The sequence below is a fragment of the Chiroxiphia lanceolata genome, chromosome 7, assembly GCF_009829145.1.
Source record: "Chiroxiphia lanceolata isolate bChiLan1 chromosome 7, bChiLan1.pri, whole genome shotgun sequence".
Taxonomy (NCBI): Eukaryota; Metazoa; Chordata; class Aves; order Passeriformes; family Pipridae; genus Chiroxiphia; species Chiroxiphia lanceolata.
The window spans coordinates 21,525,617-21,649,119 of record NC_045643.1 but is presented as its reverse complement, the minus strand read 5'-3'; the positions used below and the strand labels follow the sequence as shown (position 1 = coordinate 21,649,119).

Here is a 123,503-nt window from a genome sequence, read left to right as displayed (position 1 = left end):
TGCTTTTTTTCTATTATAAAACAACAAGAAGGAATGTGCTCCCAACCTTGGTGTAGTACAGAACCATTTTATAAATATTTAACATTCTATAGGACTGATTCATATATTCTCACACAACTCTGTGGCAAGGCTGACCCATACTGCCGACATTCTACATATCACTGAGACAGGGAGGTGAAATTTTCCTGCTTTCAGTCTAATTGTCTTTGACAATTGCAGTGCCTAGTGCTACACTGCTTGTGTATTTAAAAAGGGGAAAGAGTAGAGACTTGTTCATTAAAGATGCAGTAGCCCTGGTTCACAAAAATGCATCTGGCAGGTTCAAAATCGAATGTCAACCAAAGGTCCTTGCAGAGTGTGAGCTTCAGTTCATGTATTGGTTAGTCACCAGCACAGCTGGGCTTTTTTTGAATTCTGAAATACTATTATCTCCATGTTTACTAATGTGCTTCATATAAATTTGCAGACATTTAAATGACTTTTCCTTTTTTTATTTTTTTCTAAGTAAAGAGACAAAGCTATTTTTTGGACATGGTGTGTATGCACATATAAATATTATATACACACATGCACACATACAAGATGGAAAGGAGTTAGTGCTGTGAGGACAAGGTTAGCTTTCAGAGCTGATGACGAAAACCAACAGACATAGATTATATACACTGGAGGGATGACTTTTCTAACAAGGGCAGAAATCAGGAGTAATTCCTTTAACTCAAGAAGGTTATCCCACCTTCAGATTGGTGTAAGTGAAAGGGTAAGAGGCCCTACAACTTTTGGTGGCCTTGTTTTGTGACAAAGTGTATCCTTCAGATCTGAGTAATGCACTCTCCCTCGTGATGGAGTGCTTCAGAGAAAAATGCAGGGGGATTATAAGAACAGCCCTTTATCTGAAATCATATGTAACCTTGGATATATCCCCAAACTTGCTTTCAGTGTATTAACATCTTGATGCAGGAATTAATTTGCATCTTTTTAACTACACAATCCCCTAAAGAAACATCCTATGAAAAAACACCTAAATATGACCTTGTACTATTTTACAGGGCACAGCCTCCAAATAGCTGGTAAAGACACCCAGATGGTGTTTGGCCTCTGTATTTTAGTCAGATGGTTGATTTTCCCGTTGGTAGGTTTGTAATGCTCAAGAAAACATTTTGCCCATCTATCTGCATTTGAGTAGAATACAGACTGACTAATAGATAAATAATCCCTGTGAAAGTAAATAGCCTTAAAGTAAACTGCCTTCACATTCCATTGATCAGCCCAGTCAGCAAACTTTTATATATTGTCACTAATGTTCTAAATATTTTGAAGAGAAACATGCCAGAAGTACAGAGTATTTCCATTTCTGTCTCACATAAGGTCATTATGAACTCCTCCTTGAATTGATATTGATCCTTCAGCTTGCAGATATATTCCTCCATTTATTTACTTTTGTTGCTGTAGGAATTGTTACTGAAGGTACAAGGAAGAAATGAGCTGATGCAGAATGGAACCACACATAAAAATACAACGTAAAGCATCTGCAGTGATAGGCTGACACAGCAAATGCTCTTTAACCATTTCAGGTTCCTTAAAATTCAGGGCTGTGCCAGTGGCAGGAAGCCCCCAGCCACTTTGACATTTCTGTGGCAGCAGCCCCCAGCTTCGCCTAATTGTAAAAGACAACAAACAGCCTTCTACCATGGAAATGTCTAAGACCAGCAAATACTTAATCCTGAAAACACCATTAAAACATATTTCATCTCTCTTCTCAAAAACAATCCTAACCTTTGGGACCCGCTCAAGTTCAGGATCGTTCTTCTGCCCTTCCTGGACCCTCCTTGACAAGAAGGCTGCTGAGGGGTGAAGGACCAGCAGCATGCCAAAACCTGCTCACTAGGGAAAAAGCAGGGGCTGAATGTGGGAGGAGGAAGAAAAGCAGCAAGAAAGACAGGATGTGGCAGGGGGTTTAGCCAGTTCAGCCCTGAATTCCATCAGAGGAGTGACCAGAAACCACTTGGAGAAGGGTTAAGGTGCCTCCTGTTAGCAGTTCCTGGCCAAGTTCTCACCAAATTCAACAGGTACCCTCCCAGAGCAAAGTCAAGGACAGTCGGCGGTAGGAAAGATTTGGGTAACAATCTGGCTCTGTTTTCCTCTCCTTACAGCAGCTGTGATAGGGGTGAATTTTTTTTCTGCTGCCCCAAAGCTGAATCAAGACCTGAAGAGCATGAGCATGTGTGTGTAGAACCTGCATTTGCACACCATCTCAGTTTCTGCCTGCCTCTCACTTTGGTTAACATTTGAAAAATCTGTTTCCCAGAAGGACTTTTTAAAGAGAATGACTTAAAGCTGGAAGTCAAAGGGACCATCTACAATTTTGCTTTCTTTTGGTTTGGCTACTGGATAAAAAGAGGGGAAAAAAACTCTAGTGCGTTAAGTTTTCATTTTCTAAGCTGCAAAAAAAATTTGTTAGGAGTACAGTTAGGAGAAACAGTTTATTGAAACTTGTCTGAGCCTTTTAAATGAGCATAGCTCAACGGCAGGTATGAAAGGCAATGTCTAAGACAGAAATTGGGTCAGCAATATGCAACAGCGTACTTGCCAGTGTGATCAGTGTGAACCTAGGGCTAATGGGGACATCAGGATCTCCCAAATATGAGGATGGTGGAATGACCAGGGTGAAGAAGCAGTCTGTGGGGGTTTGGGTAAGCAGAAAGACTGGGTCATAACAAGGATCATAGACTGTAATTGCTGTTGAAAAGAAAAAATAATTAAAAATTAAAAGAAAAAAAGAAAAGAAAAAAAAGGAAATAAAGAAAAGCAGGTGATGTACTTAAATCTTACTTTCTACATCCTTAATGAAAGGCACTGTTTTTAAAATGGTACTTTTATGCTTAAAACATAAAGTTTTAGATAGACAAAATGTTTGCCAGGAATCCATCTTAAATTAGATTTTGGTTTATTTGCTCTGTTTTTAGCATGTTCTATCTAAATATATATATATCTTAAAAGAAAAATAAAGGAAAGTAATAATCAAGAGTCATAAATTTCCAGCAATATCACAAAATCCCTCATTAGCTTTCTGAACGTAAATGTCTCCACCGATTTAACAAAATGGACAAGGTCTGTACAATTTTTGAGAAGACAAACATGACCTAGTAACAGATTGGTATCTCTCTTCTTGGGGCTTTTCAGTGCATTTATTTAATGGTCTTGAACGTACATTACTTAAGAGAAACATTAAATGCCAGTGCTTTGCAACAGTTTTGTTACTGTTTCTTTAAAGTAAACAAACAAAAAATACATTCAAAAAAAGCAAGGCTGTTTTGTTCATGTGATGGCAGAGGCTTTGGGCAGCTGCAACACACACTGCTCTTGCTCAGAGACATTACCCAACATCAGTCAGCTGTCACCAAAAGAGTTGCACAGAAAGCATTAAAGGATAAAAAGAAAGAGGGGGGCCAAAGGGGTGGGGAGGGTGAACTGAGCAAAATGCCACACATGCCAGCGAGTCTTTCCAGAAGGAAGACACCAGGATATGTATATTTGTGGGAGGAAAAAGGAGGGGGTAAAGAGCACTAACACAGAGAAAAACTTGACTGCAGGGGAAAAAACAGCAGCTCTCTGAAACTTGTTTAGCAGGTTCACATTCCTAATGTAATCTGACTTGTGTTGGTGGTGTTTTTTGCCCTATTTCTTACTTTGCTTTCCAAGAGAAATGTAACAAAACTGAGGTAGAAATAATGGTGGGCACACTTCAGCCTAAGATTAGTAATGGATGCTAAATGAATATTGCAGTAAGGACAATGAAGCCGTACATACACAACAAAAACTCAGCTTTACAGTTTGGGAAGGGAAGTAAATGTACTTTGAGGGTTCAGTTTTGCTTTATTTGTACTGTTTGTTTGGTCACAGTCCACTGCATTGCTATAAACAGCTCTGCAACTCGTAGCTCTGCCAGCGACCTATACTGATTCTACTCCCTACAACTTCACCAAAATAGCCTCAAAACTATGACTAGGGCCATGCAATGAAGGCCAGCAGTCACAGCTTAAGGTAATTTGCCTCTCAGAATCCTACCAAATCTTATGTTTGACTGTTTCAGATGCTAACATAAACCGATTAAGTGGCTCTTTTATTCATCTATGCACCTTCTAAAGACTGTATCATGTAATTATCAAAGAGCAATATGCTGAAAACTGTTACAGTTTACCAACAAGAAAAATCACTCTGCTCTGGTTTGATCTGACAAATTGGCAAAAGAACCATTCCTGAACATGGGGAAATGCTTCTGTTTCTATTTTTAAAAACTGTAAAGCTTCAGTCATATCACACTTTAGTTTTTTCCTGGATACATTCAAAGTAATTTTCCTTGCCATTTTCCAATTGTTGAGGTAAACATACATATTTAATATAAAGTAACATTGAAGCCTAGCCTATAACTCTCAGCAGTACATAGTGCTTTCAACACATTCCTTTGAGGTACTGTACAAATCACAATCACTTTCCTGAGTTTTTGCAGACAGAACATTAAAAGAAATGAACTGCAGAAATTAAGGTCCAGATTACCATTACCCTGTTTTACCTGTTCTTAGTTTAACACCACAGAACAGACAGGATTGAGGAATACTGTTGCTCTTAGAATAGCAAAAATCTGGCTCTCTGTCGCAACACAACCGTTCATCTCTTTAGTCCAATAATGTTTGAAGTTAAAGCTCTTTATATTAGCACATGCCACCAATGTAATTGTGAGGCAAACAAAAAATAAAGCACCACTTCAGGCACTTGACAGCAACTAAATCTCAAGAACAGCAGAATGGAATCAACACAGGGTTCATGTCCTTCTGAAATCAACCCACTTGCACCTTGCTCCTTGGTGAGTATTGTCTAGCTTGAACAGAACTGAGCATCAACATGCGCTTTCTGTCATGTGTGGCTTTTTCAGATCAGCAGCTCTTGTTTGATGCACTTTTCCTTCAAGTATACCCTGGCTCTTTAGAGGCAAGGTAAATTGTAGTCTTCCCAGTACCCTTTGCAATTTTAACACTACTGAAAAGGGTTTTCTACCCTATGTAGCAGATTCTGTGTGTGCCAACATTCATTACATTTTTTTTAAGTAGCATCACTGACTGCAACCAAACATTTTTGTTCCATTCAACATATGTATCAAGCTCTTTTTGAGATATGTATCTTGCAGAAAGCATTTTCAAAGTCTTGATATGTAACTGGCCTCAACTGGCTGGGCATAATGGCTGAAAGGTCTGTGGCTGGCATGGCATGGAGTGGGCCCACCACGGCTTCCTGACACAAGTGAGCCACATCTAGTCCAGAAAAGCCTTCTGTGCGCTGGACAAGCAGTGCAACCTCCTTGTCATTGAGACAGTAATTGTGCTGTGAGAGCAGTTGTACTATTATCTGGTGTCTCGCTGTGCTGTCAGGAAGTGGGATTAAAAGTCGTTTCATGAAGTACCTTCGAAGAGATTCATCAATTTCTTCTGGTTTACTCGTGGCGCAAATTACTACTATTTGGTCCTCAGCAGAAGTCAGTACAGTGTCCAGCTGCATAAGGAACTCGGTTCTCATCCGACTTACTTATGACTATGTCTTCACTCACTTGAGAGGAAAGGAGCATATCAATGTCACTAACAAAAATCACCGAGGGCTGGCGACACCTTGCCACAAGGAAGGAGGCATGGACAATTTTTTCTCCTTCCCCTAACCACTTTGTGACAAGGCCAGAGCCACTGATTTTGAAAAACGTGGCCCCCAGCTGACTAGCTATACATCTGCCCATTAATGTTTTGCCTGTTCCCCGAGGTCCAAATAAAAGGATGCTCCGAGGTAGAGCAGTCAGTCCATTGAATGCATCTGACCTCAATACTGGCCATAAAACCTCCTCCTTAATGACGGCCTTTACCAGATCTAGGCCAGCAATGTCGCTCCAGTCCACAGGAGGTCCTTGGTTGATAATCTCATTGGTAACAAGGTCAATGAGGGGGTGTCAGTATTCTTCAGTTGCTCGTCCACAGAGTGGTTGGATGAGGTAGCTGCACGAAGTCCCGGGCCTTGCATTGGGTGAGGGAGGAGCTGCCTGTGCTCATCACCGTGCTCATTCATTACTGGGGAGGTATACTTCCCAAATGAGTCACTTGATCTCGAACCCAGGGAGTTTTTAGCAGTACTATAGGATGGGGGTGTTAGAGCCCTACTGGACTGGCTACTGAATTTCCTTTGCTGTTCAGAGGACATTAGCTGCTTTGTTGGCTTAAATGCTAAGGATGATGTTTCAGCACTTCTGTCAAAACCATTCCCCCTGTTTGCATTAGAAATGCTGTTGTCTGGCATTCGATACATGGGACTCTGTGTAGATCCTGTTGGCCATAGCTGTAATTTCCATAACTGGAGTCCATTTCTCCTTGCCCTGCCATGTAGAAAGCTTTCCTTTTGAGAGAGCTGGCTGAACTGTTTGTCAGGGCAGACGGCGCGATGGGCGTCAGACCGTGGCCCTGGTAGGAGTAGCTGGGGACAGTGGTGGGGGGCAGAGGGGTTGGAGCAGGGATTCCTGAAGGCAGGTAAGCCGGGTGGTGGGGCACCCCCAGGGCTGTACCCAGGGCCAACAGCGGTTTGAGGAGGATAACTGGCAGAAGGGTAGCTGTAACTGGAGAGGTTAGAGGTCCCGTTGTAGCCGGGGACGAGGGCTGATGTGGTGGTGGGGGGGGGGGGCTGTAAAAGTCCCGAGCTATGCAGGGGAGATGGATGAGGGGATGGAAGTGCAGGTGCTGGCTGGCTGCTGTAACTGGTATGCAAGTACGAGCCGTTGTATCCTGTGGCATATTCCTGAGATGGGAGCCCTGAATGAAGACTGGGAACGGTGTGACTTCCACAGGTGCTGCTGGAGTAATTGGGTTCAGCCAAGTTACTGGCCACCCCAGGAGAGCTCCCGATGCTGGCTGAGACATCTGCGGGAGGGAGGGCTGCACTTACCCCAGCTTTGCTGGCGGTGATGACATCTGGGACACAGTTCATGGGATACACACTCTCCGAGTTCAGCGATGGCTGCCAAGGCTCACTTTCATTCTTCCGACCGTTCACCAGTCCCGAGGGAGCTTCAGAGTAATTGCTGAGAATGGGCCGCTCGGCTGGGCCTTCCAAAATACCAGAATATTTTCTGCATACTTTTTCAGCAGATTGGAGGCGGTCAGAGCTGAGATGTCATCGTTGGCCCAGGCATACTGGTAGGTGCGCTGCAGGTGCCCCCGGTAGGCTTCTACCTTGTGGGCAGGGGACCGGGTGGTTGAAGTGATGTCGAAGTGTTGTTCTGGCCACTGGGCATGCTCCGGCGTCCACTGCATCTTCAAGCCTAGGGCAGCAGGAAAAACAAAGTTAACAATGACCTCAGCCTCTTTCACATGTTTTTAAATGAGTTCTCAAACATACTATCTGCAAACTTCTTCAGCTCTCTGAAACACTGTACTTAACACCACCAGTCCTTAAAGAAAGAAAATGCAACGGCCTTATGAAGCACTATGAACTGCTTGGTTTATTACAGGCACATACACGTGTAGCCACATTTTTTGCCAATCCAGTAGCGGGTTATTTGTTTGTATAAAAAATACAGGTAATGCTATATTTCTCAAAGTAATTAAATAAGACAGTGTATTTTAAATACTCTGAGTGCAGATTTACTGTTAACATACAAGGCTCTGTCCTCTTTCATCACTGTTTCAATTTTATATTTTAACCAATATAAAAATATGAGACACAGCTGACAGATCACATCTAGGATACCTCTCTTATTTGGTACTGAACACCTAGTTAGCAGAGTATAATGCACCCTGCGCAGAACAATATGACACAGACATAGCAGGTCATTCCATAATCCAACCTCATAAAGTGGTCCACGACAGTTTCAAATCTGCTTCGTGGAGTGCAGCAAAGCAATCTCCCAGGCAGCGCTCTGTCGCTTTCATCACACAAAGCCTACAACTCGGTATGAATTACAACTGGCTCCTTTCTGCCTCTCAGTTCTGTTGTTGAGGGTCTGGAAAAAAAAACAAGCATGACTTGTCTGTCGGTCTCGTTGCTTGCTCTCTCTTCCCCCCCCTCCGCTTCACAGCCTCCAGGGTACAAAGAAAGAGGGTTAAAGAAAAAAATAAAAAAAAAAAAAGATGAAGAAAAGGAAAAGGAAATGAAGCCAAGTCCCTAAAAGTTCTGTGGCTTTCACAGCTAGCTATAAAAACCCCCCAAACAAACAACAACAAACCAAAAAAAACCTATCAATAAAAAAATAAAAAAAAAAAAAAAGAAAAAATGCAAACTTATTTTAGAGCAATTAATCTTTTAATAATGTGATGTGAATTATCCCCCCTTGTGATCCACTGCATCGCGTACGAGCAATTTACAAGTGTTAGATAACCCCCTCCAACTCGTACCTATGCATGGCAGACACATTGCTGTGTTTTGTACAGCTGTGTCAAATAGACCTCCTTAATCTCTCTCGTATTACTAAAAGTGATTTTTGCAAACAGTCTTGTGCCCTCTGGCACAGATTCTCTGATAAGGCGGAGGCCTAGTCGAAATGAAGCATCTGTGGCACTCGCTCCCCTCTGAATTACTGCAGTCTATTTTGACAGCTTCTACCCCCTCCTGTTTCTCTCCCCAACCCCTTTAGCTCTTCATTGCCTGACTCTGGCATCTGACATGGCCAGCTTAGCCTCGCTGAGCTAAGCCTAACACAGCACACAGTTTGGTAACAGAATGGCATGTTTATTCCCTTCTGACTCCCTCTTCCTTGTTTGCAAAACCACTGCACCAGACACTGGAAGTTAATTAGCAGGATGATGCTGTGCTAATTGTGTTAATTTACAAGGTTTTAGTCAAAGAGAATCATGCCAGGGCTGGCACTGCTGTCATGCTTCCGACTTAATGATTAAGAAATACTGAAAACAAGGTGGGAAGGATTGCAGTAATTACACAATAAATGAATAAAGCAACAGATTCATTTGCAATTATATTTATTGTGGTTGCACTAATTTGCATTTGGATTATTCTCTTTTTTTTTGATTCATGTATTTGCAAATCTCAAAATCATTTAAACTTAGGCTGAAAACTGCAAAGTACCTCTAATTGAGCCTTATATTTTGTTAGTACAAGTATTGCAAATCTCACTCCACCTGAGCACGCCATTAATTACTTGTGGGTTTTTTCTTCATAAGTGTTCTCTTTCTCTCTTTTTTCAAACACTTTGACAACTTGAGAAAAATGTCTGCTAACAATTATACAGTTATGCTACAAAAGTTAATTCAGAGAAGTGCTTTTGACAAATGCAGCTTTGAGACTGAGATTTTGGCAGATTTATTTCTTTCATTTAGCAATAATATAATATTTTTTGCTAATTGTTTCTGATATTTCAACCACTGCCTTTCAGAGGGAGTAAGTAGATCATGAAATTGGGAGAAATTATAGAAATCATGCAATTAAATGATTGCATTAAAAAATACAATTTTAATGAGAAACTATCAAGCTTTCCAGAAATCATACTTTGTTACATTCTGCTGGAAATCTGAAGTGCAAATCACCAAGAGCCAAGTGCAAGCAATCAGTATCTAAAATTCTTCTAATGTCATGATATTTACTACAAGCTTTTTTAAAAGGCAAAAATATGAATGTTCCTGTAACATGGAACTGCATAATATCATACAAGTTCATTGCCCCATTAAACAAAAAAAGCCAACCAAACCAACCAACCAAACAAACCCTATATGTGTTCTGCAATATTTGGCTTATAAGGTTACCAAAATACGAAAGCTTCTGTTACAGAGATGCAGAACTTGAGTAGACTGATGTTTCACTAGATACTAATGAACAGATGCCATGAGAAAGACTCTTTGCAAAGAATATAGTAAAGCAGCAGTGAAACTCTTGAAAAAGAAGGTAAAATAGACATGGATGGAGCAGAAAAGCTGGCCGGGCTGGTACTTGCGCTGTAGTTAGTGAATATGCTTTTGGCACATTAACTGCTTGTAAAAGAAAGGCTATTCAATTTAAAGAGATAAAAGAATGCACTAGGTCAGAGTACAACAACATATATCACACACTACCCACTTTGTAAGCTTTTCAAAATACCTTTCACAAATACTTAAAAAATTTCATCAATTGTCTTTTTATTTAGAATGGATCATGTGCTCTTAAAATAATTAAATTTCTAGTCACAGGGGGGAGATGTACTTAGATGGTGTAGAAATTAAATCCTTTGAATTTTATTTGTCTAGATTAATTTATTTTCCTTATTATTAGGCTGCAAAAGAATGTCAGAAAATCTAAATTATCCATTATAAGAGGAGGGGGGAAATCACATCATCAGCATCCTTTATTTAGAATAATTGCTAGATAGACCAGTAGTTTCACATTGTCATGCTATCTTTGGATATGCTCACTGCACAATAATTGAAAGTTTATTTATTGATGCATATTAAATACCAGTGCATTTAACAAAGGCTGTAAAGGCAGGATTAGGCTTTGATTAGATAAGCTTAAGAGAACAGGACTGTTCTCATCCCATGAAACATGAGCATTTATTCCAGCACATCGCAATCATTAGTGTTATTTGGAAGCATAGGTTAATAGTTAACCATAAGCATATTTTTTGCTTTAGTAAGCAGTGAAGAAGTATTTACATGGAGACCAGTAGAATGGTCTGGACTGGGGGGGCACAAAGAGCCATTTCCTCAATTTGATAATAATTGAGAAAGTAGCAAACTTTTGCTAGGTCTGACTCTATTTGTTAATAGTTCAAAAATTGTTTGAAGAAAGTCAAACGTCTGACTTGGGATATAAAAAGAAGAAGCTGTAGTTCTTTCTAATTATGCAAATATTTCTGTCCCTCCTGTCCTCCTGTTTGTAGCCACTTCCTCTCCATATTTTAAATTTTCTTTAGTAATTGCTTTTTGTTTGAGCTGATAAATCTTCCTGCATTCCTTGTCTTAGGAATCCAAATGCTGACGTAAACGTCTAAAATCAGGTAAATGAGGGCATATTTAGAGGCTGCATTTTTTATTTAAGTGTAATTTGAACTCTGACACAAACCACAGTCCTGCAGATAATGTATTTGCTTAATAACTTACTGAAAATCCAGAAGCAATGCAAGGCTGAATGTATTTTTCAAAAAAAAAACTTTGCTAACTTAGGAATCCTCTGAGCTATCGACATTTTTGAACTGTGTAAAGTGTGCAGGTATGGGCTGTAAAAGGCAAAAGGAAAGGATTCTGTTCTTTAAGTACAGGTATGTACTTATCAGAGAACTGCTTTTAAGATAAATTTAATGCATTATATAGAGAGGGAGTGTAGGCTTTTTTGCAGTATGTATTTTTCCTTGTCCTGACAGCCTTGCTGTACATCTCTCTTCCATAATTCTTCCAGCTGGATCTATCTGAATTACGTTTAAAGTAATTATAGCCAGCAATTTCATTATTGAACTACTTTGAACCAAGTGTTTGACCATTTTTCCCCTTCTAATTTTTAGCCTGAAAATGGAAAATATAATACACAATACTTCATCATTTTCACATATAACAATTTCATATGGCAGAAGTCTACTTATATATTCAGATCTATGAATTAAAAGAAACAAAAAAAAAAAAGGAAAAAAAATGCCAGTTGCAAAAAAATAACATTGCAATCTGAATGCAAAAAGGAACAAGCAACATCCTACACATCCTGGGCCTGATTCTGCTGGGAGCTTGAATGAGTTTGTGCATACAAAGAACCCCCCAGTGCTGGTGCCCTCAGTATCAGGTCAAATTTCTCATCCCCTTACAGGATTATATCTGTCAAAAAAGATAAATAACTAGCCTTTCCTTTCAATTTAAATACAAGAGTTTCTGTTGAAAATAGGCATGGAAATGTCCAGAAATACTAGCTAAGACCACACTGGATGAAACCACCATATAGAATTTAGTGTCCCAACTCACCAACTTGGGTAGCAACAATGTGCTTTACACAAAGGATACTGGGACTTTAGTAAACCTCTCATTTATTTACGCCTCTAATGAAATAATCAAACTAAAATTAAATCATATGCAGCTGTGATTTTCTGAAGATACCATCAGAGGTTGCATTTCACTTCCAGAAATGCTGGTGAAAAACACCTGAATGTCACAGAGCTATTGTGCACAAGACACTAGAAACAGGGAGCCCATCAACCTTCCCAAGCAGCCTACCAAAGTCTCAGTTTGGCTCAGGGGCCTCCAACTGTTCCTTCAACATACCTGAGGCAAAAGGAAATAATTCTTCTCTATTCCTGCCTGTTCACCCCTGCAGTACACAGGTCCTACCTAGCACAGATCTGCAGGTTCCTTTGTAAACATCAGTAGTTCAAGTAGGCTAACTTCAGGCCTGTTGTTAATATGATCCAAGCAACTGCCTAATGTGCTGTTGAAAAGGGTTAGACTGTAGCAGGAGGGAACAAGTAAATGAGATGCTTCTGTAAGTGTCCATAACAGACTGGTGGGAACACACTGTTCAAGGTAGGAAACAACTCCAAAATCACAGCCCTGACCACCAACTGTTTTCCCTCTAGACTTGAAAGTGGATGTGAACTTAATCACTTTGGATTGCCTACATGTTTTGCCAAAGACCCCAAAAACTGTCCCTGCCCACTGAACTGCTACTCTCAGCCCTGTCCACAATTATTCAAGACACTGAGTATTTACACAACAGACCATAATGATTTTAGCCAAGGGTTTTCTTCTTGTGGACGTACAGATATTGGCTCTGCCACAACAGCTATTGACTTGAATAGGTACTTCACTGGCCAGTATGCCTCAAATGTCTTACTGAGCTGAAGGTGTTAGGACCTTGAACTTCAGACCCTAAATCCACATTTTAAAATCCTTCTTAAGCATGGGGCAGAGCTAACTGAATGAGTCATACTGTAACCGCTGTTCAAGATGTAGGACACACAACTCCCTGGATTTGTACTAAATCTGATAATATTTCATAAGACTGTATACTGTCATATGTCGCATAATAATAAAAATTAATTCAAGATAAAACAATTCTTTTACACTCCATTTTTTATTAATAAGCATAATTTCAGCTGTTTGAAGATAGTGCAACTGATCTCTCTTAATTGGAAACAGGAGGGATTTTGAAGAGTGGATTGAGTTAATTATGTTTTGCAGAAAAAAAAAAAAAGAAAAGAAAATTATTCCCACATTTATTTTCTAATTACTCAGTGAAGACCTCTGCTCCAGTCCATGAGGAACTCCTTTGACGTCAAAGGACTCGGTGGGAGGATGAACCTCCAACTGAGATGCCCAGCTGTACAGTCCCAACTTTGGAAGCTTTTTTCAGTAAGTGGCAGCCACAGACTCACAAAAACAGGCCTGGAAAGTGCTCTCAGCATTTTCTTGGTAGGGGTCTGTTCTTCCCCTTACATATATGCATGCCCCACGCACCAGTTGTTGTTGGCAGCAAGCTGTTGGCAGGGTATTTACAATACAATTTCCATCTAGCAAGGTAGCGAAAGCATTTCAGTCTTTAAAACAAAACACTTAAATCATGAGTAATATGGAGGATCACATATATGTCAACAGCACTTAAGAGATAAAAGCAGTAAGAAAAATGCTATATATTTTATGAGATTCTGGACCTGTTAAAAACGAAATTCCAGATGTGAAATCTCAAACTGATACATCCCCACTATTTAACTTAAATATTGTCAAATGATTATTCCTTTAAAATCACACTTTCACACCTTACAACAGCAAATTGTAATACATCTACAGCAAATGAGTTCTCTCTCCCCCAAGCCCCCTCCCTGCCATTTACATAAAGCAGTGCCTTTGATAGTCACAAAGACATTTCTGGCTAAACAGCCTTTAGGAGATCCATCAGCTTCAAAGGCCTTAAGAAACAGAAATAAGGAAAATAATAGTCAAGAAGCAAAGGGGAACTAGGTCCAGAGATGGCACTAGCATTTTTTGCCAGCAGAAGTAGGTCAGATCCATAGGCCAACCCAGCAGCAGCCCACAGATGTGGCTGTGGGGACTGTAGCCATTACTTAAGCACTCACACGACCTCCCAGGATGCTGCCCATCATGGAGGTATTGGTTTCTCTGTGGCAGCAGTCCTTGCCACAAAAACATTCTCAGTTCAGGACCCTATCCTTGCACTCTGATCACACTGATGCACAGTTGTCCTTACTGCAAGCAAAACCATTTATGCACACATCTTGAACCAGAACCTCAGTTATATTAGAGAATTGGTCATATTTATGATTAATTTTAGTTTATCTTTGAAATATTTGACTTTATCAGTCTGCCCTCACTGTACTCATTTCCCCATAACACTTTTCTAAATCAACTAGAAAACGCTGACAAAAGCAACAACCGTGTTTCCTTTTAACCTATTACGATGCTTTCTCTTGGCAGGATTTAAATTTTAAGCTGTTTTGTCAAGTAGCTCTGAACAGTACCATGCCTTTAAAGGATCTACTGTGCTTTGTCAATGCCAAATGAATAAGATCATAATAATTTCTGAGAGAATACTCACAAGAACAATAACTGTAAACAAATGTAAGCATAACTTTTATTTTAAAAAATTACTTTTTGCAGTCTAATGAATGCACACATAGCTTATTTTAAAAACATTTAATATACCACATAATCTGCAATTTATGCCTATATAAACATGAGAATCAACATAACTACTGCAGGATAACTAGTGATTCTGAGAAATAAAATATTCAGATGATAAAACGTAATCATGAATGAATACTTGGCCACTTGGCACAAGTATTTATGTATATTTGCAAATGCAAAATAGTTTAGACATGGAGCTTGATTGTACTCCCACCGAAGTGCTTCTTTCAAGGCTCCAATAAACCAACTGAACCTTCTAAAAGTCAGCAACATATACTCTTTTTTAAGCAACAAAATAGCAGAAGTAGCCCTTTATTTGGTTTCCCTTCCAGAAGCGAAGTTTAGGGCGCATTTACCTTGAAAGAGAATAACACAGATCCTTAAAAGCAGAGCAGACAAAATACCTTCATGCCTTATCATGTTTCTCATGTAATCAACTGAAGCAGGTGAAACACAAAACCCTGAACTTGTTTTTTAGCAAGTAAGTGAAGGTAGAAGGAATAAATTTTCAGTACTAGGGAGACTGTTATGGAACATTCAGATCTTGACCTAAGCTCTTCTAGGAAGAAAAAATTAACATATGAAAATTATAATTTTCAAATATTGGATTCTATTTTTTTCCATTTCTGTTGCTAATCATCTTTCAGTAAATTGCTTCCTTTTACTCTTTCATTCACATTAGAATTATTGCTTTGGTTCCTTACCACAAATAAAGCATTTTTAAAACCTTTTTTTCATGTATCGTAAATCCATTAAGACAATTTCCTTCTTAAGCTCGCTTCCTTTTGCCAAATGAAGATCATCAGGACATACCACACATGTCCATAGGGACAGCAGAGCTAATGAATATGTATGTTTTATGTCACAACAGAGCACTCCCCTTGTTCTGCAGTATCGACCTTCTCTTATGTGAGTAAATAACAGGTGAGCACTTGTGCATGAGGATAAATGGGGTTAAAACTGCCATAAAGGGACATACTTTATTTGAACAAAGTGGGAGCACAATAGAGATTTAACTGATGCTGAATTATTTTTATATCAAGCTGTTCGAAAATGCTAGAAAATCACCTTGCCCTAAAACACAAGACCAAGTTACATAGCAAGAGTTATATAAAATGTATTTTCCTCCAATTAACAGCAGCAGCACTTTGTATAAATTGCACTACAATATAATTTTCCATATATTTTTCACTCACCACACTTAAAAAAAAGTATATATGTATTTCACAGCTTTATGTACAGCAACAGAAGGCTAATTCCAGACATTTATCTAGCCAGCCCTATTCACTTTGCAAATTTGAAGGCAAAGCTCAATTTCAGTAAGTTTCAAATAACTGTAGTCAGGTTTGACTCATTACATTCAACTAACAAAAGTGAAAAAGCAAATTTATATGGGCCAATAATATAATGCTCCAGCTTGCAACCAGGAATATTGCTTTCCTTTTAAAGGAAAAAACTACCAACATAGGAAAGGTATGAACAGTTGCTTTACTGAGATTAGAGTACCTCTGCTAATTAGCTAAATGAGAACAAATACTGATTAAATGTATATATAGAAGTAATCTGATACTAAAAAAAAAATCCTCAACGTGTCCGCAGTGTACAAACCTTTCACAAAATTTATGTTATTTATGCTTTTTGCTTTTTGGAAATCTACACATTAATTTTTAATGAAATAGTAAAGAGATGTTGCGTCTCACACTTCGATAAAAATATTCTATAACCAGGACTGGTTGACATAGTGCATTAATTCAGTGTCCTTCACTCCTGGGACCTGTGTATAATTTAGTCCAGCCTGAAGAAAATAACTTTGATCTGAAGGTGTAGAAAAGCCATACATAGAAATGAGTTTGGTGGTGTTTAGTGTTGTTTCTTTTTTTTTTTGTGTTATATACAAGACGACATATGAAGATAAACTGCTTTAGAATGCTCCTGACGTGGCTCAGGATTAAGAGCAGGGAGCTCTTAGCAGAGCTCATCCACTCTCTCCCTTTTTTCCATCATACCAGACACACACCACACACATTTCTCTGTACTATAAGTATCAGAGCAGCTAGTGCTGGCATACACTGTCTTTCCAAAGAGAATATCCTATGTAAAAGGATTGTATTAACCCGTACACTTATTTGGTCTCTCCATTAAAAAAACAACAACCAGCCAACAATGTCTATATTACAACACGAGAGATGACATTGTAAGAAGGGATGATGCTACCACATAGAACCCGAGATTTCCTCCCCAAGGTAGGGAACACCTTAGCTAAGTCATCAAAACTGTACTAATCACGCTCTTAGGGAAAACAGAGCTCCAGCACAGCTCCTTCCCGGGCTCGGCTGTGTGAGCAGCTGACCCTTCCTTTCCTTCCTGCTCCCCACAAAGCAGAGAAACAAGATTAAAAGCAGAAGCATAACCAAAGAACTGACATCCTAGAAACACTAAGCTGAGATAAATCTTTCCCCCACTTAAACCTTTCAATTATTGTATTTCACAAATTCCGAAGATTCTTTCTTGCTCACTCACTAAAATGTATCTGAATTAACGACTGAAAAATGGAACATAGCCAATTTTTTGCATGCTCTTGGTTTGGGACTTACTGTATTGTTTCCTGAGCATTTGAAAGGAACTATACAGATTGTTCAGTTAGCTTGACAAACTATCTCAGGGACAGGGAGAAGGAGAACAGAGAATTTTCTATAGACAAATATAGAAATCTCTCTATATATACATTTATGCATTTTACACACACAGGCACCAAGGCACCAGAGAGAGAATGTCTCAACTGAGAAATTGAACTGTGTGTATGCTGATATTTGTGCCATATTCCTGGAGAGAGTGGGAAGAAAAGAAACCCTAACTCCTCACATTAGATGTTTCTCAAAAAAAAAGCAAAATTCATCCTGCACCAGGAAAAGTTGTCCTAAGACACAAAGCATGTCATCAAGAGGGTGCACAGGCATTTTCAGAGGGCAGGAAAAAAATAACACGCTGGTTTTAAAAATAGAAGAAAATGATAGAGCTCAGCTGATTAAATGTCACATTCCTTTGCAGCTATCACACAAACTTAGCCATTTCTGTAAACAGCCTTCAAGACACAACAAAAATCTAAATCATGTGATGATCATATCAATAACAAGCTGAGCACTGTTGATAGCTTAAATAACAATAAACTATGTTATTTTTCTGTAATTTTATCCATAGTGTTATTGCATACGTAGTCACCTAATGATGAAATACTTTAAAAATTTGCTTCGGGGTACAGAAGTCAAGCTCCACTGATTAGCATCTCAAAGCGCACTACAGGCACACATTTGTATAGCTGAATAATAGCACTTGTGTTTGTATGCTGTTAAAAAAAAAAAAAAAAAAACAACCCCTCATCACCACTATTTTACTTGATGCTTAATGATGCACACTGATGAAAGTCCTTTCTCTCACAAAATATATAATATATCACAGCTAACTGTAAGAATTTCAAAGACAAGGTAGAAAGGTAACATCACAAAAAGGAGCCAAAAAAAGGGTTTTAGAGCCAGTACAAGACACTTAGACCCCAAGGTTCATGGGCTTGATTCTTCTGTCACTTCTCTGGTTTGAAGTCAGAAAAACCACTTAAGTTTACAATCTCTGGTAAAGGAGATATATGTGCCCCACTTTTTACTTTTAAGGCAACAATTATTCAGCAGGTAATTACATAAATGATTTTATTCACCAGTATTTGGGGTTTGTGCCATGTGTTTAATAAAAATTCCTCACAGAAAATATTCATTAAAATCTAGATAGAGAGTTCTGATATTCGCTGCACTAGCTCAGTTTCTGACTAATTTCCTATGACTAATTAGGTGGCATTCAAACTTTATTGAATGTGAACCTTCTTAAAATTTCCTGTAAACTAACTGGACAGCAGTCTGATTTCAGCCACATTTCGAGACTCCAACAACTGCTTTCAGCAGCACTGCATCCTTCCATGTGTGCCCCTCTTCCGCCACTTCTCCAGGCATAATTCAATATAAGATTTTAGTAATAAAACTCTACATCTAATTTTGTGTTAAATAATATTAGAAACGTGTAGCCAGATAAATTTAGGATTAAAAATGCCATACAGGAACATTAGAATCTTATTAAGTATTCAGCAATTATAAGCTTAAATTATTTTTCTATTAACACTTCTCTTTTCATCCAGAATATGTAAGTAACACACAGGAATGACTTAAAAGAAGGCTTAACAATAATACAGTTAAACACATTTAGCATCAAAAATTAGGTTCATAAACAAATATATTCACTGAAGTATTTTATATCAGTAGTAAAAATTTCTTATGATTTGTTTTTATCTCTGAAAAAAAATTTTTTAAGTTAAAAAAAAAGGTTGAATTATCAGGTACTGTGAAAGCTGTGACAGTTTTGCAATTGCATGTAAAAGATTTACAGATCTGTAAAAGATTTACAGATAACTGAAAGGTGCATTACACTAATCAGAGGAATGCATAACCTCTGCAAAGCAGGTAGGAGTGAATCATTTTAATTTTCTTCGTCTTACAGCTTTATATTATTACGCAAGGGAAGAAGAGGAAACCTAAATATGACCCTATTTAGATATACTAACTGAAAACCCTTTGTAGAATTTTTAAGCAAACAGGATTGTGCTTCCAATGCTGCCCATCTAGTTTTCCAATGTGTTAAATTGGACGGCTACTTGGACAGCTCTCTATTCATTACTGAACTGTGGAAAGGAAATACAGAGGTGGCATTTTCCTTTTAAACCATCTAATGCCTTGTAGCCAGATTCCAAAGCATCAAGGAGAGATTTCTTTTTTTCTTTTTTTCTTTTTTTTTTTTTTGCAAGACAAGCTGTCGTAATTGAAATGAAGTCTAATCAGACTCATTACTGTTTTCAGCAATTTGCACCACCAAAGATGCTTATTAGGTAACAGTGTTTAATAAACCGCTCTTTAGAAAACTACCAGTAATGAGCTCTTAACAGCCAATCTTTAGCGTGAATGTAATGTGAAAAGTGTTCCTAGCACTGAATAGATTTTCACATTTAGTAGTGTCATAATTAAGCTCAAGGAATTGGTAGCTGTGAAGATAGATTTACTGCAATATAGACCTTTTTCCCCCTGAAAATATATTTGAAAATACTTGGGGTTCAATATTTCCAGAGAAGATTTTAAAACTGCTTAAAAGACTGTGCTAGGAGGATTAGGTCTATAAATGGTACTAATCAGAGAGTATTTGGGGAATGCACAGAGTACTGCAAGTCTAGTATCATCTACAAAGCATGCATAAAGTTAATTCCACCTAGCTTTGTTTGACTGCTCTTCCATCACTTAACAATTTCCAGTCATTAATATACAATAATAAATGTTGTTGGCACCAGCTGAATAATAATGAACAAAAATTGCCAATAAAAGGAGATACTTGAAGAAACACTTGTCAGTTTCCTTCCACAGTAACAGCTGAAAATGGTTCAGAAAAAACAAAGCAAATTGCTTGGTTTCAAAAGAAAATTATGGATGTCTAATACATGTATATATTTACATACACACACACACACATACATACAGCTAATGCTGTTTCTCCTATGTTTCACATACCATCAACTCTTGGTACTAACTTAGCACCAAAAAAATCCAAGTTCCTAATGTAAAGACCACCACATGTCCAAAAATGTAATATTGTGACATACATGATTCATAAAACACAGCCACCCACAAGCGATAAGTTTTCACCAATAGAAGGTTTAATTTAACTAGACATACATCTTGCTGCACTACCCGTATCAATATTACTACCTAACAAACGCTGAAAGTGGCAAAAAGAAAACAAATTGCATGTATAAACTCTAGCTAATTAAATATCCAGAGTGAATCTTGAGGAATAGCTGCTGTTCTCTCATATGATTGATTTAGGCTTGACATAATATTTAAAGTTATCAATAAGAAATGACCAAGACTACTTTTTTCTCTTCTACTAGGCGAAATATATAGGGATGTAAAAATTGTTTTGCATACAAGAGATTCTGTTGGACAAGGTTTGTGCTGGTGGCCTTTCTTTTGGAAAGAAGTGCATAAACAAGAGTAATCAATAGTGAAACCAAAAACAAAATGATGAAGACCAAACCTTGAACCAAGATTTTTATACCAGAATTCCATGTTAAGATGTGAAGAGTTCCTTTACTAAATGAGTGCTCTCATTACATCTTTCATATATCTTAACCCCCAAACTTCAGTAGCCCTAAATGCAGCCTCTAAGCCTCCATATCTGTTTGCAGCTTTCTGAATCAATAGAACAATGAGAACTGAGACTACCAAATTAATGTTAGTTTCATTTGATTTGTGGTATGTGCTTCTTTGCACTACAAAGTGGAAAAAGGAAAAAAATCCCAACACAACCCCACATCCAGAACTCATGCCCAGATTGGTTTTTGTAGCTTTCAGATCAAAATATCTTTCACTTTCTTAAGTCTGAATGTGAATTTTTACTTAGATCCAACATTTTAGTTCTGCTGCTGCTTATCCTATCATGCAATTCCAAACTCTGCACCTTTAAGTCACACACTTAGCTTCTGCTCTTTGCAAAATAACATAATATAATATACAATAAAATAAAATAACAGAGACTCCACAACTGCTTTGGACTGCCTCCTCTTATACTTGTGAATAATGCATTAAACTTCACATCATTTGTGAGTGACAACCCGATGGTCTAAGATGCATAATATGCATTTTGTACTGTTGATTTTACGAAGCGCAGATGCTCTGAAGCATCAATTGTTCATCAGTAAGTCCTTCAATATCATACATTATGATATATTTTGTAGTTTAAAACTGAGGTTGACAGAAATGTAGCATCCACAGGATGTATCTTAGGCATCATTATAAAACTATGGTTACCATCCTTTCTTACTTCTAACAAAAATTAAACTGGGGGGGAAACATTCAGCGTATTCTTTCTGTAGTCCAGCACTACCACAAAAAAAACCCCAAACATTTTTCTGCCTCAGATCCGTCAGTATTTTATCAAGTCTACAAAACAACAGTCTATTCATCTAAGATGCTGACCCCAAACAACACCTGACTTTCAATAGAACTCGAGACTTTTCCTTCTGATATCTCTAGGCCTGCTTAGCCTGGTCACAAAAGTCTTATCTGACTCTTAGAAGAGTTTCCATTGAAGAATTGGGACCTCCCAAATTTTACACTACTCTAGGCTGCTACTCTGAGGTGGAGTGTCATACACACATGAGTATGGACTAGCATAAGAAATTGTAAAGGCACAGGAAGTCAAAGAAGAAGGTAAAGCTACACGGGCAGGTTAAACTCGAGGCAGTATTTGCCTCAAAACACTGGCTTGGTGACAAAGAGCAGTAGCATCCTACAAACAGGACAGTGAGAAGAACCTTAAGACCCACATTTAAGATGCTGCCATCAGCCAGAGCTTTCATGGTGTAGATATTGAGGACTCTCCACAGGAGCACAGCCAAGTAGGAAACAACAGCTCTAGTGGGAATGTTTGCTTCATCAAAACCGGAGTTGAGCCCTAGAGTGGCTTGTCTCCGGACAGCTCCACCAAAAGACAGCAGAAAGAGCAGAAACTTGAGTCCATGTGAAATGTATTGCATCTCCTACAATAATATAGACACCATCTTTTCCATCAACTAAATTACACTATTACAGCCTACCTTCTCCCAGTTAGGACCCAGTATCAATCACAGTTTGCCCTTCAGCAAAAGGTGCTATGAACAATTTTAGGGTACCTTTAAGTACAGAACACCTCAGATTTGTCTGTTCTCTTTTCTCTCCCACTTTATGGTAGTTTTCCAGTACATAAAGGGGGCCTGCAAGAAAGCTGGAGAGACACATTTTCCAAGGGCATGTAGTGACAGGACAAGGGGGAATGGCTTCAAATGGAAATAGGGCAGGTTCAGATTAATTACTAGGAAGAAATTCCTAATAATGGTGAGGCACTAGAACAGGTTTCCCAGGGAACCTGTAGATACCGTACCCCTGTAGGTGTTCAAGGCCAGGTTGGATGGCTCCTTGAGCAACCTAGCAACCCGGTCTAGTGGAAGGGCATGGCATTGTCCATGGCAGTGGGGTTGGAACTAGATGATTTTTAAGAAGGTCCCTTCCAACCCAAACCAGGCCATTTTACAGGAACAAAAACTCCCCAACCCCAAAAATAAACTCAGTTGTTCCAACAGAAGCAACTACTTGCCCGAACAACTGCATACAAACCACCTCTGCAGACTGCCGAGGTTACTGTTCTATTATGACACATTTACAAAAGCTACATAATAGATTAGTTGCAGCAGATGAGAACATTTGTCCAATAGAACTGCAATCCTTTGTATTATGGTAGATAATATTCCCTGCACTTCAGATGGGTTTAAACACACAGACGTGTCTTGTAGATGTTTCTTTAAAGGTAGAGCAGTCTAGTACACAACTTCCCTGAATGAAATTGCTTACGGAAATTAAGGAGGCTAAAGGAACATTATCAGGTCCTATTCAATACAGTTGTAGGTTTGTCTGGGGGATGGGGGTTAATAAAGAAAATGCATGTGTAAGTGAGGAAAACATTTGCAGGCTTTGGAGGGATTGGGGTGAGCACAGCAGAATCTAGCAGTTCTTGTCTCTTATTTTTCATTGAGACTATTTTCTGCTTCTCCACTATAGAGCTTTCTATTTATTTTAGCATAACTCTGTATCTTTGTCATTAAACAATCAAGTTCTAATAAAAAACCTAATGCAAACAGCCAGTTGTGTAATGAAAAACAACACAGGGTTGAAGGGGGTTCCTGCCTATCTCAGCAGCAGATTAGCTTATGCCCCGCAGCACGAGATGGGAAATATGTTCCTCACTATTACAGTTTTGATTCTGTATTTGTATTTGTGGATTTTTAAAGAGACACAATATAGAGCTTTGGTTCAGAGAATGTCTCTCTTTCCATAAGTACATATGTATAAAGGTACGCATATATTTATTTTGCCTCCCAGAGCAGAGATGACGTTTGTCTCTAGCAATGGCCCAATGTCTAGTCTGGAATCTAACACACAGAAAAATCACACAAACAGAAGAATACCCCAAATGTGTCTTGGACTATCCCAGTATAGATTATATTAACATCAACTCCAAATACATGTCCTTTTGAGAAATTCTAAGTGACCCTTTTTTCAGCAACCTTCCTGCTGCACTGTAGTATACTGCAATATTATTTATGCCTAGAGAATGGTACAGTTTTATTCATGAAAGAAAAGTAAAAAACATTCAGTTGATTGCTTTTATACTCAAGCAATGTTAACAGCTTTTCATTGGCAACAAGATTGGAGATCTCTTCCAACAGACAGAGATCTTTCAGATGCATCCTTCCTCCTGTATCTGATATGTGACCTTCTTCTCCCCTTCTCCATTCCCAACTTCTTTACGTGCATTTCTGCACTGTCTTCTATCTCAAACTTAAAGCTGTGTCAAATCAAGAGCAGCAGTGCTAAAGGGTGGTCAGAAAATAGGACAGCAAAGGTTTTTGAAGTGAACAAAGAAGCATCCTGTTCCTACCTCCTATCAAGCATGTTTCTGGTTTCTTCATGTACTGAAGGCCAGGTTGGGTGATTGCCACTCATTTCAGGAATTTAACTCTGCAGATAAAGCACCTTCAACATGCTCACTCCCAATGGCTTGTGAAATCTGTGCAGAGAGATCCCATTTTGGCCTATGTCAGCACACTTGATGAGTGGCAAGTGAATACCTAACCCACTACACCAGTATACGGGGTTAGTGTTCCGAAGATATATCTGGCATTGAGAATAAAGAGTAAAGTAGAGAGTAGGAAAAAGGAAATCACATTTAAGAAGACTTTAGAAACTCCAGTCCACAAAAGACAGGAAAATGAGGCAGAACCTTTATAATCAAGTATTTGCTAAGTACTTTCTAAGGTTAAGGAAGACTTAAATTCATCTACGGCCTTACTTAATTTTTTTCTTAGTTGTTGTTGCTTGGATTTGTTTTTTAAACTTCACATTGTTTTCATTAGGCACATAATTATTTAGGCACATTATGATACAAAATCTTGTGACACCTTTTCAAGAATGCATCCAAAACATTTTAAATAAATATCCTATATTTGATTTAATACAAAATGCCTTGAGCTGTATCCATGTCTTTTTCATTCTACGTATTAAACAGAGTTTGCCATGACTGAACTAAAAGGTACTTGATAACAAATGGTTAGAGGGCACAGGTTGATATTTAAGAGGGAAGGTTGCACCAAGGTAGCTTTGATGGGCCATTTTGTATTGAGGATAACCAGAAATGACATTTCTTAAAAAGGTCTGGATTGCTAAAGAGGAGGAAAGCTCTAAATGCATCAATGAAAACTGCTGCTGAGCATGACTGCTTTTTTTAATATTTTGACTATTTCAAAGGAAAGACAGTCATGGTACAAATGTTTTTTCAATAAATCTCTGGTGAGTACTGGGCACTTCCAAGATCAGTTACACAGCATACTCTTAAAATGATTAAACTGTCTCTCACAGCACTTTAAATGATAGACTGTCCAGAAAAACCACAAGTGCCCCACAAATTAGGAATTGTAGCAGTAGTTGATAAGCTAGAATGAGCTCTGGGGCGTTTTAGGACACACCTTACCCTCATTACTGGGCTGCCCCTCTTGGAAAAATGCTTCCCCTTGTGTAAGGTCATTCAACTAGATTAAAATACCTCACTATAATGTTACCTCTTTATAACACTCACATACTTGGGTATAGAAGTTCTGGTTACAGGATGAACAGTGAGCTTACTTTTATATGCACTGCATAAAAATACTACCTGTGTGATTCAGTTGAAAAGGAAAATTTAATCTATATTTCTAGGATGGCTCTATCTAAAGTCTCAAGTTGCTATGACAGAGAATTTAAATTGTTTAAACAGTTCCCCTGCTCCCTTCTTCAAGTTGTTCTGAATGTCTATAATTTAGGCCTCTGTGTTGCTAACATGCATGTGTATATCACGTTAGACATATGAATAAAGCTGCATAATTATGTAGTGGTATAATTTGTAGTCTCCACTCTTTCTTCCACTTCCTTTCCTGATGCTCCTTGAAGAAACTGTGATTTATGTTGGTGGCAGATCATGACACTGTTATTCACAGAAATACCCCTTTTCTTTGAAATTAGTCACAAAAATTAAACCTCCTAGAAGTCACCAAGGATAGGGATATACTGTGCCAACTCCTCCACCACCCCCACGTGGGGGGACTACGATTGCTGAGATGGGAATTTGAGCAGGTGACCAAATGGTTAACTATGCTTATCCTTCCATCCTCCAAACTGACAGAGACTTCTTTAAATTCTCAGAACTCCTCTTACAGAATCTCTGTTTGACAATTTCTAAACCTTCCCAAATGTGCACCAAGTTCATCTCTATTAACGGGAAATGAAATTGAAATAAAGAGGTGCTCCTTGTGTTGACTGCAGGCATTTCAGATTTCATGGCAGCCCGTGTCTTCCCAGTGCCTTTTACATGGAAGAGATAATGTGTGTGAAGAAAAACAAAATTGTAGGTTTAGTAATGTCAAAATCCGATTTATGCCAAAATAGAGATGTCAACAATAGCAGAATAAGTGACAAGTGTTAAATTACCCAAAGAAGTACATTCTGTAATTATTTACCTCTCTGGCACATGATCCTTAACAACCTCTAGACCTAAAAGGAAGAGCAGGAACCATGCACATTTTGAAATTCAGCATTTTTTCTCTTTTTCTAAAATACTTTTTGCTCCAATTTTTTTTTTTTTTTAATACAACCAAGTGCCACCAACAGTATTTCAAATAAAATGTCAGCAGCAAGCCCCACAGCTGAATATGCTGGGAGCTGAGTATACAGTCATCTCAGTCATCTGCAAATGGACAACTTTAATTCGATTCCTGGCACCACTGGCCACGCTGAGAATTCTTCTATCTCTTCACACCAGGGGTTTGCTCTTTTAAGCATTGCTCCCTGAAGGGAAGGCAAAACTAGAGAAAGAGGATTTCCAATGACCCTGCACAGATGAATGAATGTGTCAATGGTGAATATTGGTTCAGCTTTGAAATAGGGAATCCTGCAGTGGTTTCTCTGCTTCATCCCCACTAGTGAGTTCCACTATGGACTTCAATGTGTAGGAGACCTTTAGGGGACAGATAATAAATGGGGAAAGAGAAAAGAGAGTGGGGGTGGGGAGGAATCAATAAAATGGTTTAAGAATGATAAAAAGGCATTTCTCTAACTACAACCTTTAAATTATTTCTTAAATCTCAGAGATGTGAATTTCTTCGGCATAGCTGGTTAAAGAAATTGGTTTTAAAAAAGCTTAAATAAATAAGGGGTCCTTGCCAGACAGTCAACATTAAAGCACATATTTAATTTGACAGGTTTCCATTTGTTCACTTGTTTGTTTCTGGTATAAAGATTTTGTGAACAGTTGTGAAATTGTGAAATTCTTAAATTGCTCTTTCAGGTTGAGCTTGTTCTTCTCTTTATGTTCTTCTCTTTATGATTTCACAGCAAAAACAATAACATACACAAACTAAACACGGAAATGAAAGATGCCTCTTCTCACCTCCATAACTGTCCTATAACTCAGGTAAATGTTTATCTAAGCAGTAGTAGAATACACATTTACTTCTACCAGCCTTTTAGTTCATTTTCATTCAACTACTCATCAATCAATCCCACTATGACACAATCTAATTTCCTAATTGTGCCAATATTTGTGGTTTTAGCTCTTTTTCAATCAAAAGAACATATATTTCAATAAGACAGAAGTCTAATTATTTAAACATGATATAAAATAAAATTTATCTAAGGCCATTTCTTTTATGAGTTCTAGTTCTTTAAAACTGCCATATAATTGAATCTGTATAGCAAAATTTATATAAAAGAATAACATAAGCTTCCAGTAAAGAAGGTTGAATTATAAAATTCTCAGTAAATGGTGCTTTTTCCTCTCTTAGGTATACAACAGTTTTCTTTTTTCTCAGAGCGAACCCAATATATTCAAAGTGAAATGTACAATCTCTCAACAGTGTTAAGAACTACAGAAGAGCAAGCATATCTTTTGTCATAACTTTAACATATGGAAAAAAACAACCAACCAAACAAAAAACCCCCCACCCAAACTCCAAGCAAAACCAAAACCCTCAAACCCAAAAAACCAACCAACCAACTAACCAAATGCCAAACATCTCCCTCTCTCAGAAAACTCTGCACAGGTTCCTATCACTTCAAAAATTAGGTTGGCAATTACTTCCTAAAGCTGAATGCATGCTCTTTAAATAATACAATCTTATGCAAATTAAATTTTATCATTATATAATTGCTAACAAAATATTTACATTTACCCCTAATGTAGCTGAGAATAAAAAAAAAAAAAGGATATCTAAAGGACAGGACAACTTTAGTCATTAATATAATATGCAGATACTGAATATTTTTGGATACTCGGGGGTATTAGCTATACATTTCATAGATAGCATCAGATATGTTCTGTTTCAGCTAAAAAAGAATTTGAGTAATCGGATTTATATAGTCTATAGCATTTCCTAAGGATGCTGCCTGGGATTTGCGTCTTTTTAAACAGTTGAGATGTCAATGTTCTTTTAAGACTATTTTTAAATACCGAGCAACATCTTCATGAATAGCTGTGCTGATTTCCAATTATGTAAAAATTAATTTGTTTAATCAAGCTACAAGAAAGACAAGAAGTTGAACTGGAAAAATTCCATCACATTAAGTAAAGGATTATTACTCACAGGAAATATTTTCAATGTCAGACAGACTTGCGGCCAGAAACTAACTATACATATTACAGAGATGGCTATGTGCCTGGTTCTCCTGCCTGACTAGTTTTTTGAGAGCCCTCCAAAACAACACCAAAATGAACTCTAAATATACTTGTTGTTGGGGTTTTTTTAATTTTGCTTTAATCACAGCCAAAGAAATTTCCAGGAATAAGGCTTAAACAAATAGAGTTACCTTTTACAAATGTGTATTTTCTTTTACATGGTTAAGTGCAAAGGAAAAGGAAAGGAGATCCCTGACAAGTTGTTCTGCCTCTTGTCTCAGGAATGTCTAATAAATAAGGATATTAGTTCATCTGGCCTATTCTCAGGATATGGTAGTAAATGCTTCCCTTTTAAAACACATTTGCAAACTTGAAAAAAAAAAGTGCTTAATGTTTTTATGTTGTCATAATGCATGAAATCCTTTCATTTTATTATTCATGATCATTATCAAGTAAATTCTGTTGGAAAAAAGGGAACAAAATTTTGGCATAATTTTTGGATGATAGCAGTACAGATGAGAACTGCTCCCATAACCTCTTTCTGAATGGTGATATATGCAAAATAATCCAAAATGAGTTGCTTTCCAGTCCCTTTACAGACTACTTGACATCCACTGCTCAAGTGTTTCAAACCTTCAGTTGCTGACTGTAATAGTGCACAGATGGAACAATATTTATTCTGTCAGTGGAAACTAATTAGGATGACACTACCTCTGAACATTAAACCAGAAGGGAAAAAAAAAAGAAAAAAAATAAAGAAAAATCACACTTTACACAGTATGGCACATGATCTGTGAGTTTACAAATAAATACTATAAATTTTAATATATTTCTTTTACATGGGAGGCGTGACCATCTTTGCTGTTGCTGCTGCACATGCCAGAGATGGGTTTGCAGAGCCATGTCTGGATTTGCACACAAACACCTCATCTCTACTGTTAACTCACTTCACGTCAGAAACCACATCCCAGCAACTTCCACTCTGCCAGAAGAGCAAGTCAGACTCGCATATTATTTCACATTATTCTTCAGTCAGCCACACTGCCCCCGTCACCCAGAGGTCATCCCCTTCAGCCTGCAGTCCTTCAAGTCCTACCTGTGCCAACATCTCAAGTTGGGCAGAATAAAACCTCAAGTCATGGAGGTGGCCAGCCCCAGAATTCTGCTTCCTTCCCTTAACTCCAGCTGCAGGCAGCATGAGGATGGCTGCCCTTTAGAATAAAAGATGTCATTTCATAAATCATCAAGGCTGATATACATATGCACCCTCCATCCAAGGACTGGCTGCTGAAGACTCAAAATCACACGTGACCTCAAGACACAAACTAGTGATTTTCAAAACCTCATTAGGGATCTAAATCTACACCTCTTTCTCTCCAAATAGCTTTAAGTCTTCTTGACTTCATGAACGTGAATAAACTGGTTCACAAATGTTTTGAATACCTCCATGATACAGTTCAAATTCACAAGATTATAAGCACAGCATAGACCATAGTAGTTTGCTTTCAGACCCAACTATCCATCCAATTGTCTTTCAGTGCTATTTTCTTTAAATCAATGGCCACGTCAGGGGAGAATCAGGTTTGATGTCTATATGTATTTGTATAGATTCACCATTCTAACATCTTACTCTATAATAACTCAAAATTTTGTGAGGGGAAAAAAAAAAGAGAAGTATATGCTTTAAGCAATGTTGATTTTTGTAGTTTGAAATGACAAGTTAATCGAGACCTATAAAAACAGGAAAAAAGAATATCAGCTGCCCACATTTAAGCAAGTGTTAACATTTGGGAAGTAAGACATCAGAAAAAAGTCATCCCATTAATTCTGCTAATATAACATCAACTGGGAAGAAACAGAACTGCCTGAGAAGGTGTGATCTCAAAGGCTTCTTGTCTGCACACTGGCATGATTCCCTAGAGGTGTTTAAAAAAATAGATTCGGAAGTGACACTTTCTGTATTGGTAGTGTTCTTCATTTAGCATCTCTCAGCAACAAGGAATGTGCTGGTGCAGAATTTCACTTTGACTCCATTCATATTACACAAAAAATAATGATAGTAATGAATATTCTTTTTATAAACCAGATGGGATAGTTAAGTAAACACTTCTTCAACAGTTCCATTCGTAGCCACTAGTCCAATAAAGGATATTGTCTATGTCTACAAATCTGGCTTTTCACAGATCAATGAAACTAATTCTGAAATTTAATTATTTTATTTTGAAAACATATTTTAAAGCACTTCTACACTGAGATACTAAATGCACTCCTTGAGATTTGTTTATTTATTGATATTCATGTCATACCTCGAAGGCTACCAAACATCAAACTTACATTTTAAAATATTTTTTTTTTTCAAACTTAATTCAAATGCAGGGCACAACATAGTGAGTAAACCTGCAAAAAATGATGAAGCACATCTTCCTTCTAACTGATGATAATATCTTCTGTGGATGCCAGATAGCATCTCTACTGAAACCATACCTTGGTTTGACAATAAAGCTGGAAGTTACTCAAGTGTATTGTAGCCAACTGTCAGGTTTAAAAACAGTCACAACATACTATTAGTGGCATTCAGCCAATCTCTTAAAGAACACAATGACCCGAACTTTATTCTCAAAACTCAGTTTGAAAGCAAATCTATTCCCTAAAGTAATTTTCAGCACTGCTTAAAAAGCTTGGAAAAATCAGATTAGAGTAAACCAGGTTATGTAGATGTTATGAGAATGTAACTTCTAAAAATAACTTTATGGATCAATTCAAGTAAAATTCAAATACAAAGATCTCACCTTTCACACAGCCCTGCACTTCTATGTTCCATAATTCTGGTTCCAAACTATCAGATTGATAAAGTCAGTATAGTTAGTATAGCATTTAGAAAGCCTAGGATATAAAACAACTCCTGTGCATTGAAGATTTATGCCTTGAGAGGCTTATGTGTACACATTACACACAGTATCTGATAGAACTGATGTACTGCATGCTGTGTTTGAAATGACTATGAATGTCTAAGAAAAAAACATTCTCTCAAATAAACAGGCATGAATATCTATTAATATGATCTGTAACAGGGCACAAATTCCCCTCCATTTTTTTTAATGCAGTATTCCCATCACTGTTGTAAACTTCCATGAGAAATTACACTGAATCTTACAGATATATAAAGATAAAAAAGGAGATAATGCTAAATACAGCCAATGAATGAGGTGCAACCATTGAAAGCTTGCCATAATCACAGAAAATGCACCCAGGTAAATGCTTAATAGAAACTCCTATGAACTAACAGGAGTGACACATAATCAATGAAACTCTTATTAAAGCATTATTAAGATGTAACCTTGTTTATTCTAAGTAATATAAAACGTACCCACTCACACCGAAAAGCCATCTATGCACTAGCCAGACTATCACAAAAATGATAAGATAGAAAATGTTCACAGATACTTCAAGAAAAGAAGCATATACTAGCACTTCAATACATTTGGTCCAGAAAATAACTTAGATGTTATTAATGTATGACAGCATATATTGAACTTATTCTTTCCAAACAGCATTGACTAAATGTCTCTGTAAAATTGATTCCAAGGGATAGCAGTTTACTACTTTGTGTATTCAAATTAAGTTACTGCTTAGCTAAAATATCACATGCAAGGAAGAAATTGAGTTAGTCTCAACATGTGGCTAAATAAGATAACTTGTTTCATGCATAGCAACTCTGCAGACTTATTTGTCTGCTGATTCATGACATCTAGCTTATAACTGTAGCATTAGGAGATTTATACAGGAAAAGTACTGTGCTTAATTTCACTTTCACCTTGGCAGTGAGGAAAACTACATCAATTCAAAGCACCGCTTACCTTATTCACACTAAAACCAAGTCTTTGAAAGGATTTTGCCAACATAGAAATTGAGGATCAGATTTCTTTTCACTCTTATCACATAGTTGTACCACCAGCTATAAGGAAAAGATATACTCTCAGCTTCAACAAAGTAACTTATGATTTAAATGAAGCATATTTATGTGTACAACATTTTTGGTGCCACCTATAAAGTCAAAATTATGCCTGATGGCAACAAGCCTAAGTATGACGATACAAATATCGCAGATTCTTGTCCTTTCCCAGGACAAGAACAAACTAAGGAACATTTGTAATTCCTGTTGTGGTCAGTTCTCAAGATCATCACCAGATTCCCACTGAAAACACTCACTGACTGTTACTCAGCTTGAAATCATGAGTTTTAGCTTTGAACAAGGTCATTGTCAGAGGTGGCACACAGTGAAGCAAAGATAATAGTCATGTTGTAACCATAGGTAATATAATAGAGAATGGTGAAAAACTTCTAATTTTATTTATCTGACTTCTATCTGCAGTGCTGCTAAATATACCAGAAGATGCAAAACTAGTAAATACAACAGCAGAACGTTCCTCAGTATAAAATGAATCTTCTCAAATACAGCAACTCAACAAAAAAAAAGAGTCACAGAATCATAGAATAGGTCAGGTTGGAAGGAATCACAGTGGTCACCTGGTCCAACCTCCCTGCTTAAGCAAGATCATCCTAGAATACATTGCACAGGATTGTGTCCAGACAGTTCTTGAATATATTCAGTGAAGAAGACTCCAAAACCTATCTGGGCACAAAAGAAATGTCATGGCATTGCATAGACTGTAATTTTAAAATTTTGCTTTCCATTTCTACAATTTTCAGCCTTTGGGATTAGGCTAGTTTCCCTTTAAAAAAGGTACGCCTAGTGGAGTCAAAGAATTTCATTATTACTCCAGTAATTTGCTGCTTTTCTGCAATTTCCTCATTAGAAATACCTGTGTTAGCACTCTAAGAATCTGAACTCTCTTTGTTAATTAGTTACATGTAAAAAATGTCACTATACAAATTACTCTCTGCAGTATTTCTCTTTTCACCTATTCTATGAGATAATGTAGCACTGTGGCATAGAAAAATGAATAAAACCCTTTTGTGGTCAAAAATATACATATGTTGTTCTTTTGTTAGCTTTCCCTCTTTTCCTTTAACCTAAACCGTAAGATATTTTGACTTATAATTGAATTTTTATTTTTGTATGTTTGTTTTATACTTGTTTCTTAAATCTCTTTCAGAACTCTGCAGAGCTGACATACACATCAATGTCTGCTCGAAGTAACAAAAGTGCAATCCAGTGGAATTAAATGCAGTTGTGTTTTGATGCTAAAATAATCTTGTAAATGCAGCTTCACCAAGAAACAGTGGTAAGAAAATCTCAGGAGGCTCAAGCAAAATCTATTTGGTTCAAAGAAGCATCATAAAATTTTTTTTTTTTCTACTGAAAACTATTCCCCTTTTTCCTCCCTCTCCATGCAAAAGTTGTTCATTTAGAACAGGCTGGTTTTACACCTCAAGAGGACAGAGAAGAGGGCATCCTGAAGGTGCAGAGAGAACAGCAGCATTTTTTCTTATAGTAAAGACTGGAAGGTACAAAGGAAGACTTTGGTATGAACCACTTGCAGAGAATAATTGTGAGCACGCAGAATGAACAAAAACTAGGACAATGTGTTTTCATCAGGTATGCAGGAACAACATTCCTAGTTCTAAAGGACCTCAGTTCTCACAAAGAGCCTGGGACAGTGATCTGCTTCAGAAAAAGCAAAATACTTTCATTCCTCCTCCCCATTCTACACAGTATCTCAGAGCAATTGCTTTCAAAGTAGGCTGAAGCCTGGGAAATTTAACAGCTCAGACAAATCTTCATCCCCAAGCCCCTCCCACCTGCCACTATTACTATCAGTCATTCTTACTAACTAAGAAGAAAACAAAAATTTCTTACTTCTAGCTGTGGGGGGAAAATATTTCCTGTGAGATATACAGATGGGAACTTAGCAAATAATATTTCTCTCCAGAAATAACTTCTAATACTAACAAATAAAGTGTGCTAGATTGCAGTCTCCAATCTTGAAGACAAGTGGCACAGTATGGAGGTTAGTGGTCTTAAGTCCACACTTGAGTGCATGTCCAGGCTCTATTTAGTTTACATGGTGTAGCCTGGGAGAATCCAGAGGAACAGCAAAACTTCGATGAATGTCACTGACATTAAGTTACTTAGTAATGACAGTGAAATATCTATGCTAACTTCCTATGTATTAGATATTTATTTTTTCATGTGTAAGATACACTGTAGGTCAATTTAAAACAGTGAAACATAGTCCAAGTTTTCCAGAAGTCTTCATTGGAACTTCTTATATTTAAAAAAAAAAAAATGACTGAAACAGAGAAAGAAAAATCTATCAAAAAATCCAAAGGACGAACCCCATCCAGAAAGGCAAATTTTGAGTTTTATCTTCTGCAATACAATTCGCAGCTACACACTGTTTCCCTAAATTTCTGTTGAGACATCTCTTCTCTCTTCATTAATGAGTACACATCTACGCATATATTAATGGTAAACTAGAAGAGAAAGGAAGACAGTTGGGAGAGGCACATATTTTCAACATCTGGATTTAATTCAAAGGAAGGGGGAAATCAAGAAAACAGGGACACGATAATCGCTTAAAGAACAGAGTGGGGAATACAATGGACATCTAGAAGAAAATACTAATTTTGATGCAAATAATCTTCAATTAGATGGCATCATTCATGAATACTCATTAGGGAACTGGATCAAATCAGTAAGAAATAAGGTTTGTTGTTCTGACTACTTGTATTCTTAAACAAAGTGGGAAAGTTTGGGTGCTGCATAGTGTAAAATAAGCTATTGCAGGAAAGTAAAATACATTAAAACAGCAGGCAGGGCTGAAACACAGATACCCAAATGCATGTGTTCTTTACGAAAAACAAAAATAGACTGAAAGGGGTGTCTGAGGACATTATGGACTGTGAAGACATAAAAAGGGATAGGTTGGCTAAAATACTCTGGTCATGTCAAAAAAATAGACAGAGGAAAAAACTAAGTGTGCTGGAGCAGTCATAGAAATTACTCATTACAACTCCATGATTTCATCTGGCCTTGGTGGTAATTGAGGGGGGAATCAACGATATTTAAGGAGGCAGAAGAGGTAAATTGATCCAGACAATAGTTCTTCTCTTAGTTCAAGGTTTAAATACATATCTATATAGCAAAAAAATGGGGTGCAGTTAACAATGGGTTGATGAAAGGTAATTTATGCCAAGCTAATTTCTTTGATAATATGGCTGATTTTAAGCAAAGGAAATTACTGAATCAACTAACTGCACATCAGCATATACGTATCCACATATACATATATATATATATATGTTACCTTATCCAGTAACAGCTGGAAAAATAGGAATTTATAAACGCATTATAAATTAGTCAGGAAAATACTAAAACAGATGTAATGACAGACAGTATTGAAAGGGCATCTACAGAACAGAATGAAGTTTGGTAATGAAGCTCCTCAGAGATCAGTTTGCAAAACTTCCCTAAATTCGTTACTGAATATGACAAGCAGAAACACACAGTGGAAGCTTGCAGATTTCACAAAATTAGGAGGCAGCACCAATAGAAAGAAAAATCAAAATATCACACCAGTAAAATATTATGTTCCTTGTAACAAAGGTAATGAGCAGAAAGTAGTACAATCAAGTACAAGCAAACAATGAAAAAAAATTGCTACAAGTTGAAATTTAATCTCAAAGAAAAGGGAAAAGAAACCTGAAATGTATAAGCTGATTGGAACATGTACTTTCATCAACTAATTTGATGTAAATACGGAAACAAGCTATGCAGTTGCAAAATATAAACAGGACATTATTTTCCAGAAAGTATTAATGTCATTGTACAGTGAAATCTCATCAGAACTGTAATTCTGATTTTCTTCAGAGAAGTTTAATTTAAACTGGAAAAGAACAGGAAGGGCTGTAGGGATGACACTGGCAATGAAGAGTGAGAATTCAAGGAGAATAAAAGACATTGGCTTGTTCTACCCTGCCAATACAGAATAGGAGAATTACTCTTCTATAAAAATATAATCAGCAAAGCATATACACTGGAGATGAACTATTGAAGTAAAAAAGACAACATTGGCACAAGAACAAATAAGTATAAAACAGCCATAAATATTTTTATGCTGCAAATTAGAAGATTTGTAACTCCCAGGGCAGTAACATTATTGAACAGCCAACTGGAGTCCTGAAGGACAAAAATAATTAGCTCATGTTAAGACACAGCTTTATCATTTTATATTATAATATATAGTGACAGTAGCAGACTGGACTTTGAGATTCCCTAGGCCTTTGTGTTTCTTTATACCCATCTCATAAGGGTTACAGAGCTCTTCTTAGCTTGTGGAAAACTGGTTGGACTAGGCCAGTGATAAGAACATTAAGAGAAAGACAGAAAATATTAACTCGGCACAGAGCCACACTAAGGAATGAACTATTGCTTCCAAACTGGGTCCAGTTCTTCTATATGTACCTCAGAGAATAGGCAAAGTCCATTTCTGATTGTGCATGTTTATATGGGAGTATATTTCAAGATGATTCTGGGTAGGGAAAGGAGTAAATAGAAATATAAATACGTTTCTGCTCAATCCTTCAGCATAACGCACTTCCTTAGCCTAAGTTACCTAAAGGTTAAGCTCAAAACAACCTTGCAGGGCCCTGCATTCCTACCACCTTCACGGCAAAACTGTTACTTTTTAGGTATGAACTGCCTGCTTCACTCCTATTTAAATACTAGTGTACTTTTTTATTTTTTTTTCTTTATTTATTTTAACTAATATTTCACTTGTGCCTTCTGGTATTGGCACCTACACTACTGTATGATAAAACTCGGTTGGGCTACATGCAGAGACTTCCAAAGTATCCATTTTGTAATACGTGTTTTTCTGCTGGTTGCATTTTTTTTGGTTTTGGGTGTTTTTGGTTTTGTTTTGTTTTGTTTTGTTTGGTTGGTTTTAAAATAGTTATCTTCAAATAGTACATTGTCAAAATAGAGATTGCGAGAAGTGGTTTTCCTTTTACAAACCTCAAGCATGTGGCAGTGATCAAATGGGTACAACTGTCCTTTAAGGACATTGGCAATTATTGTCATCATACCTCCTGTTAGGCAGTTCAAATTGCTTAAAACTTTGATAATGATTACTTGACTGCATTTAAATGAAGGTCGTTTACCCTTCCATTCCCTACTTATATAGCATCTTTCGTGCAACACGCCTCAAGGCCCTTTCCAAAGAACACTAATCAGTACACAAAATTATATTGAAGCAAATAACCTTGTCACAAATTCCATTACACAGTAAAAGCTAAATAAAAAATAATAGCTTTCCTGTCTATATTTAAAAATATATATCCACTTAGTGTCAAGCCTTTCAAGTAGAAGAGAATGCCATAGAAGAGCACAGATCGTACTGCACAGCAAGGAAATGAAAAGTAAACTATTGCTACAACACACTTGACCAATACTTGCACTACCTTACCAATACAATGGGCAATTGCAAAAATCAGTTCTCTTAAAATACTGCCTCATTTTAAACTCAAAAATTTTCAGTGGGAATTTCAAAGGAACAGCTGAAGCCATCTCCAAGAGGGCCAACCAGCCAGCAGAACAGAAATCACCTTGTCTTGCAACACCTGTTCGAAGATTTGAGTGAGGCAAGACTGGCATCAATCTGACATTTACTTAAAGGAGAACTGTAACTGTTTTGCTCAGCCTGCCAGTTCAAAATAGAAGAAGGATTTCTTCCTGTAAATAAAGGAAATTCTTTCTTATCTATGTACACATACAACCTCCAACACTAGCTCAGACAAGTAATGTACTTCCCTTGCCTGCAAGTCTAGACAGGAGAAAAGATGACTGATAATGTCATTCCCATTCCACACCGGCCTTGTTGGCTGCTTACTGGTAACACCAACAGCAACTGTAAACACAGTAGACTCCATAAAATCCAGTAGGCTCTCTGACTTACTACAAATTGAAAATATCAAGTAAAAACAGCCTGGAAATTACCTTTCCTCCTAACCAAACCAGTGATTTGATCCCCTTTAGTGGTAAACTCAACCCTTGTTACAAGTCTGAGACTACAACAGAAACTGCAGAAAAACTATACACACAAGAAGCTAAAATAAGAAAAATCTTAGTTCGCTGATAGAAGTAGCATTGTATTTACAGTATTATCTGTGTTGTAGAATATCACACACACCACAAAAAGCCAGTGATTGCTCTTGCAGATATGTTCTGTGGTAGTTTCTCATCTGAAAAAGCAGAAACAAAATGAAAACAATTGCAACGCTTCTGAAGAGAGAAAGCAACTAAAAAATCAGAGGGCAAGAGTTACTCCATATTCCATGTAGTCTAACCACGTTTTTGGATGACAGAAATATAACAGGGAAGGGGAAAAAACAAGGATTAAATGTAGGGGGGAGTAACAAAGCTGTCCAGAAATAAGAGAGACTCACCCAAAGCTCTTAGCCAAGTATTTGCCTTATTGCTGATTTTAGCTTGAAGAAGTTGAAAAAATAAAATACAAATTAAAGAAGAGATAAAGGACATTTGGAAAACTCATTTTGAAATTAGAGAGAAAACAAATGAAATAGAAATAAATAAAACTCTCACTGCACAGTAATCCACAAGATGCCTGTGCTTAAAGTGATGAAACAGTATTGGTTCAGAGTCCTGGCTGCCAACATTTAAACAGATTTTGGCATACTATGTGGTGATCTTTTCACATACAAAACCAAACAGATTTTTCTTGTGGAAGCTACAAACCTCTTCTGCATTTTCAACTGAAATGATTTATTGGCCAATTGACACTTTTTGAATTAATTCTTCTCCAAGTATAACCTAGGAAATTCCATCTCCTATCAGTTATGTCAAATTTGACAGCCTCAGGTGAAATTTCTCCTTTCTTAATTATTTTATTATCCCATTAATTCTCTGAATCCATTAGTAACATTCCCATGACACCCTTTGAAGAATTTCTCTTCTTTCTTGATGTCTATACTTTTGAAGAACCCCAAATAAACAATGTCCTCCCTTGGCAATCTCTTTGCTATACTAAATATATTTCACTACCGTCATTTCCCTTCAGAAACTAGCTTGTGATTAGACATTAGTTTTTCTCCACCTTTAGTGACAATTCCAGAAGGAACAAACAACGTGATCCCCTCAGAGGCAGAGGTGCCTGATTTTCACTACCATGTGCTATGATAGTTACATACACATGCTTCCTTACCCCAGGCCAACAGGGTACTTCTGAAAATTCTACCTTCCAAGTCATATATTCCCTGCCTATTTTTCCTCTATGACAATAAAAAGGGGAAATGCACCATGTTGCAAATCTACAGATTGAAAAATCCATGTGTGTTTTGGTGGCCATGCTGAAGGAAAGGACACAGTACAGATATCACTGTCAAAACTGCTGGTCCCTGGGACAGGCTGCCCAGAGAGGCTGGGGAACCTCCATTGCTGGAGAATGCCAAACCTCAACATGACAAGCCCCTGATCGACCTGATATAATTTAGAATTAGTCATGCTCTGAGAAAAAGTTTGGGGTCCCTTGCAACCCAATTTACTCTCTGTGAACCACTTAAGAATAACTGATCTTTCCAGAAATAAAGCATAGTACTTCAAATCAGCTGTGTGCTGAATTCCCCATTGGATCTTGTGCTGTGCTTTTTTTCCCCTTACAGTGATACCAGATACAAGCTGTACAAAGACTGGATCTCTTCACTCAGTGGTATTGCCAGGATATTTAGGAGACTGTTTGGCTTCTCTTGGACTGTAGCCATCTTTACAAGTTGTGAGAACAGAGAAGAGGGCTGGATAACACTGAAATGAGGAGACAACCTCAAGGCAATATATAAGACAATCATCAGTACAGTGGCTATCACCTGAAATGGGATAAAACATAGAAATATCCATTGTTTTGGATAATTCCTGAAGGATAACAGTCAACAAAACCAAATATAACATCACCACCTTTGCAAAATGATCCAAACTCTTTTTGGAACCCAGGTTTTGTTTGGTTTAGAGAAGGTATTAGGTACCTTAGGGTATATTGCTCCCTCACAACACTTCAGGCAAAATGGACCTGGCCTTGCCTCAATCAATAGAGAACCTAGAAATACTGCTATCAACCAGTGGAGTTTACAAATCGTTATTACTTCATCCAAATTTTCTCAAGAAAACCCTTACTTCTGCTGACTGAATTGGAGGATCACACACTTCATCTTCTTCAGGACCTCCATGTCCTTTTGCTACTCAGTTAGGACAAATCATCAAACCACTCTAATACTGTTTCCCAGTCACAAGGAGCAATTCAGCGCTTTTGGGGACAGTCCCTGCTCACAGCAGTATAGAGATTATTTTAGACACAAATGGAAATGGCAGAGTCCCTTTGGGGCTGGCCTTCGCCAGCGTAGCGTCTAACACAGAATAAATATGCTAAGAGCTCCAAGTGCAGTATGTTCAACTAAAAAGGAAAAGAATAAGAAATAAATCTATTAATGGCAGCACAATGAAAATAAAACCCCCACTCAAAAATAAGTAGCAAATCAATTAAGCACAAAATCTGAGAGAACAAAGAGGTGCTCAAGGCTACCAAGTGCCTAATCCTAGAGAGTTCATTCTTCAAGATGTTGAACATCACAGCACTGAGTTGGCAAAATAAGTATATAAATCACTGAAAAACCTTGTGTGTTTTCCAGAAGGAATGTGGCTACCCTAAAGTCAAATTGGAATTTCTTGAATTTGGGTTTAACAATCAAGACAGCAGCTTGCCAACCTGGTTCTTTTAAAATGTTTTTCCTTAGAGAAGATTCATATTGGTAAAGTCTTCCACAATTGCATTTCCTTTGGAACTAATTAAAGCATAACATTTTTCACAATCATGTTTTTTAAAGCTGATTTTCAAAAATTGTAGAGATACAATTAATTTTTAGAACTTTAGGGCAGGCTGTCAGAACAATACAACACAAGTTGAAAATACACTAAAAAATGAACCAATTGCAGGCCTCAAAAGGAGGTCAACATTCTATCATTGTAATTTTTGAATATTCCCAGACAAAGAATTAATTTTTAAAATACAAATTATTTAGAAAGGAAACACTGTCATATGTCATTCAACTCCTGAATGTTATCCACTCAGGAAGAAAAAAACTTTAATGTAAAATTTTATGGTTGCGAATGCAGTGATTATTTTGATTATCTGACAATCACAGGTTTTAATTATTTGACAATTGCAGAAGTAGGCGGGTTTATTTTTTACTTTACTACAAATGTGATATACTGTCTCTGCTACAAAAGCTCAGAGAGGCTGACTAAAGATTGAACATAATTCTCACAGTATCATCATCATTGTTGTACAATGTTGTATGTCAACCATCGCGCCTCTCAGCTGCTATCATATGATAGATACTCTGTCTTAAAGGTGGTCACCACAACGATGCCACTTCTGGAGTAGAGTGACATGTGCTATTAACACATGGCAGATTATGATCCCTGTGCAGAAGAATGCTGTCTTATCTAAAAGTACTACTGAAGAAATACATGTGATCTTCAGTAAAAGACAAACATGGCATCTTCATGACAGAAAAAAATAAACTCTGTAACTCAGAACTACAAATCTTTAAGACTATAACTTATGATCTCACTTGTTTAAAAGCTTATACATCCAGTAGCAAGGTAACCTTACTACACTGCCTGGAGAATTGGTTTAAGATAGCTCAGTGGGACTTAGAGCATCCAGACATAAACTGGCTGAACTGTTAACCTGAAAGTAACCATTCAGTATTGGCCTAGAATTAATTAGTTCCACTTTAACATGGAAAAGGGTTTCAGTGGGAGAAGTGCCAGAATAAGAACCATCAAAACAGACCTCTGGTAATCACTAGAGAGCAGGAGTATTAATCTATCTGATTAATCTGTTGAGCTGTAATAGTTCCTCAGGGCAGTGTGATGAGTTGGTGAATGAACCTGGTGTCATTCTTCTGGCCCCTTCTCCAAAAGGATATAGGTCTGTACAAGGCAACAGCAGTGCTTCCTATTTTCCCTGAACTGGAGAAAGCAGCTGGATACTTCTCCAGACCCCCTAAATGCTATCTTTCCTGAAAATTTTGTAATGCTTTCACCAGAACCATGGTGTCATTGGCAACATTAATCATAGAAAGGCTTGGGTTGGAAGAGGTCTTAAAGATCATCTCGTTCTAACTCCCTTGCCATGGACATATCCCTTCCACTAGACCAGATGCTCAAAGACCCATCCAACCCGGACTCAAACACTTCCAGGGATGGGGCATCCACATCCTCTCTAGGCAACCTGTTCCCGTGTCTTACAGTAAAGAATTTCTGCCTAATATCTAAACTAAACCTGTTGTCTTTAAAGCCATTCCCCCTTGTCCTATCACTACATGCCCCTGTAAAAAGTCCTTCTACAGCTTTCTTGTAGGTCCTGCTATGTACTGGAAGATATTCTCAGGTCTCCCTGGAACCCTGTCTTCTTCAGGATAAACAACCCCAGCTCTCTCTGCCTGTCTCCATAGGAGACATGATCCAGCCCCCTGACCATCTTTGCAGCCCTCCTCTGGACTTGCTCCAACAGGTCCTCATCATTCTTATACAGGAGGCCCCAGAGCTGAAAACACTTCCCTAGGTAGGGTGTCATGAGCCCCAGAGTCGAGAGGCAGAACCACCTCCCTCCATCTCCTGGTCACATTAAGCAGCGACTGAAGCACTAGAGAGGAATAGTCTGCAATGATGCAATACCAGAGCTATCATGGAAGCCAATTCTGATACAAGAATAAAATATATTCTGGTAATAAGGTCTGTCAGAAGAAGCCTCCCTGCTAGGGAAGCAGCAGAGTATTTTGACAATCAGAGAAGAAACTCTATAGAATAAACATGATCATAACTGACCATACAGCTACTGTCAGCCTTTTACCACATTAAAGCAAGTGTGCTACATTAGTACACCTTAAAATTTTGCCTTCTGGTGGATATCTGAATGTTTGGAACCACTAGGTTTGGGAAGGAAATGAGATTTCACTGTGTTTCAGAGAAAATTCCCTGACTACTCTTTCAAAGAGGATAAACACATTTATCTCTTGCTTCTGGTCCCTAAGAGAAAACTTATTAAAGCTATCTAAAACTGAGATGCTGGAGAAAGCATGATGGCAGAGACAGCATTATCTGCCAACCTCCAGTCAGCATTTTGGTGACTGAGCAAAAATGTTTATGGTATCAGTAAACTCCTACAAGCATTTGCACTGACACCTATGGGCAAAACTAAGACATATGCCAGTTGTCATGAAGGACAATACACTCAAGAATTTCACAGACAAAATACAAGACAAAGGGAATAGACAGCAAATCATTATGAAACTGAAATAGAGCAACTGGAAGAAAAATTTAACATATCAAAATATTCCAAGCAAAGACAAAATTATCCCAGTGACTTAGAGTTCAGAAAAGCTGCTGATGCTGAATCATCAGGAGTCATAATTTCATCAGTCCAGATTCCTGATGTAGGAAATGCTTGCACAATTTCTGTCTTTTAAAATGACAGTATTTCCTACTGAGATAAGCAGAAACCTGTTCTTTCCTAATCAGCTAGTCTCCACTTGGCAGCTGCATATGTTTAGAATTCCTAAAAAGAAACCAGGCCACCAAAGGAAGCATCTTTGAGCATCTTTTCTTTTACTCATTCACTTCCTAATTTTCCTCTGTGTGTTGCATACTTTTCCCCTGCTCTGTTGGCCAGCTCAGTTCTGGAATCACACTGGGAGTCAATCATTTTGTAGTCTCTGACCCAGAGTATCGATTCAATGTTGTGACAGATGCCATTCAGTTATAATCAGTAACCAAGGCCTAAAATTACTCACTTTCATTCATTCACTCCAGTAATACGACTAAACTTTTATTTCGTTCATCAGCTCTCTATACAGTAGCCATATCAACCCAGCAAGAAAAAAAGTAAAAAAAAAACCAAAAAGATAAAGTCCAAACAGGCCTTTTGGAGCATGATAAGATCATGCTTTACATGCTCCCCTCCACAAAATACCCCTTTAATATCCTTCACTGAAAGGCAAGTTTAGTACCTTTACCTATAATTTTCAAACGGGTACATGCCATTCTCTTAAACTTCCGTAACAGACTTGTTTCCTATTCTTTCTGGTGTATGTACACAGAACTAGACTTCCATGAAAATATCGCATTAGACCTACTGTGGAATTCCAGTTTCACCTGATGTCACCTTTCATTACCATAGGCAATTTAAAGCTCAGGCATTCTGGCATAGCTGAGGAGACATAAAAGACTAAAAGTTACTACAGAAAAATTATTTCTCAGAAAAAGTCTAGGAAGAATTTATAAGCCTCCTCTCTTCGTCCCCCCCCCATCAGCAATTATTCCAAAACCTGAAGTGTTTTCCCATTTATTTACCCTTGCATTAGTAACAAAAAATAGTACTTACAAGCCTACAAGGCATAAAGAATCTTTTAGATAAACAAAAGGTGAATTCTGATGGAGCCAATCCTCAAGCTTGGAAATTATAGAAATACAGGTAAAGAAATCCATTTTATCTTCTCTTGCATGGCTATCCATGTCTTGTCAACCCCATACAGACAGGAAAAAGTGAAAACAGTATTTTCAACAAAGAAGAGAGGGAAAGGAATCATCATCAGAGAGAACATTTAATAAAATTCTTCAAACAGAAATTATTTTAGTTACAGAAGACCAATAAAGATGGAAATGCCAGCAATCCTAATACCATGTTGGTGGATCTCAAAGCTTTTCTCTTGCAGAGCATCATAAAATAATGCACTGAGAACACCTTTGCTTTATATTGTTCATTCTATGTTAGTATGATGAAAGTATGTACCTGATGGAATAAGTGCCAAATCCAAGTGTCTTTACTGGACAATCTGTAGGCCTGAATTATGATTTACTCTACCACTGAACCAACAAGTTAGAAAGGCTTGCCTTTTTGTGGAGGCTCAGCACAGGACACAGAACAGGCCAGCAATTACTGCCTGAGACAGTTATCATCCCAACTGCAAAGGATAATGAAAATAAGATCTTCCTTTGGCATAATGAGCAAAAATATTACAAAGATATGTCCTGAAATACAAACTAGACATTTCATATGAAATGGTTCCTGTCTATTGTTAACCTCAAATGAAGATGATCTAGGATGTGTTCTTCTTTCTCCCTAGAGGGGAATTCTATTAAACACATCAAATTCAAATCAGGAGAATCTCATACGTATTAGAATGGGGAAAAAAGCTTCTAAGTTGAGAAAAATAATTCTGAAGGAGAAAAAAAATAAGTTCCCTTACCCCAAGATGAATCCTTTAGTCTGTCTTCCTCAATTCCATCCTTCTTAAGATGAAGCTTGGAAGAAGAATCCATAGTTAGATGGATGCAACAAATTATTCCCACCCATTAAAATGTATCATTCAGCAAGAGAATTCAAGGGAAGAGTAAAAAGGGTTTGAGGTTGAGCTGAAAGTTAGTTTTATAGCACTCAGTCAAGAAGTCAAATCTAAACGGCCTCTTCTCTTCTGCTTTTATCAAAGCATAATCTGAGCAATGTCGTAGATCAGAGACTTTAACAAAGGAATTTTGAACCCTAGATATGTCTTATCTAACTGAGAAGCAGTGAAGTAAATCTTTTGTAGTAACTTATATGCTTTGCCTAAGAATTTGAAAAGTGGTCATACTCAAATATGGAAAGCCCATTTGAACAAGTTCTTTGGGATCCTTAGGGTTGGATCCAAGTTTAGAATGACAGTATTTAGCTAACATCTACAAAGAAGTTATGTGAAACGGCTGTGGGGAACTGAACTTCATAGCAGGAAACATTTGGGACTTGGACACTATTATGGCAAGTCTCATATGTGAGTCATCTCATTCTTTCCTCGAGACAACCGATTAATGCCATTCCACTACAGCAACGGCAAGTTGTAAGACACTTTATAACTGCACCAAGCTGTTCCCAGTGCTATTGCCAAACAAAGTAAGAATATTGTCTTTGTTGTGAAGTAACTATTTAGGCGGATGGTTAGATATGACTAAAATCTTCCTACAGAACATATCAGAAATCTCATTCAGAGCAAGTGACAGAGATGTGGAAATCAGCAGGGGCACAAACTAAGGAAAAAGAAAAAAGTGAAATACAGGAATAAGGGGAGGACTTCAATCCATCCCACTCCTACCATTTTGATTCCAGGGCCAGCAAGAGATGCTCAGAGCCTGTAGAGGGATCTCAAGTCAGCAGGAGAACAGCCGAAGAACAGCACAAAAGAATTCCAGCTACTCCTGTCAATAAGTCAGCTTCATCAGGGACCAACTTAAATGCCCCTATGCAAATGCTTGTAGAATGGGGAGTTGAGAGGAGGTAGAGACACACACAGTTGCAGGGCTATGATCTTATTGTTAGAACAAAGACATGGTGGGATAGCTCCTATGACTGGAGTGTTGGAATGGAAGGATACAGGCCCTTTAGGAAGGACAGACAGGGAAGATTAGGAGGGGGTGTCAATGACCAGCTGGAGCATGTGGAGGTCTGCCTGGGGATTGATGAGGAGCTGACTGACAGCTTGGGGGTCAGGATTAAGAGAGAACAAGGACAGATGACATTAATTGAGGGGGTCTGCTACATGCTGCCCAGTTGGGAAGACCAAGCAAATGAGGCCCTCTGCAGACAGACAGATGGAGCCTCATGTTCCCAAGCCCTGGTCCTCATGGGGAACTTCAACCACCCTGATACCTGTTGGAGACACAACATAGAAGGGCACAAGAAATCCAGGAGGTTCCTAGAATGCATTGAGGTTAACTTCCTTCCCCAAGAGATCAAGAGATAGAGGAGCCAACGAGAAGATGTGCTACGCTGGACCTTGTTTTCACCAACAAGCAGGCACTGGTGGGGAATGTGAAGTTCAAGGGCAGCTTTGGCTGCAGCATCTATGAAATGGTGGACTTCAAGATCCTTAGGGAAGTGTAGAGGGCACACAGCAAGTCACTAACCTGGATTTGAGGAGAGCAGACTTTGGCCTCTTCAGGGGAACTCTTCAAGTACTCTCCATGGACAGTACCATGGGATAAAGCCCTGGAGGGAAGAGTGGCTGAAGAAAGCTCATTAATATTCAAGGATCACCTCTTCCAAGCTCACGAGCAATGCAACTCAACAAAGAGGAAATCAGGCAAAAATGTCAGGAGGCCTGGTGTGGATGAACAAGGAGCTCCTAGACAAAAGTCGGTCACCAAAAGGAAGCTTACAGAGGATGGAAGCAAGGATAGAGAACCTGGGAGAAATACAGAGAAACTGTCTAATCAACCAAGGATCAGGTTAGCAAAGTCAAAGCCCTGACAGAATTAAGTCTGACTAGCAATATCAAGGGCAACGAGAAAAGCTTCTATAGGTATGTCAGTGACATAAGGAAGACTAGTGAAAATGTGGGCCCTGCTTGGAAGGAAATGGGACACCTGATTTCCTGGGACATGGAGTAGGCTGAGGTACTCAATGACTTTTTTGCCTCAGTCTTCACCACCACATGTTCCAGTCCCACTGCCCAGGTCGCAGAAGGCAAAGGCAGGGACTTGGAGAATGAAGAACCACCCACCGCAGGAGAAGATCAGGTTCAAGAACATCTAAAGAACCCAAAGGTACACAAGTCCACAGGACCTGATGAGACACATCCTCAGGTCCTGAGGAAAGTGGCAGATTAGGTGACTAAGCCACTATTCATCATATTTTACAAGCTGGGGCATTCTGGTAAAGTTCCTACTGTCTGGAAAGGGGAAATATAATCCCCATTTTTAAAAAGGGAAAAGGAAGACTGAGGGAGCTACAGGCCAGTAAGTCTCATCTCTGTACCTGGCAAGATCTTGGAGCACATCCCCCTGGACACAAGGCTAAGGCACATGGAAAATAAGGAGGTGACTGGTGACAAGCCAGCATGGCTTCACTAAAGGCAAATCATGCCTTACAAATTCGGTGGCCTTCTATAATGGGGTTACAGCATTGATGGATAAGGGAAGCACAACTGACTTCATCTACCTGGACTTGTGCAAGGCATTTGACACTGTCCTGCATGACATCATTAACTAAACTGGAAACACATGAATTTGACAGAAGAACCACTTAGTGGATATGAAAGTAGTTGGATAGTTGCACACAAAGACTTGTAGTCAAGGCCTCAATGTCCAAGTGGAGACCAGTGACGAGTGGTGTTCCTCAGGGGTTACTATCAGGACCATCAGGGTTTAACATCTTTGTCAGTGACATGGGCAGTGCACCCTCAGCAAGCTTGCCAACACCACCCTGTGTGGTGCAGTTGACATGCAGGAGGGAAGGGATGCCATCCAGAGGGACTTTGACACCCTTGAGAGGTGGGACCATGTAAACCTCACATTGTTCAACAAGGCCAACTGCAAAGACCTACGTGAGAGTTGGGGCAGTACCAAGCCCAAATACAGACTGGGTGGAGAATGGATTGAGAGTAGCCCTGAGGGGAAAGACTTGGGAGCATTGGTTGACAAGAATCATAGAATTACTTAGGTTGGAAAAGACGTCCAAGATTATCAAGCCCAACTTCAACATGATCTGGCAATGTACTCTTGCAGCCTTGGCTGCATCAAAAGCAGCATGGTCAGCAGGTTGAGGGAGGTGATTCTTGCCCTCTACTCCACTCTTGTGGGATCCACCTGGAGTACTGAGTCCAGTTTTGGGGTCCACAACACAAGAAAGATGTGGACCTGTTGGCAAATATCCAAAAAGTTTTCCAATTTAAGCCATGTTTCATAACAAATCTGTAAAGTTTCAGAGTGCAATAGAAAGCATTACAGAAATGCAAATCATAGCACTGGCTAATGCAGTGCCTATAAGTAGCAGCTGTAATAAATAATTGAAATAATATGTACTGCTGATTCACAGCAAAGGGGAAAAGGCCTACTGCACTTGACTGATAGAACTACAGATACTGCTGAAGACAAGAACTTTACATGTTACTATTGAGACTTACAATGCCCTTAACTGACGACCAAATCCTAGCTAGTTAGAAAAGGATAGAATTAAAGCTCAGATGTATCTGAGAATCCAGGATAATATGCTGTAATCCAGCAAACAATATATAAAAAAATGTTATTCAAAAGCATTAGCTTCTCTGAAGATTCATGATATACCAAGTTGCTGTCCTTCCTTATTTATGTTTTACAGGTGTTGCAACAGCTCTATACTGGAAGCTCCTGCCATAGATGTTGTCCCCAAAGGTCTCAATAGTATGAATTATAGCTCTTCCATAGCAGTCCAAAATATTACCGCTTATTTGTCATGACCCTGTTGACAATACTCCACTTCAGGAATCTTTTCGAACTGTTTTGCACTTTCTGGACAACATAGGTTATTTATGGGGAAAAAATAAAAAAAAATAATAAAAAAGATGCCTTATTTTACCTGCACTATTGTTGCAGAAACAGCTCTCTTTGCCTGTTAAAACATTGAACTTCCTGAAAACATACCAAAAAACCCATTAGATGCTGTCTCCTCTGCTCTGTGCAAATTACACAAAAAACTTTTCTGTTTGCATTAAATAATAAGAGGTGAATCACATATTTTTAATACACTATTTTCTAATAATACAGTTGTTAAAATGGAGAAGTGGAATAACAATCTTTATCCCTTCAAGTTACAAAAACGAAAACCACAGAGAACTGGCAAAAAAAAATTATCACATTATTGTTGACACTAAAACAGAGGAACTTTTAATGTATTTCAGCTGAAATCATATGACCCAGTAGTCTGGGGGAAGGGCTATTAATAGCAGTCAGGGCAAAGAAGAGAAGAGAACAACTTTCCTCAGCCCAGAGCTAGGCAGCAGGTTCTCTGTAACTCTTCTACTCCACCCACCCAAGTGCATGAGGCCAGTGGGATGGGAAGCCCAGTTGCAGTGGGCTTGCAGGGATAGTATTGGACACCAGGGCTTGGTAGTTTCTGGCAGCCCACCCCAACTACAGCTATGGACTCACACTGCAGCCCTCCCAATGCCAGCTGACCCCACTTTTGCTCATAGCACATTCGAAGAGCTTTTAGGCTACTTCTGTAACAGACTGTGTGTTATGGTACTCAGGACTGGAAAAGACAACAGTGACAACACCGAAAAAAGTAAATTGGCTATGAGTAAGTCTCTATCTCCAATTTGGTATCGATAACATATTCCTTTAATGAGGGGCAGCAGAGAAGAAAAAAAACCACAAAACAACCAAGGAAGATAGAGAAATGGCTTTCATCAACAGAAATGCATACATCAGCCAACAAGCTGAATAATCACAAAATGGGGGAAAATCCTGATCCAAGCATTAATAATTCAATTAGTATTCATTGAAATAACATTGATTTTAATTAATCTATTTCACATCACTGTTCATATCCTATGTGCTTTCTATTACAGCTTAAAAATCATTAGTGTATGAGCCTGCTAAGTACTCATATCTTTAAAAATAACAAAAGGGAGACATTAACTTGCTGAATAAATATTTAAAGCCTCAAATAGTCAATAAAGAAAAATGAAATGTAATTACTTGTCACCGTGCATTACTAATATGGAATACACTAGTATGTTGCCAGCTATATTATATACACCATCTGATTCACTGGAACTTCAGTATACTAAAATATTGGTAAAAACTGCATTTGCCTCCAAAGTATATACTTACCAACTTGTATTTGCACAATACAATAGCTGGCACTGTTCAGTGACTGAAGTAAAACACTCCTCATTTATTCTACTCCTCTGCTCTGGGCTCATCCAAAATACACAGTAACAAAAAAACTACATGTTTCTGACTGAAGTAGGCCCGGCAGATCAGTAGAAAATATCTATGTCCATCACCGAGCTTTGCTGAAGATGATGTGGAACAAGGCAAGTTTCTGCTGGAAAGTCCAAGAGTCACTGTAATTCCCAAAGCTCTGTGCACCATGGCCAGTCAGAGCCAGCATACAAGAACTTCACTTCTCTGCTTTAGGACACAGTTTCTCTTTTTTGTGTTGGGTAATGTTGACACCCTGGCCCTGGCCCTTTGGCAAGGTACCTTACCAGTGGGTCCCCACCAAGCTGGATAAAAGAGGAAGAGGAGAGACGTGTAGGCAAATATAATTTGATAGAGAGCAGCAACACCAGTCTGAGCTGCCTGGTATACTACAATGATTTTATAAAGAGACAAAAATAAACAGGCTCCTCTTTACATTCTCCTGTTATTTTTATGTCATAGTGATATAGTGAATCTACAATTCTTGTTACTAATTATTTTATTTATTTGTACAATACAATGAGGAAAATTCTGACTTAAGATAGTCTGATGTTCTTCTATCTAATTGGGTAACTACTAATCAGAGATATGACAGTTCAAGTGCTTGGTTTATAAACAAGGGGGTTTTTTACTTATAGGTCTTTAATTAAGGTCAGTTGTTTTTTTTAGTTTCCACAGGTTTAGATTTCATTGCAAGGTAATCAAAATACTTTAAATCTTTTCACTGCCAGTCATCTGCCTTTGCCTAAGAGAGCCTTTCAATTCACGGCTTTTAACTTATTCTTGAACAATGCCCATACTTGTTCTCTTAATTGATACTTGTTTACACTAACGATTTCTGCTATGTGTGAAATACTTTCATGTGTAAAATAAACTGTAAGTAGCATTTCTCCATCTCCACCCCAAACTCATTATCTAAATGCTACAGGTTATTCTGCATTTCTATATACACAAAACACAGAAGTGCTGATTTTCTTATTTAGTAACAGTTGTGGTCACCTTAGGTGTGCCAGCAGTTCAGCAAGGGGCACAGGCTGCCACTGCACATTATCACAGGATAATAGGACAGAAGAATTTACATTCCAGATATCTTTCAAAAAAACACCATAATTGGCTTATCAACAGTACTCAACCAAGCGCAACATAAAGCTCAGGCACAAGCTTATTTTATATATGCATACCTATCAAATACATATATGTATAGATAGCTATCTATATCTTTTTTCCACATCATGTGCAATATTGAAATACATTACGTTTTCCATTGGCATTACACACCTTGCACCAGCCTGCAATATGTAGATATAGTAAGCACTATCACTTAAAGCACATAAATCTTTGCACACCACCTCTGTAAACAACCTCAGCGCACTCCAGTTTCCACAGAAGTATGTATTTGTTAAAGCTTTTTTACCTGAAAAAAGAAAAACACTAATAGCACCATGGGAGTTTCAAGAAAGGCAGGCAAATTATGATCACATTTACCATCTAATTTGCTCTCTGAGGCTTGTTCAAACAGTGCAAACATTGTGCTCCTCTTCTTCATTTGTTCTGACAAGCAGGATGACAACTAATCACCATCAAGAGCTTTCCCACTCTCCAGGCCCCCGTATTCTGTTTATTCAATTTGATGCCTTCCAACCAAGGAAACGGTTAGCCTTCCCTGCCACCCCAACTGAGAAGGCCAGCTCTCCAAGGCCAAATTTCAACTAGAACTCTCGTAGGGTGTGAATCCACAGTGCTAAGCAGGAATAAAACAAGTTCTTTCTGCTGTGCAGTGTGTGATAGCACCGGCAGTGGATTCCGTATAGGTTGACAAAACACCTAAAGGAGACAAAGAAGGTTTTAGACTGGCAGAGAAAAGGGAGCCAGAGGAATGGAGAGACATCCTCTACCCTCTTCCTTCATTTTTCCCAAAAGACAGATTTATGATCTACCAAAGCATTGCCATGCATATCCTAAAATGTGCAAAAATAAGACAGACAATTAAATTTAAAAAAAAAAAAAAAAAAACAGGAAAAAAAAGAAAGCAAAAAAAAAAAAAGCTTGGCTAATACTGGAAAATTATTTCAAGAATGTCTGTCCTTTGACAGATCTTCTCTCCAAAACTATTGCTCTGATTGGCCTTCATAAGACTCAGCCACACAATCAAATTACCTTGGCTTAATGAGTTAAACCGGTGTCATTGTCCACATAACCCCTCTTCACCCAGAGCCTAAGCAAGACAACACAAGTTGAAAAGACTAAGCCATAGTACCTCATATGACCATTGGGCTATAATACACAGTGGATATCACTCTTTAGCAGATGCACAAGCCATAAAGATTTCAGACGGGCCACTTCTAGTAAACTTAAAAATGAAAACTATGTTGAAACTTTGATATTTAAAAATGTAAAAAGTATGTATGCATATGCAAATAAGGACTCACTACAATTCAACCTTATTAAACATATCATAACTGCGTATAATGTTAAGCAACATATATGGCATAAACAATCACAGAAAGTTTCATTGCTTCTGCTCTCTGGTACTCTATTATGCCAGACAGTACAAAGGAAATAATGTTAACAGGCAACTGGCTAACTCTAGATTCATCAGTTTTAAGAGGTCTTGAGCTTCACATTGACCAAATCCACATCAAAAATTCTTTTTCTTTATAAGCATTTGAAAAATGCAGCTAGGCATTAATGATAGAAGGTACCTGCTCTCTTACCACGACTCCTGTCCCTCTACCTTCAGGCAGCAGCCCATAACCCCAGCCAACACCGCCAGCATCACTAACCAGCACATCTGCATCCGATTCATCTATACAAAATACTGGCATTAGAAAGCCACCTGACTCAAACACTACTCTACTTTTTCAAAGGTTACTAAATGTTTTCCTGGACCTTGCAATCCTGCTGCTTACACATGTAATTAAACAGTCTGCACCAGAATATATTTTGAGTTAGGTGATTGTTCATGAAATACTGTGAAAACTTGTCCTAATAGAAAGTGCATGTCTGAATGTGGTATTTCATTTTCTTGGTTCACCTCCCCACCCAACATTATCCAGGTATTTTCACACCCTTTCTAACACCAGGAGGGTTTTTTTTCTTTCTAAAATTTCACTCTTATTAATGTCTATTCAGGAAAAGATCTAGAAATAAAGTATGATAAATGCAAAGATATTTGGAGCCTCATATATGGCAAAGGGATAAAACAGGCCATGTATAACCTGAAACCACTTCTTACAAAAGTACTATTAGAAACAGAGAGGAATTTTGCAAACAAAAGATGGCAAAGGTTTCAGTTAAAGGAGGCATAATAAAATTCTTTACAAAGAGGTTGGTATATTCCTGGGAGGGACGGAGGAGAAAAAAAGGCCATTCCCCTAGTTCCTGCTGCTTCCAAAAGTACTTGCAATTTCCTTTTATTGAAAAAGATGTAGGAGACAGGAACATCAAGGCTGTTGTCTTTGCTGCATGTTACATGAGGGCCTTCAGTTTGTTCTCTATTACAGTGATAAATATCTTCATGGCAGTGAGAGGTTCCCCCACATCACTCTGCCATCCATGCATCACATCAGTCTATGGACCAAAGAGGTGGATTTTCTGATTTAATGATAGATCTGGTAGCCTAATGGATTTTAGATTAGACCAGTCCACTCTCATGTCAGTATATAATCTTCAATAAGTGCCTAAGTCTGAAGATGTTCACTGGTAGAGCTAAACTACTTTCTCCAAAGGCTTCATATGTTATTTCTATACGTTATGATACTTAAATGGTCCATATCAAATTCAGAGATGTTTTTTCCTTTAGCCATTACTGCTGTTTTCTAGTGGTTGGCTCATTTGTGATTTTAATTTGTAAAGATCAATTAAGCCCCTATCCCCAAGGTTGCATGACACTGCAGAGCTGCAAAAGATGAGTTATGGATTTTTTTCATCTCATCTGCTTCACAGCATTAAGTTCAAGGATCTTAAATTCTGAGCTTTTATATCAGAGACAGATGTTTGCAGAAAGAAGTTGAAGCCCAAAAGTAACTTTCTTTAACAATTAGTATCCTGTGCAATTTCAGTGATGTCAACAGAATCAAGGGGGAGGTAAATCAGTGTGTGTTTTTGGCAGCTTTCCCTTTTCTGCCAATTAGAACAATTAGACTCAAAATTTCACATTGAGCTAAAAGAAATTAGCAGTGTTGTCTTGGTCAAATGTTAAAGTAAATAGCACTTGAAGCATTAATCATAATTGCAGTCTTTCAAGGTATTCATATCGCATTCCCATCGGCTCATTTTCCCGTGCTTACCATGGTGAATGTATTTTGATGAGCAACATCTGCTTTGTCTGTGCCAAAGAAGAGAGCTGGGTCTCAGCTGCTAAAGCAGCAGGCTGCCAAAACAGTCAGACTCACCTTCCCTAGGAGAACCCTTCAACTGCTTCTGGGAGGCACTTGGGTACAGAGGAGTAGAGCAAGTGGGAGGAAATGGTAAGAAGACAACTTTTTTCAGACATTCTTCTCCAAGTGGTGGGGAGAAGAGAGCAGGGTGTAGAGATAGGTGAAAAGTAGACTTGAGCTCCTAAGGAAGAAAACACATCTGAACCCTGTGTTGATTCTTAGATGGCTCACAGGGAGTATTTTTCAAAAAGTGTTATAGCCACAACAAGGCTTTTCATAGGGAAACAAAGACTTTCTTAATGGGGAGGCAGGCTGCACTTTAGGAATGGAACTCTAACTAATTTCTAACTACAGCCACCATGTTATAAACAAGCACAGACTGCAAGATTTTTCAAGTTAATTAATGCTTGCCAAAGACGACAGGACAGACAAAATTTGATTAAAAATGTAAGCAATATATTTTGACATGTAATAATTTCCCCTTAAAATAGTTTCAAAGAGATGCTCTTTCAGTACTGTAGATGTGTAGAGGATACTGTCAAATGCCCTCAGGTCTTTCCATTCCTTCTAGCTCTGAAGACCTCTCTGAGGCCAACTCAAACTCAATCCCGGTGTTTCCAACAAACGCCCTTCTGTGCTGCGTGGGGTTTGCTTACAAACTTTTGTGAGTAGTGGAAATCCAGAGACACAAGTGGCAGTACATGGGAAAGGAAGCACCTCTGAGCAGCAACAGACCACCGAAAGCCGTTGTTAAACAGGAGTTAAACTCAGAGTCCACAGAAATCCATGGGAATTTTTTTACCAACATGAACAAGGCTTAGACTGTCTCTAAAATACTGTCAAATAAGCAAGGCTAGATGACTTTAAAGAGACTCATTATGCTTCAGATGCAACAATCCTAGGTGGGGCTTGAAATCATTTTAGGTTATAATTTCAGGTGGAGGTCCTGTCAACTTGGTTTTCCAGTAAGGGTAGGTTTCCTTATAAAGTATTCTCTTGCATTTGAACTTTGCATGAAAATCCGTATTTCTAACACTTCGTAACAAGTTTTTAACAGCTCAGTAGGTTAATAGGAATTAAACAGCCCACACCCATGCAGTGACTTACACACCACAAATAAGGACATGTAAGAATAGACTGAAGAAGAAAGGAGTCACATAGTAAGAGAACTAGGAAATGCAAATATTTTACCGTGTCTTACTATCAGCAGGTTATATTCAGAGGAACCACAAATGACAAAAATACAAAGCAAAATACAAATACTAATAGTTCTTATCTTTTCTCTGTACTCTAAATGCCTGAGGTAACTATTTAAACAAACATTAACAAGCGATCTTAAGTAAAATCATCTTCCAAAATGCCTCATGATCATCCTATACAGTGGACCAGTCTCAAGAAGCCACATCAAATAAAATAGGAAGGATGAACTTCCTGTTAGCTACTCGTGCAGCCTGTCTCAAAAGCAAAAATTATACCCCCAAGTCTTGCTGAAGAAAGAAAAGTATATTTCTATCTTTAAAGCAGGCACTACTATAAGTCCCCTCCCAAACCACATAGATTGTCAGTATAGCCAGTGCCGTAGCAGCAAGTCAAATCAGAACACCCTGACTGCAGGGCACCAGCCCTGCCCCTACATACATTACTCCATTCACATGCTGGTCCACGGCACTGTGCATCAGCCTCATCAGTTCAAAGCACAGTATCATCATTCTTCCATTTTAAGTTAAAAAGCTAACTAAACCTATATTGCGCAAAAAAGTCCTCTGTAGTAGATTATTTTTCTAAGTTCAATAAGAAAAGTATTGTATCAAGTGGGAGTAGCTAGGTAGTCTTTATTGGGCTCATAAAAGATTATGATTTTGCCCTATTCTCTGTATAAGTGAATTTCTTAAAATATCATTTTTAAAATAGCTCTTCTTCTCATGATAGTGTTTCTTTAATATATTAACTTTCCCACATCCCATACTTTGATGGTTCGGCAATTTTCTAGTTCATTTTAAATCAGTTTTTGACAAAACAATACCAACAGTTCAGTAAGTGTCCCACTGCATTTTACAATTTACATTTCTTTTTGAAATACCCTTTTACTGAATAGCTTTAGCAACTAATAAAATTCTTCAATTTTAAGCCAAAAGAATCACATTAAGCACTAAATTCCTGAGGAAGGGGGAAGGACTAGTGATACTGATTGTTGACAGTAGATTTAGAGATTTCATGCATAACCTACTGTGTGGATTTTTATACATTTGATGCTTTGACATTCAAATGTGTACACATACATGTATATATGTGCATACATGTATGTAAATATGTAAGTGCATATTTATGTATGTGTATACTGATACACAGATATATAAATGCATATAAGCCTCTGTTGTTAATTTTCTCTGTCTGGTTAAACAATAATGAACAAAAAAATATACTGGAAGGTCATCACTATGAAATAAAATATATTCTTACATGAGTGATAAGATGCAATAACTAAGCTGAGTAGAACCCTGCTGAAGACACGTAAACATTGTTTACATAAATTGTGTGTTTTAACAGTGAAGTGAACCACTAATAGCATCGTTCCCAATCTGTGATTTTTGATAGCTTCCCATCACTAACACCATGATAACTAAAAATTTTATATATTTATTTATATATATTTTTATACATTTATTTTATAAATTACAAAGTCCTATTGTAGTCTCACTCTGGAAAAAAATATACACCCTTATAAAGAGTGCTTGTCTAAAACCGGCGACATAAGCAAAGCTGCAGATCCAATTGTTTCGAAGATTTACCACACTTAACTCCTAATATCTGTCCATCCATTGGAGACAACCTTTCTCACCTGAAACAGGAGCAATTTTGGTCTGCTTCAGTACAAAGCAAAGTGAAATACCTTAGGTTAACATTTTCTTTACTTCAGCTATGGTACTTTCCTTCAACTTCCAGATGAGAGAAAAAAATAATGGCTGAAGACTGGACCTTTCTAGATGGCCCTAACTCATTCCACAAGAGGTAACTGGACTTTTGCAAGAAACAAGTGCTGTATTTTAAAATCAAGTTATGTAAATCTTTCAAATAATGTGTTTTAATTCTAGTAAGGACAAAGAATGTTTAGACTCTCTGTAGCCTTAGCATTTAATATTAAATACATCTTCTCTGCAGTCCATATGAGACTATTTTCTTTAAACATGAGCTAAGTATTTTTTTCTTAAATATTTGTATTAAAGAGTGAGGTCAGCTCCAGAATTCCTAGAAAAGGATGCCACAAAAAGCCACCTAAGAATGACGCCAAGAGAAGGGCCATTTATATATATACCATTTATAAGTATGAACTACACAAATATATGAACATGTATTTTAATAAATTATACATATGACGAAGTCTTAAGTTTAATTTATTTCATGAACAGGAATGTTTGTCCCTTTACTCTAATCCCTTTTATACCAAAGACAACTATATTAATAATTTCATTTTGGTAACTGTTCTGGTAAATCACAGAATGGGTGATGTTGGAAGGGACCACAGTAAAGGACCACAATATTTATGTTACCGTAGTTTATGTTACTTATGGTAACATAAATATTGTTACCATTTCTATTTCTTCTAAAAAGGATAAAATACTTGGCTACTGAATAACAAAGATGTTTCCAATTTCTCCCATCATTTGAAGCAATCAGTGCAAAAGAGAAAAAATTCAAGAACTAAAACTAATCCTGTGAAGAGTCTGCCTTAGTGGCACTCATTTTAGAACCAGCTGCCTTTGCACTTGGATTTATAATGCTAATTATCAAGGTCATCACAGATTTGTGTGATATTTTAGGTTTTCTCTCTGCTTTTCTATTAACCTGAGAAATAGAAGTGTTCCTCCTAAAATTATTATTTTAAAACCCTAGAATATCTTAGAACTATACTAGAGAGCTGCCCAGACTTACTCTCTTTAACAGCCCCCCCCTCTTAATTTTCAGAGGTTACAAGAATCAACTGCTACAGCTTTTACATTATGAGATTAAGCTGCTCTTCCTCATAAGTAATATGTTCCTCCATTGCAACATATACTTTCTTAAGTATTATTATCATCTTTGGGAAACACCCATACTTGTTTTCTTATTCATTAAGGTATTGGCAAAAAAAATTAGGTAATCCTCAGGCCATAACTGAGATCCTTAAAAAAAACCCAGATCTTTGTTTCTAGTGAAGTAGATTCTGACAGGGCAACCATGATATACAACCCTTTTCTCTGCTATTTATTGGTGATGGATGTCCCATTCCAAAACACTTTTGTCGCTAGACCAAGAGAATTCTGGCCATTTGTGCACCATTCAAACCCTCCCAGCTCCCTTCACGCTGGCAAGGAAAATGGGTATCAGAGGTATTGCGATTAGGATAGAGGGGAGATCTTTTGAAAAAAAAAACTGCAAAAAACCCCATCTCAGAAGTATCTTGAATTAAATCTAGCATGTGCACATACTTGGTACTAGACCTGGCAATTCTTCATGCCCACATTTTCCCAGATAATTCTCACTTAAGGTCTACAGAATCAGTGATAGGTAGATCATCTAATTAAAGCAAAGATCTTTGGGTGAAGCTAAGCCAGCAAAATAACTTTGGCTGCTACTGTGGTGGGCTACCACTAGGGAAAGACAGAAACTAATGAAAACTTTCCCTCACATGCCAAGATTGTCACTGGACTACTGACACAATGGTGATAGGCTTACAAGAGGTGATAAGACTACAGACAAATGGTGATATCATGACATTCACCTTTGTGCTGTCCTTCCTTGTGTCTTTAATATGTCCCTTCAAACAGGTTATCTGCAGGAGTGATGAGGAGTTCTCATTTTGGAGAAAGATACAGAATAAAGCGATCTCGTGCATGTCAGGTGATGAAGTCTCACTGCATGCACTGTCATATAGGAGTGAGAGGAAGAAGAGTAAAACACTTCCCAAAATCAAATGGAGCAAATATGGTGCTAAATCAACACTCTCTTCCCCAAATAATTAATAAGAGTGAAATTCTATATCTGCAGGACAAAGGTGTCAGCAAAAGAGAGAGGTAGTCAGGTGTTTTAGATATCAACTGTCTCTGAAGCACAGGATACACATATCAGCTTTCAGTAAATTCAGTTGAAGGTGGCTATGAAGTTATTCCAGAATTTGAAGAACGCTGTTCTCTACACTTGTGCGATAAAAGAAAACAAGTGACATAACTTTCAAACTGAAACAAGAGAGAAGTGGATTTAGAATTGCTCTTGGATTGAAAGAGGCAACCAGAGCAGTTTAGTGGACATTACTGAAGGCAAGAATTGTTTGATGGAAAGGGTGAATACTTACAGAAGCCAATAGACTTTTAAAATTAGAAAGAATTCAAAATATTACAAGAAATATTACAAGGAGCATTGACCAGAACAGTACAGAAATTTCAAGCTGGAATTTAACAAAAATACCTCTTGGAGTTGTACCTGTTTTGACAACTATCATGTGGAAATACATGGGTTAACACAGAGGAGAGAAAAGCATCATCATCACGGCTAGGCTTCGCGAACGAAGATTTGGGGAAGGCTCTACCCACGTTTGTTACATCTTGGCTAAAGATGAAGGACCACCGCCTCCCTAAGATCATGCTTTATGGTGAACTGGCCACCGGCTGCCGCAAGAGGAGCCCCGAAGAGGAGATACAAGGACTCCCTGAAACAACATCTCAGCCTTGGCCATATTGATCAACATAACTCGGCTACTCTGGCCTCCAATCGGGAGGTCTGGAGACACACCATCTATAACGCTGCGGATGCTTTTGAGAAAGCACGCAGGATCACTCTTGAGGAGAAAAGACAATGCAGAAAGAACTGTGTCTTGCAGAATATACCATCTAAGGAGTCCTTCTGCTGTGCCTTTTGCAACTGGACGTGCCTATCTCATGTTGGCCTCTTTATCCTCTTTAGAGAAAAGCAACAATTGCATCATTTTGCAGACAATCAGCAAAACCTACAGAGCACATGGTAGAGACATGGTAGGGACAAAGAAATAAATGACAGTAGTACCACTATCAAAGAAGAATTATTCACAGAAGCCGTAAACACCTTCATAAAAGAATAACTTTTTTTGGCACTATCTTCAACCAGACAACTTTGATGATATAAAAGATACAAACATTTTTTTTTTGGAGGGTAATGATATTTTGAACTGGAGTGGGGTGAAAAGCCAGAGAACATGGCCAGGAAGTTCCAAGCAAGAACCAGTACTTTCAAAGGATAAAGCTAAGCAAACCTGTTACATTCTAGAAAGCAGAAACAACAAATCTAGACAAGAAGTTAACTGGAAAAGCTGATTTCAGGCTATCACTGACAGGCTCTATCAGACATACAACAGTATAATGATGCTATGGAACAAGCTCTGGAATGAGAGACACATGTAAAGAACTGATGATTTATACCCGAGAAAAGCGTTTCTAATGAAAATCTTGGACAAGGCAATCGGTGTTTCATTTCTTTGCTACTATTTGCATCAGAAACTCTTAATATTTTCTATGGGTGTATGAGTGAGAATATTACCGACACAATGATCCTACAATGGTCTTCTAAACATAGAAGTAATAAAGCTAAAACTTACCTACTGAATAAGTCTTTACAACATTTTGGTATTGAAAAGAACCCAGCATTGACAAAAATGGATCTTAAGCTATCTGTCTTTTGCTAGAAATGCTCAGCAAACTTTCCTTCCTTCCAAGGTAGATATAAGTTTTTCCTCTTCCAGCAATCAGTGGACCATGTGCAAGCTGAGGTCAAAGTTCGAAAAGCTTTAGCAGTTGTAGACATTGTCTAGAACATGGGACAAAATTTAATTGCTAAAGCTTTTGTTCAGAATGAAACACACTTACTGGAGTACCCACTCTGCATATCATCAAGGAGGGAATGTTTAGTTCAAGATGGGACTGTGTTTAAATATACAGAATATCTAAAGAATTTCAGAATGCACATCTAAGTATGCATGAAAATTATTCAGGGGCTGAAAAAATATCTCAGATAAGGGCCAGAAATACCCTGAAGTGGTCTAAAATGAAAGGCCAGAAATGGAATCTTCAGAGTTGTCCCATATGCCAAAAACCACAATGAGTAAGTCAACACACGCAGTATAAAATATTGACACTGCAGTTCTAAGTAGGATAGATTTGTTTATGTTGGTTGGAAAAAAAATACACTTTTTTTAGATTAATACTCTCATTCTGCTGAGCCAGCAGCTCCTAATAAAATGACATCTAAGCATATGATGGTGTATAAGCAGTATTTGTACTAGATACAGCACAGCTGACAGTAATATCTGATAAAGAAAAACTTATTAAGCAAAAGTATAAGTTGCTGTAAGTAATGGAATCATTTAAAAGTTTTATCCTCAAGACTAATGAATTTAATAACAATAATAATGCAGATACTAAAAAGGGCATCTAGTTAGATTCCAATCCATGTTATAACACAGCAGTATCACTACTTTTCTTAATCCATGCAGGTAATTTGTGGCAATTTTTAAAGTGCTACCAGAAAACACACAGAAAGAAACTAATAGATAATGTATATATGATATTAATAACATTTGGGGTTCCTTCCCACTGCCATCACATATAATGCTGTCTGTGTGTTCAGAGTGGGAAACATTAGTTGAAAGCCTTAAAGAATGTAAGTGATCATCCTGGAATTGATGGGTACTGTAAGATGGGAGGAATAGAGAACCCTATTTCAGTTTCAGAGACCTAAAGAGACCTTGGGCAAATAACAATAATGCAATATTTAGACAAGTGAACATACAAACACAATCCAGTAAAAGCAAATGGGCTTTCTGGCTTTGATTAATACTGGATTCAACTTCTCAAATCTAAGTAACAGTGCGAAACATTTCAAAGTCTAACTGGATTAAGTAATAAAATCATTATTAGGCTGGTTGTGTATGACTTGAAATTGTATTGAATTCTAACTTGCTTTTTTAGCAGAATGGTTACAGAACTTTGAAAAGAAATGGCATTGTGGATTGAACGTCCAAGTTCCCAAATCCCATATGAAAGAACCACAAGGAGCACCATAAAAGCTTTTCCATTTCAAGAAGGAACTGTCAGATAAGGTGTAATTTTTGAAAGCATCCTAAGAAACCAACTGGTATGTGATAAAGTCATTTTCCAGACTGCTGTGCACTCTTCATCCATGGTCAAGGATGTGGCATTGGACTCTGCCTCCTGTCAGAGGAAGAACACTCCTAAAATTGTAATTTACACTCATTCAGAAATGAAATGCAGGGTTTATTGCTCAAGAGCCTGGCAGCTGAACAGCAATATGCAAGATCTACCCTGTGAACAGTATGTACTGTAGGCAGAATTGTTAGAATGAAGGAAGACTAAAGATAAAGCCAAGAACTCCTGGTGAGATCTATCAGATGCTTATTAGCACAAGAGATTTCAAAAGCTACATGACAGAAGGGATAAAACATCTGAAAATAATCTCAGATAGTGTACAGTCAAGGGGAAGACACAGAAATATCAGTGCTGTGTGTGAATATAAGCTAAACATTTGTAAAAGCAGTCTGCAGAACAACTGATGTAAAAAGAAGACAAAAGTACTGACCTATTTCACAGCTCTTCATGTTCCGACTACCTCATACAAGCTTTAAGGCTAACAGTTCATCTTCATCCTCTTTCATTCAAAATCATCATCCAACTTTCCTTTTCTTCTCATCTGCCAAGAAACCTGCAAGGCGGTCATTAATGTAATGCAATGTGGAAAAGCAGTTGAATGAAACAGTGTCACTGCATTCCAGTATGGTAGAAATTTCTTCCAAGAATCTCTATCAAGTCACCTTTGATATTTATAGTAGGTTTGCAGCTCCATCCCCCCAGTTAGCAAACTTCTGTGCATATCTACTGAAGAAGAAAGAAAGAAAAGAAAAATGCCTTTGCCTCAGGATAAATGAAAAGCGATTTCAGTTATGGTTGTTCTTGACAATGTGTGGTGTGATAGGAACTTGCTGAAGACCAAGTCTCTGGCAAGATACATGGGGAGAGAGACCTTTGAGCATAACTATAGTTTTGTTAGGATGTTAATTAAAATCCATATTGATCCACAGAGAAAAGTATACAATAGAAAATTGGTATATACTATGTCCAGTGCTGGAAAGTCATTCATAAGAGTACTCAGGCTCCACAGGAAACACAGTGGTATCACTGACACAATAAAGGGCCCTAAAACTAAATAAGGTACATGGCCATCACAGTACTATGCTCACTTGAAAGACAAGACAAGATTCTATTCTAACTCAATGGCATCAAGGAGACAGTAGATAAAAAATGGGACATGAACTACATGTTTATAAAGACTTTAAAGGAGAAATGACTTAAGCAAAATCCTTTCAGGAAGTATTCAATAAAAGCAATATGCCAACAACTTCGTCTTAAACCTCCTGCATGAAATTGTCAAAATCAGACATATTTAACCTATGTTGCTTCTTTTTCCTTTTTATATCACATATTTTATATCACATATCACTGCAAATATTGATACCTTTCAATAACACACGATAAACTATTTTACTCTCTGCTGGAGGTTATACAGTAAGTACCTTTTTTAAAACAAAACATAACCCATCCCAATGTTTAAATGAGAAGATGGCAAATTTCTGTGTCACAGGGATACAGACTTTGGCATGAATGTAAAGATTTTTCTCAGTTTAACTAGATAATCTTCAAGTAACTCAAGTTAACTTATATATAATGCACAGAATTTGCATGATTTTCCCTTCTTTGAACAGCTGGAAAAGACAGGAGGTTTCAGAGTAATTTTTTTAGGGGATGCTGTTATATAACTATGACTATATACAGTAAAGAATCAAAATGTATGGTAGAAACTGCAAGGATCAAATTGCTAATCCAACAAATGAATGACCAGAAAGTGCAGCATGTATTTACAGTGTTGATTAGGGCAAGAGAATTGAGAACATCCTAAAACACATGGAGCCCAACAGTGCAATATACCCAACCAATATTTATTGCTGCCTCTGTAGAAGCAATTTCCATTTTGATGCGTTCTCTCACACATGATGTTTTGAAACAGTTAAGTAACATGAAAAATACAGGTTCAAGATTATATCTGTCACAGATGAAAATACAGCATTTATGCAGCATTACATAATAAAGCTACTGGTTTATGGACCCAAGGTCCTCTCGGGACTGCCATAAATTTAGATGTTGTCATATGTGATAGATTTCTACATTTGCATATGGGAATTAAAAAGAACCCACATTAATAACCAAAACAAACAAAACATAGTTATTGTGTCTAAAGGGCCGAGGAAATTCAACAGTGACATTTGGTTGTGGTAAAGGTCACTTATTAGTTCACAAAATCTGCCTGGAAAGCCACCTATCTTAGCCAACATTTTATAAAGAAATCAAGGAGTCTGTTAAAACCACCTAATTCTGGGGGAGAGGGTTGCCAATACTGAAGGTAGATCTGCATTTGTTCTGTACTTAAAAGATGGTAGAACTGTGGGGAGGGAAAAAACTAGTGACAGTTCTTTGCAAACTTATTTTAAAAACCAGGAATGAATTAATTCCCTCAAACTGTTTACTTAACCAGTATGTCTAGTTACTAATTTCTAAATTTCTAGCGTGCTAATGTAAGTGAACATATTAACACTGATTTTTGCTAAATAAAATATCAATTTTGTGCAGATAATCAATGCTAAGCATGGAGCTCCATAAATTTATGGAATTCAACAAATTTAGGGAAGAAATTACATGACATGGCATCTGCAGTAATAGATGACTGGACTGATGATCTTAAAGGTCTTGTTTTCCAAAACTATCACATATAAATTAGATACCAAGTTTCACTATTACCTTAATCAAGTTTTGGCCATGAATAGTTAGAGTTGAAACATTAATGCATTTTCTCACTACATTATCCAGCCTATTAAATGATAAATTCTGCTCAAGTCCTACACAACACTATAGCTATCCCTCTCTCTCTTATGCTTTAACCTAACAGCACAATTAGTCCAACCAAGTATTAATGTTCAGAATTTTGCTAGAGTTCTTCTATCCTTAAGTACCACAGAATGTAAAAAATTACATCACCTTCACATGTCTTAGCAGATAAGCGCTATGTATTTTCTACCATATATAAAAATTAGCATGCAAAGATATTGCTACAAAAAGCTGTATCTAACCCAACATTCTGATATAGCTAAATAAATTTGTAGACATGTAACATAAAAAAAGTATAAATGTACACATAGCTATCCACATCTGTATTTATTGCCACGTGATTTTGGAATAGCACATTTGACAAATGCAGTACACAAAAAGATAGAGGCAAAGGCTCCATTATTTACTAATAGTATGTACTTTTTTTTAGAACACTTCATAAGGGTCTGATTTAACTTACCTGACAACGCTATAGAACTGGAAAATATAGACTAATTTCTAAGGCACAGGAAGTAAAGTAAATAAAAAAAAATACAAAAGAGCACAAAATCCCAGGCCTCCCAGTTTTTAATAGTGAACTTAAATCCATTGAAAACCTACTGGTCTTATTTTTGGAGTATTACCTTCAATTCTTGACCACTTTTTCATGGAAATCTTTCCATCCTCCCACCCCAAGAGAAAAAAAATATATTCAACTAAGGAAACCACCTGTGCTTGTCAATATCCTTGCCTGACAAAAAATAGATCTTGCGATAGATGAGATACATACACGGAAAACCATTCAACATTTGAGAAAGGTGACTAAATTCACCAACATAGTGTCAATTTTTGCGTCCTAGGTTTATTTTTTGAAGTTTGGGTTTGTTTTTTTTAAGGTTATTCATGAAATATTAGAAATGCCTGTCTTTTATTAATATTGTGCCCTCTGACATCCACTCAGTGAAAGATAAAAAGATGGCATTAAGTTTTAGCAGTGTAGTGAAATGTTGCGTGGTGCAAGGTGACCTAGTCTCATTTAACAGATTACCAAAATATAATCAAATAAAACTTATTATCTTTACACTGGCAAAAACAGTGCAGTAAGAGGAAAAATGTGATTTTAAAAACTTAAAAGACCAGTTGAAATGAATCACGTATATTTGTAAGATGTGAGTCCTCTGCAGCTACCCAGTCCTTGTAAGAGCCTCCACATTAAGAGCACATTTTAGTACAGGCAGGTTCAGCTTTCCATAAAATTTTTTCCTGCTACTATATCTAACTCAAAGCAAATGTTCCAAACTCAATTAAGCTGTTTGATTACACTAAAAGTAGTCCTTGCTGTTCATCTTAGTATCAGTATCTCCTGTCAGATAACTCATAGTTCACAGGGAACACATTGTCTAACTGCATTAATCCACAGCTGGGGTTAAAAAATAGGAAAAGAAAACTCATACCAGTCTGATGATGTGTGTGCAATTCAATTATACCATGATAAACTGCCTTGGGTTAAGATTACCAATAGCAAACTTTAGGAAACAGATTTTGTAAAACAGATCTAGACTTAACTGATACAATTCCTCTCAGATTGTTTTTGATTGTTACCCTATTTTGTACACTCTTCTCTAATGTGTTTTCTGATAGCTACTGACAAACTTGAGATATTTTCATTATGGACTTCAGCTGTAATCCACTATGGCAATTTCTCCATTTCTAAACCCTCACATTTAGTCCTTCAAATCCATTCAGTGAGAGCTGCCTCACCTGCCACTCTGATTGCAATGCCTCCCAGGTCCTCATCAGCTCACCTCATCTATCCACTGTCACACAAACTTGGGCTCGATTTGTTGAAATGGAGGAAACTTCTACTAGGGTTGAATGATGTAATTTGGGGCTGAAACTAAGTAAAGTTTTCTGGTTTGGACAGAGCATTAGGTGAAATTCTGTCACGCAAATCCTGAAAAATAAACCAAAACAAAACTAGTAATTCATTCCTGCATTTTGCATAGAATGACTCCTTTCAAAATAATTTTGAAGTGTTTTAAATTAATCATAGGGGATCTGAAAAAGTCCAAGCAAGATTAAATGAAAAATTTCTATTTTTTTATTTCTAATTTTTAATATCTTTTGCAAAGAAGATAAGGCAATAAGTAAATGTCCCACAGAGTTACTCAATTACTTGCATATTTATTGTTTATATAGTTATTCCCTATATAGGGAAACTCTTCTTTAGCACATAAATTTATGTTATTTCCAGGACAGACATTGAACCTAGAAGAGCCAAGTTCCTTCATCATCTTTGTTTGCAAAAAATGCACAAGAAAGCCAAGAAAACAAAAACCCATTGAAAGCAAGTTTGTTAAAAAAATCTTTTTTTGGAAAAATTAAAACTGATAAATAAATGTACCAAAATATAATAAATGTTTATTACTTGGTTTTAAAATGCTAGTTCTGTAGTGCTGCTTGCGCTTCCTGCTGAAACCCAATCTTTAGATCTCATGAAATGATGGTGCAGTACAGAACACAAGTATTACAGTAACACTGGAAATGAAGTTCAAGATTGCAAGATGTTCACAGTGCCACTTTTTTAATTCTAGAATTTTACTCAATAGAAATAGTCAAATTAAGGCAGTACAAACCTAAAAAAATAGTTTTGCCCTGTATTTATACCCATATAGAAGAGGAAAAAAGGATGAAAATAAGCACAAACATCCACAACTTCAAAAGTGTTCTAGAAATACATTAGGAGATCTCTGCCCAGACTCATGCCACAAAACACAGGGCTTAAGAGTGAAAGTAAAAAAACCCCTCTGCATAATAAAGCAGCAATAAAAATCCCTTACCAATTATTCTACTGTCTTCTCAAAATAGGAATAGTGTCTCTTATGCCCTACTTTTATCATTTCCTTTGCCCCATGTTAAAACGCCAGTGTAATTATCCTTTATAAAGGTTGACTGAGGTCCCTGTGCAAATCTGCTCAGGGTGATTATTTAGTTGGCTTTTTTATTTGTGGAATTTAGGCAACAATGTTTCAATCTCTTTGTCAAAATAACTGCTTGATCTGCTTTAGTATTTTTACAATTGTTAAAAAAATAGCATTTTCTAGTAAACAGAGGGAGAGTAAGGTTAAATACTCCAATTACTTTTAAGAAGAGTGAAGCATAAAAGTTGTGCAAAGCAGTTCCTAATTTTGATGTATTTGAATCCAATTCTCAGTATTTAATGATTGCAGTATACCTGGAAATGTAAATCACAGTATCATGATATTAGGGCACATTCTTCGAAATGTCCACAATGCATTTAAGTCCTACTGAAGATGTTTTGTTTCACATTAGTAGTTTTACACATAAATTCATTATTTCACAGTCTAAGGACTTTCAAAGCACTGGAGATGACACAAAAACTTCCATTTTAAGACGAGAGATTTCAACTTGACTAAAAGGAAGGTTTGCAGTGCCAAAAATTTGGCTGCTTTCTCCTAACTACATGACCTGGCTTAACATGTGAAAAAAAAAAAACTAAAAGCAAAACCAAAACACAAATAAACCCTAACCCAACCAACCAAAAAAGCCTCTCCAAGTACTCTACACCAGAGATGTTGAAAGGGAATTATTAATATAGCTACGCTCCACCTAGAGAAGCATCTCACTTTAAAAAAGTTGAAACTTCTTCATGTACTTAAAACCATACTTAAATATGGCTTTCCTGAATGAGGCTTTTATTGTATAAGACAAAGATTGTTACTAAAAAGCTATCCTGTGAACGATGAAAAGCTATTTAAATGATACAAAAGCAACTTAAGGTAGTTTCTTCCAGTCAGACATTTGTTCTAGTTCTCTCTCCAAAAACTATTGACTTAGCAGAGGTACAGCTCATAATAAAACTGCACTTGCCACCTCTGTGCCTCCTGACATCAACCACAATGACCACCACCATTAGAGAGTAAAAGCCACAGAGCAGTCTGATGACAGAGCAAGGATGATGCAGAGGTGAACCTCAAAAGATGCAGATGACCACAGCATCCCACAGCCACTCTCCTGCAGCCCCAGAACCATAACCCCAGAACCTGGGTCCCTGTCAAGCACCCCATGAGCAGGACCATGGGGCCTTTTAGATGAGAGACAACCATTGCGAAACCTTTGCCTACATTCCTCAGCTGTTCCTAACTGCCAAAAAACATTGCTAGGATACAGCAGCTCTCTCTCTTTCCACCACAATAGTTCTACTTTGTGAGCCTGTCAAAAAAAAACAAAAACAAAAACAAAACACCCCACTCTTTTTTTTTTCCAGAGAAAAAAGTCTACCATTCTCTTATCTCTGTCTTAAATACAGTATTTCCTTCTTATTTCCTTCTGGTAGAACATTTCTGGAGGTACCGTAAGTAAGAATCTTCCCACTGACTGATTCCAGAAGACTGTGTCTTGGAAAGCTCTACTTTTATAATTATTTCCTTTTTAAAACTTTCTAATTCAGTACCCACACCAGTATATATATTCCTATGAAAAAGTCTGTATAAATTTACTGGAAATTACAATTTTAAGACATTTTCAATCTATGAAATTTGACAGGGGAAAATATTACTTCTATAGAAGTTGATAGTGATTAAAAAAACTACAGAAGGATTATCACTGCCTATAAAGTGTGATAGTTCAAGCCATTTCTATGGAATCCTTTCTTATTTTATTCCTACTAGATTCATTAGCATTTAGCTAACATTAGCTAATAGCTAACAATTGTACACAGAGTAAAAAAAAAGGCTCTCCCTGAATATGCTTCAATGGCTAGACATTACGGCAATCAGTTAAAACATTCTTATTTCTCATTCAATAGCTTTACGCTGTGCAAACAGTTACATCCCTTTGGAAACTAAACACCCTGCTGAGCACTGCAGTGCCTATGGCAGTGTGGGTGCAAACGGCTTCTGCCTCAATGTCTGCAGCTCCTGCACAGCTCCACACTTGTGGCATCCAGACTCTACCATTCACTACTGATCTCTGCCAAGAGACAGACAGACAGGTCTTCAATCTAAGCTCTCGTGATTCTTGTTACTGTCATCATTCTTGCAAACGTACTTTTTTAGTTCAGATATATCTTCCTACCTCACCCTCCAGATTCCTGGTCAGATCACCAACTGTTTAGGTGGTACCTGAAATGGCTGATGGGTCTCAACTGCCCAATGTTTTAGTGAGCAGTCTACCAGGGCTGCTTTGTGGCAGCTGCAATGCTACACAAGAACTCAGATAACTTGTTTAGACCCAGTTTATCTTCTTCCAGGGCAATAAATTACTTTTTTTCTTTTTATTTTGTATTCTTCTATGGAAGACAATTTTTCCACATTAAAAACTGGTTTGCAGTATTTTGTGGTCACTTACTAGTTTGTAAACCATTATTTAACATCAAACATTTTGTCATAAGATCGTGCAAAGGCTTTCCTTGCTGCACAATTACAGCCAATGTTCTCTCTTAATGAAAAAGATAGAGGCTTGGTTTAGTTGTATGTTAATTTTTTCCTCTAATTTTCATTTCTGTGAATACTGCCATAACACAGGAGTTACACTTAATGTTCTTCTACGTGTTGGTAAAACTACACAAAGTTACATGGCAAGCCTGTAATTCTTAATGCATCAAATTTTCTACTTTAGTGGTTGCTCATCCAGTATGATTTCTTAATGGATTCTTTTTAAAAGAACTAGATTGTAATTAATTGCAGTCCATGATTATGTACATGAAAAGGATTGGTTTGAACCTTTACCCTTGACATACACCAAGGTGAAAGAAAAGATACAGGTTACAGCTTAACAGTTTTACTTAGATAAATGGTGACATTTCTTAATAGAACCAAACAATTCTGTTTTGTTCAGCCAACTCTTTCTTCTTTTTTTTTTTTTCTTAAACTGTGTCAAGCAGGTATCAGAATTGAGATGGACTCATTTTATCAAAGGAAATATGTGTGCTCAGCACCTTACTTTGCATGTAATAGTTTTGCACATTGAAAAAATCGACAGGCTGCAATTGTTAAAGAGCCTTCAAATATTTATTTAGATTGGGTATCAACCTTTATCATAATTCTCTTTTCTTCCTCCCAGTTACTAACCTTCAGCTCCTCAGAGCAGGCTTAAATGTCATGTAGTTAGTCTGTCCATGGGAGAGTTTTCCAGAATACAGAAAAATCAAAACCAAAAGCCACTCTGCTGGTGTTTATTTAGTTCTGTTTGTATGCAGCAGAGGGAGTTTCTACAGAGCATTTTCATGCATATTCTCCTATCAAAAGTGTTCTCTATGAACAATTTTAAACCAGTAGCTAGTTTTTTAAATCTCTGAGAATAAAAAACCAGCATAAAGACAGAGGACTTGAGTTCTAATTCTTCAGAGTCTTGTCACATCTTCACAGGAGGGCTGTTTTGAACTTGTCAAACTAAGTCTTGGAACAAGGGACTTGGAAAACAATGGGTACTCCTTATCATGACACTAATTTTTCCAGTCTAAGTTTTTCAGGTGAGATGATCTGGAGTCCTGCGGACAGATTTCCAACAGGTTCTACCAGAGGATATGAAAATTCTTCAGAAGCCTAGATCCAGTTTAAAAAAGAAAGTTGGTGTTATTGTCATCACACTGCTATTGTCTGAACAGAAAACAATTTCAAATACAATAATAAATCCTTTCTGGTTTGTCCCCACTCCCTTTTCAAAATTTAACTCTTTTACAAATTCACCTTGGAGCTTCAGTAATCCTATCTGACTACCACAAGAGTCACTGGTTGCTAGATCACAGTGCTACTCAAGCAACTTTTTTCAGCCTCTATTTTAGCACCTGAAAAATAGGGCAAGACTTTTGGAAATGTGTGCATAAATACCTGAATTTGAATGACTGACATTTTTATATTGCCTTGTGTCTATCAGCTGTATTATGAAAAGAACAGTTTTATAGGAAGGTACAACTACAGCACAGCCTGAGGTGTAATTTCTATAGTTTAATCAGTGAACTTACTTAGTATCGCACGGTTCCGTTCTCCTGGCTCAGTATGCCAAAATTGTTCATCTCTACAAAATCATTCAGCTAAAGTTATTTCATCATAGTGGGAATATTAAAAAATAACTAGGCTTGCTGTGTCTATTTATCAGAACTTAAAGCACTGTGAATATTGAAGTTTCAATTTATTGCTGTGCTGGTCCTGTTTTAAGAGTAAAACTGAAAGGCATATTGTTGACAAAACAACTTGTAACTGCTTTGAATGCTCTATCAGAGCCTGTGAACATACATTAGCGTGTTCATTCCCATCTAGCAGGAGACAATCAGAAACAGATCATGAGCAGATCCTAAGAAAAAACAGAAAGGAATTTGGATTTCCCATTTATTATTTAAAATGTGCACTCCACAACTGACAAATTAAAGGAGAGCTTTATGAGCATCCGGAGAGAAAGGAACAGGAGCTCAGCAGCAACTGTGCCAGCCCCATACGGCACCATTTGCAATATGGTCCTGAGCTGCCCATGCAGTGCTCCATTTGTGGAGCTGGACACAAACCAACTCCTGCAGCTCAGGACGGAGGATGGAATAAAAGGAATCCTGGCACCCTGCAAAACCTGCATGTAGCCCCCAGAGCCAGTAGTCTATGCAAGAGAGTACTGGAGCAGGAAGCTGTGAGGGAGCCCATAAGCTAGTCTGCCAAGAAGTGCCCTCAAGGAAATTTTGGCTTGCCTAGAGGGGTGGAGGAATCACCCCCAGCCAGGCTGGAGGAAAAGCACATTGGCCCCTTTCACTGGCTCCTTTTATGCCACAGCTGTAGTTTCCAAAGAAGATTGTAAAAAAACATCAAGAGAACTCTATCTGCTGGTTTCATCTCTGTTGGTTTTAACAGCATCCTCTTCACATATGCTCTCACAGAGAAGTGGGGCATCCAGTACAGAGACCCAAATCTCAGTTAAGGACTTTGTGTGCTATAACTATAAAGAGTGCAAGTGAAACCAAAATTTGCATTCAAAGACAGTAACAAAAAAGCTAAGTAAAACATCTGATCCACATTGACACCAAAATTGAAGCGAATTAACAGCAAAAAACTCACGACTGTCAGCAATCTTCACTGAAAATATGACAGCTAAGAATCTTGCTATGATATATTAAGTACTCATTGTAGTACATAATAAAAACAAGTATTTGAATTTTTTTTTTTTGGTGCTGAAGTATGAAGAACAAAGCCAGAATCAAGTATCCCAGACCCAAAACTTGCTCAAAACTATGTCCCTAACTTTGCTAGAAAAGGGTCTTCCACTTAAACACACAGGTCTGCCTACATATTTAGAGCTAAGCACATGCACACTTACGAGTGGGATCAAGGCTTTAATCCTTCTTCTTGAGGGCTCAGTAATAAAGTGGGGATAACCATGCTTACCTACATCGTAGGGTATTGTCAAAATTAATGCTCACGGAGTCGTCAGTAGGTGAAAATCATTATAGATCCCATCCTGCAATTGCTAATGCATGGGCTGCCTGCTGCACACACACTGAGCCCTGCAAAAGCTAATTGAGTCCTCTGAAGGTGCAGCAGTTTGCTCAGGCCCCATCAATAAACTGTTAAGAGTTTAAAAAACAAAACAAAACCCCACTATACTAAATGTGAACACAGCACAATTTTCGAATGATCCTGCAGACCAGAGCCTCTGGGGCTAAGCATGGCACAGAAAAAGCATTCATAACAGAATACAATACTGGGAGGTGTGTATGTATATATATATGGATATAAAAACACAGCTATTAAGCCAGCTATTCAGTATGACTCTGTGTGTACACACTCCCAAACACATACTCCCAGGCAAACACAAACCTAAGTGCATACAGCACCTGAGCTTCAATAAATCAATGATCGTATGCAAACAGATGAACATATAGACACAGAACTGATGCATATTACTACTTTCTATCCTTCCCTGAACTTAACTCCCATTTGGAAGACAAGGCTGGAAAAAAAAATTATATTTGATTGTTCACTTTGAAGAATGTAAATGAAATCAAGAAAAGATCTTGAGCCAAACTGGTTTGCTCATCAATATATCCCACAAAACCAATTTAACTGATGTCAAATTCAAATAATTCATCTGACGTCACGCAGGAGAAGCCAACCATGAACACCTCACAAATTATTATTTTGATCCAATTGTTAGAACAGAATTACAGCAAAAACTGCACTTTCTACAGCTGTTAAAGCAGTGACCCTGGCAGAGCATGCTTTTGTGCTGAACTTTTTATATCACCGAGCCTATTAATCAGGTGGCAGTTCAAACAGATGCACTTTATATAGTTGACCCTGGCTAGTGCTTTAATTACTTGGTATTAAATGGTAATTAAGACTTTTCACATTGAGGTTTAATCCAAAAAAATTTAGTGTAAAATCTGGTAATTTAATAAAGGGTTGTGTTCTTTACTGTGCTTCAGCCTGGACACTGAGGATGCAGCAATTTACTATTGACAAGCACTAAAGGAGCAGGTCATTTCACAAGTATAGTGTGGACAAAGGTGAACCGGGCAACTGATGAAATCTGTGGCCAAGGCGAAATAGCAATCTCTGAGCCAAATGGTAATAAAGTTACTGAAATGAAGCAGTGTAGCTTCTGAAGTGAACTGTCATAAGGAGGATACAGGCTTCAGGATGGCTTGGCCAAAGTAATTAAAACTTTATTCCCTGAGAGCCAATCAAGATGGCTAGCCCTACCTCTCATTTCACATGCTGCACCTGAAAAGCAAAAATAGGTGTGCAGCCAGCAACAAACACCAGCAGTCATAGCTAGCATTCTGTGAAACAGCATCAAGCTCTCAGAAAGTATTTACAAAATTTGCAGTAAGTGAAGCAAAATAAGAATCATGCATTAGAGTTCTTTTACACGTTACTGAATTATATCTCTAGATTTTCTACGACATGCAAAAACCAAGTAGAAATGCAGACAAATATCACTGTCCAAAATTCCCTGCTAAATCAAAGACAATTACTTCCCTCAATAGCTATTAAAGGTAGATAGTTTAATCATTGGAGAAGCAATCTAGTGCATAGGAGTCCAGAGATGTAGGCTTAACTCACGGCTCTGCTACTGACCTGCTATATGACCTTGGGCAAGTCTCTTCACATTTCAGCGCCTCTTTGTGTCCCTATTAACCTTTGTGCGTCTCAGCTATTTAGAATGTAACCCCTCTGACGCAGAACAGTCTCTCACTACATGTTTTTACAATACCAGCACAACAAGGTCACCATCTTGGTTGAGACCTCTAAGTGCTACAGTAATCCAAATAAATAAGAACAATATATTCAATTATTCAGAATCCCACTTACATTTATTCAATTTTCCCCATAACATCTGGATAGCTGAGACATCACCACAGATTAGAATTTGCATCCCACATCCTTTTAATTTTAATGTCTTACCTGCTGTTTGTGTAATTGAAATTTGTATTGATTTTCATAAAGTGAAGAACACCTAACTCACTGCCTAAAACACAAACAATAGAATAAGCCATTGGTATCCAAGTTATTCAGAACACATAGGAAATAAATCATTTGTCTGAAAGGAGAAACAAGAAGGTCCACCCAGTATAAAGTTTGACCCAGCAAAGCACTTAAGCATGTCCTTAAGTTTAAGCACGAGTAGTCCCACTGAAACTCTTAAAGTAAGCTTAAATAAGGAACCAGAGCTTTTCAGAGTTAAGGGAATATTCTGTAAAAGATTTGAAACAATTATAACACAAACATGAATATATGTTAATACGCATATTGTGAAACAAAGCAATATGAACAGATCCTCAAAGAAGTGAGCAAAAATATGGTTTCCTTTAAAAACTGGTGATTAAACAATGGATGTTCCTTGATACTAACAAAGTTTCCCAACAAGCACACATCCTACCTTCATTTGCAACTCAAAGTGCGTTTCAAATACTTGCATTTTCTTTCTCTATTTTAACTGTACTTTGAAAGCATGTAGATGCAGGAAAAATTTAACACAGATATTACCGTCTGTAACATGCTCTCTTCAAAAATATTTTTCAATCATGGTACATTTTTCACAAATTCTGTCTGTATTTTTAGGAAATACCCAAACTGAGTTAAATGAAGAAAAATATAGGCTACAAGCAGAACCTAGAAATAAGACAAAAAAGAAGAAGAAGTAAGAATTTTACATCAAGGATTTTATCTAATTTATTTACCTAAAAGCTTGAAGCCAACAAACATAAAATACCATAAAGATTTGGTTACTTAAACAAGTGTGTACAATGGAATGCATAATAGCAAGAATAATTCTTCTTTTCTTGATACAGATATAGATACTTGAGCATGCTCACCTTCATTTTATGCTTTTTAATTCTGATTCATTGGAAACAAAAGTAAACACAAAATAAGAAAACATTAAACACTCCCAACTGAAAATTGTTACAAAAGCACCAGCAGCAGAGAAGAGTTGTAATTAAAAATGTACTGACCCACGAAGGAAGCAATGAACAACCATTTTGGCAGTGTAACTTTTGTAAATCAGCTAAAATCCTACCTAAAGAAAGCACTCAAGCCTATGCAGATATTGATATATGAAAAACATGCCATGAATGACAGTATAACAAGAACCATCACTAGAAATAAAATTAAAAAAAGAAAGTAAAAGAAAAAAACACATGTGGCTTAATAGTCACCTTTTGAAGAAAACTGAGAGCTCTAGAAAAAATAGAAGTCTGCTGTCTTCCCTAGCCTCATAAATTTTTACTGTCCAAACTCCAGCTTGGGGTACATCATTTTTATTTTTCACACAAGAAATCTTGCTCATAAGTATGGCAGGAAGGCAGGATGAGACAATGGTAAAATTGTTGAGGAGGTTGGAATCTGCACAACTTATTACCACTGTAAAGGGATTATTAACTGAAAAAATATCACATAAACCATTTCTCTTGAATATGTAAAGTTTGTAGCAATCATAAATGCTAGGGAAAAACAAGAAAAAAGACATCAAGAACTCATGCAATAGAAGGAATGTCCTTAAAAATCTCTTCTTCTCCTGGGAATTTAAATATAGTGAAAATTTGGAAGATGTAGTTTCTTTACCAAGGAGCTCAGTTACCGTAACTGATACACATTGCCAGTCTTAGAATTCCAATTGTGTTTAATACAGTTTCATGTTGCATCAAAGTACAAAATCAATACCATTTGTCCAGCAAACAGGAAAAATAGAATCTATAAACTGCTCTTATTGAGTAATTAAACACCTATTATTGTCATGAGTGGTGAAACAATGAATTTGATAAGACAAATTTTTGTGAGAAAACACTGCAGTGATTAATACCTCCCTACGTATTAAATAAAAATGACTGCCTTTTGTGCAGTACTGCTGGCAGAAGAACAGGAATGAGAGAAGTAGTTGCCAGTGCCACAATAACAGGCTAACCTTGAACTGAACTCCTTTCCTCAAGAAATTAAATGCTGTAGCAGGACTTTAAATCCCTCCACTTAGAGCTCATTTGTGTTTCGTGTAACCTGCAGTTCCTGAAGAGAACTCATTATCTTCAAAAGGAGAATCCTTTTATAATTTCTTTACAAATGTGTATATTGTTTCTGCAAAAAGTATTTCATATCAGAAAAGGGATAAGAGTATTAACAGTGTAAGCAAGGCAAAAAGGCTTGTATCATTAAGAAACCATTTCTGCTTCCTGGGAATTCAAACACCAGCCATAGTGGTATGGGAAAATGAATGAGAATGAGGTTAAAGAAAATGTACCTTTACAGCAAAATTTTAATCTGTTAGATTGATGCTAAACTGCCTTGGTCTTTCTGCTGCTATATGCTGTATTTCTATGTATAGACCTCCCTCCCCCAATGCCCCTCCTGTAGCTTTGGCTTCCTATTTTTCTTTTCACTTAGAATGATGCACTAGGAACAACTATAGAGTACAAAAGATGAATCTATGGATGTGACACTTGTAAAGGGTAACCCTATTTCACAAGTGAGATGGGACAAAAAAGAAAGAAAAAAAGGCCACAGAAGCAATAACTGCTCACTGAATTACCATTAAATTGTAAGATTTACAATCCAATGTACAGTAAGTGCATATCTAATGGAGTTTGTCCTCTAAAAGAATATAAAGTAGATCTTTGCAGCATATGATGTATGCAGGTTATTTTTTTTATTTATTTAGTTTCTTTTTTTTTTTTAATCCGGACACATAGAAAACAGATGTGCACATAAATTCCAGATTTTTTATACATATTAAAACTAAGCCAAAGCCAACATTAAAATATGATAAATGTGGTATGATTAGTATGATCTGGCTTTGTATTCTCAAAACATGCTCACATTCTACAAAGAGAGATAAAAGATGACTTTAACACAACCAGTCAATACTGCTTTCAAAGATATCACTGGTAAAAGTAGATCACAAATTCAGTTTATTGCTCTGATCTACTGGAATTCAATGAAATGACTTTTTGTAAGGGGTGGCAAAGCAGCTGCTGACCATTTCCAAAATATTCTAAACAAAATATCTTCACAGGAGTTTCAGATCACTTTATTTACTACAGCCTTAAATCACACCCAATATTTATTTCAATATAATGAAGGTAAAATTCATAAAGCTCATGCACGGCACTATTATTTGTAACATTTTTGTGATTAATTTCATTACTCTTACTCATATGAGCATAACTGTTGAGTGATGTAAGTTTAGAAATCAGCAAGGCATGTCAAACAATTATTTAAAAAGGAATAAACTTTTACATGAAATACCAGGCATATTCCTGTTATGCTATATTACAAGGGTATCAATAATCACATTTTATAGGATGACTCTGGAAAATTCCAGCCTATAATAAAATCCAAAACTATCAAATAGACAAAGGGACTTTTGGGGGGGTAAGCCATTCAAATAGCAGCAAGGCATATAGTGTCCTACTCTATTAATTCAAATTAAGTTTTATTTTTCTTAGCTAAAAACTTTGAGTTTCCACATTTCCACAAATGGCATTAAAACTTTCACTCTCCTACATAAATGGAAGTTTGCCTACCACACAAATTTTTCCGTTATCTGGCTTTTATTTCAGAGGATTAAAAAGCAACGCAGAAGATCAGCAACGATAGCCTTGTTCTCTTCAACCTTAGTGAATCAAGTTCACTGGAGGTGAAGCAGTGGAATTATCAGTACAAGTGGCTGTGTCATCAAAGCTTTCTGAGAGGTAGTGTATGGAAATGCCTAAACAAACAGAAGCTTAAAAGCTGTCTGTATACGAAAGGGCTTTCCCAAGGCTTTTCATTAAAACAATTCCAATTGCAGCTTCACGATGCAGCATTGTATTATGTGAGAAATATAAAATCTTGACATTTTTCTAAATGTGAATGGGTTAAAGAACCTCTCCACGCTACAGTGAGCCTGAGAATTTCCAGCAGCTGATGAAGACCAGTTGACCACCTGATACTTTTTCAGCAGGGTGATAAAATTAAAGGATTGCTTTGATTTGCTTGAAGGATTACTTTCTATAGTTAATTGTTTAAAGTGCACAGTCTTACGAAAGGGAAAAATATCAAGAAGGTTAATGTAGAGTGAGCTAATTGCAAGCTGATTACATTGTACAAAGCAAGAGACATTACCTGTGTTACATACCATCACAAGGACCAGCCTATTCTACCCTGCTGCTGCAGCAAACCAGCTGATTTGCTAACAAAGTGGTCAGCTCGGGCACTTGCACAGCATCTCAGTAGGTCCACAGGCAACTGCTTCCCATGCAGAGAATCTCAAGCTTCATTTTCCAATCTGATTACACGGCTCCTTATTCCAACAGCCTTAAACCTTCATGGCAGTTTACCAACATTTTCATCACTTTTTCTTTTACAAATCAAAAGAACTGATAAGCTCTCAGGTAGCCGGGATTTCATAGTCGATGGCTGGCAGGCAGCCAGCTTCCCTCACAGCACAACTGTTTCATGCCACAATGCAAAAAGCACGCTGAATTTAACAGATAGCACAAAACTATTAGAATTCTGCAGTACATACAAGCAAGCAACATGTTTCTGTCTTTACAGATGTTAACAGTTCTGTTTAGTCACATTTATAACGTGTCTAGACCCAAAGAGACGGGTTTAAAAAAAAAAAGAAAAGAAAAAACCAGAACAAATGAAGACACAGCACCAACACTAAGTCAATCACACTACAAAGTGTGCACTCAAGTTACTTCAGTGCAGTGCTGCCAAATTACCAGGAATTAGAGACAATGCTAAAAACATTTGCTAAAAAACTGAAATTAAGAAAAATAAATCTAAACCTTTACATCAAATGAAGCTCTTTGACATAAACTGAAACATTATTTTAACAGTAAAACAAATGCAAAAAGGGATACTTATGTATTTTTGGCATGTGAAATGCTTACATAAAGCATTAAAATAGACACAAGGCATACCAAGGTTTACTTATTCTGTGGCTCAAAAATACCACCTGAATGATGAAAGAACAAAAACATGATTCTTACTGGTAAATGTGAAATAACTTTATAAAATGCTTATTCTGATGTATATCATATAATGTGTAAAAATCTGAGGTACACAGGAAGACTTATAAATATATACACGTAAATTTATATATATATATATAAAGAAAATAACAGAACGCAGAATGACAATTCTAGAAAAATATTATCCTAGAAATCTTAAGGATTCCAACGGAAAGAAATCCAACCAAAAAAAAAAGCAAGAGAGAAGGAAACTTCCTTATTTTTGGTTAAAGAAAAAAATCATTATTAATAAACCAACAAGTTTTTACATATTGCTACTGAGGCTTGTTCTCCTTTTCCAAGAAATTGGTTATCCCTGTATTATTTGCATAATGCCCAAAACAGCCTACTTGGAGCTAACCCAGCACAAAGTTAATAGCATAGAAAAAAATTACCCCACGCCCCCCAAAGCAAAACATTTATTTTTTTTTTTTAAATCAAGTGGATCAAACTGAAATCCAAAGAAATACAACCCATAAAGTATTCTTAAGAAATGCAGTTTTGCATATCACCACTTTTATCTATCTATGTGGAAGGTAAGACATTAAGTTATGGAAGGGCGGAAAAAAAAGTACAACTAAGCTGGTGCAATGGCTCGGTACTCCAGATCACCAGTGCATTGACCCTCTGTATCTCTGAGTCATTAGCTGGAATCCCAGCTCTGCCTTCAGGAGTAGGGATTTGAACTCGCACACCGATGCGGTGCGATTCGGGATCTTGAGCGTGCCAGACAGAGGGGTCATTCTCCTTGGTGCGGAGGAGGCCGGCGGCCCCCGGGGAGGGCAGGGCTGCATGAGTGACTGTCGCCCGGCACAGGCAGTGGACATGCTGCTGACTCAGGCAGGGACACTGACAGGCACCGCTGCTTCTCCCCATCACTCCCGGACGGAATGGTTTTAGGCCACTCGTGCTGACAGGTACATGCAAAATTCAGGGAGAAATTATCCACATCTCCTTACTTGTCTCTGTGCATGTGTATATATGGATCTCTGTGTACAGCTATACAAATGTTTTTATGGAGACATAACGAAACAGGCTAAACTGGCTTCTGCAGCCATAGGTAGTACTCAGCACTGCCAAAATGTTACTACACCAATTCTTCTCCTTAATACAGCTACAATGTACATGTTTATGTAGACACAGAAGCTACATATGTATATCCCATACACACACCAATCACATACATGCATGCAATACTGCATGCAATTAGCATTAGCTTTAAAATAACAGTCTCTAATTTACATAGAAATTTCCTCCCTGATAAAATACAAAACACATTTTAATCAGCTTCTAATACCAACACATTATTCCCATGAATGATTCCTAGTAAACTGTTTATTACAACTGTAAGGTTAGAACGGGTCTGCTGCTTGCAGAGGCAGGTTGTGGGGTTGCCTTTTTTTCTCCCACCCCCCTCCTTTTTTTTCCCTTCTGATTTATTGGATGGTGAGCAAACCCACTTAAACTATAGTTGTCCGTATGAATCACTAATTTTCATGTTTCTAATTAAAATGTAAACAGTGTAATGAAGACATCAAGTTTTTAGGCAAATGTCTCTTCCAGTGCCACTTGGGGTATGGTAATTACTGAAGCAGATCTATGGATGCTCCCGAATCCTCTACAAGTCCAGATTAAAAGCATTACTGCTAAACCTTGCTTTTTACACCAGGGAATTGTGTTCTCTAACCTATTCCCAGTTTGCTTACAGATGCATATCTGTACAAGCCTTTATAACTAGTCATTAAAAAAATAAATAAATAAAAATAGAAGTTTATCACATAAATGGAACAGTTTGTGGGTGGAAAAAAGTAATTTCATTTAAAATAAAATTTGATTTCACTTTTATGATTACACATAACTAGCATAGTAAAAGCTGTGCTGAAAACTTACCATCTTAGTGCTTCCTTCAGAAAAAGAAAAATAGATTAGGCATTACTAAGAGGATTTTTTAAAAAGCATAAATGATATTTCAAGCTTATATTAAAATTCCTATTGTCCCCAAATGCTTGTTTCACAGTCAATTAATTTAAGAACATATTATTCAGGAAAACATTAATAAAAAAGAAATCTATTCACTGAGAAAAAATGTAAATGGCCATTGCAAATACAAAATGCTTGATGTGCAACTGAAAATCTTTTGTCATATTTATTCCAGTCTTTATGTCTATATCTGAAATTTGTCAGATTTTATCCTAAAGCAAATGACCTCTCCTACATTTACCGAAGGAATACAAGTTCTCTCCTGCTTACAATTGTTAATTGAGCCTGTCTGCTGCAGCTTCTCTTTCCTCTCCAAATACTTGTTTTACATATTTACTGCCAAGCACTTGAACAGTCCTCTATTTTATTATAATACTGGTGTTCCCCCCGCCCCCCCGCCAACTCCTTCTGGAAGATTTTTTTTTTTTTTTAATGTACCGCGAATAGTTAAAGCTGCAATTCAATAAAGCATCTAAAATGCCTAGTACAAGACAAGGGTCTTCCTCCTCCCTTCATGGACTCAAGTCCATATTCTGAGTGGTACAGCCAATTTTCATATTATTTTTACATAAATGCTAGACAAGCATGTCTGCATTACTAACCTGGATCATGAAGATGAGAGTGCACAGAATGTACGTGTGTATATGTGCACGTGCATAAACATTTTACTAGGTGGTCCACCATTTCAGTTCTATTTTACTAGTAAAGTACTGTATACAAATATGTGAATACTTGCCAGTAGAAAAAAAAATATATATAGGATTTTAGATTACATCAAATCATAAAGCATCTTGTCTCTCAAATCATAAATGCATTGGCAGAATAAAACAAAACAAAGCTCTATTTAGGCATTTCCTTCAAATGTATTGTTCAAGCAAAACCCGATTTAATTAGGCAAATAGCATTTTAAAGGCTACTGCTTTATAACACAGTAGTCTTGAAAATTATGGGGGTTGAAAACACCATTCTCATTTAGCGCTGTGGTAAACAAAAAAAAAATACAAAAAAAGATTACACTCACACATGCTAAACATCTTTTTTTTATTATTATGGATTGAGACAATGGGGAAATCTTATGTCTTTGCAACAGTTCCAAGGCCATACTAATCAGGTGTAATTTTTAATAAACACTGACTGTTTGGTGCTCGTTCAAGGTATTTCATTAGGAGGTTATTCATTTAAAATAAATGTTTCAATCATATCAAGCTGTAACCTTTCTTGAAATGTAAATGAATGGTTCAAATGAGAAGATTAATAAAGAAGGGATGTTCCAATTCCAAGCATGGCATGCTATGTATTTTTAAATTTGTCTATGCCAGATGCTGTCAGTCAGAACAAAAAACTGTCCAAGCAGACAATCTGTGCGTCTGAATGTTGATCATGTTGGAAAGTAAAGGGGGAGGGGGGAGAGAGTGTGTCAAGGATTCATGGTCCTTCATCTTTGCAGTAGAGCAAACACGTCTCTCAGTATAACGACAGACAGCTGCTTCCACTTTCTAATGTGCCCTAACTTAGATCACTGAAAGAATTGTCAGCACTCAGAGAAACACACAAAGATAACACAGCCAGCTGCCATGAAGGGGGAAACAGCACAGCTCAGAAGAAATGGGATTTGTTCCATTTGCATGATGCTGGCTCCCTTGGGCCCCTTTCTTTCAAATCCAAAGCACAAAAGACAACACTTAACATATTTGCTTAAAGATGACAACCTCATGTTGATTTCATTTGGATGTAACAGTGTCAGGATTACAGATATAAGAATATATTATATCTGTAACAGAGACTGACAAATGTATCCATCAGTGAAACTGTCTGATTCATCTGCTTATACAGCCATTTTACCATCCCAAGGGTGCCATCTAAGTAGTAACTTTAGAAGACTGAAGGTCTAATTTTATTACACCACATTTCAACCTACTAAACAATATTATTTCTAAAATAGATCATTTTTATTGGAAGTCTCCCTGATGAAAAATCCAGTAGACACCGGAGAATTTATGAACTGTATGGGTCCTTTGAACTCAATATACTGCCAGTTTTAAGCAACTTTCTTTATACACGATCACAACCTAAAGTGAAATAATAGAAATTGAGTTAAAAACATACAGGATAATGGTACCTATTTTAATATTACATCATAGTCTGTCGCTATTTAAATATCTGCTGATTGGCAGTCCATCACTATCTAGAGTGCTTCTTGCTACTGTTATGTATCAATAAAAGAGTTTCTCCAATAGAAAACCTATGAATAATTATTTTTCTTCGATACACCTTGAACCAGCTATGCAATCTAATTTTTGGTTGAGGTTTTCATTGGGCACTCCAAAAGTCACATGGAAGTGACTGAAAGCTGAACACGCTACTCATCACATTGTGCTGCAGCTGCAGAAACAAAACCAAACTAAAGGGCACAGATTTGCAAGATTGCCTGTCAGCACGGGTTTATGGACCGGCCTCTTTTTTAATCAGATGAAACAATTAGGCCATGGTCAGACTTTCTCTAGTTTTCAACGCATTACACTGAACTGTCTGACAGCACAAGTATCCCCCCACCACCCCAACACCACCAAATGACTGCATAACGCTCCCTACATGAACTGCTTTGTCTAGAGGAACTCAAAACTGCTTGTTGCTATCTGCTGCCACCAAGAACTGCACTGTAATTCACTAGATTGAAGTTGTTTTGTAAAATGGAGTTAACTGCTGTACGTGGAATTTCAGCACAGCAGATGGTTACCAATCATTATTTTCAATTTGTTTAGTTTCAAGCAATGGGGCTGTTTGGGAGGAGCAGAGCGGAGGACAGGAATGGGGAGAGCAGAGAGGTTACATGCACTGGCTTGCAATGCAAGTAGTGCTAGATGGCATAGCATTAAAAAGAGGGAAAAAAAAGTCTCTGCTCAGAACCATAGCAAAGCTAAACCAAAAAAAAAAGAAAACAAAAAGGAAAAAAGAAGGGGGGGGGAATAAAATCAGATTTTATATACATACATAGATTAAAAAAAAAAAAAGAATACAACATTTAAAAGGGGGTACTTATTGATCAATTGTTCTCTGTTCAAGAGTTACCTTACATTTTAAACATGGGAAATGGACTTGAAAGTTTCCAAAGGTAAATTGTCTCTATTCACACTTTGCCATCATTCAAATTTAAATCATGCTCTACTATAAGTGGTTCAGTTGCTGAACTTGAAATGGAAAAGGAACCATTTATGGACAAGTGCACATGAACAGAAATTAAGCTGTAAATATCTGGGCTGGGCCATTATTGTAGTCCAGAAACATCTAGGGCTGAAGCCAAGGCTGGGCCCCACTCTGTGTTCATGTAATTGCTTAGATGATTTATAACTTACTGTTTCTATTAAAAATGGTTTAAAGAGAAATTTGGAGCCTGAATTCTAAAATCATTTGTTCAGGCAGGAAAAAAAATTCCTTTGCTGTTTTACTCCCCTGACCAATGTTTAAGAGGCATGGTGTTCCACCACAAGGATAAAATTCACATTTTTCTGAATTCAGACAAAAGACACGACAAACACCCTTCCAGCAACAAAAGCCAGTGACCAGTCATCCAGCTTACACTGGAGTTGCTTGGTACTTTAATATTCCCCATTAAAACTGACTTTGAATTGTTTCCCAATATAACTCTTTTTTTTTTAATCCTGTAAAAACTGTATCAATACTTTCACAGCATATTCACTTGTTCCTGCTATTTTGAACCATCCAAGAGTCAGTTAGCTCTGCCACTATGATGCCACAGGTGATGTGGGCAGAGGCCTTCCAGCAGGAACCCCATTGACACTATGTCCCTTCTGGGGCCGTTTCTGGCTCTAGGACTCGCTTTCTCCCTTCCACTCACTTCAACACAGCCTGATCTTCTCTTGGCTTTCAGAACAAGCTGTAAAAGCCAACAACTTGACAGGTGAAAGAGAAAGGCTCAGGATATTGGGGTTTGGAGGACAATAACGGATATGCTTGGATGACACCAATCCTCCATTAGCAGTTAGCAAAAAAAATTGCTCTCTCTCAGGCAGAACAGCAGGGACAGTCACTGACTGTAAACAAATCTGTCATGAAAAAACTTGGTTATTTAAGACTGACCAGATACCCTAACTATATTTCCAACCTATTTCCATGACAGCTAAAGCTTATTTTAAGACTACACCTAGCCCTGCAGAGATTAGGTTTGTAAAGGGGTTAATCATGATGCCCTCCAGGTGTTACCCATCCTTTTTTATTGAGGTTTCAGTATGTTGGGCAGTTCACTGCACAGCTCCACCACACAGCAGTGAACGAAGGACCAAGTTTGCAAACCTGGGTGTGTGCCAAGGTTGAAGTGACACACTGGTGACTCTGTCAGCCCCTTGGGAAAAAGTGGATTAGATGAATCACGAAACAATGTCACAGTTATTTCTCCAGTAAGTTAACTATCTGTTGGTCACAGGTGATGAAGACATAGAGGTTTGACCTAGCACTTTCACAGATTGTGTTCTGTCTTGGAAATTTTTTTCCCCTGCCTCTCCATAAACTGTAATTATTCTTAGACCAACAAAAACTCTTGACATTTTGAAGCAATGAAAAACATTGCCAAGGGGGTTGCTTCAACATGGGAACATACTACCTGAATCTCCCAAACTATTCACAGGTTATTGTCAAACTGCCTCAACAAAATTTGGTCCAGTGTCAACCACAAAGGAGACATCACACGCTTCGTATACCAAGTAACTTTTATTTTAATTACTTTTGAAAAAAAGGTTAGAAAGCTAAATGGGAACCAAGCAAAGATGTCCTGGTTATAGGTCAGGGGACCTACAAAATAAACAAAACCAATCCCCTTTTACTGGATTCTTTCTCAGTTTTTTCCTATGTTGTACAGAAATGCAGAAACTCAACACTGCAGTTAAGCTCTATGGCTCATCATTAACTGTGTAGCTAAAATGCCGTATCCATGCAATTTCTTAAGCAGAAAGTGCGCAAGTTACACCACTATATTCTTAGGAAAAGTTGTCCACTTGGCTAATGACATTCCGTGTAACAAATTTTTCTTAAATATACATTTCTCCCTAAACATACTCATAGTCTTAGAACAAAGAACTTCGAACTAAACTATGGATTGGAGCATGTCTTAATTTATGGTACCAGATTCAAGAATACTTGCTTTTTTTGTTCTACATCAGTAGACCTACTGAAAATTTGAAGCAGACTATCAGATGAATTTGAATTACTGGAAACCTTCTGATTGCTAATAGTGATACACTGGAGTAGAGAACCATAGTGAAACATTTGAACTAAAGAATAAATGTGACTTCACATAAATATCAACATTTGTAACAATAATCCATAAGAGAACAAGAAACTGTAATATGGTATCTCACAAGAGAAAAGGGTCAAGCAATTGGACCTAGGCAACTGGAGTAAGGTTAACTGGGTTTAATCCCATCTGAATTACTTATTATCCAGATTTTAGTACATAATAAAATTTAGTACCCAATTCTAGGCGTCTCAAATACTGTGCACTGGCTTCTGTAGTCTTTACTACAGCAAAGAGCAGTGTATAGCTAAAGAAATGTTTCTACCAGGTGAAAAAATATCTGTAAGTGAGCAACATCGCGAATTTGAGTCTAGTTCCCTAAAGACAACCACTAGAGAGAAAAAAAAAAAAAAGAGGCAAATACAAAAACATCCCCCAGATTAAAAAAAGAAAAAAAGAATAGGAAACCACTTACTGTAGCAAAATTCCAGGAATAATGAGGAATACACAGAGATTTATTTTTTTTTTATGTAACACAAATGGGATTCTCTCTGTAGGTGCCAGCATTAAAACTTTCTACAGATGGTTGTGGAGGTGAGGGTCTGGCAGAGGAGATTACTGGCGTGCCCTCTAGAGGCTGGATGTCTGGCCAAGGAACTTTTCATCAGCTACTACAGTACAGAGGAAGCTACCAGCACTAGACCTGTAAGCAGTACTCACTCCTTTTCTTTTTTTTTTTTAGCATATTTTATGTACTGTAATACACTGTAAGCATTAATACAGCAAACCAAATCTCTAAAGGATTCCTGTCAAATATAAATACATGCATAAACACAAGATATAATTGAAAAAGTCTTTGCTTAATGAGCTCATGGGTACTTTGACACAGTGCATAAAATGTAGACTTGAAATTTTAAGATGATACATCAATTCCCATAGTCGAGCTTTGGAATCAACATTAAAAAATAAAATCTATTCAGCATCAGTTCAGAGTCAGGTTACTCTTACTCTAACATGGAGCCACACCCTACAAATAACAACAATAAATCTTCTTATCACCCACCTGTGTACTCATGAAATGTGGATCTTTTAAAAGGCAGAAACATCTCAGGGTAAAACCAGGGTCAACTTTTGCATTGGCAGCAGGTAAAAAGCTATAATATACCTAGTCAATCATACACTAGCTGAAATACAGTCCACAGAACACTTAATAGCTCAGTCCAACAAGCATATCACCAAGTGGAATTTGGTGCACAAATGCAAATGGATAAGATTTTTTTTTCTTAAACTGTACATGATCTTTATCCTTATTATCTTACTACTGACAGCAAGTCTTATTACAGCTAACTAGAAAACAAACTTGCTTGCCTGAAATCCAGCATGGAACTACTCACAAAATTTCAGAAACTATACACTAGTAAATTATACTACAATATAACAGAAATCCCTCCTGAAAACAGTTATCCTACAAGAAACATGCACATACAAGGTTTTACTTCTTTCAGTGCCTTTTTGCCACATAATGAACATATTAATAGCTATCCAGTCAGTCTTTCGCTTAAAGTATTTAGAAAATACCCCAATTTGATACTGGTTGGTATATATAGTAAAAAGAAATACCAGAAGAAAAATAGTTATTTTCACCTCTAAAAGGATAGGTAAACGATAGATTAATATCATTAATGAAAACCTCATTATTGCAACTACGCAATACCATCATGCCCATTCATACTTAATTTTCTTGTAGAAATTACATTATACAACATGGCATATAATCAGTTCTGACTGGAGGTAGGAGAGAACCAGTGGTTAACTGTGACTTAAATGACCAGTTTTCCAGTGCAGTTGGCTTCTAATTAAATTAAGTGTGGAGCACAGTTATCGAGATATGCTATAAGGTTTTGCTTGGAAGTATTTTTCTCTTTTGTTTTTTCCCCTCTGCCTATCAGAATACCTTACACCTTTCAAAACTAGAACAGGGGGAGCAGGCGTGGGGAGAAAAGAAAAAAGTGCTTCTGGCAGATGCCACGCCAAGGCATGTATTACTCACCATCCTTCCGCCCACATTCAGGAATGCAGCTCATCTATTTCTTAGCTTTTCCCACTAACTCAAATGCTCAGAACTGCACCTCAATTGCTATTTCAAAAAGACAACCTTCTTAATGACAAATAGACTGCCATTTTATTAGCAACAAAATAAATACAGCTGTAGTACTCAATGCTGCATCAAGCTACAGTGATTCCTGTATTTACTCTTAGCTGTTAGAGATTACACCCAAACTCAGTTCTGCTCCAGAACCACTTCCAGCTGAGCATCTGACAATACCAGTACTGTAACCAGGAGTTGATATCCAGAGAGCCTGGCACCCCAGGAGTATTTTAAGTTGGCACAAGTTTCTCGTCACTTTATAGTTAGTATTTTCTATAAGATCTGACTTAGAGAAGAAATAACTTACTATATCAGGGTCTCTTTACAGTAAAAGACTGGTCACCTGGTAGAGGACACAACAAATATCAAAGTGATTATATAAGCCTTGATCTTAGTGAGAAGATAGAATTACATAAGTGTTGGTAGAGATCTCAGTAAAACAATGCAGAATGCCACTTTCCTATGTTTTAGAAGTGCAGTATTTCTACGTTTACTATATTTCAAATACAAAAGAGTTTCACAGTAAGACCAAGAGGCTGGGAACGAGATGGGGGGGGCTGGGAGACATCGGTAGGCAGGGAGAGGGGGGCATGGAATGGCTTCAAAAAACCAGGAAAGAGAGATTCTGTTTCTTTGCAATGGGTTTATATCAGCCAGGCTTAAATAATGGCATTGCAAATTAGGGCCCAGGGGAATTTGGAGCGTACAAGTAAGCTTTTGTTCTCCAAACCCCAAAAGGTATGTGGGAGATTTGGAGGTTTGTTTCTATTTAAATGGCATATGTATTTCTAAACCATAAGTTAAACTATTTTGCTCTTTTTATTGTGCAGCCTTGCTGATTCAGTACCTATTAGGAAAGATATTATTCCCAATACAGCGACAACTCTTTAAAGTAACAATTATCTGTTACTGTACTTATCATTTTCATTTACTTGCCTTCAGAACTTTAGATCAAGGCAGAAAGTAACAAATCCAATGTAAGAAACCTCGCTGTGTTGGGGGGAGGAGGATGACAGTGCCGGGGAGGGAAGCAACAGATAGAAAGAACAGTGCGGGTAGAAGTCATTTGAAGGGATTCAAGCTTTACAGTGTAAACACAGAAGCTAATTAGTATGCTGTGATTTTAAAACATATTCTGTTATCAGAAAGCAAAATAGAAATCTGTACTAAAAAAAAAAAATTAATCTTCTGAAGTCCTCAAAGCAGGTGGACAAAAACGTAGGGCAGACATATGCCTCTGCTCCCCTCACCCCACACATATGTACAGACACAAAATTGGGTTAGTTCTCTGTAAATAGCTCCTGTAAATATATCTCAGGATTTTAGGTGTACTTTTTCACACTGTAAGATTTCTATACAAAACCAGTTTAATCTAAGTCTCTCTGATTATTATTAGAAACTCATTATTTGAGGACATCTATCTTTACAGTAACTATCTATGCACCATTAAGGAGCACAATGCCCATAATTGTTTAAAAAGCCATGGGGGGGAGGGGGAAGGGAGAAGGAGCAGGAGGAGGGAGAAGATAACTAAGGAAGATTTTGCAATTAGAACAGCATCATCTACTCTGTATTGCTCCTTGGAACATCTACACAGTAACAAACTGAGTTTAAAGTTTCCTCCATGCAAAATCACAAATGAATCATTTGTTATACCTTTACATAACACATGTATTTTTGTCCTGACGAATTTAAAATATGTTTTTACAACAGCAAGGAAAAATCAAAAGCCCTGTTTCTTCTATGATACAGCATTAATACTTCAAGAGTGAGACTCTAGCATTTAAGAAGTACAAATAAAGCTAACACCTACCATTTTTTGGGGAAATTGCTTATAAGACCTAGCTACTAAGAACTGTTGCACACCTGCATATCCAAAGTCAATAGAAATTGCGGAGACTCGGTGCCTCTGACAATTGAGCACCCAAAAGCGGAAACCTGAATTGCACTTGCTGAGATGCTATACTAGTCGTGATGTTATCTCAGCCACTCAGACCCTTCAAGCTCAAACTGCAGCTGTTGTAGCAGCTTTGAAACAGAAAGGAACAGTAACTTTAGCCAAAAAGGAGTTGCCTGTCATGAATGAAAGTAGTGAATTCTACCATCTCTAAACAGCTGACATCTTGGGGGAGGGTGGGGAGGCTGGTGGTGGTGTTTGCTAAGCAATCAATAACAAAACATCTTTCCTTAATTAGGGGTGAAAATTATTGCCTCAAATGAATACTAGTGTCAATTTGTTATTCTGTTCTTTATGGATAATCACATTATAATTCTGAACATTTCTAACTAGTGAAAACTTTCAAAACGTCATTAATTGAGACACTGGTTATTCACAGTCTCCATAAGCACATGATGAGATACATTTTACCTACGTCTAACTTTATAAAAGAAAGGTTTCTCAAAGCTACTGAACTATGTGTTTATAGAATTAACAAATATGTTCCCTGTATATTAAAGTGTACCTTCGATATGAGTGTTACATTGACAAATACTAGGGGCCAAATAACAAGGAGTGTCTCATACCCCTCATTACATAGGATTTACTGATATTAATCTGAATAACATTAAATTTCTTGGTAGGACAACCATGGTACCAGCTAAACTAATGTCACCACTAAAGGTTTTAAACCGAAAGTGGAAAAATAAACCAGTGTTGTAGCATAGAGAATGCCTACACAGGACAGGTGTATGAAATGCAATGAATGAAAGTTGAACAAAATGAAAATCAATGACTAAAGAAAGGTTAATTGCTGCATGAACATTTTCCAAAATATACTTATTTCAGCTTTTATCGAAAGCAAAGAGTAAGAAATAAAAAATTATCAGAAATTCTATAAACACATGAAAAATTATTATCTTTAAAGTGGAATATGTGCTCATTTACAGTATGCTCAATATCTTACCAGTATAGTTATGAAGTTAATATAAAGCTGCAGATCTATCATTATTAAACATAAAACCACTTAATTTTGTAAGTCAAGTCTACATTTAGCTGAAGAGTTAACAAATTTATAATCTCCTTCCATATTAAAAATAACTGAATCTTGACAGTTTAAACCTAGCAAATTTTCTGCCTGGATATATACTGTTTGCAAATTATCACAGGTGACTTTAAGTCTATATTTTCATGAAAAAACAATATAAACTATTTTAATTTCTCTACTTTAATAATGCAGATGACCTATCAATTAAGTTTAAAGATCTTCAGCAAACTCCATTTGTATTTTAAATTAAACTATTTTATAGAATGCAAAAAAAAATTAATAAAAACACATTGTCCAAACTGAATTTTCTTACAGCCACATTGCACTGTTATTTTAGAGCTGCAAGAGGAAACAGAATTGGATCCATACACCAGGAATGTATTTCTACAATACTGTATATAGTCATGTGGTCCACAAATGCCAACAAGGGACTGAAAATAGGATCAATTCTTTTCCTTCTCAGAAACAATCTTGTAAGCATCTGAGTTCCCAAAGACATAAAAGAATAGTTACTTTTCTGAGATCTTTTGATATTGCTCTTCATGGTGGAGCTATCCACAAGTGATGGGAAAGATCTCTTTTGAAAGTAAATGGTGCTCCTTCAAGTGTGTTCAGATACATCTTTGCTGTTCCTTTCTCTGTTTCTCAAGTTTAACCTGAAAAGGATGCTCGATTTTTTTAAAATTTGGTTTAGGTATCACAATGGGATACCTTATATCAGTCAGTGCTTGCAAACCTTATTGTTCCAGCATAGAATCTAGCTGTTTCTTTCTCTGCGTCAACACAGGAGGCTGAAGTAATCAGATAGGTCTAAAGAAGACAGAGGATCTTAACCTGCACTTTCTCAGAGTCTGTGATGAGTAGGTTCATACTTTCAACATGACCACACTGAGCCGTAAGGCATATAAATAGCTACTTTTCATCTAAAAGCACAGCTATCACAGCAGTTTGTACAGCAGGGCTATCAGTTCATAATATTTTAAATGTCAGTATTGATACTACTGTCAGGGATTAATAATTTCTGCATATAACTTTATCATTCCCATCCACCCTGTGCTGTCACTTGGTAATATAAAGTAATTGTTGGCTCTTCCCCTCACTGTGTCTCCAGAAGACAAGTACACACAGTAACATCTGTTGTACTGTCTAGGAATATCTTCGCAGCACTACAGTTCTCAGTTTTATTAAGTGATAATTCAAGCCCACTGTATAAATGCTTTTTTATTAATGACTTGCTTGTGCACTAGAATGGAGGAGACAGAAGGGAAAAAAACTCTCCGAGGAAAATATGGATGTGATTTCCAACATATTAAAAGGCAAACAGCAGTTGTTCTAAATCAGGGAAAAAAACCCAAAACAACTTGAATGAAAACATGAAGATACATTCCTGCCACAAATTCTTGTGACCCATCAGGTTCAGCCCTTTCTCCCATCTCCTCTCAATATTCATTTTCAAATTCCCTTTGGATTAGCAGAAGTTCCACAAACATGCATTAATATGTCCCTTAAGCATTTTATCACACTGAAGAAGAGAAACAAAAAGTTCAGTTGTACCCATACCAGAGAATCATTCATTCAGATCCTGCTTAATTAGATGTGAGACCACTAGCTTAGATCATGAAGTTTGACCACACTATGCTCTTACTGCTAGAGTATTAATGCAAATAAGATACAGATTACTGAAACCAATTTATCATCACCAATCTATAACCAGCTTGACACATGCACACATTCTAAAATATCACACAAAATAAATTGCAGCATACATCTTCATATATTGAGCAATTCATATACAGAATATATGCTTTAAAAAACTACATGACAGATTTAAAGTAGAATACAAAAGGGTTAAAAACAGATAGCAAAAAGTCTAAGCAATATATGATTTTAAGGAATATGGAGCAAAAATGTACTTACATCATTAAACTTTGCTATTGTATCAAAATAATCTCAGCATCCTTGTCCACATCACTTCCAGGGTATTTGAAATTTAACTAACAACATACTAGTAGTAGCTGCACTATACTTTAAAAGAACTAAGAAAATAGTTTTTCAGTTACAATTAAACAATCTGACTGGTAATTGCTATTTCAGTGTTTCATGGCACACCAGACTACATACTTAATAGAGTATTTAAAAAAAAATTAAAAAATCAGCCAGTGGTATGACAATCATCTGTAGTTGCATTATTTTTAATTATAGCCAAGACACATGAAACTTTTTTCCCTATGCAGAAAAATGGTTTAAAGAACAAAGTTTTAGTCTATTATTTAAATAATGTATGGCTGTTCTTTCTATTGTACGAATACAATAGCTTTTGCAGTAGATAGTGTTGCTTATATGATTAAACAGATAGTTCAGTATTATGATATGTTTGACAGGTACTGTTACAGCACGATCCGAACAGACATACAATACTGTTATTACCATACTGTGTGTGCCGATACCTCACAGCAACATAGCTCGGCAAGAGGGAAGCACAGACTCCACGTTTTCATCACTGCAGACATCTCCGTATGCTCTTAATCAGTGCTGCTTTCTGCAGATTACACTTTCTCGTATTCTTCCGTTTCTCAGACTGACCTGTCAAAGCCTGATCTCTCCCCCAGTTTTTCAAGACTTTGGTAACCAAGACTGACCAACTCTTTCTTTTTCCATTTTCCCTCACTTGTCACACAGCGGGGCCAACATCAACAGGTACTTAGAAGCAATAGTGGCAAAGTCCACTCATGCTTAGTAGGTTGCTGCAAATACAAATTATCTTCTAAGAAATATAATACATATACATGCATTCTCTTTACCATGCCGATCAGGGGGGTGGCAGTTACAATTATTAAAGGACTGAAAACCTTAGATTTCCTTTGACCTCCATTACAGTCTAAGGATTCTCTGCTCCTTGAAGGATAAGACTGTATTTGCCGAACCTATGGTAACATATTGCAAGTGGATTTTCTCTCTTTTTCTCTACTAGCTACCATCCTTTAAAGGAATACAGTTTCACTAAGGGAGATGTATATGTTGTTTTGAGATTCAGAGGTCTTTTTCCTTTCTTTTTTTTTTTTTAAGAGAAAATAAAAATTGAATGATCTTAAGGAATTTTCTTTATGCTCACATTTCTCACACACTCTATAAAAATATCATTGACATAGGGTGAAAAGGTCGCATACCTCACCGAAATGGAGCCAAATACTCCCGTAAGGTTTTTCACCTGGAAAATATCCCTATAACTAATTCTATGTATTGAATTTTTTTTATTATTATTTTAGCAACAAAAGAAACTCCAGGCCTTTTCCCAGCCTAGAGTTCCCTGAAGTCATCTTTCCCATAAGGAAGATAAGTTTTCACTTAGAGGATAGCATCTCTAGCTAGCAAGATTTTAATACTCTGCAACAATATCAGGGATACGCAATCCTGAATTTACAGCTCTTCAAATTGCTTTTATAGCTATGCTATTCATTTTGGATCAGATGCTTATCTAAAATTCCATACATTTTAGTAGCCATAATATCTAATTTAGAACAGCTTCCAATGAGCCAAAGAACAGTGCCCAGGGAAGGAAAAAGAAAAAAAGAAAAGCCACAAAAACCAAACCAACCAACCAACAACAACATTAAAAAGCCACAGATTCTGGGAACTGTAAATTATTGTAGTTCTTGAAAGCTAAACATTATTTACATCAGATAAGGATTTGGCCCAACATGAACAATTCCACTTCAAAGTTCATTTTTTCCCACCTCCATAGTGCTCTGCTTCTCATCTCCTCAGTTAATAACACATGAGAATTTCTAATTAGTTTATTCCAAATTCTTCTTACAGTTATTTTTATGCCTTTCTTTATCAATGACCGAGAAGGGAAAAAAAGCACTGATTGATCAATTAATCAAGCTTTATCAACATACAATATTCCTTGATACTTCAGAAATGTCTGCGAAACAATTTCCTCCAATCATAAGATCAATGAATCAATGTAAAACCCCAGTAATTAAATTTATCAACTTCGTATCAATACATCTGGCACTTTATAAAAGTATTATGTGAAGTTTGTTCTCCTAAGGGATATATTGATTGAGGGCAAAGAGCCAAATATTTCTATTATTAGATCTGGGGATGCAAGATCAAAACTCACTCTGTTATAAACATACAAATGTTTCATATAGGCAGATCTCATGCTGATTCTGTACCATTAAACCCACTCCTAACAAGCAGATAAGCTTATTAATTGATGATTAAGACTACAGAAAGATCAGTCATTATATTTAATGCTTCTTGTATGCATTCATTGAACAAACTTATTGACAGGAACCATACAGAATCATTTTCCTCTAGGAATTATATCTTAAAAAAAGAATACAGCATCTAAACAAAAGCAGATCTCAAACCTTGTTCATGCAGCATAAAATAGCCTTAATTAACTTATTAAATTTTGAAATTAAAGCTTTGTAGTTTGAAAGAGATTACCACTTCTCTCTCCATTGTATATAGCAGTTATGAATAGAAAAATGAAAAATAAAGACTAAAGATGACACACTGGATAAGAGCCATACTGAAAAACAAAACAAGGAAACAGAAGCACCATCCAAGCGGCTTACAGTTTAATTTTCAACAGACTAGTATAAAAACTATTTTGGAATATATTTTTAGTTGCTATCCCTTACTACATATGCAAAAGCAAGTAGGGCAAAAAAGTTCATCAAGTGCCATTTTTCAATTATAAGAAAAGAGTAGTAGGTCTTTTTATATGAAGATAAAAAAAAAAAAAAAGAATGTTTGACTCTGCTTAAATATAAAAACATCTTAAAGTACAGCTAATGACATAAGACTTGTCATTTTTTCCCAGGAACTGTATGATAAAAATATTAATAGCAATACAGTCTTCATATTTCTAAAATACTGCTAGAATAAGAGAAGTAAACATCTCTGTGCTTTCAGAATGTTGCAATAAATAAAAACAATCTGATCTAGTACTGAAGGTACCTTATTAAGGAGGGCGGGGGAAATAATAACAAAACCCCCAAACCCACCAGATTCATGTAGGAGTGTTACAAACATCAAATAACAATGAGTCTTTATTAACATGCTATGATTCCTTCATTTCAAACATGATTAATTAGCAAGTATAACACTCACCAAAACTCCCACCACGCTGCTGTTTGCTGCCTATTTGCAAATGGGTCTCTATCAAGTAACCATAAGCAGTGTTAGTCTCATTTACGACACTGAAGAAAAGAAGTCAAAGCATCCTGCTTTAAGGAAGATTTCACTCATACCCTAGCCAAAAAGAAAAGCACAAAAAACAGAAACCCAACAACAAGCAAACACCAAATCCCTCTTTCATCAAAGGGATTCCTTGATAATCCAAACACAAACTTTATGCAAAATGAAAAACTTTTTAGTGAAGTTGCTAAACAATTCAAATTATTGAAATTAGGTAGAGATAAAAGATCAGTTTGGACTTTGTTTTCATCTTTTTTTTTTACTTGAAATCTCCACTTTATATTTAATTTGAAATACTGTTTCTGTTGAGAATGAAAGCGTGGTTCACGTGCCAAAAAATGGAAACAAAAAGAGGATGAGAAGGGGAAGATACACTTAATAGGACTCTTACCACGTTTTAAGCTTTGCAAACATATACCTTCAAATGTACCTTGCTTGCAATAAACATTACTTTGGTAGTAAAAGAAACTTTGATTTACAGGGAGGAGAGGTAGAAGCTGAGATTACAAATACAGAAAAAGAAATAAGACTGAGATGAGAGGAAAAAAAATGCCTTCTCAAGGCAATATGCATCTATAAATACCATCACAAAAATAACAGAAAAAGGTTCTATTTGGAAGCAACAGATGTATTCCTAAGCAAGAAAATATCCCTGTCGAAATAATGCACAGATTCGTACAGACAGGATCTTTAGAAGTATGAAAAGAGACTGTCTGTGTGGCAAAGCTAAAGTTTCAATCTGAAAATAAAAATTAGGCAGAAGATCCGATACCTCCTTGGTTTACCAGCTCTGTATCACAGATACTTGATGATTTTGTCACGCCCCAAGCGGAGTCATTTTTAAGTGCAAATCAGTCCTACTTCTTCCAGCTTTCTCAATTTTATAAATTTGTGATCAAAAACATCAAAGTAGCTTCCACTTTGGACCTAACTTTTAGAGGATCAATCTGACAAGTCACTGCTTGATAGATGTTTCTCTTGATAAACGACTTGTTCAAAAGAGACATTGTAGCTTTCATTTCCTGACCACAACACACTTTTAATTTGCAACAGCAGAGCTGCTCGAGTGTGACTAGTTCCCACTTTCCAGCCTTTCAGGATTGTGGTACTGTCAGGCCACATGCATGGGCAAAACAAAAACTCAGAAAGAGATGCATTCACAACAAGAATTGTAGCAAAACTTTTCCTCAAACAGGAACTTGATTACATTTGATTTCTCCTAAGAGTGGGCTCTTAAACACCCCTTCCAACCACCTCCAATCCCTAACATTTTAGGGAAGAGGGGAAAAGAGAAAAGTCATATTTGGAAATATATACTTAAGTGTCACGGAATATATATAGCTGCCAAATAGTATCATGTTTATTATATATACATATATTACTGCTACTATAATTATTATTATTATCTGAGAATCGCATTTAACAGTCCAAACCATCCACACCATCCAATTTCAGCTCTCAGCATACTGTCCGATTCCCGATTTAAAATTTATAAATGTAATATCCTCCTCATCACAAGCAGCAGTCCAATCTGCTCTGAATATATATTACAGCTTTAACATCACAGAGGGAAATCTCCCATCTGGCAATCACATTTGCTCCAACAGCTCTAGGAAAAAAAAAAAAAAAAAAAAAAAAAAAGAAAGAAAAAAAATATTCCGCTCTCGCTTGCTTGCTCTTCCCCTTAAAACATTTCTCAGAGCAAATTATGTGCATCTAAAATAAACAGTTGCCTTATTGATCGTTTCAAAGTCAACAAGTTCTAAATGCAAAATGCAATCATATAGCACCCAGGATATGTTTAGCAATATAGTCACCTACAACACCAAAATAGGAGTGTACATTGTGCAACTGCTCTCTCAATTTCTTTCCTGCATTCAGATATGTTATTACGAGAGATCATCAGCCACACACGCCAGACCTCCCCCTTATCCCAAACACACACACACACACACACACACACACACACACACACGCTCTCTCTCTGTCCTAGGGTCTAGGGTCTCTCTCCATCCTTATTTGTTACTACCACATGCAATTAAAAAGTGAACATATCCCCTTTTTTGTTTGCACAAAACAGACTAATAGTCATTTTTGTTGTTACTTCTTTAGCCTTAACCACATACCTAGAGATGTATGCACTGCACCACAAGGAAATCTATTGAAATTTCCCATGCTCCATTTTATCTCACTTTTTGGAGGAGGGGGCAGCATGGGGGGCTGGAGAGTGACCGTTAAAATTAAGCCAGTTTCAGCACCTGATTATTTCATTCTGTTACAAACTGAGAGCAGAGCAGTGTGAACCAGACACTTGTAAACTGAGCATAAAATAACCCTTATTAAATCGTATTAAACATTCGGCCACAACAGCAATTTTGTTTGTTTACATGCAAAACATTCCCTCACCCCAAATCAGTTAGAACCTCTAGCAGATGATTATGCTGAAAGTAAGAGAGGGAAAAGCAGCTGGAGTTTAAATGAATGCTGAAAAAATACTAGTTTGCAAAAGGAAAGGATGCATTTTAGGTATGGATGTACGAGCACATAGATGTGTAAGTGTATATATTCATTGCTACACATTTTCACCTTCTCCACTCACCGAGTTTTACTAATTTACATACCATTGGAGTTCAGTGGTGTATATAGCGCACTGCTAGTAACATGCAACTTCAGGTTTTACAACTGAGATCGATACAATGGACAAATATAATGCTATAATCGAAGCAGAAATGATAAACAAATGATAGCAAGAGAAAAAAATGTTTATATATATACACAAGTGAAAATATACTATTAAACATTAGGTATTTATTACAAAATATTTGCATGCAGAGTCCTCAGTGCGTTATCATGCTATTTAAATTTGTCTTTGCTATTTAGATGCAAAGGAAGTAGATCCCAAAACGGACATACCATAAACACTGGTGCTACTGATCATTTCTTGCTGGCAGCACAAAAAGCTGAATTGGATTTTTCACAAGCAGGAATTCCAAAGGTTGCTTTTCATTAAAGCCACTTTTCCTCTCAGCTATCAAATGTCACTGCCTTGAAACGTGGGCCCTTTCGTCAGGTATTCATTTAACCTACATGCATATAATTAAGTGGGAAAGCAACATCAACAAAAAGGGGATCTCAGATCACAAGAGAAGAAAGAAAGGGGGAAAAAAAGCACATGACCAGGAATGCAAGTCCATGTCAATTTCACTCACTCCCATTGAAACTAACAAGAGCTCCAGGGAGGATAGTAATAGGATCAGTGGATTGTATATACCATTAAATTATACATCTTTCTCTCCCTCCTGAGCCAACAATACGCCCACCACGCTGTACCCCCTCCAAGATGATGTGCTTACATTTACTGCAACAGCTTCTCTGACATATTCGTGCCCTCCCCAGCCAAGACACAGCAATTTAAACATAACTTTTGTTTTGTGAGATTCTTATTTGCACTTATTTGGTCAGAAGTTAGTTGCCTCAAAGTCCAGACTCACGTTACCAGCAGTTTATTATTTTCAAAACAACTTAAAAATAAATCCAATTAGGAGGAGGAGGAGGTGGGGAGGGAGCTTGCAATCGCGAACTCTTAATCTGCCTACTATTGTTGGCAATGATCAAGGAGGAAAAACCATGCACCGCGATTGTATATCTGTACTTTCCAGACTACGATCAGGCAAGCAGACCGGAGTGTTTAGTATCAGAAAACGACTGCAAATTAGGCAAAATATATAGGGCACGAACAGGCGATTAATACGCGGCTGTCTCGGAGAGCTTTAAGATGAAATAAAATTTAAAACGATGGAAGGAAGACTAGTGGGGGAAAAAAAAAAAAGATCCTCTTACCTGGAGATTTGGTACAAGAACCCGATAGGTTAGAGTAGCATCGATCCGATGTGTTTGCTGATGAATGGGGGCTCGGGTTAAGTGAAGGTGCCTATGATTTGAAATCATTCCAAGTTTTTGAAGGGAAGACTGACTGCAGCCTCTGCCATGTTGGAATTTCAAACCCAAAACAGCTGCTTTGCAAGGAGCCAGCATGCCAGCAGCTGGACGCCTGCGCAGAGCGCCGCCGAGCCAAATTCAAATCACTTTCACGCGAAGAGCCAAAGATCAGTTTTCAAAGGGGGAGCGGCACGGGGGGCGGGGGCGCTCCGCGGTCCTGCGCGCCGGGGCCGCCGCTTCCCGCGGGGGGCGGCGGGGAGCCCGCTCTGCGGCTACGCACACGCTTCCCGGCCCGGCGGGACGGGCCAGGGGCTCCCTCCGCGGCAGCGGCGGCGCGGGGCTCCCCTCGGGCGCGGCGGTGCGGGGCCGGGGCCTACAGGCGTCCGCGCCCGCGGGGCAGGCGGGCAGGCACCGGCCGCGGAGGTTCCCCCCTCCCGCAGAGATTCCCCCGGGCCGCGGCCGCCTCCGCTCCGCCGCGGCCGCCCCGCGTCCCCCCCGCCTGGGGCCGGCGGGGCGTCCCGGCTCGGCCTGCGCGGCTGCCTTGCCCGGCGGCTCCTGCGCCGCGTCCCCGAGCGGGCGGGCGGGCGGCGTCGGGGCTCGCCGGTCGCCACCGCCTCCGGCCCCAGGAAAATGGCCGGGGTGGAAGTGCCGTCCCGGCCCGAGCGGCGGCGGCGGGGCCGCGCAGCCGTTCCCGGCCCCGCGCTGCTCCCGGGGAGCCCCGGGCGCTTGCCCGCCGCAGCCCGGCTGCTCAGCCGCGGAGAGGCATTCCCGATAGCCGGCAATGGCTGAGGGGCCCCGGCAGCCACACCTCCCTCTCCCCGCACTTCCCAGCCCGGCTCGGCTGGGGATGGCAGGGAGCCAGCTCAGCTACCCCGGCCCACAGCTGCCGGGGACTCCCCTTGCATCAGAGGGATTCCCCGGGGGGGCTGTTGGACGGGCTTTACAGCCTCCTCATGCTGGCAGGGAACGCGTAAAGTGGCTAGGCAGCACAAACCGGGCCCTGCCTCTCGCCAACGGGTCTCCCCGGCGCGGCCGGAGCCCCGTGCCCGGGTGCTCCCCGGCACCCCGCTCTCCTCTGGCCATCCCCGCGTACGGCTGCGCCCCCGCATCCCGATCACCGCAGCTGTGGAACGGGGAGTGAGAGCTTCCCGCGAGACAGATCCACCTTCCTGGGTTTACACCTGATGGGTCTGTCTGAGCATTTTTACCTTTTAACGGGGAAGAAGCCACGCTGTCCAGATGCCGTTCCTGGGTTTTGGTTTAGAGTCCTCCTGGAGTGGTTTCACTTCCTCTCTTCCTCGTCCTGCTGAGGAGTTAAGGATGGCTCGAGAGGGTTTGTCCATCCTGGATATAGAAGAGACTCATGAAATTTTCCTAGTAAAAATGGAAGATGCAGAGGCAGTTAAGGCTCTGGAGGAGGCAGGGGAGTCGAGTCCCAGGGGATTAGCATCTGGAAGAGTGGGAATAGTCTGGTTTCCTGGCTGTTTTCCTTTTCAGTAATATAGTAGGCCTGAATAAAACTCTGAACTAGTTGCCAGCAGAAGCTGCTGTGAGCTGTCAGCCAGTCCCTATCCTACCCAGTAATGGAAGAGGAAAAGAGAGGACAGGAAGGCCTGTATGATTGATGTGGTCCGTGAAGTGATTCAGTTAACCCAAAATGATTTTCACCTGCTGTAGATTTTTGGGAGGTCTGAGCTTCCCCCAGGTGACGAAGCTGTGCCTAGAGATTGGAAATAAAAAGACAGAGCAAAAGAGCTAGACAAACTTCTGCTTATTAAGAATATGGAAGGTGTTCCTGGATCACTTGGACAGCTGGGGATAACTCTAGCACTGCTACATAAGGAGAGCACTGCTGGTGGAATAACAAAAGTGTCCTGAAGCAAGGAGCTGGTTTAGAGCAGATACAGCTTATACTAGCATAACTGCGTTTTTTTCCCAGTATGTCCCAAGTAAAACAAAACATATACAGGAAAACACAATTTAACTGAATTTTGGGATATAGAGAGCTATTTTTAGAACTTGCAACACAGCTATAGCAACAGAAGTCTCTAGAAAGAGCTTAGGCAGCTGCCCAGAGTAGCCAGTAGATGAGACACCCCACCACGCCACCCACATGGTCCAGTCTGCACCATGTTCTTCTGGCACCTTTTCCCTGCCCTCAGCATCGGGTGGCTATGAGCAACAGGCTCATAGCCTGGATCAGCCCATTGCCTGTGCAGAGAGCTGCTCATTGTGCCTTCTACAAGAGTTTGTGGGTATAAGCAGCTGCTTCAGCAAGCAGATAACTGCTCCAAATGCAGGTAACATGTCAGTAGCCTTTGATATTCACTAATTTGACCCAACTATATGTTACATTTAGTAGTCTTTTATGCTGAAATCTGCAACACAGCATATTGCCTCTGCTACAGTTGCTAGCACCAAGTGCTGAAAGTAAGTCATCGTGGTCCCAAGATCATGAGTTTGGTCTAAAATCATATTTTTAAACATAAAAAGGATTCTTTTTGTCTTTGCTATTTTATACATCTGGATTCTTTTTCCATTTTTGTTTCCTAAAACATGGCACTATGCACTTTTTCTCTCAAGTGAAAGATGACTTATTGCACAGTTACAGAGCTCTGTGACTTGTAGCTGCAGGAAAGCAATGGCTGGCAATTACCACAAGGCATTACTAGATGAGCACAAGTGCTTTTGAAACCTTCTGCCCAGTAAAGAATACATTTATCAATCTTTGTATTGCATTAACCACAGTATTTTCATTTTATATACCTATATATTTCTTTCCTTACGGCTTCTCCTACCCCATTAGAACAGCCTGAATTGAAACAGTAGGCATGGAGTATATGTTTGGGTTGACATTCATCTCTGGGGAGAAGGTCAACATAAGACTTACGTACCATATTAATTTCTTATTTTGAGATCTGAATTAGGCTGAAGTGAAGGCCTTGTTCCACTCATCTGTACATGGATGAATTCCACTCTTTGTTTAAAATGCTACCAGTCCTTCTGAATGGGAAATTCTCACAGACTTTCAAACTGGGAATGTTACTTTGAGCCTATTTCAACATCTAGGTGAAATGTTCACAATGAAATTCTAAACCACGTGAAACTTGCCTGGTTTCAGGTTTTGTTACAAACTCCAACCTCAGATCAGACTCTTTGAAAGGTTCACAGACCTTTTCTGCAAATCTAGATTAATAACATTTAGATCAAATGAATTGCGAAAACAAAACAAAAATCACAGAAAACAAAGAACAAGAACATATAACTATGCTACTATGAGGTGTTGATGTGATGCATGTGGACTTCGTAGTTTCTACTGGGTATGTCTAGTAAAGGTTTTTAAGAGATAATAAAAACAACAGTGCCCTATGAAATATTCTTTAGTGACTTTATATTAATTATATGGATTTCATTTGTAAATGAGAGCAAGTTTTCAAAATGGCAGATAATGTCAGGGTTTTTCTAATGCCAACAGTTTGTCAGCACCTGTGTTCCCCTCGTGTGCTGGCAGTGCCCTCCAGGGCAGGGCCTCTTGCCTGTCTCCCTCCCTCTGTGCTGGGGAATCCCTCCAGTCTCCCACTCTCAGACCTCATGTGAGGCAACCACAGGTATCATTACCTACTAGGATGTGCTGCAATAAACACGCTACAAGCGCTCTTTTTTGGAGTTGTGGTCACTGGTGAATGCATGGACTATTCTACTCCTTTGTGAGGAGCACAATCTGTTTAAGAACTCAGGCAACTCAAATCAGATGTTTATACCACATGAATCCCTACTGAGCAGCTGAGGTGGCTCCAGATCCCACATGTTGTGACATTTCCAGAATGTGTGTGGCAGGACAGACCTTCCTGGGTCTCTTCTCTGTCTGACTCGAATGGTCATCAGAGGAACCTCATTCTCTATAACTAAGGACTCGCTACCTTTTATGTGTTACCTTCTTATGTGTCAGCATGAGTGCAATGGCTGCTTCAGTTTGCTGGAGCTGAGATTCCAGGAGGCAACAACACTTGCGTGGGCCCTAAAGTATTTATAAATATAGATCAGAAGTAATTACCTCTTTCTTGCATACAGGCAACTAACATTTAGTTGAATGAATGTCCTAAACAAGCCCCGTAGCAAACAATGGAACAATGGTCAAACACAAAGGAGTAGTTCATTCAAAATATTGTTAAATGTTGCTTCAAGGTTCTTCCCTGGATACTGTAAGGGATGAAGTCCTCCCTTCTAGCCATACCACTATTCTTCACAGTTTCACTTCAAAAGCATCCAAGCCTGAGGTCAGTGACTAAGCCAAGAACACATAGTTTCTTCCTGGACTCCTTAGTACACACCATGCTGGCTTAGGTACTGGAAGTACCTAATATAATAAAACATCATTTGATCTCTTAAGCTAAAAGAGGGTATGCTTAGATTAGATATTAGAAAGAATTTTTTTACTGTGAAAAAATAGAGAGACACTGGAATGGATTGCCTAGAGAAGCTGTGGATGCCATATCCCTGGAGGACTTCAAGGCCAGGTTTGATGGGGCTTTGAGCAACCTGGTCTAGTGGAAGGTGTCCCTTTCCATGGCAGACAGATGTTACATTGGAACTAGACAAACTTTGAGGTCCCTTCCAACCCAAACCATTCTATGACCATTCTATGAATCTATGACCATAGGCCATATTTAATGTAATTCCTGACTGTGTCAGAAAGGAAAAAAATTATAAAGAACACATCTGTCCACAGAGGCACTTCTTGCATCTTTGTTGTGCCAATGTAAAAACTGATAACTTTTATAACTTGTAACTACTTCGGGTTAGATCCTGGGGTGTTAAAGACACAGTGTTTCCAATATTTTTGTTCTCTTTTTGTAAATTTCCACTTCCGTGGAATGGGGACTGCATTGCCTTAATTTCAGCAAGATTTCTAGCCAAACCCTTTAGTGGTCATTCTCTACAATCTTGCTGAATACTTGGTGCTTTGGCATCATAAAACTATTGGTCCTCTGAAGTCACTTCTATTTTCCATTTTAGTCCTAGAGGAGAAGTTGTTCACAATATCCAACAAAAATATTCATTTAGCAAGTGCCCTGTATAACAGAACAACATATAGATGTTTGTCACATAAACATCTGACAAGACATGTGCCTTCTGGCATTTTTTGAATTTTGAGCGCTTAATATTTTTTTCCTTTGGTCACAAATGCAATTTAATGCAATTTCTCCATATTTCTAAAGCAAACTTTAGTACAGAAAGTCCCTCTTGGGGAACTGTAGGAAGGAATTGAATGTTTTTAGGGTTTTTGTTCTCCGTCTTCTTTTATTTTTCACAACGTTGTTCATTAACTGGGTAAGAACCACACTGATTCCTGTCATTTGCCTTACCAAATACATTAATAACTTTTTCTCCTCACTTAAAACAGCCCACATGAGGCCAGAAGGATTCAAAGACAGTCCAGCAAGACCAAGACACAGGAATAACAGCTAGAAACACGGTTTCTCTTTTTCCTATCTCTAACACCTTCTTTGCCTTACAAGTACTATGATTGCCTTGGTGCCAACATCTTTCTCCCTGATTCCACATCTCAATCACAATCCTTCCCATTCCCTGTCTAGTACCAGTCTCACTCATAAGTCCTTGGCCTAAACTATGATCACGTTTTATGACCTTTGACTTGTACCTTCCTGCTGTGCCTGGACACATTTTCTTTTCTTGGATTTTTCACCCCCTCTCCTTGATGGTCGCCCTTTTCTAAATTCTGATCAAGCTGCTTCTTATTCCATGTTTTTCCATGATTTGCAGGAAGAAGACTGAGAACATCTGATGGACACCTTTATTCTCTTTGTATTTAGCACCACTGGCAATTGAAAAGAGAAAATTGAGAGCAAGTCCTGCTCAGATCTGCAAGCCCCAGAAAAGAGTACAACCACTGCAGACAGAATCTTTGAAGAAGCTAGTAAATGAAATATGCAAACAATTTTACAGAGGCTCAGATTTCTCCAGACTGAGGAAGACTTTCACAGACTGATGAAAGAGGAATATCCCCTCCCAAACACTAAGTCCCACTACAAGCAAGTAATCAACAAAATATTTCGAAAATTTTTTAACCTGAGCAAACCAGATTTTCCCTCAGTGCATTCTGAGAAACAGCTGACCATATTTGCTGAAAGTTTTGCAAAACTAGCCCAAGGCAGATATTTGGCATGAAAATTGCTGCCTAACCGCTTATGTTTGACAAACTAACAAGCAACTGGAAAAAGGTTCTTACAATGAAACTTTGACTCAAAGTATCCCCTTGTAAGAGCCTACAATTAATGATTACCAATAACAGAATGTATTTTACATAATGCTTAGTACTTAATGACTTAATTTAGACAGTGCCTAGAAAGAAAAATAAAAAAACAAAACAACAAACAACACTTTATTTTGGAGGGGGAGTGGAATAGTGAAAATCAAACAGTTGTATGCTTACTAAACTGCAATTTTTTCCCAAGTGCTTATGCCAAGCACTTAATATCAAAAATGCTTTGTATCTCATGTCCAAATGTACATTAAAAAGTCGCTCATTTACCTTACAAATGAATGGAATCAACTTTGGAATCAAAGGAAAGACAAACATTTAGCACTGGACTTACTCGAAATATGCACATGAAGAAATTTCCCTAATAAAATACTTGCTATAGGATCTACATGTCTGATAAAATACCCACAGGGTTTTATTTGCTATTGCTTTAGAAGCAAACTATTATTCACTTTTTCCTTCTAATGTGTAAAAGTTCCCTTACTCTTAGATGAATATCTTTCTCTACGTAACACTCCTACACCGTGTTATTGATCTTCACAGGATAACATTATTTTTATAGTAAAATTAAAACAATGTTTATGACATATAATAATATAGTTTATATAATAATTTATTATTGTTTTTAAAATTGCCTCTAGCGTTGATGTGGGTGTATTTTAGTCTTGAAATAACATTATCAATCTATCTGTGCAGTCATCTTTAAAGCTTTTCATTCTCTAGAGCTTTTCAAAAAGTGAAATATTTTTTAATTCTTGCTAGGGAATCATCTTATGAAAGTCATGTTTATAAGACTTAATCAAACATCCAAAATAAAACACCTTTCCAACATGCAAAAGCACCAGCATTTCAGACAAGACATTTTTGAAGAAGAAAAAAACCCAACTATTCAGATTTCAAATATCTCTATTCAGATGATCTGAGCAATACAGCTGTCCTACATATGATATTCTTCCATTGCAAGAAATATATTGTCTTAGGAGACAAAGCTGTTGACAAGGTAAATTAATACAGTTGGATTTGGTGCTATGAGAGAGCATCCTTCTCCCCTGCCTGTAGTGCAACAAATAAATCTTGCTAACTTGTGCTTTCTTCTAAGTTCCTTAGGAAGTTCAAATTTGCTAAATGCACAGCACTGACTGCAATCAACAAGGCACTTAAGTATGTGCTTAATTTTGTGCACATGAGTAATCACATTACAGTAAATGGAACTTGAATGCTCAAAGTTAAGCACACACTTAAGTGCTTTGCTGGATCAGGGCCAGAACATGGCAACTTGCAGGTCATCCTTACTGCACAGTAAGAGATCACAAACCTTAAATATCTTGTACAAACCTTCTCCCTACTTCGACTCAGCAGTACCAAAGGCAAGGAGAAAAATAATAAGTAGCTGCTGCATTCTTTTCTTCTGTTACAAGTCTCTAAACTGGCAGCACTTACAATAGAGCAAATTGCCAATACAATAAATTCTCTTAATAAGTATCCATAAAATTACAATTTATTTTAAAGATCATCGTTTGTAATTCTATTCTCATAAGACCATTAGACGCGTGGGTCTTTTTAATTTTAAATAGTTCTCACAAAAGAATTTATTCAAGACCTTGACCTTAAATTGATACAATTGCACAACTTAATCAGAATTAAACATGAGTCAAAGTAGCACAGAATATTATGATGGGGGTCAACAAATCCCTTCAGCAGCCACACATAGGCAGCCATTAGCACCACAACCTAGGTATCTAGGATTATGATTCTTGGGATATAATATTCCAAACTAAATGTTTTTATTAAATGTTTTCTGCCAGTTATTATGCCAAATACATTGGGAGGGGGATTGTTGATGACATTTCTTCTTTCCATGCACCTGAAAGGATAGTGAAATATATAAGAATCTTTTCAATTCAGTCTCAGCTTTTCAATTTGAAATTAAAATTTTACCCACTGTACTACACAGTTATTTAATTTTCTGGCTAAACTGACACAGTTCAGCACTTCTCCAGGACTGTTTCTCTTTTCAACACATGAAATTAATTTTTTTTTAGAATTAGAAACTACATTTTAGGTCCAAATCTGCCTGACTGTTGACAGTATTCAGATATAGGGAGCTTCTATGTTTTTTCAACACATAAGTTTCTTCACAAAAATTAGCAGGGTGAAACAGCAAGTAAGGACACACTGCCAAGTCTGATTTTCTACCTATCTACAAAGCAGTTTTCACACTTTCCATGACTGTGAATGTCCTTCTTTTTCTATCTTTTTTTTTCTTTTAAATTTTAATTAGGAAGAACTGAAAAATCCTTGTCTATACTGAGAGTGTTTATATTGGGGGAGGGGGATGTCAAGGAACCAAAAGCACATTCCAAGCCAATTCTGATCTCATTTACAGGGATGAAAATCTGGAATTAATCCACAGAGTTTAACAGACACGTTCTGGGCTTACGTAGATGAGATCTTACATTTGTAAGTGAAATCAGTGTTTTCCCCTCTGACATTCTCATGGCTCAAACCAGAAACATTTCCTGAATAAAAAAAGAAAAGGCCAAACCATCCAATTGGGAAGACTAGCATAATTCCATTGAAGTCAATGGTGTTGTAGTAATTTACATTAGCTGATGATCCAGACGAAAGTATTTAAAAGTTTTCAGAGCAGGCTTCTTTCATTTAAAACTACATTATGGTAGGTGCACTGTTGATGCTCAGAATTAATGTGCAAGTTGTTAATCTCGCTAGACCTGGTTTTAAAATTAGACAATGCAATAATTAGTTTGGCACTATCATTCTGCTACCTAGAGGGTAATAATGTAGGTCATAAAATACCAGTGATCAGCACAACTTTTCACACAAAACAAAGAATCTGTATTGGGAGAGAGGAAAGGAGGGAAGAGAGAAATTCAGAAATCAGTTGTTATCAGACACCAAACTGGGCTGTGAAGTTCTATACCACCTTAGAAGTTGCTGTCTTGTGTAGGTCTATTTATGTTTCTCAGTTTCCAATTGTACAGGTGATTCTGTAGGGTGTAATTGACTCAAAGCTGTCTACAAGCTCTCTTTATGTACTATTTTTAAGTTGTACATTCATTATGCTTCATTACTTTAATATTAAAAATTTAGGAATATTATTTATTTTATATTATTGTCTTTTTTTTTGCTTTTGCTTGAAATATAAGCATTATGCAGCACAAACAGTTTACAAACATAAGAAGTGCAACACTATAGTATATGTATCTTGATTTGTTTTCTTGACAAATGACTACGGGCAACATCAATAATTCAAAGGGAGAAACAATGAAAATATAGAAGAATTGCATTTGTATACTTTTTTCTGTCCTGCCATTCTTGCTAGACTTTTACATAAACATAAAGAATATTAGGAAATCATCAAGTCTGAATGCTAGTCTTGATGAACACTTGCTTATATTTTGTACTGTTTAAATAATAAGGGTGCTTAAATATATATATTTTGATAGTATATCACACATACATCTATTAAGAAAACAATATTGTATTACTTTTTATGTAGTCAGGCTGTGTTTGTGTAAGATACACAGCAGAGTTCAGTGAAGATAAGAACATGATACAGGTGTGTATATGTCTGAAGTATCTCTATGCCTCTTGTATGTATTCTATTAGAAAGTGCACACATGTTACAGATGCATATATTCATAAATCATTTAAAGTTGTGCTTTTCCTGTGATATGAGGCACAGATACAAACTTACTAATGATAATTATAGAACTGATGCTGATTTAGTCATTTCAAGAAAGCCATGGAGGCATAATTAGTGTCTGAATGGCCTCAATATTGCATTATTAGGAGGCTAGGGTGAAACTTGAAATGAGAACATCAAGGCTGATAAAAGAAAAGAAAACATGAAATACATACATAATTCATTCTGAGATATTATAAAGGTTTATAACCAGAAACAATAATTTGCGGAAAGCATCTCATGTACTGGAGCCAAGTGCAATAATTTGGTCAACCTGTTTAAGATCAAATAGTATTCTTAGCTATTCTCAGTGGTATCTTTCTAATAAAGTAGCAGCAAACAGACACTGTTTGCTTCTGGTCACTTTTAAAGAATGTTCAGTTTATCAGTGGGGACTTTAATCTCAAGCTTCATAGAGTACAAAAAGAACATTGATCCTACTGTTTCGTCCTCTAGGCCACAAGGCATGCACATTTTTACATTCATTTGTCATAAAACAAAAAATACATTTTGCCCTTTGAAAATACCAAATGCCAGCTTTTAAACAAAATAATTTTCCATCACATTTTTCCCTTTCTTTTAACCTTTCCATCATCACCACCCCCCTTCCTTTTATCCCAGACTAATTTCCTCTCTCTGTTAATGCCTTTCTTCCATTTTAAGCACTAGTAAGAACTTCACAGAATTCCTTGGTTTGGACCCTTGCCAAACTGGCCACTGTTTAATGATTTGACATGATAGTTTGAATTAATCAGAATTCTTGACAATCCTCTTTTTAATTTTTCTTCTAGATAGGCTGCAGAATATACAAATAATACCTTTTTAATCAAGTTAGACAAGGGAATGTGTGCTGTCATCATCTGGGTTAGACCAAATTTACAGATCCAAGAAGTGTGACAAAACCCATCCTTTGTGTATCATTTACTTCAAATTTATCTTCTCACCTTTACTTAAATAAATTTAATATGAAAGAAAATCTTGAAATTTTATCAATTATTACATACAGAACAAATTAATTTGTTATTTTTCTGTACTACTTATTTGAAAATAAATTTTTCCCTTGCTTTACAATGATCTGAAGTTGTCACTATCAGAAATGTGTTCAATAGCTTGATTTCTTAGTCACTGGATCAAGGGTTTATATCCAGTTCTCCACAAAGAATGCATAGGTCTCACCTTCTCCAGCTCTGGAGAGCCAGTTATTGCATATGGTGAGTGGCTCGTGCTCCTAAGCCCTGCTCAATCTTTAGTTCAGGCCTCTTTAACTCTCTTTCCCTTTCCTCAGGGTTTGCTTCTTTTAGCATGTATGGGGCTTTGTTCTAGTTTTTTTTTTTGTGATAGAGCCATGACTAAACAATGTTTTCTAGACCAAAACTGTAGAAAAGTCTTGAAATTTGCTTTTGCTTGTCTGTATCTGAAAGAACCTTGAAGGTTAAAAAGTTCATTAAAGGTTTTGCAAGGAAGATATGCATATCCTGTGTCTTTTCTCAAAACATAAATGTTTTTATTAAGCAAAAAGTCAAGGATGTAAGTTACTAAATGGTCTGTGGCTTGAATTTTACTGAGGGACATGCATACACAAATACAAATTTACAACATCCTCTCATATTCCATGGCTACCAAGGTTTAAACACATATTTTTCTTTAATTTTCACTTAAAGTAGGCAAAATAGAAATTTTTAAGTCTTGTGTCAGCTTGCAAAAATGTAGCTTTGGAAAAGACTTATTGATAGGATAATATTCACAAACCTGAAATCACTGGGGTAGCTCCCAAATGAGTAGACAAGAATGTTCATTCTCTTGACCCATAATTTTACGAATAGCACAGCTCATTTCATTGTAGCCTTCTGTGCCTCATTGGGTTTGTTTTGAAACTCTGAAGTTTGTATGGGATAAAAGAATACTACAATCATGAGTGATAAGCATGATTGAGAAAGATCAGATTGTGGCATACAGGACTTGATCCTGAAAAAAATGGAACTCCCTACATGTCATTGTCTTTAGCAGTTGTTATACATTCTGCACTAGAGAGAATCCAGCTTCTGCTTCTCCTTTTTTTTCTTGATTTTTACTAGTAACCTTTAACTTTATAGGAGGAACAATCAACCACATGAGCATATGCATGAAGGACTGTGTCACTATATCTAAAAATCACCTAGCTAGATAATATTTGACATGTTTATATTTATAATATTATACATACTTTATACAATCTTCCTAACATTTATAATAATTTTTTTGAATCTAGAATAGTGAATACGGCAATGTAATATAGAATCGTAGAATTGTTTAGGTTGGAAAAGACGTCTAAGATCATCAAGTCCAGCCATTAACCCAGCACTGCCAAGTCCACCGCTAAACCATGTCTCAAAGTGCCACATCTACATGTTTTTCAAGTACCTCCAGGAATGGCAACTCAATCACTTCCCCAGGCAGCCCATTCCAATGCCTGACATGCTTCAAAAGATACATGCTGGATTGTATTTCAAATTAAATTCTGAGAAAAAAAGCTACACCCTAAAACTGGAGGTGAAAATGAAGTCTCTCTCATAATCTTGGGCTTGATAGTATTTTTGAGTTGTGATATTTAGCTATTTCATAATCCATCATATTTCCAGTAAGTCAAACCACCCACTGCAAGCTCCAAACTGAATGATGGTCTGTGGAACAACTCAGTCAAATATGTTTCCCCCAGGTAAGAACCAGTGAAAACATCTGGAAAAATTACTCACTCTGTAAAGCAGAGGATGATGTTAGGGAACATTAAACAAATTGGACGTATATAAGACCATAGGACCTGATGGAATGCCCACACGAGTGCCAAAGGAGCTGGCTGATGTCACTGTGAGGCCCATCTCAATTATGTTAGTGAGGTCATGGTGATCAAGGGCGGTTCCTGAGGATTAGAAGAAAGCAAAAGTCACATATCTTCAAGAAGAAGGATTTGGAGAACTACAGAGCAGTCAGCCTCACCTCGGTCCCCGGGAAAATGTTGTTGCATACAATTCCAGAAGCCATTTCCAGTCATATTAAGTAGAAGAAGGTGATTTAGAGTGAACAGAATGTATTTACAAGGGAGATATCGTGCCACACAAACTTGATAGCACTCTATGATGAAGTGACTGTCTAAGTAGATGACAGAAGAGCAACACCCTCAGCAAGTTTGCAGAGGATGAAAAACTAGGAGGAGTTGCCGACATGCCAGATGGTTGGACTGCCATTCAGCAGGACCTCAGCAGGCTGGGGAAATGGACCAACAGGAACGCCATGAAGTTCAACAAAGAGAAATGTGAAGTCCTGCATCTGAGGAGGTATAATTCCATGCACTGGTACCTGCTAGGGGCCAACCAGCTGGAAAGCAGCTCAGCAAAAAAAGGACTGGTGAACAACAAATCGAACATGAGCCAGCAATGTACCCTCATGGCAAAGAACAGCAATGGCATCCTACGCTGCAGTGTGGAAGAGAGAGGTGATCCTTCTCCTCTATGCAGCCCTGGTGAGAAATGTCTTGTGTGCTGGGTCAATTCCTGGTCTTCCCACTACAAGAAAGATACGGATAATGGGCCAAGAAGGTGATTAGGGCACTGGAGCATCTTTATGATGAGGCTGAGAGAAAAATGCTCAGTGGGGTCTTATAGGTGTGTATAAGCACCTTAAGAGGGAGCAAAACCAGAATGGAGCCAATGGTATCTGGTGGAAGGACAAGAGGCAATGGACACAAACCGAAATACAGGAAATTTCATTTAAACATGAAAACTCACTTTTTTACTGCAAGAGTAGTCAAACACTGAAGCAAGATGCACAGAGGCTGTGGAATTTTCATCCCTGAAGATACTCAAAACTCAGCTTGATATGGCCTTTAAAAACTGGCTCCAGATGACCAGCCTCCGACCAAAGAATTGGACTAGAGGAACTCCAGAGGTGCCTTCCAACTTCAGCCTGACTGTAACTGGCCAGAAATTACAGAATTTTCCTTTATTACCATTTGAGATATGTTGCAGTCAAAATTCAATAGATACAAGATCAGCTGAGAATGGGTAGTGAATATGAGATTTTTAACTGCTTAGAGTGTAATGTAACTTTCTCTGTATTCAAGTGAAGCTAGCAATGCAGTTGTTGTAATGCTGCATCCCATTAGAGGTAACTCCTCACCCACTAATTATTATTTCTGTATTATTATTATTACTGTCATCTTAATTGCTGCTGAGATTCTATGGCTTCTCTTCAGTCTCAGCAACTGCCTAGAACAAATGCTTCCTGTTTAGGGATAACAATAGCATTCCACAGTGTGTATCCTATACTTGGTGTCAAAAGAGTACCTAAACACCTATATGCATAACACCATGTTATGCATATAGGCATAACATGGTGGATGTATTCCCAAAAGGACCTTACAAGGAAAGATCTTTCACACCATGGTGTTTTGAAGGCTCACAAACCTGTTTGTACTTGGCAACTATCTTTGGTTGAAATTGTGTTATTACCTTGCGAGTGGCACAATGCCACTCCAGCAGATGGGCATCAGCGTAGGAGTGCCAGAGAACTAGTACGTGCACTGAGTTTGAGTATTGGGGCTCAGATACCTCTCCAGGTATTAGTTCCCATAAATCTGCATCCTGGTTGAAGATTGTATGTAATTGCAACTTCAGCTCAGTTTGGCATTACTTTTGATGTTCTCAAAATACTCCTGATGTTATGTAAGAATACAACTTTGTTTGTTTGTTTGTCTGTTTTCTTGGCAAATAAGGGCTGTGATTAGCAAGGGTACATGGGTGAGGGAGAATATATTACAGACATCCACTCTGCCAATATTCCCTTGGGAAGCATACAGGGATGTACACAAGTATGACTGCAGCCAGGGTGAATTTTCTTATTTAATATAATAGCTCAACTGAGTGTGGAAGGCAGATTCATGACCTTTCATGCTGTGGAAGTGTGCATATACTGCAATTTCTTCTGAATAAAATTGCTAATGTTTCAAAGTGCTGTAAGGGTCTTTACTTCTCCCTTGCAATTTTATTGACATTTTTCTCCTAGTTTTCATTTGTGCTATAGTCTAAATTTTACACTAAATCATTTAAGTTTGCTCTGGAGAGGCTGCAATGCTGCTCCCAGGCACACTGCCATGATCGAATCCACAAGTGAACACTTTGTATATTCTTAAAAATCTTATATCCTAGTACAGAACGTGAAACAGAGCTCTCAGCCAGTGCACTGCAGTTAAATGCATCTGCTTGGGGGTATGAAATCAAAATAGATATTTGTATTAGGATGCAACTATGGGCAAAATCAGGAAATATATACAACTTTCTGCTTTGAAATGTAACATATACATTTTTTCCAATAGTTTGTGTGTGGTCAGGGGGAGGGAATGTGTACATGCAGAAAATTTTAATGTTTGCTCAAATTATATGCTTAGATTTCAGAACCAACTAACGTGCTGTGACTTGACAAAACCTGATGGATAATACTTTGTATCACATAAGTATCGACTTCTATGGACTTTCCAGAGACTCTTGACTTTTTAGTTTTTGGAAAAGATTTGAAGAAAATTCTTAGGGTTGAACTTTGCTTGTGTTGAATTTCACAGAACAGGGAACTAAGCCACAATGTGTATGTAGCCTGATGCACAGATCAATAATACCTCTGTAAATTTGGTATTATTATGATTTAAGTATAAAAACCTGAACAAAATTCAATGAATGTTGTAGTAGAAAAGTTGGTTTAAATGAGCTTGACATGACAAATCAATTTACTGTTTCATTTGACATATTAGTTGTCTTTTTACCACCAAGTGTTCCCTCAGGAAATAATAACAACAAGAAAAGAGATGTAGAGGTGCCCAATTCAGTCGCGCCATGTTGACTTTGAGTTTGATGGTATCTGACGTGCTTGTGAGACAAAACTAGATTTTAGTAACTCATGAGTTGCTCTTTATGAGCAAGTAACTTGTTTCTATCTCACAGTAAACAGATGCTATCAAAAAGTGTAAGAGTAATTAATTATGTCCTGCATGTGCTTCAAAATGCCTTAGTGATCCACATTATTAGTCTCAGTTACCATTCACTATACCATCTTTCGTATTTTCAGCCTAAGAACACTGCATACAGCATTGACCAAAAAAAGCATAATTTTACTGTGGAGTCACTGTTAGTGAAACGGCACTCCAGAAGAGGTATACAGGTTGTGTGGCAGAGATCATAACTGCATAACATCAAGTACAAGGTTCTGTGGTCATATATGTTCTTTGTGTAAGTTTTATACCTATCAATCTGCAAGAAAGTGTATGGAGTGTATAGAGTGCAAGATATCAATGTAGTAAACCACAGGCCATCCACAGAAACTAGAGCCAAGAGTACCTACCTCTGTAGATCAACTGCAGATAATCTCTTGAGAAACTTGCATGGGAGCAGCTGAAGCCTATGAACTTGGGCCACTTAGCTCAGATACAGGTATAAAAGAACATTAACTCCTAGGAAGAGTAACATTTCTCTTCATTAAAATTTAAAATGATTCTTCGTTTGTTTTTGTACTTCTACAGCATGAAACTAGGACCTTGTTGGGAAAATTATGATTAGGACAGAAAATTATTTTCTCACTCTATATAATTGTTATGCTATGATAGCTCAACAAAAATGTAACTCAAAGTGACACACTTCCATACTCTGCTGAAAAAAGTTTTATCAGAGGTTCCCAGTCAGCTCTGATACTTGTTAAGTCCTTCTTACGCTGATAACAAGAAATGGAGCTAACAAGAAACCTGGTGGCACAAGTGTGTTAGTTGCAATAAAACCCCCTTTAAAGTTCCTCGATGAGAACTGTGGTATATCTGAAGAATCACAACAGCATGTGGGCCAGCAAATCCATTCCAGTTATCACAGATATTTCTATCAACCATTCTTTCTCATCAACAAAGTCACAAAAAGATTGTAAGACAATTCAGATGTGAAGGGACATCAGGAGTCTATAGTCCAAGCCCCTGCTCAAAGCAAAGTCAGCTTTAAGAACAGACCAGGTTGCTTAGCACATTTGACAGTCTAGTCTTGAAAATCCCCAGCGATGGAGACTGCACAGCATCTCTGGAAACCTGTTCCAGTGCCTGACTGTCCTCATGGTGAATTTTTCTCCTCCTATCCAGTTTAAAACTCTTGATTCAATTTATATATTTTAGAAGATTAAAAGATACCTACAACATCTCAAGAAACCAAAGCAAAACATATTTTCTTTGTAGAACTGGTTTTCTGTAAAGGAATTTTTGTTTAAGGAGTTGCTTGGTATGTACTCCTGGTATAACATGCCCATAAAATCAAGCATATCTGTAATTTGAATTAATGCCTCAGACACAGCTATTCTTTTTTAATGTGAAGGAATGTGGTTTTGAGGGTTTCTACCTAGTGCTTCTGTTCTCATCAGAAAACCAAAGCAGTTAGCACAGCATGGTTAACAGACTGCATTCAACAGATGCCTAGAACTGGAATGGCGTGGGGTACTGCAGTAAGGAGTGAGATTCATTGGCAGGGAGGTGTATGGAAAACCTGCACAGCAACTGCCTGCATTACCCCTTTTTTCAAATTAACGCTATTTGGTCCTTGTTTTTTGAGCATCATATTTGCTCAGAAATAACACCTTGAACAACAGATACTTACTAGTTTGCCACTTGCCAGTCCTTGGTAATTACTGTTGGTAATTCAGGAGGCTAATTACTGGTTTATAAAAATAAGATGTTAATGGAGAAAGGCTAGGAAGTAGACCAATTTATCATGTTGGATTAAATCTGAAAGTCTTTACTCAGTTCTTAGGCAAACTACAGGCATAAGTTGTCCATTCTCTTAGTTGCCATTTTGTGGCGTATTTTTGTTTCCATTTGTCTTTGGTTTAAAAACTCTGTTTTTATTAAATGTGTCTACATACACACAAAACAACTTGAAGTATAAATCCAGGAAGCACCAAATGACATTTAAAAAACTGTGACTGACTTTGTTCTGATAAATACATGGTGGACAAACACAGATTCAATATCACCATTTCCCTGGAACTCATCTAATCATAATTTCATCATTTGAACTTGAAATTACTTTATGAGAAATACAAGCTGTGATGATCAATCAGACACAATATAGAGGGACAGGAAAGCAGCTTTAGGAAGACTAGAATAGGTTAAGGGAATTCAGCCTTAATTTTACTAAATGAGGAAGAGAGGAAGGCTGTGAGGAAATCTTCTGGAAGCACTAGAAATATTCTCTTATGGCTGATGAAAAGAAGAAAGCAAAAGCAATATCACTGTGGATTTACACAAAGTGTATAGCCATGAACACAGCTAAGAGAACAAACTACAAAGAAAGACATTAGAGGGAAAGTCCAAGCTGAGAAAGACATTGAAAATGGAAAATGTGATAACGAGGAATTACTAAGCCATATTTGAAACTTGTTAAAACACTGACCAATGCAGAGTGTAGAGAAGGGATGGACCCACGGACCCTCTCACTGCAGGAGTCCATGTGCTCTGTGCTGGAGCCCCACATGTGGATTGGACAGGTCATAAATTGCTGGAGAATGCCTAGAATCCATCCAAAGACAAGTTGTATGTCAAAGCTAGATCATGGCTCTGTGTTAATGTCTGAAAAATCTCAATGGCAGTACAGTTTGTGAATATCGACAACTTCATATATCCCACTTGCATCTACTCAGTTGAAAGCTGAATTGGTTTGTGCCTGCTGTGAGGAATTTCAAATCAGATTGCTCGGATGGAATCTCAAAGCTGTGCTTTCTTACAGAAACTAACAGTATCTCACAGGGCGAATGCAGTTTGCCTGAGTTTCAACTGCTCTGTCATGACAACATTCCATAGCATCAGTTATTAGTTTAAAATCAGTGAGGCACCAACACAGCCTTAGAAAAGCTGATGAGGCACATGGCTACTGCTGGATATAAAATCTCTCTGTCAGTGCAAATAAACAATGAGTTAAGAAACAAAAATAGATGTATGTTATGACTTCCTTGATAGCTGTGAACTAATAAAACAACTCTTTTTTCCCCAAAAATTCACCAAAAAAACATGGCAAGACACTCCAACAACTTAAGGCTTTACATTTCTGTCAGACTAAGTCTTGCGACAAGCCATGGTATGCACCAACCGAGCTACGGATCAAAAAGGAAATTAAAAAATGCAGATTATTTTTGATTAACCACTATCCTTTGAGACATCCAAATCCTATATTTTGTTGAGATATCTGTAGTTACCAGCAACAGAGACTACCTCTTGAGCTTCTCCAATTCCTTCTCTTCTGTGAAAACTCAAAAGATAATGATGAGTCACTGCTACCCTGCACAAAGATACCACAGGGACTGATGTTACTCCTCTTGCTCAGCATATGAGAAAAAAATCTAGAGGTTTAGAGAGGAGACATGGTTTGCAATATATTCACCTGAGAAATCACTTCTCTTCCTGTGTCAAACTGCCAGCTTTGGATCAGAGGCTATGTTGGAACTCGTTGAATATGAAAGAATGGCTTAGCCAGTAGGGTTTTGTCTGTAAGAGGAATTTGGCTTGGGAATTAAGTCTGCCAGGTCCATCAAATCCCCATTGCCTTTGGGAAGAGAAATGGTCTCTGAAATGAAGAGGCTTCATTGTTTGCTCTGGAGGGGTTACTTACCTCTTTTCAGGGATTTATTTTCTACTCTCTGAAGAATGTTATATATATTCAGGGAAATTATGTCAGGAAACTGAGATCTTCAGGTGGGCATAAATCTGTATTGTATGAATTTTTTTAAAAAATCAACTACTTATTTCAAAAAATAAAAGGGCTCATTTTGGTGTACAATATGAGACATTGGATTATATTTTATGTGAATTGTGCGGATGTTGGTGACCAAATAGAATGATAATAATTCAGTTTTGTTTCTAAGATCACTGGCACACATAGTAACTTGGCTCTCTGAATTGCCAATCAATGCATCTTTTTTAAAAGATATATTTGGAGTCTT

The 123,503-nt window shown here is 37.6% G+C and overlaps 1 protein-coding gene and 1 long non-coding RNA gene across 2 annotated transcripts; one reads left to right on the top strand and one right to left on the bottom strand.

Moving 5' to 3' along the window:
- Positions 1-5,107: 5,107 nt before the first annotated feature.
- FIGN (fidgetin, microtubule severing factor) lies at positions 5,108-103,664 on the bottom strand. The gene is given in 10 exon segments (XM_032693415.1): positions 5,108-5,131; positions 5,133-5,172; positions 5,174-5,583; positions 5,585-5,982; positions 5,985-6,356; positions 6,359-6,564; positions 6,566-7,154; positions 7,157-7,345; positions 102,505-102,674; positions 103,432-103,664. Coding segments are annotated over 9 exon segments (2,253 nt in total). The 5' UTR covers positions 102,530-102,674; positions 103,432-103,664.
- Positions 19,081-33,653, top strand: LOC116789515. Its single transcript, XR_004358065.1, has 3 exons — positions 19,081-19,129; positions 27,123-27,248; positions 33,566-33,653. It is a non-coding gene; the product is annotated as an uncharacterized LOC116789515 (long non-coding RNA).
- Positions 103,665-123,503: the final 19,839 nt, after the last annotated feature.